Consider the following 144179-nt stretch of genomic DNA (forward strand, 5'->3'; position numbering starts at 1 on the left):
TGTTTTATTTCAAGATATTTAACAAAAAGTGAATAGCATTTAAGAATGTTTCAGGATGCAAAAAGTTAAATGTTGTGATGACTTTCTTAGTACAAGGGCATCAACTACCCACAAACTTTGGAATACCATTTCTACACTTGTAGAGTTCCTGCAGTTAATTCTACTTTCCACGGTAGATTCCCTTTCTGCTGGGAAAAACCATTTAATTTGGTTTTGAGAAGTCAGATGCATCTGGGGGAAGACTTCAGTTTGGAACTGAATTATGTAGAGAAAACTAATGGATGTGATGCCTCCATTTCTTAGAATGTTCTGTGGCAGAGCTGTTAATAGCAGCTTCCTGAATCTCTAGCTTCCTTATTTTGGCAAAGGCGTCAGCTTCCTGGGTGGGCCAGTTGGGAGTGTGATTCTGGGAGTTGGTCCTGGAACTTAGCCTAAAGTCTGTTTCCTTGGCCTCTTGATGATTCTGTGAGCCACCCAAATCTCATAATAAAACCCTTTCTTCTTAAAGTAACTAGAGTAGATTCTGTTATCACAAGTAAGAATATTAGTAGATCTGATAATTGCTCTTGTAGGATGGACAACACTGGCAGCCATTTTCAACTGGGAACAAACCAAATCGTATGATGAGAACACAGGCATGAAGGAAAATACTTTTGAAAGGAAGAGTGATCTAACTAGTTTTGACTGTATTGATTTAATTTTGTATGGCCAACAATATTATTTGAGCCTCAGAATGATGCTGCCTTCCATTTATTTCACAGAAAATGAAGCCTTTATTGTGATTTAGAATATTGAGCCTGAAATATTTTCCCATAGAGATATTTTGATGTTGGTCTAGCATTTCGATGGTGAGGTCTTATTTTTCAAAATGGCAATCTCTGATATTGCCTCTCTAACATATTGATTAGAGCCTGAGATGGTATACATTTGTATACAGAATAAGAATTTCTTGGGCATAGGAAACAACAACAATAACAACAACACAGAATTACCTACACAAATGCCTCTGTTCCATTCCAGCCTTCCTGAATCTGAAATTCTGGTACTAACAGCCAGGACCCTGAATTTTTAACAATATTGCAAGGTCAATTAGCTACTAAAGTGCTAGGATGAGTGTTTTAGAATACTGGGAGAAAATCATTTTTAGAGAACTCTAACACATTTCTTTTAAAATTGTTAAAATTTATTAATACATTTACCACCCAGTTTTAGGCACCATAACTTTCACTCTAAAAGCTAAACACTGCATATCAAAAAGATTTTGCTCTTCTCTCAGAGACAAAATTCTAATAGTTTTTCCAACTATCTTTTAAAATTCACAACCAATAGTTTTAAATATGCAAAACAAGCAAAAATTCAGCTTTTACCCAGTCTTCTTTTTGAGCCATTTTCCTGGTCAGTACAGTAGGAAAAATCATCCAGAGGAATCAGGAGCAATTTATAATTTTCTTCTATTTAATTTAACATTTATTGAACACTTAATACTAGTCATTGTGCCAGACTCTAGATGTGAAATTAAATAAATAAAATAAAGAAGGAGGCTATCCTCCAGGAGGGGAGATGGACACATGGACACACAGATTTGGTACAGTATACTAAGGGCTGTGACAGGGATCTGCACACAGTGTTTAGAAACAGACCAGTAATTCTCATGCTTGACCACGCACTGGAATCACTTGCGATGCTTTAAAAAATACTGATGCCTAGCTTCTGCTTCCAGAACAAGTAATGTTATTCTGAGATATGTGGCCTGGGCATGAAAAGCTTCCCTGCTGACTCCACTGTGCAGCTAAGTGGAGAATCGAAGTTCACAGTAGGCTCCTGGAGGAAGTGATCCCTTGAGGAAACCTTGAAGTAGATAGAGCAGGTGTCACAATCAGTCAGTCAATTTACATCACAGTCCAACAAACCATGCATTCAGTTTACTGTTTACCAGATTAACAAAGCTAATTCAAATAAAGAAGAAAGGCACAAAACAGTTATCTCCCCTCATATTTTTACAGTATACAAAGCGCTTTCATGTATTTGATCTCATTTGAGTCTCTCAACAACACTGTAGGGAGTAAAAGAAAAGTGGAGGGGCTGTTTTCAGAAATATGACAGTGAGGTTGCTATGCACGTGAGGGAGTCCTGCTACCTAGAATTCACTGTGCAAGATTGGGCTTGTTTCCAGCAGCTGTTCTTATTCTTGGGATAAGTCAAGAAATTCAAGTTAAAATACTTTGGACTTGAATCAAAAAAAAAAAAGTAGAGACATCTGGAGAAAAGAATGATGCAAGGCTGTATACTTGGGTGGAGGTCAAAGGAAAGGCAAGGGATTCAGTGGCCAAAAAGCAAGCGCAAGGGGTTGCTGGGCCATGCTACCATGACTCCGCAATAACAGTGAGCACTTGGGAAAATCAGCAGGTCATGTTGAAAACAACACATTCTGAGAAATGATGACAGATCCATTTATTTGCAACTTGGATTTAACTCATAAAAATGAACAAAGGAGGCTGCTGAAAGAAATTGTTCTGCAGGAAGAGCCCTCAGAAAATGCACACTCAGACTTATCAAAGAGCACAGTCTTAAAGATAAAAAAAAAATCTAAAATCCAGCTGTCAGTGCATGCACTTTGCACGAGTCGTTTAACCTATCTGTTCATGGGTAAGAAATATATTTTTTGTTCAGGAGGGCATGGGTTAGCTTTGTTTCCTGTAACTTGTTTGTGTCATAAAATAATCAGGCTCCTTTAAAAAAAAATAGGCTGCAGAGTCATGCTAAGTCATTCACCCAAGGAGAGCCTGAATTACCTAATTAGAAACAGATGGTGCAAGGGTGGCGCCATTAGTGCAGACTGAGCTGCACGCCTTTCCGGATTCATATGGAGATGAATGGAATATTAAAATTGAGACAAACCTATGTGTCAGTAAAGCAAAATAATTTGGGGTAGAAGATAAATGTTCTCTATAATTGTGTCTGCAGCCTATACGGAGAGAGGAAATGGAAGTTACAGTCCCCGTCCTTCTTTCTCATCTCAACAATTCAAGATGGATTCCTTCTCTGAAATTTTTCCCTGACTCCCACCTGTTCCTCCCCCATTCATCCCATCTCCCCAGTGTTGCAAAGATCGGTTTGGAGATTCTCTTCTATGACCAGTCAATCCTCTATGTGTAATGCTCCTAGTATTGAACTCTACATTGTGATTGTGTTTATATGTCCTCAGCACTTGAACTTATTCTTTATGACAATTTATAACAGATATAAGTTAATAATTAATTATTAAATCCATAGTTTAGCCTTTGCATCTCCTCCTAGAAAGTTAAATGTAATCAGGAAGGCAGAGACTGTGTATCTAGTTTACTGTATAACCCTGTGCCTTTTCTGGCCCTGCACATAATAGATACTTGTAATGAGTTTGATAGATAGAAAAACAAATGAATGAATGAACAAATATAATGAGCTATTTGTCCAGAGACTGGGTCTTCTTTCTCTGTCTCTTCCCAACATCTTATGATCTTCCTGGTCAGGAACTGAGAAGATAATGTTTTCAAAGTCCAGGCAGGTGTCATAAGTGTGAGAAGCTGACCCAGTCCGGTGGCTAGATTTGCTTGTGACCCATCTGTTTTGTCCCCCTTTCTCTATGCAAGACTCTTTCTTCTTTTTTTTTTTTTTTTAATTTTTTTTTCAACGTTTATTTATTTTTGGGACAGAGAGAGACAGAGCATGAACAGGGGAGGGGCAGAGAGAGAGGGAGACACAGAATCGGAAACAGACTCCAGGCTCCGAGCCATCAGCCCAGAGCCTGACGCGGGGCTCGAACTCACGGACCGTGAGATCGTGACCTGGCTGAAGTCGGATGCTTAACCGACTGCGCCACCCAGGCGCCCCAAGACTCTTTCTTCTTAACCTTTATTATTCCTCCCTATCACTTCTCCTGGAATATGCCTATTCTACATGTCATTGCTCAAATCTATTGAAAAAGCAGTCATCCCTATTAAAGTCTTGTTTCAAAGAAGGCACCTTAAAAAAAAAGTTTATTTATTTTGAGAGAGGGAGAGAGCACGAGCAGGAGAAGAACAGAGAGAGAGGGGAGACAGAATCCCAAGCAGGCTCCATACTGTCAGTGCAGAGCCAGCTTCCAATCCTCTGTCCCCTTCTCTCTCTGTCCCTCCCTTCTGTCTGCCCCTGCCTCCTCTCAAAAATAAATAAAACATTTGAAAAAAAATTAAATAAAAAAAATAAGTATTTTAGCCTCCAGCATTTACTACCTGTTTGGGATTTGGACAAGTTACTCAAATTTTTCTGCACTTCAGCTTACCCACCTGAAAATGGGAATAATGATAGTATCTATCTCGTAAGGCCATTATGAGAATTAGATGAGTAAACTTTTATAAAGCATGTAGAACGGTTTCTGGCATGTAGGAGGTGCTATAAAATTATATGCTAAGTAAACTTTTTATCATGTAAAATCAACTAGAAGGCAATTTGCCTGTTATCTTTTTTTCTGTGTGTGACTCCTATGCAACTGGTCCTAACGGATCATTCATTGTATGTTGGTCACATGCCTCCAAATGTGCCACTCAATAAAAACAATCTAACTGGGCATGAAAAGAATACAGTTAGGTGAATTCAGAGGAAAATTTGATGCATCAGGAAAAAAGGATTCTGCTTTATTTTTTTATTTATCGTATTTATCAATATGACATTGTACATCCTTATTTCTTTACTTGTTATCAAATTTACCCTACTAGAATATGAGCTCCCTGGAGACAGGGAATTTATTTTGTTCACTGTTATATCTCCAGTGCTATATTTGGTGCTCAAGAAATATTTCTTGACTGACTGAATGAATAATGAACGAAAAATGCAGCCATCATTGCTCTAGCTGAGTTTTAAAGGATATTGGCTTGGAATTTGAAGTTATCTTCTTTGACCAATGTCTGGAATGGAGCTACTTTTCTCTTTCTTAGAATTACTATTTTAAACAACATCACTGAAGTATAATAAAAACACAGTAAATGGAAGAGGTTGAAAGGGCACAATTTTATAAGGTTTGACATGTGTATACACCCATGAAACCCTCACCATAAACAACAGTGAATACAACATCCATTATCCCAGATGTCACCATGTGCCCCTTTGTAATCTCTGTCCCACCCTCCCCAGGCAACCACTGCTCTGCTGCCTGTCACTGTGAATTAGTTTGCACTTACACACACACACACACACACACACACACACACACACACATACACACACACACACATTCAGTATCCTTTTTTTCTTTCTAGTTTTTCCCATGTAACATTGTTATTTAGAGAATCATCCAAGCTGTTCCATGTACTGATAAGCATTCTTTCTTATTGATGAATAATATGTAGTTGTATGAGTATTCCATATTTTATTTATTCACCTGTTGATGAACAGATAGTTATTTTAGTTGCTTCTGGTTTTTGGTTAATATGAGTAAAGCTGCTACAAATGTACTTGTACTTGTTTTTGCATGGATATATGCCTTGTTTTCTCATGGGCAAGTATCTAGGAGTGAAATGGCTAGATCACAAGTAAGTGCATGTTTTAACTTCTGAAGAAATAGACTGTTTTCCAAAATGATTGTCTAGTTTCTGTACCCACAAGTTTCTGGGTATCCTCATCAACACTTGGAATGCTTTGTCTTTTTAATTCAGCCATTTTAATAGGTGTTAGTAGTATTTCATGGGGGGTTTGATTCAAATTTTCCTAATGACTAGTGATGTCGAGTATATTTTTATGTTTTATTTGACAAATGTGTATCTTCTTTGATGAAATATTCATTAAAATCTTTTGCTTATTTTATTTGATTCTTTTAAGTTTATTTTGAGAGAGAGAGAATGAGAGAACATGAGTAGGGGAGGGGCAAAGAGAAAGGGAGAGAGAGAATCCCAAGCAGGCTCCATGCTGTCACCATGGAGCCCAAAGTGGAGCTTGATCTCACAAACCATGAGATCATGACCTGAGCCGAAATCAAGAGTCTAATGCTCAACGCTCAACCCTCAACCGACTGAGCCACCCAGTTGGTTTTTTTGCTATATTGTTATTTAATTTTGAAAGATCTCTCTATATTATGATGTAAGTTCTTTATCAGATATTTGATTTCCAAATATTTTCTCCTACTCTGTGGCTTGTGTTTTAATGTATCTTTGGAAGAGCAGAAATTTAAAATTTTGATGAAATTCATATTCTCATTTTTTTTCTTGTATGGATCATGCTTTTGATGTCACATCTAAGAAATCTATGGAGAGAGGCTCATGGGAGCAAGGAGTTTAGGATCAGGGAGTACTGGTTGCAAAGAGATAATGGGAAAAAAGTAGAGAATATAATCCAGAAGTATGAAGGCATGAAAGGATCAGTAATCATTACCTACAAGCTTGCAAGGGAGATCCAGGTTTCAGTGAATAGTTCTTACCTATGGGCTGACTGTGAAGCAGCAGTCCTGAGCATTTCAGAAGAGTGGAGACACTGAGAACAAGGTGTCTGGAAAGTCAGATAAACATCAAAGAACATGAGGAGAATAAAGTTTAACATTGCAACAGCTCCACCACATTCTCTTCTAGGCTTCATCCCTCACCTGGAACATTTCAGTAGCCCCTGACTGATAGCCCTAATTCTGCTCCTAACTAGCTCTAGGACAATTTGCCAAAATTGGCCAAATGCTGAATGGTTTACTTGCCAACTCTTCCTTTTAACTCTGTTTCTTGTTTATTGTTTTCTAGCATTTAAAATTATGTTCACCTTATCACAGCCTCAGCTCCCTGGTTCAGCTTGAGCCTGAAGAGGGGAAAGAGAACACCGAGGGTGCCTGGGAAGAATCTATGATAAGAATATTGTTTGATTATGAAATATGTTTACTGGATCGTGTAGCTTAACTTAGAGAAATCACGATGAGGCCTTTTAAATCAGATCTTGACTATTATCTGGGTCTTCTTAATGGCATCTGAGCTTTCCCAATGATCCCTGTGAATTTTCTATTTATCCTTTCTTCTAAAAAAATGGTTTTATCACATAAGCATGTGTGCCTAAACTGTTTGATGACAAACTGTCTCTTTGACCTGTTTCTCATTTTTACAAGCAAGTTCTCATACTGTATGTCATCTTCTGGGCTTGGTTTTGTTATGCAATATTATGCTTCTTGGATTCATCTATGTTATTGCATGTCATTGCAGTTCCCTCATTTTTACCATTTTATGATATCAATTATGTGACTGTGTTACCATTTTATATCTCTTTTTCTTTTGGACACTGGGTGACTTTCAGTGCTCAGTACTCTAAAGAGGACTGCTAGTAAACAGTTCACATCTTACGGTCACCTGGTGCTTGTGAGCAAGAGTGTCTCTGGAGTGTATCCTCAGGGGTGAAATCTCCAGGTTGTAGAGTATGCAATGCTTGACTTTGCAAGACATGCTAAACAGGGCACCAAGGTTGTCGTTCCCATCTACACTCCCACGAGCAGTGTATGGGAATAGCCTCTCCAGCACCTGATATAGTCAGATTTCCTAATTTTTGCCAATCTATTAGATATAAAGTTTCTTATTATTTATTTCTTTGATTGTTAATGATATTAGGCATAGTTTCATATATTTAGCCATTCCTACTCTATGAAGTGTATGATCATATCACTTTTTCTCCTGACTTGCTAGTTGTGTGCTTTATTATTGGTTTGTAGGAGTTTCTGGATGGATTTTGGACTCCAGTTCTTTGTCAAGGAAATAATTTTATGTATGTTTTCTCTCAGTTTGTGGCTAGTTTTTTCTTCTCTTTTCTGTTCTATGATATCTGTTGATGAACACATGTTCTTTATTTTAATGTAGTTAATTTGTATCATATGTTTTTTCTTTTAAGATTGGTGATTCTGTGTTTTATGTAAAAAGCCTTCCTTAACCAGATTCTCCTATGTTTTCAACTAAATGCTTTGCTTTTCACGTTGAATTTCTTCACCTACCTAGACTTACTTTCCATGTTTCCTCTTTCTGGATGAGTTGTCATAGTACCATTTGTTGACTTCCAACTTTCTCTGCTGATATACAGTATATATCTCTCATATATCAATGTTTCATAAATTCAGGCATACCTTGAAGATATTGCAGGTTTGGTTCCAGACACCACAATAAAGTGAATATCATAATAAAGTGAGTCAAATGAATTAAAAAAATTTTTTTTAATGTTTATTTTTGAGGAAGACAGACAGAGTGTGAGTGGAGGAGGAGCAGAGAGAAAAGGAGACACATAATCTGAAGCAGGCTCTAGGCTCTGAGCTGTTGGCACAGAGCCCAATATGGGGCTTGAACTCAAGGCCACGAGATCATAACCTGAGCCATGAAGTCAGGTGCTTAACCGACTGAGCCACCCAGGCACCCCGTGAGTCAAATGAATTTATTGGTTTCCTAGTGCACGTGAAAGTTATGTTTACACTATAGTTTATTATGTGTGCAGTAGCATGATGTCTAAAAAACAATGTACATACCTTAATTTAAAAATACTCTAGGGAAACCTAGGTGGCTAAGTCAGTTAAGCATACAGCTCTTGATTTCAGCTCAGGTCATGATCTCATGGTCTGTGGGATCAAGCCCCACATCAGCCTCTGTGCTGACAGCATGGAGCTTGCTTTGGATTCTCTCTCTCTCTCTCTCTCTCTCTCTGACCCTCCCACACTTGTCCTCTCTCTTTCTCTCTCTCTCAAAATAAATAAATAAATGAAACATTTAAAAATAAAATAAAAATACTCTATTGCTAAAAAAATATACTAACCATCACCTGAGCTTTCAGCAAGCCATAATCTTTTTCTGGTCTTGCCTTGATGTTGATGGTTGCTGCCTGATCAGGGTGGCAGTTGCCGAGACTGGCGTGCTGGAGCAGTTTCTTAAAATAGGACAACAATGAAGTGTGCCACATCAATTGACTCTGACTTTCACTAACGATTTCTCTGTCGCATATGATCCTGTTTGCTAGCATTTTACCCACAGTAGAACATCTTTCAAACTTAGAGTCAATCCTCTCAAACCCTTTACAACTGCTGCTATACAGCTGAGTTTATGTAATATTCTAAATACTTTGTTGTTATTGCAACAATCTCCACAGCCTCTTCACCAGGAGTAGATGTCATCTCAAGAAACCACTTTCTTTGTTCATCCTTAAGAAGCAACTTCTTATCTGTGAAAGTTTTATCCTGAGACTACACGATTCAGTCCCATCTTTTGGCTCCACTTGTAATTGTAGTTCTCTTGCTTTTTCCACCATGTCTGCAGTTACTTCCTCCTGGAAGTAACTTCCTCCTTCCTACTAGAGTCTTGAACCCCTCAAAGTCATGGTTTCAATCAACTTCTTCTAAGCTCCTCTTCATGTTGATATTTTGACCTCTTCCCATGAATCGCAAATGTTCTTAATGGCATCTAGAAGGGTGAATTTTTTCCAGAATGTTTTCAATTTACCTTGCCCAGATCCATCAGAGGAATCACTACCTGGGGCAGCTACAAACTTACCAAATACATTTCTTAAATAATGCGATTTGAAAGTCTAAAGTACTCCCTGATTCATGGGCTGCAGAATGGATATCGTTTTAGCAGGCCTCAAAACATTAACTTCATTGAATATCTCCCACAGTGTTCTTTGGTGACCAGGTGCATTGACAATGTGTAGTCATATTTTGAAAGTTATTATTTGTTTCTAAGCAGTAGGTTTCAACAGTATTTCTAAATAAACTATTCAGTAAACCATGTGCTGTCATCCAGGCTTTGTTGTTCCATTTAGAGAGCATAGAACAGATTTAGCATAATTCTTTTTTTTTTTTAATGTTTATTTATTTTTGAGAGAAAAAGGGAGAGGACAGGTATGAGTGGGGGAGGGGCAGAGAGAGAAGGAGACACAGAATGCAAAGGAGGCTCCAGGCTCTGAGCTGTTAGTGCCGAGCCTGACGTGGGGTTTAAATCCACAAACTGTGAAATTATGACCTGAGCCAAAGTCAGACGCTTAACCGACTGAACCACCCAGGCTAATGTAATTCTTAAGGGCCCTAGAATGTTCAGAATGTTAAATGAGCACTGGCTTCAACTTCAAGTCACAAGCTGCATTAGCCCCTAACAAGAGAGTCAGCCTGTCCTTTGGAGCTTTGAAGCCAGGCATTGACTTCTCCTCTCTAGCTATGAAAGTTCTAGATGGCTTCTTCTTCCAATAGAAGGCTATTTTGTCTAAATTGAAAGTCTGTTGTTTAGTATAGCCACCTTCATGAATTATGTTAGCTACATCTTCTGGATAACTTGCTACAGCTTCTACACTAGCACTCACTGCTTCACCTTGAACTTTTATGTTACAAGGATGGCTTCTTTTCTTAAATCTTATAAGCCAATTTCTGCTAACTTCAGAATTCTCTTTTTCAGCTTCTTCACCTCTCTTAGCCTTCATAGAATTCAAGAGATTTAAGGCCTTTCTCTGAATTAGGTTTTGAGTTAAGGGAATGTTGTGGCTAGTTTGGTCTACTCAGACCACTGAAACTTTCCCTATATCAGCAATAAGGCTGTTTCATTTTCTCATCACTTGCATGTTCATTGGAGTAGCACTTTTAAGTTCCTTCAAAGACTTTTCCTTTGCACTCACAACTTGGCTGTTTGGTGCAAGAGAACTAGCTTTTGGCCTGTCTTGGCTTTCAACATGCCTTCTTCACTAAGCTTATCATTTCTAGCTTTTGATTGAAAGTGAGAGACATGTGACTCTTCATTTCACTTAAACACTCAGAGGCCATTATAGGGTTACTAATTGGCCTAATTTCAGTATTGTGTCTCAGGGAATAGGGAGGGTGAAGTAGAAGGAGAGAGGTGGGCGAACATGGTTCTGTTTGTCACTTCTTAACTGGACAGTTTGGTCACTGATTTTGCGACTTTATTTCTTTCTAAAATAAGCACTTTAAGACTATAACTTTATCTCAAGATACCAGTTTTGCTGCATCCTATGTTTTGATATTTTTATTCTTATCCACTTCTAAGTATTTCATAATTTCCATTATAATTTCTTTTTTTGGCTGAGTCATTTTCAAATGTACTTAAAAAAATTTACAGATATATGGGGTTTTAAAGACTTATCCTTTATTTACTGAGTTCTAACTTATCGGAATCAGAACTGTGGTCAGAGAATGCTTTCTTTTTGATATTGATCCTTCGAAATTTATTGAGACTTGTTTTACAGCCGAGGATGTGCCCCAGACCCCATCCTCTCCCTGTATGGAAACATTTTTAAGATGGGAGACCAGCCCTATCTCCCACTCTAGAAACAGTAGGGGCCCTTATTTACTCTTTGGTGAAATAAGGGTGTGTATCTTAAGCTTAGCTAATAAGATTCCCTTGTCTTTGGCTCTGAATGATGTGGGAATGGGGTCAGTTAGAGATCTTCCCCAGCCAGTAGGGAGGAGTTGGAACCCAATGGTATGGCAGTAAGAATCCAATACCAGCGATATCAGTACCTGTGTCCTTTGCTCTTATAACTGGTGTCCCTTGGTTTTCTGCCAGAGACTCATTCTTCACTCTTTTGGTTGATTTTCTACGTTAATGCTGTCTTGCCAATAACTTAGTTATTTAGTTAATTTAACTAAAGTCAATCTCTATTGCTTACAGCTGAGAACCCTGACAACTATAAAAAGTTAATACTTCTGAGGCAATTACAGTACATTACTTTTTGTTTTATTTCACATAGTCTTACAACTCCCTCCCCAGTAGGTATTATTTATTCTCCTCATATAGCAGATAAAGAGACTCAGGCGTTGGGAGTTTAAACAGCTTGCCCAATGCCACACAGCTTGTAAATGGTGGAGCCAGGGTGCAAGCCAGCTCTGCCCAATTCTTGACCTGCTATTCGTCACCCTTCCATATATTCAATAGGTAACTTGTCAGGTTCTTTTCCTGAATCTAACCTTCAGTAAACTGGAAGCATCAATATAGTTTGCCAAGTCTAATCAAGGAGTAGCTTAGGTACTGAGAGGTCAAAGACTAGATGCTACAAATATTCAGACAATCTTAAATTTTAATTGGCAAAAAGTACTTTTTCAGGCTTTTTATTTAATACATTCTGTGAGATGAATTTTTAGAGTGTGACCTTCTCCTCCCCACCTACCCCCCTCTCCCCTTCCCCAACTCTGCAAATTTGCCACACGTGCCTTGGCAGCATTAACAAGCATCACACAGAGGGACTGGTGACTTAACATACTTCATCATCTCCCTGGCCTAACAGAGGGGTCCTTTTAGGTCATGGGCCACTTTTCCTCCTGTAGGTTTATTGACAGTTTGTGTGTTCATGCTCATTAAGTAACTTCTAGCAACCTTGGCTAAATAAATTGGTAAAAGGCTGAACTCATAGTCAACATTGCTTCATAACACACACATGCAGAGCTCATAATATATGTGACAGTTGTCTCACTTAAATCACCCAATTAATTTTTTATAGTCTTGTATAAATATAATAAAGTAGCTATAGAAATGAAAGATGTTTTCAAGTTAAATTTGACTCCACTGAACTCATAGAATCAGAGTTAGCTTATATTTTATTTTAGGTGATTTTACAGAAAGTTGTTTTAAGGGCAAAATATTCTTAAAAGATTGAAGTTATTTCTACTCCCATTTTTTTTAATTTGCTTTCATGAAAAGCCTACTGACTTTATAATCCATTAATTTGCAGTGGAAAACTGCTCTTTTGTTGATGTAGAAAGTTTACTCTACCAATAATGCACATGTGTGTATATAGCTCTTAACCTCATCTTAAATATGTTTGGTGTCAAATCACAAATTACCAGCATTTAAAGTTATTTCTTGGCCTTTCCACTAGCAGAATACTTCAGTGCCTTAAGTGGTACACTCACAGTTAAGTAGAATAAGGCTGTGCGGACCCATAACAAGAAGTAATGTAGGTAAGTGCTAATTATTGGCATTCATGTCTCTTCTTGCCAATGGAGATGAGACATAGTCTGTGCCACAGAAATTCAAATTCTATTAGAAGACAGAAATAAACAGGGTCCCACAAATAGTATCCAGGTGCACAAATCAAATTAAACTCTTCTCCGTAATCAGGAATGGTTTTATTCTTTTTCTTTTTTTTTTTTCTTTCTTCTTTCTTTCTTTCTTTCTTTCTTTCTTTCTTTCTTTCTTTCTTTCTTTCTTTTTTTTTGAAATAAGTAGGAGATTATAGGGCTCAGAGAGAACTGTTAATTTCAGCTGTCACATACCAGTTAAATTATTCTAGTAAAAATACTAGTGTTTTTCACATGACTTAGAAAGCCATGAAAATACACAAAGCCACAAAATACAAATCTGTAGAAATAGAAGTGTCACAGAAGTGACCTAGGGAAATCCATTTTGGGATGAAAACCAAGAACTCCTCATTCTGACTGTTTCTGTTGTTATTTTCTCAGACACTAGAGACAATTTGTGTGATTTGACTGTAGTGTGGCTTATGTATCTTAATTAAATGTATAGGAAATGAAGTAGAAAAGGAGATATGCAAAAAAGGGATTTTTGTTCATTAAACATGACCTCTGAAGGGACTCTGATTGCTTAAGCATTATTTTACTCTGATTTAGACTTTGGTTATAGCAGATGAATTAAACAATAGATTGGCTGTTCTTTGGCTAATGTCAGCAGCCAAGTTAATCAAACTGAAGGAGGAGTAGCAAAGATTTCTGATATATTCATAGGAAAATAAGAAAAGAGAAGAAACAAGAAGAAAGGTACAAGTATCTACCTAATTTGTTTCATGATTCAAGCGGAGTACATTGATCTGATATATTATGTGGCATATTTATAACTAAACCCCCCAAATTAGCAAATGGTGTTTGTTTCATCTTCTTTCCACCACATGCCACTGATAATCCACGTGACTGAACTGGGTGACTTGATTAGCAAAATGTGCCTCTTCTCTGAGTTTTCTTTAACTTTCTCAAAAACCTACCATTTATTCAAAATTACTGCTTCTTAATTAATGCTAAATAAAAGTAATGTTCTCGGAGCAATCAGAAATTTAAAAATAATTTTATCTCATGACACCTGGGTGGCTTAGTCAGTTAAGTGTCCACCTCTTGATATCAGCTCAGGTCATGATCTCACAGTCGTGGGATTGAGCCATGCTCAGTGTGGAGCCTGCCTAGGATTCTCTCTCCCCCTTTTTTTGGTCCTCCCCCACTTGCACTCCTGTGCGCTCACTCTCAAAAATAAATCATTTAAAAATAACTCTATCTCTACATTTCCTTCTTCCTTCTGCTGTTATTATTTTTTAAGTTTTAATGTTTTGGTGGTACAACTGGTTATTTCAAAAACATTTTTCTCTAAGATTTAATCATACCTTATAGCTGAAAGATATATTAAGGTATAATAATGTTTATTTTCTTCAACCACCAATACTTTACATAAACCTCCAGATAACTTAAAAACCTGATGTTCATTTGAATTCTTATTTTGAGACATACACAGCATGGGCTAGTTTATCAGAATATTTACTGCATTAACATTCTCTTTCTCTACATTCTCTTCCCTGGGATTACACTGAGATCATTGCCCTCAAGCCCTGTCTTCCATATTCTAAGAGGATACTGGCAATGGCACAGATAATGAGATTCTTTTAGGGCTCTTTGTGTTTCCTCTATGGATTGGCTGCAGATAGAAGGTTCTTAGGAGAAATTACTGAAAGGAAGGACCACTTTTCTTACATTAATATTTAACTTAAGATGTTTAGCAATAAAATGTATAAGTCCATACTTCTGGATCAGATAATGAGCTGATGGATCTCTCTCTCTCTCTCTCTCTCTCTCTTCCCCTCCCCCCCTCCCTCCCTATCTCTCTCTATGTGTGTACATTTATGTGTGTATATACACATTTATATTGAAATCTATAATGTAGATTAATATAACTTTAATATATTAAATATATAGTATAAGTAAAATAAATATATATTTATATTTGAATATATATTCCAATATAGAGGGTGTATGTATCCTTCAAATAGTATACATAAGCAAATTTTATTTACATGCATCTGTTTTTTTCACTTTTGAAAAAGTGTAAATTATGGTATTCTTTTAGCCTTTCAGATTAATTCTTTTTATGTTTCTAGGCACTAGGGACACAGCAGCAGCAAAAACAACAACAACAACAAAAACCCAAAAACTAAAAAAAAATACTCAAACAAAAGAACAAAAAAAACCCCCAAGAAACCAAACTTGTCCTTCTAGAATCTATGTATATTCTGTAAGAGGGCAGACAGTAAACACATAACCAGGTATATGGATACTGCTGTGTCAGTTGCTGATAAGTACTATGAAAGGAAGAAATAAATTACACTAAAGATAAGTGAGAGAATATAACTCTAAGATATTAAGAAATGGTTTAATAGAATACTTTGAAAGATATTAATAAGTATGGTCATAGTTCTCTAAATATATTAAAATAGTTGAAGAAGAAATAGTAATCTGATATAATGGCAGATCATAGATGCTGATGAAACAAAGAATAGTTGAAAAATAAAATGAGACTACCTGAAATAAAAATATAGTGATTGCAAAAACAATACCTTCCATGGATATGTAAAACTGAATATAACTGAAGAAAGAATTAGTAACTATAGTTCTGAAGAAATCACTTGGAATGAAGCATAGATACCAATGATTTAAATGATGAAGAAGTTAGAGAAGGGCGCCTTAGTGATTCAGTTGGTTAAGTGACTGACTTCAACTCAGGTCATGATCTCATTGTTCATAAGTCTGAGCCCTGCATTGGGCTCTGTGCTGACAGCTCAGAGCCTGGAGCCTGATTTGGATTCTGTGTCTCCCTCTCTCTCTGTCCCTCCCCGGACACTCTCACACACACTCTCTCTCTCTCAAAAATAAATAAACATTTATCATATGTTTTCACTCATATGTGGAACTTGAGAAACTTAAGACCAGGGGGAAAGGGAAGGGGAAAAATAGTTTCAAAGAGAGAGGGAGGGAGGTAAACCGTAAGAGACTCTTAAATACAGAGAACAAACTGAAGGTTGATGGGGGGGTGGGCATTGAGGAGGGTACTTGTTGGGATGAGCACTGGCTGTTGCATGTAAGTGATGAACCACGGGAATCTACCCTGAAAACCAAGAGCACACTGTATATGCTGTATGTTAGCCAACCTGACAATAAATTATATTTTAAAAACAAACAAACAAACATTTAAAAATTAAAAAAAAGAAGGTAAGAGACATGGGAAATAGCATGATAAGCTGCAAGATACTTTTATTAGGAAGAACTTGCATGGGACAGAGATAAAGAGAACTTGGGGAGTGACAATCTTCAAGAAATAAAGACAAAATTATTTAGAATTGAAGAAAGACTTTAATTCTCAGGTTGCAGAAGCATACTATTTCCCAAGTAGGACAAACAAAACCAATTTACATAGAGACATAGCATAGTTTAATTTTGTGTAGAATATCAACTTAAAAGATAAAATCTTAAAAAACAACAAAAAAGGAAAATAAAGTTATCAATTAGAATGATGACAACTTCTCATAAGTAATAAGAGGAGCAAAAAGACAGTGGAATGATATTTTTTAAATTCTGAGGGAAACAAAATGTTAACCTGGAGCTCTCTATATATCCAATTAAATAATTATTATTCAAGAGTAAAAGGGAATAAAAGAGAAAAATTCTCAGATAAAGAATGAGTAAGCTTGCAACTCACAGAGATTTGTTAAAAGATCTTCTCCATTAGTACCATCAAGATTAAGCCCAAAGAAAAAGAATGCAATACAAGAAGCAGTGGTGAGTTTATAAGTTTATAAACAAGTGGATGAATATAAATATGCTTGACTGTGAAACACTTAAAATTATAGTGATTATTTTGAGGGTTTTAAAAACAAGTTAGAGAAGCAATTGACAAAATTCAGCACTCTTTCATGATAAAAACATTCAACAAAGGAGGAACAGAAATGAACTTCCTCAACCTGGTAAAGGGTGTCAATGAAAACCTCAGCTAACATTATGCTTGATGGTGAAACTCTGAAAGCTTTCCTCTAGAGATCAGGAATAAGACAAGGATGTCCACTCTCACCACTTCTATTTAGCACAGTGCTGGATGTTCTAGCCATGGCAATTAGGAAAGAAAAAAGAAATATAAGGCACTCAGATGGGAAAGGAAGAAGTAAAACTGTCTCTATTTGCAAATGACACTAGCTTGTATATAGAAAACACCATCAAATCTGGAATATGCTATTAGAGTTTAATAAACAAATTCAGCAAAACTGCAGGGTTTAAGATCAATAAACAAAAATCAATTTGTATTTTTATACAATAGGAATGATCAATCCAAATATGAATTTTTTAAAAATTTGCATTATAATCAAAGAGCATAAATAAACAAAAGAAGGATATAATTTACATTCAGAAAACTATAAAAGAAGTTAAAAAAAACCACCTAAATAAATGGTAAGACATTCCATGCTCATAGGTTGGAGGACAATGGTTTTTAGATAACAATACTTTCAAAATGACCTATATCTGGAGTGAATGCATCCATGTCAAACTCCCATCTGGCTTCTTTACAAAAAATTGACAAGTTATCCTAAAATTCATATGGAAATTGAAGTGACCCAGAATAGTCAAAACAATCTTGAAAAAGAACAACATAATAGGAGGACTCACACTTCCCAGTTTCAAAATTTACTTTAATATAAAGTAATGTTAATCAAGAGAGTGTGGTATTAACATAAGGATAGACATATAGATAAATGGAATTGAGTGAAAAGTAAAATAAAACCATTAAACCATGTATTTATGGTCAACTAATTTCCATATAGGATCTCAAGACCATTCAATGTATGTAAAAGTCTTTTCAACAAATGATAATAACTGGATAGCTACATGCAAAAGAATGGATTTAGACCCTCACCTCACATTGTATATACAAATTAATTCAAAATGGATCAAAGATCTAAATTAGAAGCTAAAACTATAAAACTCATAGAAGAAAATATAGAGGTAAATCTTATCTTCATATTTGACAGTGAATGCTTAGATATGACACAAAAGCACAAGAAACAAAATTAAAAATAAGTGAATTTGTTTTCATCAAAATTAAAAACTTTTGTTTTAAGCATACTACCAAGAAAGTGAGAAAACAATCCACAATATGGGGAAAACATTTGCAAGTCATATATTTAATGAAGACCTTGTATGTAGAATTTATAAAGACATTTCAAAATGAATTATAGAAACATAATCCAATTAAAATGGGTAAAGGGTAGAGATTTCTTCAAAGAAGATATACAAATGACTAATAAGTACCAGAAAAAGATGCTCAAAAATATTGTTTATTTTGGAAATGCAAATCAAAACCAAAACGAGCTACTACTTCACATCTATTCGGAGACTGCAGTCAAAAGGGCAGATAATTTCAAGTGTTAGAATGTGGTAGGAATGCAAACTGCTAATTTGTAAAATGTAATGTAGATGTAAATGTAAATTGAGGGTGTAAAATGGTTTGCCTGCTCTTGAGAATATTGTTTGGTTTCTTAAATTCCACATATGAATGAATGCAATCATACTGTATTTGTCTTTCTCTGAGGGACTTATTTCACTTAACATAATACTCTCTAGCTCCATCAATGTCATTGCAAATGGCACCATTGCATTCTTTTTCATGGCTGAGTAATAGTCCATAATGTGTGTGTGTGTGTGTGTGTGTGTGTGTGTGTGTGTGTATATGTATATAATATATTTATATATAATTATCCAAACCTTGGTTTAGGAGTATAATTTATTCCAGAATCATGCTTGTATTTGTGTGTATTTGCACTTGTATATCAAAGTGAATTTCCCCATAAGAAATCATGAAAACTCAGATGATTCATTGCACAACCCAAAAATATTCATATAAAAATGATTACAATACAATAATACAAAATAATAAAGAAGATACAAAATATAAAGAAAAATAAACAAATTAACCTGAATTTACCTTTGGAAATCTTTGTGGCTGGTGTGAGGGAGACAAGAGAGGAGGGTCATTGTGTAGGATCGCTTCCACTATCACTAGTGGAATCACTGCTATCTATTGGCTCAATGGAATTTTGTACTTTTCGTGTAACTTTAACAAGGAACCTATCCAATAACCTATAATGAAGCAAAGCATTCCTAAGCTTACTTTTGTATGGAAAAACAAAGGACTGTCCGTAAAGTGGCAAAAAATACACTAGTGCCAGTTGTGGGCACCTTCCAACATTCTGAAAAATCACTGATTTATGTCAAACACTGTGGCCTGAGACCTAGAATCAGACCATGGGAGATGATCATCCACAATCATGCAGCGAGTGAGAGAGAGAGAGAGAGAGAGAGAGAGAGAGAGAAGTACCATTGGCTCAGATGTGATCATGTAATGTTTGGCATTACATACTACTCATATTGCAAGACATTGCTTGTTTATCAAGTTAAAATTTATTAGAAATGTTTGCTCGTCTTATGGAACATTCACAGAACAAGTTATTTGCAATCCATTAATCAGTCTGTGGACACTTGCACTGTTTCCAGGAATGGGAGAAGATATTTGCAAGTGACATATCTAATAAAAGGTTGTTATCCAAAAAATATAAAGAACTTATAAAATTCAGTACCCCCAAAATAAATAACACGATTAAAAGATGGGCAGAAGACATGAATAGACATTTTCCAAAGAAGATATACGTATGGCTAACAGACACATGAAAAGATGCTCAATATCACTCATAGTCAAGGAAATACAAATCAAAACTATGATGAGATGTCACCTCACCCCTGTCAGAATGACTAAAATCAACAACACACGAAACAGCAGGTGTTGGTGAGGATGTGAAGAAAGGGGAACCTTGTTGCACTGTTGGTAGGAATGCAAACATCCGCAGCCACTCTGGAGAACAGTATAGAGGTTCCTCAAAAAGTTAAAAATAGAACTACCCTACAATCCAGCAATTGCACTACTAGGTGTTTACCCAAAGAATTAAATACCATAAACATGGAAGACTTAGGGGGAAAGATTTTGTAAAAGATTAAATATTTTTTGTATTGTTCAAGAAAATTAATATTAATGTAGACTTAATTTAACCATGCATGTGAAAATTTTGAGAGCAACAACTAAAAAATGGAAACAATATTTAACATAAACCATTAGCAGGAGGAAAGAAAATGACTAAAATTGAATTAGTAGAGGTAGAAAAGAGAAAATAAAAAGCAAAGAAGAAGAACATACATCCAAAATATAAGTGAGTACAAAACATGTAAATCATCTAAACTTGCCTTTTAAAAATGTTGATTTTGAATGAATAACAAAAAATATTTTCTAAAGGAGACATTTCTAAAGCATAATGGTGTAGAAAATCTGAAGGTAGAAAGATACAAAGAGAATCTCTCAGGTAAATGTTCATTAAAAGAAAGCTGGTGTAGCAATATAAATATCAGACAAAATAAATAGACTTGCAAGCTTAAAGCATTCTCTTTCATCACTTAGGGTTAAAAGTGATGTTTCTCTAGGAAAATAGAATAATTTTCAATGTCAACACATCTAGAAAATAGTCTCAAAAATATAAATAAATAGGGGTGCCTGGTGGCTCAGTCGGTTGAGTGTTCAACTCTTGTTTTTTTCTCACATTTCATGAGTTTGATCCCTGTGTTGGCTTCTTTGCTGGCAGCATGGAGCCTGCTTGGGATTCTCTCACCTTCTCTCTCTGCCTCCCCACCTCTCAAAAATAAATAAATATTTAAATATATAAATATATATATATATGTATATATATATATATATATACACACACACACAAATAAGTAAAATATATTTTTATATATTTTATATTTATATGTTTTATATATACAGGTAAGACCATTAAAAGGAATATAGTAAGAAATTTTAACTCAACTTTCTCAGAAACTGATAGATAAACCAAATAAAAATTAGTAAAATTAGAACGTATTTGGACAACAACCTCAATCTAATGAACATATATGGAACCATGTATAATTTGGCAATGCACAGTCTTTTAAAGCAAACCTGGAAAGTTAAAATAAAAATTAAAAAACAAAACAAACTAAACCTGTATTGGAACACAAGGGAAGTCTCCACAAATACCAGTCAGTATTTTAGTAGATGATGTTCATTGATCATCATGAAATAAAAATAGAAATCAATAAAAACACATAGCCTATTCCCTCCACCTGTGTTTAAACACTAGAAGACACAAGTCTAAACAATTTATGGGTGAAAATAAATCATAAGGGCAATTGTACAGTATTTAATACTGAATGCCAACAAACACTTCGTGCTGCTAACGCAATGTATCAGTGGCCATTTTAACCTTAGGTATTTATGTTAGAAAAGAAGATGTACTGAAAATAAATTAAGATTAACTTCAAGTATAAAAAACAAGAATTAAAATGGGGTAAATTCCCATAAAGTAGAAAGAAAGTGAAAACACTCTATTTGATTAGATTATTGACATAAATAGCTACTCAGATAATTTAGGCAATAACAGAGGATATATATACTGACCTTGGTCATTTTCCATTCCTCCTCAATCTTCCTTATCACCCACAGGGGAAAGAAATCATACTTCATGGTGGATATTACATGTAGAAAAATAAAACAAGCATAAAATGACAAAACTATTGCCCAAAGTCAAGAGGGTAATACCAGAAATTGATGCTGTTACTGCTATCAATACCATGACAATTACTTCGGTCTTTAAAAATTGGGCTTAAGATTGATTGATTGACTTGTAAAAAGACCAGTTTGTTTAGTGCATCGTAATGGGCAACAATATTCGAAATAGTATAAATAATTATGCTGAGGAAAGACAAACATCCTGTTATGTGAGGCACAACTCAGCACAGCTTGTAATAAGCTTTGTTTAGCGTTTATAAAATCTATGACAATCTTTACATAGAATGTATTAAATAATTTAAATAATTGTTATAATACTGACTTTAGTAACTGAAGGTGATAATAAAGACTTAGTACAAATTATCCTTGCTCTTTTACTGACCCTTATTTAACTTATTATCCATTTACATTTTAGTTTATCATACACGCCATGTTTATCAATAATAAAACTGCTTTAAAATACTGCAATTTGGACTTTTCTTTCCCTTTTTTGGTACTTTTTCACAAACACACTTTGTGACATATGTGAATGAGAGTTTACTATGCTTTAAATAATTCTTAGCTCTTCAAATAAATAAAACATATCATTTATCTGGAAGATAGCTGATATTGTTTCTTTAAATTATTTGGCTATTTCCTATATGTTATACTATGCTTAAGATCATGGGATTTGGGCTTAGAAGACTTGTATCCTATTTCAATACCTTACTAGCTCTGTGATCCCAAGAAAGAAAAAAAAATCTGTGAACCATTGTTTTTGGTCTATAAAACAGGACTCATACCTCACAGGATTATAATAAGAATTAAATTAGATTAATTACATGAAAGTCACTTCTGAACTGTCAAGTAGTTTGTAATATTGTCATTATTGTCTAGATATTTGATAGGCTTAACTTGTTTTCGTCTACGTATTTACTGAGGAAAGACAGCATTTTATTGTCACTGGTCCTAAAAACCAACAGGATATGGAAATCCCAGAACAGAAAATTAAACAGCAACTTCTATTTTTGCTCCCCTAACTTCATTCTGTGATTCCCAAGATGATTTGAGGGAAAATGCCAGAAACAGATCCAGAAACTGCCCAGGAGACACGCTATAAACGCGAAACAAAACCAGGTTTATGTCAGAGCAGGTGATCGAAAAATTGGACAAGCTAAGGTTGGAAAAGTCTGCAATCCCAGATGGCTCCATCCAAGGAGCACTGTGCACAGGGTGATAAGTGACTTGGGGGGAGCTGTGGCCTGCATGTGTGAGTCATCTCTGAAAACCAAGGGCGCACAGGTGGCTGGTTCTGTATTGAACACTCTACCTGTCTTTGTAATAGTGCCTGCAGCTCCGCACTGCCTTGCATCAGGGCTTCTTGACAAGCTTTGCAGACACACCACTGCAGCTTTTAGAGGAGATGTGAAACCCATTTTGGAGAGAGAAATCTTAGAATTTCCTGATAGAGAAAATGAGGGTCGCACACTGGGTTGGAATAGAGCAAAGACATTCTGATAGTCTTCTCTGAGTGAATATGGTGTGTGACTTGTTTTTTTTTTTTTTTTATTAAAACCAGTCTCTTTAAATTTGGGTTAGAAATTAAACAAACATTTACAAAGCGCTTACTATGTGTGAGACAATATGCAAAGCATGAGGAATACACAGAAATGAGTATAGACTAGTTCCTACGTAAAAGGAACTTGTATTTAAGGGATACAAAGGCATCCATTCATAACTTGCAAAAAAATGTAAGTATTGTAATAGTGGCATAAATAAATGTTACGTGAGCATAAGAGACAGTAATTTTGGCAGAGTAATTGTGGAAAGCTTCATGGAATAAATGGCAATAGAGCAGTTAATTGGATTTTTATAGAAGTATAAGGAGAAAGAAAGCAGTGCAGATGGAAGGAATAGCTTAAATAAATATGGATTTCTGTGAAAGTTTATGACAGATTTGTAAATTAGCCAATCATCTGGGATTAGCAAATAGTCTGGATTGACTAGATTATAAAGCATATGTGTATGGCTGTGTGGATGAGTAGGAAGATTAAGAGACAAGAATGATTATGGAAAATAAGGTTGGAAGGGTAGATTGGGATTGTGAAGAACTTGAAGCTGGAAAGGAATTTGTTTTCTACTCCATGGAAAATGGAGCAGGGATGGGGGACAGGTAATGAATGTGATCATTCTAGTGGAAATGCCAGTGAATTAAGGAGGGAGGGACAGAAACAGAGAGGGCAGTTGAATGGATATTATAACGAATCAGTGGAAAGATGGGGCTTGAAAGAAGATGGAGTCAGGTGTTTTAGCCATAAGATATATCTTATCTCTGATTAAATCCTGAAGTTGGAGAAGAAGAAAGTTGAAGATGGCTCCAAGACCTTTAGCTGGTAACTGAGCGGATAATTAATTCTATTAACTAAGAAAAGATACAAACATGGATAAGAGGTCTCAGATGAGAAGGAAAACATTAACTTAGCTTTTGATATTTTAAGTTGTATGTGCACCTTTAAAAAGACTAATATGAATTCAGAAATCTGGATTTGGATAGACAAGACTCATTTTCCTCTAAGATTGGTAGGTCCTCGGGTAAGAGTGAAAATGGAAGACCACACTCCATATGTTAAATATTTAAAAGTTATAAATCAAGCCACAAACTGTTAAACATAGTTTACCCACATAACTACCTTGTGACAAAATTGCCTTGATAGCTAGGCTTGCGTTAGGATTTTCTGTGCTAAAATGTGGTGGCTGTGGCTTAGGAAGAGCCTCCATACCTGTTTCTTGCCACCCTGGCCCTATCCATATAGCCTGGGCTTCAGGTGCACTTCTGGGAAGCTCCAGCTTGTAAGCTTAAGCCCTGTCCACACCCTCACTGCCTACATCCCCCTTCTCACAAACAACCATTCCTTGGCCATCCCTAGTACCTTGGGATACATCAGAAATGCAGGCCCAAATTCAAGAAGGCACTCAGGTCCTGGAGGCAGATTCAGCCAGATTTAGGTAGGAATTTTGTGGTGCTGAGTACTCAGAGTGTAGTTTAAATGGGAGGGCGCAGGCTCCAGGTGAGCACATCCTACTGGGCCTGCAGACTACTCATCCTGTAAAGGACAGAGCAGGTATCTAAAGTCTGAAGTCCAGAAGAGGGCTCCTCTTGCCCTGGTCTAAAGGCAGTGATGCGAAGACAGTTCTAGGAAAGCTGATTTGGAGTCTAACACGTTGCAGAGAGCACATGAAACTTGGAAGACGGGGAGATGGGGCAGCAGAACCTCGTTTAAGGGGTAAATAGTAGAGAAACTGAAGATGGAGCTGAGAGGAAAGGATAGAAAGGTAACATCTGCACTTGTACCCTTTCAAGACGTTTATCATAAGAACAGCAACTGGATGAAAAGCTTACAAAGGATGAAAAATTGAGGAAAGTTTGTAATTATTTTTAAAAAAATTTTATAAGAGTAGTAGAGGCCAGTTTTTCTTGTTAAAGTGTCTTGTTGTAATTGTAAAAGATCACCAAAATGAGACTCAAGGTCAAACACATAGTGCCACTTAGAACAAGGAGTTTAACTGATTGAGCCTAGATTTGTAAACACAGTGACAGTAAAAATATAAATGAGGCCAGATACATTCATAAAATTTTTTATGAAAAAAAAAAGGCTGTACTAACTACCATTTATGCTAGCTTTAATGAATTGTTTGGAAATAGAAGAGTTTTTAGTAAAGATTTGTTTTAATGTTTATTTATTTTTGAAAGAGAGAGAGATAGACAGTGTGAGCAGGGGAGGGGCAGAGAGAGAGGGAAACACACAATCCAAAGCAGGCTCCAGGCTCTCAGCTGTCAGCACAGAGCCCAATGCGGGTCTTGAACTCACGAACTGTGAGATCACGACCTGAGCTAAAGTCAGATGTCCAACTGACTGAGCCACCCAGGCTCCCCGAAGAGAGAGTTTCTGTTACCAGGACGGGGTTTATGGTATTTCAGTCAATACCCTAGGGTTGATTTCTTAGCGTTACTTAGTCCAATTTTATATATGAATCAGGAATGGCCATGCCTCTGGGAAGGAAGGACAGAGCAAGCATACTCTCTGAGCCTGGTGCTCTGCTTAGAGAAGAACAGAAGAGTACAAATTACATCTCGACACGAGGCAGCTAGAGCCTCAACACATGGGGCAGACAGTACACAAATATGTAACTAGCAGAAGACACTGAAGAACCATCAATAGGAAATTTGAGAAAGAAAATAGATCATTGTAGCTGGGCTGGGAGTCCAAAGATCCTTGGATTTTCGCCTGTTTTTGCCCCTAGACTATTTGTAAGCCAGGATGAGACATTCAATTTACAGCCTTAGTTTCTTCATTTACCATGTTAGACTGTGGAGTTTCCTGCCCCGCAAAGCTCTGGAATCTCTTTCTTGGAAAGGTAAAAGAATCCCAATGCGGAAGGCAGTGCTGGATCGGAGGGTGAGAGCCCCAGGACTCAGCTGCCCACTTACACTTCTCTTCCCATTTCTGACTCTTTTTAAAAGGCTCCTAAATGTCTCTATGTTGCACAGTTGGAAAATATTTGAACTAGATAATCTCCAAGTTCCATTCGAAATATAAAATCCTATGACTCTACTAAGTTAGGTGCAACTTTGCAGATGAGGTGGGGCTTGAGTGGGCCTTTGAAGCTGGGCTGTATATTTGGATTAGTGGCTAGGAAGAGTGAAGATATTTAAAACAGGAAGAGGAGCATAATAAAAGAAATAGTGAAAGGAATAATACTGGTTTCCTTGGCAGAGGATGTGTGGAATAATAAAGGGATTTTTCTAACTAAACTGTGGGGATTGTAAGGTAGATCAGTGGGAAATAAAATTTAAGTACAGGGTACTTGCTTTTCATATGAGAGAAATGTTATTCCTGGAGACTTTGTACAACTTAAAACTCAAATAATTCAAAACGAACTTTCCCAAAGGGGGAATGCATCTTTGGAACTTACTTACAAATTTATAATTATTTTAGTGTATATTTTCTTTGAAGTTACTTTTTACATCACTGAGGGCTCTTTCCTAATTTAATGTTGGTGGATTTTTTTTCCTCTGTGGTGCTTTATCCTATCTTACTGCTACTCAGTAGTTATTGGTTTTGGGTTTGTTTTCAGCATTAGCTTTAGCAGCACCATGTAATGAACTTGGACAGCATTGTGAAAAGATACAGAAAATGAGATTTGAAATGATAATAACAGTGCTTGCTTAGATTATGGAACCAAAAGTCACTCTTAGAAGTTCCGATGTAAGGAATCAAGAGTGGTTCTCATTATACTGACAAAGAAGGGTTTGTGTTTCTTTTCACTGGTGTTGTAGGTGATAGTGATAACAGAAACAGATTGCAATTAAGTCCGTTTTCAAATTATGCAATTCTGCAAGAATTAAATAAATTGGAATGTCTCCTCAGTTCCAAATTGGTATAAACATTTCCTTAATCCCACAATTTCAATTTTGTCATAATTTAGAATCTCATATGTATTGTGAAACTGGTCCGAGGGCAGGGGATGCATGCTTTTTATCCTTGTAATCCCTAACACATCTTCACAATAGCCTTTGAAGACATAGACATTCCAGTCAGCATTGGCTAAAGGAAGTGGGATTGTTCCACATGGCTCACCCTGGGAGGAGGTAAGATTACAGAGTGGATTTCCATAATTTAGATGCTCAGGACCTGGTTGCATGCTAAGCATAAAGGAAGCACTCAATAAATGCTTGTTGATTGCTGGATGGGGGGCTGGCATTTCTAATCATACCAGTTTCACCCATTGCTATGGCCTGCAAAGCTCTACGTGAGTCATTAGACACGCAGCGACTCGTGACTACGAATCCCTGAGCAGGATTCACGGAAGAAGTGTGTCTTGGACAGGGAGCCGAGGGAAGTTTGGTGCTCAGTTGGGCTGGGATGACATATGGGGGGAGAAAGCATACTGAGGCCGGGCTGCGTGTAGCCAAGAAGAAAGGTGAAGCAGAGTGTAGTAGCCTGCAGTTGGAAGCAAGCTGGGGACTAAAGCCCAAAGTGAGATAGCTTTGTCTAGGCAATGCCAAAAGTCTAGGTGAAGAGTGGAAAAATCAAATCAATCACTGAGATGCTTCAAAACATCCAGATGTGTGTTGTCATCAGGGCCATCACGGGGGGAGGAGGGGTGACGAGGGCAAACATCAATCTGCCCACACTCCCCTCCAATATTTCTGTTCAGTTGAAATCATACTGAAATGGAGTTTAAACTAGAAACGAGTCTATGACAGCTCTGAATAGTCAGCCTATAAGGAGCTGGTGGAAAGGTGGGAGCAGTTCCCACCCTTTGTCTTAATGGCCCTGAGAGCAATATCAGGGGCTTTGACTTGTTAGATTCTGGTGAGAGAATTGTATGTTAAAAATGATTGAACAGTTAATTTTTTGAAATAAATGTGTGTAATTTACTTTTAATCCTACTTTCTGAAAGAAATTAAAGACTTCTACCTAATACATCATGGCAGCGGAAGTATAAAAAGGCAGCTAGCTATAAATGAAATGAATGATCTGGAATAATTCAACATAGGTCTGTACAATGTCACATTTAAAAATAAATCCTAAGATAAAACTAGGGCAAAACAAGTGTACCATCAAAAATGAAGCCAAAGAGGGTTTTTTAATTTGTTTTGTTTTTGTTTAGTTTTGTTTTATTTTGAGAGGATCTCTGTGACAAGTTTAGCTTCTTCCTAAGGCCAAAGTCTATGACTTACATACCCCTCATATTTCATAATAGAATGTTTTGTTTGGCCAAAATATGACTTTTGAATGCACAGTAGTAGAAAGGGGAAAGACCTTTGGCCTTTTGGTTTGACCACAAGAACAGTAGCAGTCAGAATTTATTTCCAGGTCAGACCTTAGATTCCCAAGACAAACTATCAAGCAAATAGTTCAATTGGGAATAGGGGTTAGGTGTTTAGATTAGGTTCAGAAACACTTGAGGATTATCTTTGAGGGAAGCAGACACAGAAAGCAGAAGATGAAGGCAAGGATGCTGACATTTGGAGCCCTAGGGTACAGGGGTCCCTAAGAGCTCAGTGGTGAGGTCCACAGGGATATGGACCATGTGGTCCATCACCATGAGAAAGGGAAGCTTAGGCTTAAGGGAGGACTTGATGTTCTTGACTTTGAGTATTGGATGCCTCTACCATTTTTATTCTTCCTCATCATCTGATGAGGAAAAAAGAAACTTACTCCAATTTTCTCATTCAAAAACATTTCTTCAGTGCTTTCCTTGCTCTGTGCCAGGCATTGTTCCAGGTGGTCGGGATACAACAGTGAACAAAACCAACTTCCTGGTTTATGGGGCTTACATTCTAGAGGAGAAGATAGGCTGCAAGCAACAAACAAGAAATAAAAATTTGTCTCATTTTTATAAATCCTCTGAAGAAAAATCAAGGAGAGTAAGAGAAGGGAGATTGTTGGGGTGTATTCCCAGAAAGATGGCCACTGAAATTAGGAATAGGTGGTTGAGTACAGGGGTACATACCATTCAGATTGTTTTCTGTAATCTCTTTATAGGAACCTATGGCCAATTTGACTTTTTAGGGATCTGAGGCATTTCTAGACACAGCAGGAAATAAAGGTATTATCTAATTAGAACCCTGTTTTGCATTGAATCAGAGCAAGAGGAAAGGGGAATTACTAGCTTTGTCGAGGTAGGTTGAAACAGAAATGGCAACTAATACTTTTCCTTTATTACTTAAACAAAATTGAGATACAGTGCACCCACCATAAATTTCATCTTTTAAAGGTGTACATTTCACTTTTTTTAAAGCATATCCATAAGGGTATGTAACTGTCATTCCCAGTTAATTCATTACCCCCAAAAGAAACTGTACAGTTAGCAGCCACACTGTGTTATCTCTTCCTTTCAGCCCCTTGGAAACTACTAATGTACTTTCTGTCATTATGGATTCACCTGTCCTGAGCAATTCACATAAATGGGACATACATTATGTGGTGTCCTATGTATGATTTCTTTCACTTAGCATGCCTTAAAGTTCATCCATGTTGTGGCATGTCCCAATGCTTCATTTCCATTTTTGGCTTTTATTCCATCATAGATACACCATATTTTGTTTATCCATTCATCAGTTGATATACATCTGACTTGTTTCCACTCTTTACTTATTACGAATAATGGTGCTCTGAAAATTTGTGTACAAGTTTTTGTTGGACGTATATCTAGGAGTGGAATTGCTGGGACATATGGTAACTCTATGTTTAACTTTTTGAGAAACAGCCAAACAGTTTTTCCAAAGCAGTTGCAACATTTACATTCCCACCAGTAAGTTTTGAAAACTGAAATTTCTTCACACCCTCCTCAACATTTGCTGCTGTGTATCTTTTGATTATTGCCTTCCTAGTGGGTGTCAAGTGGCACCTCATTGTGGTCTAGATTTGCATATTATTTTCGAATGACTAACGATGTTGAACATCATTTCAAGTGCTTATTTGTAAATTGTGTAACTGCTTTGGATAACTGTCTATTCAAATCCTTTGCCCATTTTTAAATTAGGTTAATTGCTTTTTTATTGTTGAGTTGTAAGATTTCTTTGTATATTTGGATACTAGATTCTTATCAGACACATGATTTCAAATATGATCTTCCATTCTCTGGATACTGCTGGTCAATTTTGATGCTTATTCAGGTCGGGGGATCTTTGTGGCCTATTACAGTAGAGTTTTAGCAATCCATTCTGATTAGCTGACTTTGGGTAGGTTCCTTCTTAGCTTTTTCTTGCACTTTGTGTCAGATAGGTTTACCTCTGGCTACTGGAGTTAGGTGTGTGAAATCCTCCTTTTGTGTTTATCCTATTATTAGCCTGAAGTATGAAGAACCTTGGAAGCCACCAAATTTAAATAAGAATGGTGGCATTAATCAGTGGAGTGCTTGAAAAGGTCAGGTGGAACACTGAGGAGCTAAGAAGGGAGATCCTGGAAAAGGGAGAAAGGAACAATAAAGACAAACACATTTCTCTCACAGTTTTACTTAGGATCCAGCTTTGACCTTTTTGACCTTTAGTGAAATGCACTATTCACTACTGTGCACTCAAGGTTACTTCCATGCCATATTTACAATGTCACACAATATATGATATAGGGATTGTGCTAGATGTCTCTCTCTCTCTCTTTTTTAAAGAGAACTGAAAAAATGTAGTAATTTATTTAAAAGGTGAAAAAAAATATTTTTTTCAATAGCTGCAGAGAAGCCATCACTCCTTCCAGTTTTCTCATTTCAGATTAATAAAAGAGAGTGGGGGTATCCAAAGTAAAGTATATCTATAAATAAATCTGAAAAAAGTCATTGGATTCTTTAAGACGACTTTGTCTATAGTGTCATAGTTGAAAACAAAGTATAACAAAAATGAGGGGAAAAAAACATTTATCAAGCACTTCTAAAGTGCTTCAGTGTGTCCGTCCCATAAAGGGGACTCTGACCCTATACACTCTAGTTTAATCTATATCCCTATATTGTCAAACAAATCACCACCTCAATCCTCTGAGTAAAATAGTCAACCTGGTACTTAACTTTGTGCAAATAATACAGCTTCTGCTTGAGTGAATCATATAATTTTTTTTAAAATTTTTTTTAACGTTTTTATTTTATTTTTGGGACAGAGAGAGACAGAGCATGAACGGGGGAGGGGCAGAGAGAGAGGGAGACACAGAATCAGAAGCAGGCTCCAGGCTCTGAGCCATCAGCCCAGAGCCTGACGCGGGGCTCGAACTCATGAACCGTGAGATCGTGACCTGAGCCGAAGTCGGACGCTCAACCGACTGAGCCACCCAGGCGCCCCAAATCATATAATTTTTAAAACCAAATATATTCTTTTTTTTTTTTTAATTTTTTTTTTCAACGTTTATTTATTTTTGGGACAGAGAGAGACAGAGCATGAACGGGGGAGGGGCAGAGAGAGAGGGAGACACAGAATCGGAAACAGGCTCCAGGCTCTGAGCCATCAGCCCAGAGCCCGACGCGGGGCTCGAACTCACGGACCGCGAGATCGTGACCTGGCTGAAGTCGGACGCTTAACCGACTGCGCCACCCAGGCGCCCCAAAACCAAATATATTCTTAAGAAATCATAGTGTCCATAACAGGTGCTCCAAAAACATAGGGAATGTTGTTAGTAGGTAAAGTGCTACCTTAAAGAAATGGTATTATTGAGGGAAAGAAAACTGTCTTCAATCAGAGCTTTCTTTTTTAAGGATAATGACAAGATTATACTAATTTCATAAAATGGATGAAAAAATCAAGGTGAAAAATGAAGGTTCTATAGTATTAACACAACAGAGACCTTCTTGATCCCTCTTGTTTGATAATGTCCCATAGCCAAGTACACTTTTCCAAAATGAACAAATCATTAGCCAGTTAAAAAAAAATGAACTTTGGCACTTGGGAAAATTCATGGGGAGGTGGGGTGGGCAGGATGGCTTAACTCTGTGGCTAGGTCCAGTGGCCCAGCTCAGAATTGGAAGGTGTTTTCTTTCAGATTATTTGTATGTAGCTTGAGAGCCCCTGAGAGAGGAGCTTGGTCATGTCTCTGTCCTATCCTGGGCCTCACATTCTTTTGGCTCTAAGTCTGTGAATAATGTCTGCCTATGCAACTGAGAGAAATTTGTCATCTTCTCAATGGTAATATGTCATCACATTCATGCCCTACCTACAGCACATCCTAGCCATTGGGGGCTTTAATGAAAGTGCATTTGTGCTTGTCAAACTGTCTACAAGAGTAGATGTGGGGTTTGGAGGCAACCCCTCTCCCATCTCTCAAAAGATCGGGACAGAGACAAGAGTTCTACAGTTATTTATCGAACTTGGATTTTCAATCATTTCCAAGACACAATAATGCCTTCTCTTGGTTGCTTCCCCCCCCCCCCCCCCGCCTTTTAACATTACAGTACTTCATTATTGCCACAGGGGGAACTGTTGGCTTAATTTTGCTTTGGAGACACTGCTGCTGAAATTATTAAGCTAATGATTTATGCCCCCTGTGATACAGCAATCTCTTGTGCTTAAAATGGTTACTATGTTTTGTTTACTGTTTATAACTACCAGTGGTTATGCCACAAAAAAAAAAACAACAAAAAAAAAACCCTGCCAGCTTGCAAGGTTTATTTATCCCTGTGGATCTTTAGAAACCACTGATTAATATAGAAAAAATTTGAATGGTTTATATTTTTAAAATCTTATAAGCTATGAATTAAACCACTGTGCTGTGCTATATAAGAGAAAAAGTTCAGCGAGAATGAACAATGGATGTCAAAACCTACTGACTCTCGTATTTGCTTCTGGTTTTATCAAAGTGGAAAGTATGAGTGCTTTTCAGGAATACAGTGCTGTGACTCCATGAGTTTTGGGCTATGAGATCACCAGCATTTCCCCTTGGGTGCTGCACATTTTACCATATTAAGGAACCAATTTGCTTAGAGAAATGTTGCATATGTTTCAAGGCTGTTAAGTTTGATGGCTGGCAGAACTCTCCCATTTAGCCTGGAGGCTGGGCCTTGGTGAAAGAAGTCTTCACAACTGGCCTGAGTTTTTGTTCTGAAGTGCTTTTTTGTAACCAAAGGATTACACAGGGCAGATGAACCTTAGTGTAGGGCGGGATATGATTTGAGAGTGTTGATTTGTTTAAAATGGCCAAATGGTTCATATACAGTGTTTAGGTCTTGACCCTGTTACCTCCCCAAGAGAAATAAAGAAAATATCACTGTTGTTTCAGGCAGCTTTGCCCAATTCAACACCATAAATCTTAGACATCACTTGCTTGTACTTCAGCAATACCTTCCTGCTGGCTCCTGAACCCTATCAATCCATTTGGCTTTGTTTCCACTACAAAATAATTCACCTCTCCTCTCAATCTCTCTCTCTCTCTCTTTCTCTCTCTCTGTCTCTCTCTCTCTCTCTCTTTCTCTCTTTCATGCAGCTCCACATCTCTGCTCTTCCTCTGATGAGCCAATTCTGTATGGTCACAGGGATCCTTTTCTCTCGGGTCTTATGTGGTCCATTCAAACAATGAGCTCCCTTCCCGAAGTGAACCTCTGGCGTTCCACATGGCAAGTCAGGCCAAGGTACAAGTATGGCAATAGGGCTGGGTACAGTGACAAAGGATTTCTCAGTCAGGGGGCTATAAATATGATGAATGTAGATAATACTGCTCAAAAGGCAGGATTTGAACAAATTAGTGTGCAGGTAGGAAAGTGAGGACAGACCCTTAGTATGGAAACCAAACTACAGTTAAAATGTGAACATCTGTGTACAGCTTTAGCCCCATATATTCCCTTGATACTGAACTTTCTGTACCAAAATGCAGCCAGACATTTAAGAGGAAGAGATAAGCTGATCGTTGAAACACCAAACCGGGGAGTAATAAGATCTGTTTTATTTCTCTTCATAACTCATTATTTTTCTTCATGAAGACGCAAACTTGGGCACAAAATATTTACAAGATTATAATGTGTGTGAATATGGAAAACATATTATCCAAATAGAGATCTGAATTGAAAATACCTAATTTCATAGGTAAGTGTTTTCATTCAGTATGCATTTTCAGTTAGTCTCAGAATTACTCCCCTTTTTATGTTAGAAAAATGACAGAAATAGAATTTCTGATGTAATATACTCTAGTTTTTTTTAATGAATTCTGTGTGATTTTATTTTAACACAGTTTTTAAGAGACTGAATTCTATATAGTTTATCCTATGTAGTCTTGCTGATTATTATTTAAACTCAAAAGTGATTTAATTACAGGTTATTTTCAAATCACAGAAAATCCAAATACCAGTACGTGATTTGAAATCTTATACAAACACAAAAACAAATTAAATATAATGCTTAATAAGCATGGCAGGAAAAATATCTGTAATATGGAGGATTTTCTAGCATGAACAATTCTAGGCTTTGGTAGATATTGAGATTAGATTTCTCAGTTAATCAACAGAATAAAATTTCAAGCATCCCCAGTGAAAAAGAGTGAAAATAACTTGAAAGTTAATGCTTTTTCAGGGAAACCAATGACTGACGATTATGTATTCCAACAAAGAAACAATTGATATTACTTTTTAAAACACTATTTATGATGATACATTTTCAGTCTACCAGTTTGTAGCCTTTCTTTGCAACATTCATTTTGAAACATTACCCTAGACAATAGTAATCACATTAACTATCGGGGCACCTGGGTGGCTCAGTCACAAGCATCAGACTTTCTCTCACAGTTCGTGAGTTCAAGCCCCACGTCAGGCTCTGTGCTGACAGCTCAGTGCCTGTAGCCTGCTTCAGATTCTGTATCTTCCTCTCTCTCTGCTCCTCCCCTTCTCACACTCTCTCTCTCAAAAATAAAGAATTAAAACAAAAATTAAAAAATAATAATCATATTAACTATTGAGTGTCTGTTTGTACCCTAACAGCTCCTTTTGTTTCTGTAAGGCCACAGGAGTTTGAAGTAGAATGTGTAATCAAAACATGTCAGAGACATCTTAAGATTAACCCAACATCAGAACACCAAGAACTTTATTACTCAAGAGGAAAAGAATCCAAAGGATGCCTCTCACTTGGTTCCTTTTGGGAATATAAAAATAAATAGGAGGTGATGAGGCTTTGGGCTGCTCTGATTTTTTAACTTAATTAGCTTTTATTGACATGTAATATACATACAAAAATATACCAACTTTAAGAGTATGATTTGATAAGTTTTGACAGATTCAGTTGGTTAACTACCACCCCCATCAGGATTTAAGGATTTATATATATAGAAGTAAACCTAGGAGTAGAGACATGGAGTTGGTCCATGAGAAATTGTCAGTATTTTCTAAAGTGGATGAGTATTTTGCATTTCCACTAGCAATACATGTAATTTTCAGTTGCTTTATATCCTCTTCAGCACTTGAAATTGTCAGTCTTTTAGTGGGTGTGTAGTGATATGTCATTGTGTTTTTAATTTCCATTTGCCTAATCATTATTGACAGTTACTGTCTTTATGTATGCTTATCTTCCATTTGCATATCTCCTTTGATGAATTTGTCCAATCTTTCCTCATTTTTCAGCTGTAATTTATTTTTTTAAATTGTAGATTTGAAAGTATTCTTTATATATGCCATATGGAAGTCCTTTATCAGACACATATTTTGAAAATACTATCAGTATGTAACCTGCCCTTTTATTTTTTACATGATGTCTCTGAAGAGCAATTTTTAACATTTTTGATGAAGTCCAATTTAGCATTTTTTTTTAACATTTATGCTTTTTATTTCTATCTGAGAAATCTTTAACTCAAGGTCACAAGGATTTTCTGTTTCATTCTAGAAGTTAGCTCTGTTATTTAGACGTAGTGTGAATTTAGAATTTAACTTTTCTACATTGTATGAGATAAGGAAGGTTGGTTTGTTTGTTTTGCATATGAATTTCCAATTGTTTATGTAGCATTTGTTGAAAAGACTATCCTTTCCTCTTGGAATTACCTTGACATATTTGTTGTAAACCAGTTGGTTATATATGTGTTTATATCTCTTCTTTCCATTCTGGCCCATGGGTCTGTATGTCTACCTTTATACAAGTAAAGTAAGTCTTGAAATCAGATAGCTTACGTCTTCCAAATTTGTTATTCTTTATCAAAATTGTTTTTAACTATTCAAGATTCTTTTGGATTTCTGCATAAATTTAGAATTAAATTGCCAATTTCAATGAATAAACCTACTAGAATTTGGATTGGGATTGCCAATTTCAACAAATAAATCTACTGATCAATTTGAGGAGACACTTTGGTAGAATCAATCTGCGGGCAATATCATGTTTTTTTTTAATCAATAAACATAGCACATATCTCCATTTATTAAGTTTTCTTTAATTTGTCTCAGCACTTATTTATAATTTTCAGAGGAGGTACAAGTATATGCTTCAATTTAATCCATAATTTATATTTTATGTTCTTGAAATATTTTGATTTTTAAAATAGAAGTGTTTTTGTGTGTCTGTTTTCTTTGTTTTGTTTTTCACTATTGCTCTTATACTGTGATCTTGCTAATTCACATATTAATTCTAGTACGTTTTTGGTAGATTATTTAGGATTTTCAGCATAAACAATTATGGCATCTGTTAATGCAGAAGTTTTTACTTTTGTTTGTCTTTTGTTTCTTTTCCTTGCCTTTGGCTCTGGCTAGAGCTACCAGTGCAGTGTTCAAAAGAATGGGTGAGAGCCCTAGTGCTTGCCTTGTTTATGGTCTTTTACTCTTTTACCATTCAGTATAAGGTCAGCAGTAGGATTTTTGTAGTTCTTTTCAGAATGACAAAGTTTCTTTCAATTTTTAGTTTGCTGAGAGTTTTTATTATGAATGGGTACTGGTCTTTGAGAGAAAGCTTTTAGTTTTTCATCAGTAAGTATTAAATTAGCTATAGTAAAAACTATTTAAATGTTCTCTTCTAACTTGAGGAGATTTTTTTCTACTTTTATTTTGCTGAGAGTTTTGTCATGAATGGGTGTTGAAATTTGTCAAATGTTTTCTCTGCATCTATTGATACGATCATATAGTGTTTTTTTTTTTTTTTTTTAATTCTTATAAACAATGAGATAGTTACACGGATTGAGTTTCAAATGTAAAACTAGCCTACTTTCCTGGGATAAAGCCAAGATAAAGCTAGTTGATTATGATATGTTACCTTATTGTGTGTTTCTTAATTTGCTTTTCTTAAATTAACAATTGTTGTGTCTATGTTCAGGGGGGATATTCGGGTTTGGTTTTCTTTCTTGTAAAGTATTTGTTATTTTTTGATATCAAGTTGCTGATTACCTCATAAATGAGTTGGGTAATATTCCCTTCTCTTCAAGCATTTTCTGAACATTAGTGTAGAATTCTTGGTGTCAATAAAATTTTTTTTTAATTTACCAGTGAAATCATTTAGTCATAGGGTTTTCTTAGTGGAAGGTTTTTTAGAACTATGAATTATATTTTATTATAGATATAGGACTGTATTTATAATATTTTCTTATTATCTTTTTAATTTCTGTAGGATATGTAGTAGTGTTCTTCTTTGATTTCTGATATTCTTTTGTGTTCAGTCTGGCTAGTTGATTAATTATATTGATACTTACAAAAAGATAATTTTTGGTTTTATCAATTTTCCCATTTTATCTCTATTTTTTATTTCACTGATTTCCATGCTTATTTTATTTGTGCCCTTTTTTGTGCTCACTTTGGTTTAATTTGCTCTTTTTTAAAATGTTTATTTATTTTTGACAGAGAGTGCAAGTGGGGGAGAGACAGAGGATCCAGAGCTGGTTCTGCACTGAGAGCAGAGAGTTGGATGTGGGGCTTGAACCCACAAGCCATGATGAGATCATGACCTGAGCTGAAGTCAAGAGCCAGATGCTTGGGTGTTGAGCCACCCAAGTGCCCTAACTTGCTCTTGTTTTTAATATGGAAGATTACATCACTGATTTGAAACCTTGCTCTCTTTTCTACCATATGCTCTTTTCTCATTGTAAATACCTTTTTAAATTCTGGTTTTTGCTATAGTCCACAAATTTTGATATATTATGCTGTTTATTAATTTATTGTTTCTCATTTTGTATCCACCGTTCTTTGTTCTTTTTTGGGAAACTGAAGATGAGCCCTGTAAAAATTTACCTTTGATGAGTTGGCACAGTGTTAGCTTTGTCAGTAGTGAGTTCTAGTAGAAGACTAAAAGACAAAAAAGAAATAGTCTTCATTCTGGTATGATTTTATTTTTCTCCCATAGCAACCAAGGATATGAGGGAGGCCTGACAATGGCCAACCATCAGTGAATTTTCCAGCATTCATGTGGGTTGTTTCTAGTGGAACAATTCCATACTACCAGCACACAATGGGGGACACTTTCTGCAAAGAAGATGAGATACTCCATCGCTACAGTGAACTTCTCTTGGTCTGCTGATAGTGGATCAACTCTGGCCCCATAATACTCTACAGTAAATTTCTTGGCCATCATATAAGCTCTTTCTTAGCACCAGCTCTAGCCAGCCAACACTAATTCAACTCCTTTTATTGTCTTTATGCAGGTAATCCTGATAGAATAGCTGTAGTCTACCTGCACTCTCTGTTGAGCTTCTTAGACACTCAGTGGCTCTTCTTACTGACTAGCTGTGGATTCAACCTCTTGCAAATTTGTTTGCCACAGGCAGGTTGCAGCTTCCTATAGCATTTATATTCTCTCCAACAAAGTCTTAAACTTATACTAGTTTTAGGGGAGGTGGATTTCTTTCCAATTTTAAGCTCTTCTTTGTGTATTCTCCCTCAGCTTACAAATAGGAGATGGTTTCTGCATTGGCTAGTCTCATATTCTACAGTTAATCATCTCTTACTAGTTAATAATTCTTTGCATTAAATTTTCTCTATTCAGTATGTTGTGATTTCTAGCTACTGATTGGAACTGGATCTAATACCCTTGTGTTTTTATTTTCTTTCAGTTTGAAATATATTCTTATTTCCCTTGTAATTTTTTCTTTGACAAAAAGGGTATTAAAAAATATGGTGTTTTAGTTTCATGTATATGGGATTTGCAGGATAACTTCATGTTATTGAATTCTAGTTTAATTTTGTTGTGGACAAAGATCATACTTTATATGATTGCAATATTTTTTATTGTAGCAAAAACATATAACATGAAATCTAACTTATTAAATTATTAAGTGTATATTATAGTATTGTTAACTATATGCACATTTTTGTGGAGCCAGTCTCTAGAATTTTTTCATCTTGCATGACCGAAACTCTATATCCATTGTATACCAAATTCCCCATATCCCGCTCCCATTCAGTCCCTGGCAACCATCTTTCCACTTTCTATTCCTTGAGTTTATCTACTGTAGACATCTTGTATAAATGGAATCATGCAGGGGCGCCTGGGTGGCTTAGCTGGTTGAGTGTCCCACTCTTGATTTCAGCTCAGGTCATTATCCCAGGGTTGTGGGATTGAGCCTTGCACTGGGCTCCACGCTGAGTGTGGAGCCTGCTTAAGATTCTTCTCTCTGTTTCTCCCTCTGTCCCTTTCCTGCTCACTTACTGTCATAAGTGAATGAATGAATGAATGAATAAATAAATAAATAAATAAATAAATAAATAGAATCATGCAGTATTTGTCCTTCTGTGTCTGGCTTGTTTCACATAGCATAATGTCCTCCAGTTTCATCCATGTTCTCACAAACAGCAAGATTTCCTTCTTCTGATGGCTCAGTAACATTCTATTGTACCTATATATCATGTTAAAACATTTTCTTTATTCATTCATCTGTTGACAGACACTTAGGTGGTATCCATATCTTGACTGTTGTGAGCAATGCTTCAAGGAACAAGGGAGCAGAAATGTCTCTTCAAAGTCTGTGTTCAGTTCTTTTAGATAAGTCCCAGAAATGGGACTGCTGGGTCATATGGTAGTTCTATTTCTTACTTTTTTGAGGAACTTCCATACTGTTTTACATAGCAGCTACAACATTTTATAATCCTACTAATAGTATACAAGGGCTCTAATTTCACCACATCCTCACCAAAACTTGTATTTATTTTCTGTTATTTATTTCTTTTTTTAATGACCATCCTAATAGGTAATGGAGGGGTGATATCTCATTATAGTTTTGATTTGCATTTACATGATGATTAGTGATGTTGTGCATCTTTTCTCATACAAATTAGCCATTTGTATGCCTACTTTAGAGAAATGTCTATTCAAGTCCTTTGCCCAATATTTAATGGGATTATTTTTTTTTATTGAATTATAGGAGTTCCATATGCATTTAGGATATTAGACTCTTATCAAATATATGGTTTGCAAGTATTTTCTCCCTTTCTTTATGTTGCATTTTCCCTATACTGATTATTTCCTTTGATGTGCAGAAGATTTTTAGTTTGATATAGCCACACTTGTCTATTATGTTTTTATTGCCTGTGCTTTTGGCATCATTTCCAAGAAATCATTGGTAAGATCAATGTTATGGAGAGTTCCCTTTATTTTTTCTTCTAGGAGTTTGATAGTTTTAGATACATGTTTAAGTCTTTAATTCACTTTTAGTTGATTTTTGTATACAATGTAAAGTAAGTTCAATTTCATTTTTGCATGTGGATATAATACAATACTGCCAATACAATTTGTTGAAGAGACTGTCCTTTCCCCATGTGTAGTCGTCGCATTCTTATTAAAGATTATTTGACTATCCATGAATGGATTTATTTCTGGGCTCTCTATTCTGTTCTTTTGGCTTATATGTTTGTCTTGTTGTCAGCACCATATTGTTTTGATTACTGCAGGTTTGTAATGTTTTTAAATCAGAAACTGTGAAGCCTCTAGTTTTTTTTCTTTCTCAAGATTGTTTTGTCCTTTTTTCTCATGATTGTTTGGCCTGAAAACTGTGCTTCCATATGAACTTTCGGATTTCAGATAGTTTTTCTATTTCTGAAAAAAAATTGCCATTTGGCAGAGTATGCATTGAATCCACTTGGGTAGGTATGAGCTTTTTAATAATTTTAAGTCCTTTAATTCATGAATACAGGATGTCTTTTCATTTACTTGTGTCTTCTTTAATTTCTTTTAGCAATGATTTTATAGTTTTCAGTGTGCTGAAATACACTTCACCTCTTTGGTTAAATTTATTCACAAGTATTTTATTCTTTTTGATGTTATTGTAAATGGGTATCATTTTCTTGGTTTCCTTTTTGGGTTGTTCATTGTTAGTGTATAGAAAAGGAACTGATTTTTGAGTGTTGATGGTATCCTGCAACATTGCTGAATTTGATTATTCTCACAGGTGTTTCTGTGTTTGTTTGGGGGGAGGTTTCTTGTTGTTGTTGTTGTTTTTGGTGAGACCTTTAGGGTTCTCCAAGATTATGAGCCTGGGTGGCTCAGTCAGTTAAGTGTTTGACTTCAGCTCAGGTCATGATCTCGGGGGTCATGAGTTCAAACCCCACATCATGGTCTCTGTTGTCAGCAGGGAGCCTGCCTCAGATCCTCTGTCTTCCTTCTCCTCCCCAGGTCTCTCTCTTAAAAGTAAACATTAAAAAAATATTATATCATCAATGAAGAGAGATAATTTTACTTATTCCTTTCCAATTTGAGTGGCTTTTCTTTTTCTTGCTTAATTGCTCTGTATAGGACTTCCAGTATTATGTTGAGTAGATGAGGTGAATGGCCACCTTTATCTTTTTACTGATCTTAGAGGAAAGCCTTTGCCTTTTTACCATTCAGTATGATGTTAGCTGTGGGCTTTACATATGTGAACTTTATTGTGTGGAGATGATTGCCTTCTATTCCTAGTTTGTTGACTTTTTTTTTTTTATCGTTAAAGGGTATTGAATTTTGTAAAATGCTTTCTCTGCATCTATTGAGATGATTATGTGATTGTTATTTTTTGTTATGTAATGTCGTGTATCACATTGATTAATTTTTATCCTGGCATCCCAGGGATAAATCCCACTTGGTCATAGCTTATTGAGCCTTTTAATGTGTCATTGAATTCAGTTCACTAATACTTTGTTAAGTATTATCTGTATTCATCAAAGATATTGGTCTATAGTTTTCTTATAATGTCTTCGTCTAGCTTTAGTATCAGGATAATGCTAGCCTCACAAAATGAGTCTGGAAACATTCCTATTTTTTGGAAGAGTTTGAGAGGGCTTGATGTTAATTCTAAATAGATGTTTTATAGAATTCTGCAATAAACCATTTGATCCTGGGCTTTTCTTTGTTGGGAGGATTTTTATTAGTGTTTCAATCTCCTTATTAGTTATATGTTTGCTCAGATTTTTCTATTTCTTCATGATTCAGTCTTGGTACATTTTATATGTCTAGAAATTTATCCATTTTTTGGCATTTAATTGCACACAGTAGTCTCTTATAATCCTTTTTTTTCCCCTTTGGCATCAGTAGTTGTAATGTCTCCTCTTTTATTTCTGATTTTATTGGGATCCATTCATTCTTTTTCTAGTTCCTTGATATATAAAATTAGGTTGTTTACTTGGGATCTTTCTTCTTTTTCAAATGTGGGCATTTGCTGCTATAAATTTCTTGTTAGTAATGCTTCTGCTGAATCCCATCTTTTGTGATATTGTAGTTTTATTTTTGTCTCAAAATTTTTTTAATTTATCTTTTCATGTGTTCTTTGACTCATTGGTTGCTCATGATGCATTATTTCATTTCCACATAGTTGTTAATTTTGGATCTTCCCTTCTGCTTTGATTCTAGTTTCATTCCATGTGGTCAGAAAAAAAAAAATCTATGTGGTATCATTTCAGTCTTCTTAAATTTGTTGACGTGTTTTGTGACCCTAATACACCTTTGAAAATATTCTGAATACACTTGAGAAGAATGTGAATTCTGTTGCCAATGGGTGAAATACTCTGTATGTATCTGTTGGGTCCATTTCTTCTATAGTGTTATTCCAGTCTTCTGCCTCCTTATTTATCTTCTGTCTAGTTGTTCTATTATTGAAAGGGTATTGAAATCTACTGGTATTGTGTTGCTGTCTCTTTCTACCTTCAATTCTGTCAATTTTTGCTTCATATATTTGGGTTCCTATATGTTTACAGTTATATATTTTTAGTAAATTGACCCTTTTATTACTGTATAATGCCCTTCTATGTCTCCTGTAAAAGTCTTTGAGTTTAAAGATTATTTTGTCTATTATAAGTGTGGCCATTCCTGAACTCTTTTGTTTACCATTTGCATGGACTATCTTACTCCATCCCTCAGCCTATGTGTGTTTTCAAATCTAAAGTGAGTCTTGTAGGGGTGCCTGGGTGACTCAGTCGGTTAAGTGTCCAACTTTGGCTCAGGTCATGATCTCACAGTTCATGGGTTTAAGTCCCGTGTCAGGCTCTTTGCTGACAGCTCAGAGCCTAGAGCCTGCTTCGGATTCTGTGTCTTCCTCTCTCTCTCTGCCTGTCCCCACTCACACTCTGTCTGTCTCTCTCTCAAAAAAAAAAAACAAAACATTAGAAAATTTTTGATAAAAAAAGTGATTGATTCACCACCATTACAGTATTACAGTATTCTATATTTGTTTCTTTATTTGCCTTTACCAGCAAGCTTCATCCTTTCATATATTTTCATGGTGCTATCTATTCTCTTTTCATTTAACCTCAAAGGACTCCTTTTAGCATTTCTTGAAAGGCAGTTCAAGTGGTGAGGACTCCCTATGCTTCTGTTTTTCTGAGAAAGTCTTTATTATTTCTCCTTCAATTTTCAAGGGCAGTTTTGCTATAGATAGATAGATAGATAGATAGATAGATAGATAGATAGATAGTGTTCTTTGTGGTTAGTTTTTGTTCTAGTACTTTGAATACATCATCCTGCTCCCTTCTGTCCTGCATGATCTCTACTGAAAAGTCTGCTTATAGTGTTATGGAGGGTCCCTTATACATGACAAAGCTGCTTTTTTCTTGCTCCTTTCAAAATTCTCTCTTTGTTTTTGACTATTAACAATTTGATTATAATGTGTTTCAGTGTATCCTTCTTTGAATTCATCCTCTTTGGAATCCGTTGGCCTTCTTGGATCTAGATGCTCATTTCCTTACCCAGATATAGAAAGTTTTTTGGGCCATTATTTCTGCAAATAAGATTTCTTCCCCTTTCTTTCTCTCTCTTCTCCTTTTAGGACTCCCATAATTAGTATATTGTTCTGGCTGGTGGTGTCCCATAATTCCCTTAGACTGTCTTAACTTTTATTCATTCTTTTATCTTTTTGCCCCTCTGACTGGATAATTTAAAATGATCTGTTTTTGAGTTCACTGATTCTTTCTTCTGTTTGATCAAGTCTGTTACTGAACCCCTCTACCGAATTTTTCAATTCAATTATTGTATGGTCACTTCTAAAATTTCCTTGGTTTTTAAAAAATATTTTCTCTTTGTTAACATTCCAGTTTTATTCATGCCTTGTTTTGCTGAGCTCATTGAGCATCTTTATGACAGTTACTTTTAATTCTTTGTCATGTAATTCCTATATCTCTGTTTCTTCAGGGTGAGTTTCTGGAGATATATTAATTCCTTTGTTTGGGTCATGTTTTACCGTTCCTTTGTATGCCTTATACTTTGTATTAGGATGAAACACCTCTTCCAGTCTGTATAGACTGTCTTAGTACAGAGAAAGATCTTTACCAATCAGCCCCACAAGGGATTCTGGGGACTTCTCCAAGCTTTCTGTGGATATGTACTCTCCAGCCTTGTGTGTGTAAATTCCCAGTTAAACAGGTTTTACAAACTTATTTGTCTTGAAACTTAGAAATCCTTACACCCTCTGTTATCTGTTTGTAGTGCTGTAGATTCTCTGGAGTTGCTGTAAGTTGCCCAGCTGTTTTTTGCTCTCAGAAGTCCTCAGTTATCTGGAGTACATTGGGTCCTGTCAACAATCTGAGTTGGAGAAATTAGAAACCAGTCCCTGAGGCAGCAACCCTAAAATCCAGAATATTGGACAAACCCTCCACTCTTCCCTTTTTCCCCCTGTGAGTAAAGCAGCTGAGTTGTATTTTCCTGTTTGTTGTTCCCTGTGCTCTTTGGAGCAGCAGTAAGCCACCTAGTGCCCCCAGGCATTTATACCAGTTTAGTTCTCTGAGACTTGTGAGAGAGAAGCCAGTTCCTTGGGCAGCATTTGCATCCCAAGCTAGACTATTGGATGGATGCTTCAACTCTTTTCCTCCCCGGGGATAATCCAGGAGTTGGGAGTTTTCTCCCACTCATTCCACACTGAGCCTTGGATAAGGACTATGGCAAGGGAGTATGTGCTAGTGCAAAATGTCACTTGTTTTTCCCCCGTCAGTGGCCCCTGACTGGGGACCCTTTTCTGCCAGCACTCAGATTCAGGCAAAGCAAATACTAGTCCCTCAGGTAGCCTCCTGAAAAGTCTACACATTAAATGCACGTTTCAGTCTTCTCTTTCTCTCCGCAGGGAGAAGCCAGGACTTGGGATTTTCCCCTCAATCACCATGCTGTACTGATGTGAGGAGCTCTGGTGAGTGAGTGACATATACTTCTCTAGCAGTTTTGATGTGGCTGGTTCCATGCCTCTCTGGAATGCAGGAGACTCTTACCTAGCTTTTGGATTTCTCATTAAGGGAATTGTTCCATGTATTGATGTTGAATTGGTATCTCCATGGAGGGAGAATATCTGGTGCTTCCTATTCTGCCCTCTTGCTGATGTCATCTGATTTCAGTCTTTTTAAAATTACTTAAAAATTCATTTTATGCCTTAGATTATGGACTATGTTGTATGTTCTTTGAAATTAATGGCATTGCACTGTCTTTGGATGCTATGTTCCATAAATATCAATGAGATCAAGTTGTTTGATAGTGATATTCAGATTTTCTGTATGATTTGCCAATTTTCTGTCTCTTCTTTCTATCACTTATGAGTCAATAGTGTTAAAATTTGCAATTATAATTGTGGGGTTGTCTACTTTTACTTTTTGCTTCATTTATTCTAAAGTTCTATTGTTCTCTATAGACAGGATTGCTATTCATTCGTATTGAATTGACTCATTTTTCATTTTGAAATGAATTTTTTTTGCTCTTTTAATCAACATGTTCAGATAAATTGTATTTAGTATACTTTTTGATATGGTGAAGTTTAAATATGCCATCCTGCTATTTATTTTCTATTTATTATATCAGATATTTGTTTCTTTTTTCCTCTAAGTCTTTTAGAATGATTGAGTTTCTTTTATAATTAAGTTTTATCTTCACTTTTGGCTTATTAGCTACAACTCTTTGCTTGTTTTTTTTTCAGTTGTTGCTCTAGGATTTATAATATAAATCTTTAAATTTTTATAGTCTATCTTCAAACAGTATTATACAACTTCATATATATAGCGTAAGAAATTTCCAACAGGTTACTTCAATTTTCCCTCCCCTTTCTAGAGTGCTATTTTTATCATGTATTTTATTTCCATGTACTTTAAAATCCATGATACTTTTTATTACTTTTGCATTAAGTAGTTACTTGTGTTTTAAAGAGACTAAACCATGAGAAAAATGGCTTTTGTATTTACTCATATATGTTATCATTTCTGGCACACTTCTATCCTTTGTGTAGATTGAAAGTTACCAACTGTTATAATCTTCTTTCACTTGAAGAAATTCCTTGACATTTCTTATAGTGCAGATCTGCAGTGGTGAACCCTTAGCTTTCTGATGCCTAAAAAATGGTTTATTTTACCTTTTATTTATAAAGGTATTTGCTGGGTATAGAATTCTAGGTTGGCATTTTTCTTCCTAATACTTTTTTTTATGGATTGCATTATTTATGAGAAGTATGCTGTCATTTTTAATTTTCTTATTCTGTACATAATGTGTCTTCTGTGGCTCCTTTTGAATTTAGCGTCTATTACTACTTTACATCAATTTGATCATGATGTTCTCTGGTGTGTGTGTGTGTGTGTGTGTGTGTGTGTGTGTGTGTGTGTGTGTTTTATTTTTTCATTATGTTTGTTACTCACTGAGCTTCTTAGATATGTGGGTTAATTGGGAAAAATATTAGCCATTATTGTTAGGTGCTAACAGTCTTTTGTTTGTTATTGTTGTCATTTTCTAAATATTTCCCATTTGTTTTGATTTTGTCCTTGATTTAAGAGTTCTTTAGGAGAAAACTAAGTTTCAAAGCAACTTGAATTTAATTATTGTCCTATTGTTTTTTGACTTAGATATCTTCAAGCAAAGTTAAATCTTAGCCCTTGCAAATAAAATCAGAATATAGTTGCTACACACACACACACGCACACACACACACACACACACACATACACACACACACCCCAAAAAATTAAAATAAAAACATTCTTAGATAAATCTTTGATCATGAATTTAGGATGCCTGTCCCTGTGCCTCTTGGTGTTTTGCAGTAGAATAGCTAGTAGTGGGTATGTTTAAGGAGAATGAGAAGGTCTGAGTATTTCCCCATAATCTTTTTCTACCCCATCTTGTTCTTTCTCTGTCTCCTATTTCTCTGTCTCCTTTTTCCTTCCTGTAACCTTATTATTCTTTTCTACTGTTCTCTTTGGCTTAAGTTATTGTTCCTTTAGAAACAAAAATTCAGATGGGAGAAATACTTTTAAAACAACTATCACTCATTCTTACTTATGAGAATCTGGGTAAAGTATGTGCATTTAAAGGTTGAAATCTGGTACTAGTGGTGACTGGAGAATTTGTTGGTAGCACATGAGGAGAAAAATTACATCTATGTTTGCCTAGCATTATGTGTCTTGATCCAAGTTCAAAACTGGTGTACTTTAGCAAATAACATAGCACTTGACACAGTCTGTGTTTAATAAATGTCTGTTGAATGAAAAAATACATCTATTAACTCTAGGATTTTTCTCCCATTTCTGGTATATTCAACCACTCCATTCATTCTGTCTCATGAATCTTTCCTAAAGATTTTTATTGGTTCAGGTCCTACCTTTGGAATATTCCTTTGATTGCCATTCTGAAGCTTTTCAAGATAGCATGTGCCTAAATTCCATGATTCTCTAATATTTTTACATTGTTCATTCAACTAATTCTAATTCTAACTTGTCTCCTACATCCTCCACCTTTTTTTTTCATTATTAAAGAGATGCATAGAAGGAAAAGTGCATGCTGTGAAGTTGAACATTTAGTTGATTTGTTTTTTATATTTTTTGTTTTGTTTTGGTTTGGTTTTGGTTTTATTTTATTATTTTATGTATGTATGTATGTATGTATGTATGTATGTATGTATTTGCTCTTAAGTCCATGTCTTTAGGAGCATCTATTAAGGATCTGCTCTCATGTGATTATGGATGAGGGCCATTTCCAAGAGTGCTAAAAGAGTTATCTTGATCTTCTAGGAGTTTACAGTATGATGGTTGATCAGATATTTGGAATAGAAAGTTCTTTCTTCATCTTTCTCTTCAGTAGTTTGGATAGAAACAAAACAAAGAAATGTTCCCCATAGTTAGAAGAAAGCATAATCCAAGTCACCTTGTGAAAAGACCTCATGACATTTTTCAAATCACAGATAGTTTTGGCTGTCTTGTTTTTCTTATAAAAATATAATAATATCACTGAGAGGCTGCTGAGCATGAGTCATACTTATCTGGATTGTCCTATTAATATATTCCCCTCAAGGGGTAGATCAGGATAATCTTTCTGTAGATATATACTTATACCTGTATTAGTTGGGATTTCCCAGAGAAACAGAACCAGTAGGGTGTGTGTGTGTGTGTGTGTGTGTGTGTGTGTGTGTGTGTGTGCATATGTCAATTTATTAAAGAAATTGGCTTGCATGATTATACACACTGGCAAGTCCAGAATCTGTAGGTTGAGTGGAAGGCTGTAGATCCAGAATAGCTGAAGCTGCAATTCCAATCTGAGAGACAATGCTATAGAATTCTCTCTTGCTCAGGAGAGGACAGTCTTTATGTTATATTTAGGCCTTCAATGGACTGGATAAGGTGCACACACATTATGGAGGGCAATCTGCTTTAAGCAAAGTCCACCAATTTCAATGTTAATTTCATCCAAAAACACCCTCACAGAAATGTTCAGAATGATATTTGCCCAAATATCTGGGTACTCCATGACCCAGCTGATTTGACACATGAAATTAACCATCACAGTGCCCAAGGAAGCTTCAGGATAATTTTCTTCCCCAGGTTCACATGTAGATGACAAATCAAATATGAAATGAATTACTGATTTTGCAAAGGATGTCCTGGTGTAGGCTATCCTTCTGGGGGATTACCAAGAATAAGAAATTCCTAAACAGAGAAAACTTGTGAGTAAAGTATGCCCCATGAAAAAGTCACAGTGCTTAGGATATCCCCAAAGTGCTATAATTTCCTGTAACTTGCATCCTCAGAGGTAAAATAAAAAGAAGCTATGTCAGCAGGAAAACTAGATAATTTATACTAGCAACAAAAATTCCTTTATCCTAAGGTTTGTGGTAGCTCACCACACAGATATCTCTTGTCTAGGTAACTGCTGAACCTAGCTCTACAATTCATTTTACAAAGTATTGAAAAATGTTACAGACCAAATAGTTTCAATAGTTTAGGTGAAAACAGTTCTTATAAAGACAAAATTATCTGGATAATCACTCAATTCCTCCACTTTGTTTTGCTAATGTGTTTATCAGTATTTTACCAAAGCAAATTCAACTAAGGACAAAGAAGCAAACAAGCAATTCTTTTCACACATTTTTAAGAGGTTATTGTTGTTCAGGTAGAAAAAGACTGTAAAAATTCTCCAGTAATGTATTTTCAATTAAGATGAATACTTAGAACAGCAAAGTACAGTGTTTTTATCATTCAAAATGCCTTACTCTTTTAAAGTATATTTTGTCCTTTCTTTTTATTTCTGTTTATAAAATTCACAATTTTACATGAATAATGATGACTGTTCCCTGGGTCTTTCACTAAAATACCAAAAGCCAGGGCTCTTGGCTGCCTGGATCCTATTTAGTATATACATAACTTTGCAAATATGGCTTTTAAAGGCTTTCATTGACTAGTGTCATAAAAATAAACCTGGTACCAGAGACTCTTTTTCAAAAATTTTCTCTTGAACACTAAAAACACCTTATCCAATGAGTCTTTCAAGCTAATTCCTTTTATATTTGTCCTTCCCCTCGAAGAGTTCCTGTACTTTAGATTATAGGGCCAGTGTAGTCCCTAAGGCAAATCTCTGATCTATCAATGTCTGCCCTTAAAAACCTCAGGACATACAAATCAAACTTCATGTCGTCATTATAGCATTAGTCCTTGACTTCTCATTTTCCAGCCCACTGTTTTGTTTTGTTTTTAAATATGTGCTCAGCCTCTTGGCTAGGGCACGGGAAATCTTTGGCCTTTTTGAGATAACTTTGTATTTGTATTTTATCACAACTTTTTAGACCTCTAAAGAGCAAGACATCCTTATAGAACTTTTCAAATGAAGTTAACAATTTAGCTTTATCACAGTACATCTATCTTTTCACTAAACATAAATCCACTAGTAACTCAAATAAACCTATGACATAATAGGATGATATCTTGCCTAATGATTACACAAGAAAGAAGTACAGAGATAAATGTTAACCAGTGAGGCAACCCTAAGGGGGATGGATGAAAGGGTCCCTGAGGGATGCAGGAACCATCTTTTAGCATCACCATTTCCACCTGAATTACAGCTAATATCCCAAATGGATGTTTTATGTTGTGTGTTCTCCAAAGAAGGAATCAGCAGAAATCCACTAGTTGTGTTTATGTTTAGATATTTAGCTCCAGAAAACAGCCCAGAGAGTTAAGGACATAGTAAATATGCTCCTTAGATGTGAAATAAAGAATGCCAGGTTGGAAATAAAATAAAAATACTATGGATCAGAATTGGCCACTGTGCCAGCCTGGGAAATTAAGAGGAGAAGGAGGCTTTGAATCTTCTTTAATTGAGATAGCAGACTTCCCTGGATATTATTAAGGGATTGGAATAATGTTGTGTTGTTTGTTTTGTTTTTAATTTCTTTACTATGAAGCTATGCATCATTTTGACCACTATGGTAGTGAGGATTATGCTAGGCAATGTTATGGTAACAAAAAACCATACATTCTTGGTGGTTTAATATACACAGGTGTATGTCTCATTTATGAAAAGTGTGATGCATGTTGGGATGCTGTCCTTCATCTGAAAACTTCACCGTCTGGAGCACATGCCCGCCCTCTAAGTCTGCTATGATTGAGGAAGAAAGAGCTGGAGCTTTTATGGGTAGAGGTATCTATCACTTTCTCCTGTGCATTGACCAGATATTAGCCATATGTTCCAATTAACTGCAAGGGAGGCTGGCAAATGTAAGGATTATATTTTTGGTCTATTGTATGGACTGTTTGGTAAGGATGAAATGTCTCGGTACAACACAGATTAGAATCAGATAGTAGGATAATGTTGTGCTTAGTTTATTTGGGTACAAGGGAAGCTAACTCATTAATATTAACTAACGTTTGCTTGTTTACTCATATTTGTTCTTCGACTAGTTACTTATGGCACAAGGTAATCATAATAATAGCTAAGACTTACTGAGGATTTATGAAATTCCAGGTACCATTGTAAGCACTATACCTTTTTGATCTTATTTAACCCTTATCTACACCCTTATAGGTAGGCGTTAGGACTATTACTTCTATTATACAGGTGAGGAAACTGTAGCAAAAAATGTTAAATGATTTGTCTAAAGTTACACGTTGAATAAGTGGGAGAGCCAATTCTGAACCCAGAAAGTCTTACTCCAGACGGAGGTTAGGTATTTTGCATTTTTCATTTTAAGGTGAAGGATGATCTGAAGTCGGCAAAAAGGCAAATCAGCCCAGGCCAATGGGTATATTCTCACTAAAAGCTTGTATTTCCTCAATTAGCAGGCTCTCCTGAAAACAGTAACAAATCAGTGGAAATGCTAGTGTGGGTGGTGACTAGATAAGGAATGGAGAATTTAAAACATGTTTCTACCATTAACTGCCATCTCTCCGAATGAGAGTGTGAATTCAGTGAGAAACACAAAAATATTCTTTATTAGAATAAACTATTTCCTATTTCCTTTCATACTTTATTCCTCTATGCTTTGTACCTTAAATTCCTACTCATGTCTCCAGAGAATAGAAAATTCAGAATTGCAAATTGTATCTTGGCACTTTCTTGAATTTATTCTTCAATAGAACAGACTGAAAAGTAAAATTAAAAACCTCTCCCCTTTGTCTTCTGCATTTCACTGCTTCTTAACTTTTCTTTTTCTTTCTTTCATTTTTCTTCCTTTCTCTCTCTCTCTCTCCCTTCCTTCCTTCCTTCCTTCCTTCCTTCCTTCCTTCCTCTCTCTCTCTTCTTTCTTTCTTTCTTTCTTTCTTTCTTTCTTTCTTTCTCTCTCTCTTTCTCTTTCTTTCTTTCTTTCTTTCTTTCTTTCTTTCTTTCTTTCTTTCTTCTCTCTCTTCATTTCTGCAGACACTCTCTGTTTTCTAGCTGCTTGCCATATTTTGATCTATTTTAATAGTCCAGTCTTGGTTACATATAGTTTCTAACTTTTTAAGTCAAATGTTTTGTGTTTTTTTAACCAGTAAATTTCACATAACAAGTTTCTATGGTTATGCTCCTTTCTTCAAAGGAAATAGAAAATGGAATTAAGGGTACTATTATCTGTTAAGAATTCTTTCTTTTACAAGCAGCGGAGTTCCATCATTGCATTACTTTGACTTAAACACTTTCTAAAACATTGTATTTTCTCTCAACATACCATAGGAAAGTCTGCTCAGTAGAATAATAGTGATGCAGATTTTCTATGAAAATGAGAATTTCTGCTTTTCTTTGGACCATTTAAGTCTATGCTTTGATTTGAGGCATGTTTCACTTGTAATACTTTGTCCAATCTATAATGTTTACATTTATTCCTTAGTATCTTACTACATCATGTTTAAATGTAAACAGTTGAGATTTGTTTCCCTCCATTGGAATTCCCAAATAACAGTTCTACATATTACAATTTTAAAGATGTGTCATGGCAGCTGCAAATAACTTTTAAAAAGAAACTTTGTGCAGCAAACTATCATATTTCATCTACACTCTGGCAAATGGTTCTTGCTTTTTGGCCTCAATTCAGCCTTCATTTTGCAAACCAACTTCCTGCAGCATGAGAATATACATTTTCCTGGGCCAAATATTCCAAAGTGGACACCAATTTGAGACTCTTAGCATTTTCTAGTTTTCCAGCTTTTGGACATATGAGCATTGAAAATGCCAGATTTCTGCTATTCATGCCAAACATTTAGGCTTTGGAGGCTGAAAAGTCAAGAGTCTCAGTTTTAGCATATAATGCCAGAAGCAAGCTATCCTTTTGAAACAATTACTCCCTGGCAGTGGGTCAGCCCACAGCACCACCTTTCCAAGCAATCTCTATGTCATCTGCTCAACACCCCTAGAACAGTCAGTTACTTCTAGCTCTGGAAGGGAAATTGGGTAATACGAAGGGGGATATGGAGGCTAATGAACATGTGCAGTATGGATATTTGATGAAAGAGAAGCTAGCTTTTTTATTTTTAAATTTTTTTTTCTGATTTTTCTTTTTCAGCTCATGTGTGATTTCCTTTCCCTACTTCTCCATCCTCCAAAGATGGAGAAGTTACTCCTCTATTCTGCCATGCTTCTTATTCTAAGTGCTTTAAAAATATAACCATACAATGGCATAGAGAGTGACAGGTTTTGGGGGACAGTTTCAGACAGGGTAATCAGAAAGGGTGTCAATGGTATCTGGAGTGAGACCTGGATTACAAAAACAAAGAAGTTGTGAAAAGTTATGGGAGAGAAACATTCTTAGCAGTGGGATTGGCTCATTTAAAGGCCTTAACAAAGGACTTAGTTTGGTATGTTTATGGAACAGAATGAAGGCCAGTGTGGTAGAGATTATTTGGCTCACCCAGGAAGCAATCCTTTTCTACCCTGCCTCTCCCCAGTATTAGGGCTTGAAAGTTAGATAAGAGGTTTCCCAATATCTCTTATTGTCAGAGTTGCTCATTAACCTACTTGGAAGCCAGGAGACTTACAGAGAAGTCTGTCTCTTATGTAATGAGACATAAGGGGAAATTTGGGGGAAGCTTTTACTTTCCTAATAAAAAGACAGATGCAGCTTCTCTCCTCTCCCCCTTCTTCCTGACTAGAATGCAGATGTGAGGAATAGCATGACAGCAACCACATTATAACTGCGAGGCAAGAAGCATACTCTCACCTCTCCTGCTCTCATGCGTGTGCACGTGCATGCATGTGGCTCTCTAAATAAATAAATAAATAAATAAATAAATAAATAAATAAGACTACTCTTAAATGTTTTGCCTGAGAAGTTTGGAACACAATGGTGCCATTCACTAAGATAGAGGAAAAGGGAAGAGTGTTCGAACAAGGATTTTTTGGGGGGTAGGTGTGGGAGAAGGTGGCAAGGGGAATAAAAAGTTATGTTTGACATATTAACTTTGAGATACTTAGTGGACAGAAGAGTAGACATGAGTTAGGGGAGTGCTTATAGGTAGTTATATGTAGTTGGGAATCTGTAATTCCTTTATTTGTAACAGAAAATCAGAAAAGTTGTTTCTAAATATTTTTATGCTGATTATAAATTTCAATAAATTCCTTAATAATACTCAAAAAGGAAATGTGGTTTAAATTTTCCCAGCTTTTCCTAAACTTTTCACACTCCTCTTTTTTCATAGCAAGTTTTAGGTAATTAAGTAAGTAGTTAATGAACTGATCAATCTTCCTCTCACAGCCTGTGTAGCCCAGAGGCTAGTACAAAATAGTTTCTCAGTAATTTGTGTTACATGGAGAAGCAAATCAGATGTGGACAGAAAGGGAAAAGGATGAACTTAAAGGGATTCTAGGCTTCTGCCTTTGATCACTCAGTGAGTGTTTGTAACAGTATAAGAGAAATGCAGGGTGCAATATATGTGTCAGAGGGAAAAACACATTAGGTTTGGGGATATATGGGGTTTCAAATGCTCATAAGACATTCAGATGGAGATGTCCAGCTGGAAGTTAGAGATATGGCACTTGTAATAGAAAAACAGATTTGGGAGTGATGAACCTATTTGTCGATAACTTGGTCCATGGGAAAAGACAATGTGCAGAGTGAGGAGAAAAGTAAGACAAATGGTACACCAGGTATGTGCCAGTCTCTGAGCTTTTTCACCAGCTCTTTCCTCTGCCTGGAATGGTCTCTTTACAGATAGCCCATGATCTCACTCTCACCCCTTCAGGTGTTTGTGCAAATGTCATCTTTCCTTTGAGATCTTCCTCCTATTTATACCTTGTCTGCTCTCAGGCTTTCCCCTATCCTTCTGCTTTATTTTTTCTCTATAATACTTAAAACCATCAAATATCTTATGTATTTTAATATCTTTTTTTGTTTTGCTTACCTGTTAACCTCCATTAGAAGTTAATATTCCATGAAAGCAGGATTTTGTTTCTTCCTGCTTTGTTTATTGCTATAAACTCAGTGCCTATGATAGTGTTAGGCATACAGACAGGGTTCAATGTACATTTACTGTGTTAATGAAGAGCCTGGAAAATACCAAACAAGAAGGGGCTATTCAGATTAGGCAAAGGTCAAAGCAGAAACTGAAAAGGTGTGATGAGAAAAAAAGATAGAGCATCAAGAGGAACTAATACCGTGGAGGAGTAAGGAGGAAAGAGCTTCAAGATGAAAACAGTGGTCAAAGCTATCAAGAACATCTTGGAGATACAATAGTCTCCTTTTATCCACAGTGGATATGTTCCAAGACTCCCAGTGGGTCCCTGTAACCTAACAGTAGCAAACCCTATGTATACTACGTTTTTTCCCTTATACATGCCTAGCTATTATAAAGTTTAATTTATAAATTAGGCACAGTAAGAGATTAACAACAATTATAGTAAAATAGAACAATTATAACAATCTATTATAATAAAAGCTATGTGAGTGTGTTCTCTCTCTTTTTCTCAAAATATCTTATAGTACTATACTTACCCTTCTTTTGTGATGATGTGAGATGATAAAATGCCTATGTGATGAGATGAAGTGAGGTGAGTGACACAGGCATTGTGACATAGGGTTAGACTACTATTGACCTTTTGATGTTAAGTTAGAAGGAGAAGCCTCTGTTTCCGGACCATGGTTGACCATAGGTAACTGACCATGGAAAGCAAAGACAGGGATTGGGCTGAGGGGTGGGGGTGGGAGTAGGGGGAAGGACTACTGTACTAAGAAAGATAAGAACTGAAATTTCAACTGGATAAAAGCAAAAACATTTTAATTTGAATGGGAAAAAAGTCCCAGGGCATCACGCATACAGACTTCTTAGGCGTGTAAGAATTTCTTTGGAAACCTAGTTCTCACAATGAAGCAGGAAGTAAGAGAAAGCTACAAGAGCATCTGTTCTCATGAGATTTTCAGACTTGAATCACAAACTAAAGGAAGTTTGGATAGTTCGGATAAAGTTCAGATACTTATCTGAACTTTGGGGGTGGTTATTTAAACCAAACCAAATATAATATACTACAGTTCATCTCCTAAAAACTAAAAACTTATTTGAGAACATTGGCCACAGTGGTATTCACACCAAGCATTTAGTTAACAAACCTTTCATATCTGCTCTATATGATAAAGTTGAAATGGAGAATATATGTAGATTTTCTGCTATCATTATATTTGTTAGAGGTGACAGTAAATAAACTATGTTAATCTATGTTTGTCTGATGTTCAATAAACCAACATATTTATGTGGAATATGTGAAATTTGAAAATAAAGTCAAAGACATTAAAAGAGCATTGAGAACAACTTTAAATCTCTCCCAAGTACAGATCAATGAGTGTTTTGATTATAATGCAAAACAATAGTTCATTGATTTTTATGTACTTAAAAGACATTTGTTTCTGACCTACATCAAAAAGCAAGGCCAACAAAATGTAGTATAAATTAAGTGTTGGGTTATATTTCAGTTTGATACAAAAGAGCAGAATAATTCTCTTCCATTTATATAATGTTTTGCTGAACTTGCTCTATACTTTAAAGCAATCAACAGATAATGCACACTCTGGGAAGGAACCCAATGGGAAGTGGGCTTAAATACATGGTATAAATCAGAATTGGTTGAATTTTACTACATTTTTGGCTTGGCTAACACCTTAAACCAGTTTTCAAATATCTAGGCTCAGTAAAATTTGAAATACATATTGTATAGCTTAATCTTCTCCTCCTCTTAAAACTGATGTGCATTTAATAGGATTTCAAATCTGTAAATCCTTATGCTTTTATAGGTAACTCATCATATACCTCATAAAAAACTATGCAATGTCCAGAAAGTCAGCAGGTCCAATTATCTTAAAAACCAGCTTTTATAAGGGACACCCAGGACAGAAACCTGAAGCTCTAAATTTATGAAATATTCAAACCTAAATTGATTACTAAGGCATTAGGTTCTAAGAAACGCTCTCTTCCATGTTGAATTGAATGACATTACAAAAGGAAGGAACCTCTGGCAGAAATCCAAGCTGAGAAAAGATGTCCTTTAAAACAGGGTTGCTCTCTTTTCTTCACCAGTTTCTAGGAAGCTTTTTATCTTGGTTCTCAAAAGCCTGGCATCCCAGAAAATTTTCTTACAGACAAATTAAGTAATTAGGATTACAGGCAATGGCATTATTCTGTTCTAACGGAAGAGCAGAGCCTTTAGTAGTTAGTTTGTTCCTGAGAGGTCAGGGACGGGCTAATGCTCCACTTCCTCACTGCTCTAGTTAACATTCCATTTCAAAGGATCTTAGGGAAAAAGGGCTAATAGGAAAGGTTAAGGGAAAGCATGGAAAAGAAGATTGCAGAGAGGAGACTGTGTAAATCAGCTAGGAAAAGAAAACAAAGCCGTGAATTCTAATTAGTGACGTGTTTCTAGGATTCTTTTTTTAAGTACTTATTAGGAAGTGAGGGTTTAAAAAGTGTGGGAGCTTTAGAGACTCAGTAAAGGGATTTAGAACATTATAAATAATTAATTTGTAACCTTTTGTATTAAGGTCTTAAAATATCTTTGAGTGATGACAAGAAGATTGCTATTAAACCTATGCTCTGGGTAGTTATACAGCTGTATTTAATCAAGATGTGGTGCTGTGATTTTACTGAGCACATATCTGAGGATTTGGGATTGGGAGAAAGTCGCTAATGTAAATGGAGAAAAGAACATAGCTGAATATTTCTCCTAAATATTCTAAGCTTCATATTTCTCCTGAAGTATTGAAAATACTCTGATAGCTTTGTTTCATGAAGATAGCACTGCAATAATCAATCATCGTTAGTTGTTATCAATAATGTTTATGAGAGATATATAAATGTAATTATCATATCCTCCTGACTCTTCCTTTAAATAACTCTAATCTATTTAATTGTTCTTTCCGGAAGTGCTTTGTCACATACAATGTGAAACATCCTTGAGAAATCTACAAAGGACAAAGGAAACTAAATAGGAAGAATAAAGAGGACGAAAGAATATAGTGGAGAAGAGATTGGTCTGAGGTTATGAGGAGCCAAAAGATATTGAGAATAAGGAATGATGGGAAATTAGGTGTTCTACAAAATTTAAGGAGACCAATGAAAACAAAAAACAAAAACTAGTTGCTCGATATTTGGATTTTCAATATGAGCATGGACTCAGGCCATTTTTCAATTCAGTTCTGAGAAATTCTTGAATGATGTATTACTTTATCTTTTAATTGTGGTAGTTATTGACTATTGAGTGTATATTTTATTTTTTAAAATTTGTATCTTTGTGTTTAAAAAGGAAAAACATTTTTATCAGTTATACATTCATGCAGTGTAAACGATCAAATAGTTCTTCCAGGTTTATTAAAAAAAACAAAAAACAAAAAAACGGTCGTCCAAATTCACTCTCCTTGCCCCATTTTTCTTTTTCCAGAAATAAACTTTCACATCTTTTAGATAATCTTTTTGTCATGTAATGCTATATGTCATACATATATATTTTTTTCATTTTAAATTATTTAATCATTACCTATGGTGATCCCATGATAAAAAAAAATTAAAAATCAAGAGGGTGGATTTGGGTGACTGCTCCTTATCAAGTTTTGCTACAATCATGCTGCATAACAAAGAACTCTCAAACTGTAATTGATATGGAATCAAGTGTTTATTTCTCAATCATCCATCTATAAGTGGTTCAGGCAGTCCTTCCTCAGGAGGTGAGGATTAGATTCAGATCTGTCCATGGGTCATTCTAGGATCATTGGCCATTCAAGGAATGCTCTTCTTGAGAGAAAATACCCATGAGAGGCTAAGACACACCACACAGTCATGTAGCTAGCCTCTGCTCATGTTGTTTCTGCATGAACTTCATTGGCCAAAACAAACACAAGGCTAACATCTTAAACCAAGTCCACAATGATGTCCCCTGGAAGATCAGTATTGTGAGTATTTACTGAGTACTAATATGATCTACTGCTGAAGACCTTGCTGATGTATCACACACTGACCTTACCATGCACTCTTCCAATCTTCCCATCCTTCTGTTATCATTAGGCTTATATGATAATTTTGGTCAGATACAAATATTGTTAACATTTAAAAACATATAGGCAATAAATACATAAATAAATAAATAAATAAATAAATAAATAAATAAAGTTAACATTTTTAGGACTGTGCAAATGTGTTTCATGGCTGCACCATTTAATACACTTTGAGTACTCTCTTTTCTGTAAAATTTGCTTTTTCTATAATTAAAAATTAACTTATTTTTTCATTTGCTTATTCTTCTAGGTATTTTTAAATGACTACATCATCTTTTACTAATTGCCTATGTCTTTTTGCAATGCATTTGGAGAAGTCAGTTATTCTACCAACACAATCTTCCTGAAGAAACTAGAATTTTCTTATCTGCTCCAATATGGACTAGTTGTCCTCTATCTTTCCTGGTATTCCTTCTTGGTTTACTTTCTCATTTTAGTAAATAACATTCTTTGGTAAATTCCTGAGAAAAGTGACAGGGGAAAAATATTTTTGAAACCCTACTTGTTTTAAAAATATCTCTGTTTTACCGTCACACTTTATTTTTAGCTAAAGTAGGTCTAGAATTATAGGTTAGACATTATTTTCCTTCAGAGTTTTGGAAACCTCATTCAATTATCTCTAGTTTTTAATGTTGATGAAAAATAGAAAAAAAAGCCAGATTCCCAATATTTTAAGAATTACTATATTATCCATCTGCAACACAGAACTTCATAAGATCTACTCTTTGCTCCCAATGTAATGAAAAATGATGATAACATGTCTAAGTGTGGGATTTTTATGATTTAAAATCCCTTTTCTTCAGTTCTGGGAAATTTTCTGGAATCATATCTTTGACAATGAGGTTACTAACAAATTTTCTCTATTTGTTTTCTCTGTATGGTATACTCTGGTCTGGTCTTTTTTTTTTTTTTTTAATTTTCCCATCTGTCTTTTTTGCTCCAATTTTCTGTGAATATTGCTAACTATATCTTCACTCTGTTTTACTGAGTTTTTATTTTCCAATTTGATATCAATTTTTACTTTTTGAAAGGTTTTAAAATTTTGTTCTCTGACAATTTCTATTTATACTAGTAGCTTTGATTTTTCTATGGATGCAATATATTTATCCTTATCTCCTTGATAATATTAATGGATATTTATATTTGGATTCTTCATTTTTAAAATTGAAATATAATTTATATACCATAAAAGCAACCTTTAAAAATGTACAATTTCATGGTTTTTAGGGAATTCACAAGGTTGGTAAATAACACTAATTCCAGAAGATTTTCCTAACCTTCAGAGGAAACCCTGTGCTTGTTGGCAGTCACTTTCCATTTCCCTTTCCTTTAGCTGTTAACAGTTAATCTCCTTTCTATCTTTATGGATTTACCTCTTCTGGACATTTCATATCAATGGAGTCATACAATATGGGGCCTTTTGTACTTGGCTATTTTCTTTAGCATAATATTTTCAAAGTCCATCTAACTTGTAGCATATAATAACAGCACTACATTCTTTTTTATGGCTGAATAATATTTCATCATATGGATGTATCAATTTTGTGTATCCATTCATTGGTTGAAGGGACAGTTGGGTTGTTTCTGCATTTTGGCTATTATAAATAATGCTGCTATGAACATTTGTATTAAGTTTTATAGTAACACATGTTTTCAATTCTCTTAGGTATATACATGGAGTAGAATTGTTGGGTTAGGTTATAAGTCAACATTTAAATTTTTGAAGAACTGTCAAACTTTTCTCCAAAGAGACTATACCATTTTACATTTTTAGCAGCAATACATGAGGGCTCCAATTTCTTCACATTCTCACCAACATTTATTATCTTCCATTAAAAGAATTAAAGGCATCTGAGCATGTGTGAAGTGGCATCTCATTGTGATTTTGATTTGTATTTCCCTGATGAATAATGATATTGAGCATTTTTCCATGTCCTTCTTTGCCATTTTTAAATCTTTTTTAAAGAAACATCTACCCAGGTTCTTTGCATGTTTTTAAACTGGCTTCTTTTTCTTTTATTTATTTTTTTATTTTTAGTATTGAGTTATTTAGAAGTTTTTAAATATATTCTGGATGTAACCCTGATTAGACACATGATTTGCAAATATCTTCTTTCATTCTTTGGGTTATTTTCTTTTGTGATAATGTGCTTTGAAGCACACAAGTTTGGGAATTTTAGTTCAATTTATTTTCTTTTTTTAGCTGTACTTTTGAATCATATTCATGAAATAATTGCAAAATCCAATATCATAAAGATTTTCTCCATTGTTTTCTTCTAAGAGTTTTATAGTTTTAGCTATTAAACTTAAGATTGATCTATCTTGAGTTATTATTTGTGTATGGCATGAAGTATAGGTCCAAATTCATTGTTTTGCATGTGGATATCCAATATTCCTAACACCATTTGTTAAAACAAAACAAAACAAAAAACTATTTTTCCTCATTTAAAGGTCTTAACATTGAAAGTTGTAGCTGTATGTGTTCATTTCTGGACTTTCAATTCTATCCCATTGCTCTGTAAGTCTATCCTTATGCCAGTACCGCATTGTCTTAATTATTGTAGTTTTGTAATAGGTTTTGTATGAGTACACGAAGTATGAGTACTCCAACATTGTTCTTTTCAAGATTGTTTTGGCTATATTGGGACTCTTATAGTTCCATATGAATTAGGATTAGCTTGTCCATTTATTAAAATAATACAGTTAGAATTTTAATAGAGATTGTGCTGAATCTATAGATCAATTTGGTGATATCACCATCTTAATGACATCATGCTTTCCTATTGTGAATATGGAATGACCTACTATTTATTTAGGTCTTCCTTAATTTCTTTCTGTAAGATATTTTGATTTTTAAAGCATAGATTTTACAAATAAAATTATTTTTAAGTATTCCTCTTTTTGATGCTATTTTTAAATTTTATTATAGATACTCTTTATTTGGTTGAGAAAGTTCCCATTTTTTCTTAGTTTCTTAAGTGTTTTAAATCATTAAACAATGTTACATTTTGTCATTTTTCAGTATTCAATGAGATAATCATGTGTTTTTTCCCTTTTATTCTCAATATGGTGCATTACATTGATTAATTTTATATATTGAAACACTTTTGCATTCCTGGGATAAATCTCACAAACTCATGATTTATAATCCTTGATATATATTCATAGATTGATCCATTTCATCTAAATTTTCTAATTTGTTGACCTATAATAATTTAGAATACTTCCTCATACTTCTTTTTATTTTTGTGAGGTTAAGAGCAATGTCCCTTCTTTCATTCTGGCATTAATAATTTGAATTCTTCTCTCCTTTTTTTTTGCTTGGTCATTCTGGCTAAAGTTTTGTCTATTTGTTGATCTTTTCAAAGAACCAACATTTGGTTTCATTGATTTTTCTCTGTTGTTTCCTTATTCTCTATTTTGCTCATTCAAACTGTAATATCTATTATTTTTTTCCTTCTGATTGCTTTGGGTTTAATTTGCTCTTCTTTTTCTAGTTTCCTATATGAAAGTTTAGATTATTGATTTGAGGTCTTTACTGTTTTTAATGTAGATGTTTAAAACTGTAAATTTCCTTCTGGATAGTGTTTTCATTTCATCCCCAAAATTATGCTGTGTGTTTGTTCCTCTTTGTCAAAGTATTCTCTATTTTCCATTGTGATTTCTTCTTTGACCTATTGGTTACTTAGAAGTGTGTTATTTAATTTCCACATTTTTGAATTTGTCAAATTTCCTTCTGTTATTTATCTCTAAGTTCATTCTCTTGTGGTGAGAGAGTGTGATTTGTATGTTTTCAATTATTTGAATTTGTTAAGACTGATTTAGTAGCCTATCCTAGAAAATGTTCCATGTGTATTTGAGAATATGTATGTTGCTATTGTTTGTTGGAGTGTTCTATAGATGTCTGGTATGTCTAGTTGGTTTACAGTGTCAGCCACGTCTCCTATATCCTTATGGTCATCAGTCTAATTGTTTATCTATTATTGAAAGTGGGCAATTGAAGTCACCAGCTACTATTGTTGAATTGTTTCTTTCTCCTTTCAGTTCTATTAGCATATGCTTCATGTATCTTGGGGCTTTGTTGTTAGGTTTGTAACTGTTTTATCCTCTTGATGAATCAAAAGTAAGTCTTAAAATTGGGTAGTGTCAGTCCTGACTTTGTTCTTCTCCTTCAGTATGGTGTTGGTTATTCTGCGGTAATTTGCTTCTCCAAATAAATTTAGAATCAGTTTGTCAATAAAAACAAAGTAACTTGCTGGTATTAGGAGTGGGATTGAATTAAATTTATAGATTCGGTTTGATAAGAACTGATATTTTGATGATATGGAGGCTTCTTATCCATGAACATGGACTCATATGAAATTTGGAAGTGAGTTATAATCATTAAAATTGAAAAAGAGAGGGGCGCCTGGGTGGCTCAGTCGGTTAAGCGTCTGACTTCGGCTCAGGTCATGATCTCGCGGTCTGTGAGTTCGAGCCCTGCGTCAGGCTCTGTGCTAACAGCTCAGAGCCTGGAGCCTGTTTCAGATTCTGTGTCTCCCTCTCTCTCTGACCCTCCCCCGTTCATGCTCTGTCTCTCCCTGTCTCAAAAATAAATAAACGTTAAAAAAAAATTGAAAAAGAGGGATAGAGAAATTTCTTTTTGTTGGTGCAGCATTTAAGAATCTCAGAGGTTGCAAGTCTATTCTAACAAGTAAAAAGCTGAAAAGTCTGAAAAATCAGCAACTCTACTTACATCTCTCAGAGAAGTGAGATCGCAGGACAAACCACTGCCCCCAAATTAGAGAGACAGAGAAGCAAATATACAACTTACCTGAACAGAAACCCACAAGCAGAAAACTGAACTGGAACCAATATTGAGGTAGGAAAACCTGAACTATAATTGATGAATTTCTGAAAGCTCTGTGTGTACAATCTGAGAGCTAAAAACTGCAAGGAAGCCTAGTTAAAAGGGATCCCCCATCTGTACTTCTGGGAGTTCAACCAAGTTGTCACAATAAATATCAGAGAACCCCCCCCCCCAATACTACAGGTAGAGAGAGGGGGAAAGTAACCATTTTGAAATATGCCAGAGCATTCCCTTCATTTTAGCAGGGCCTGTGCTCAAGAGAAATTATTCTACCAGAGCCTAATCTACTAGGGGAAGGGAAATACCCAACTCTAGTCTGTTCTATTCTTCCAGATAGAAGAAGGGAAATACTCAGGTTTTATTTCATCTAGTGTTCCACATAGAAGAAGGGAGATATCCATTTCTGATCCCCCTGCCACTCTGTGCCACCAAATAATGGGGGAGACTGAGAAGCACTGGTAAAGTTCATAGTCCAGAGGCATAGGCTTACCAAAACTGACTTAATCATAGCACTACAGAATACTTTCCGTTTCAGCATAACTTCCTACCACCAACTGGGTGGCTCAGTTGGTAAGTGTCCAACTTCAGCTCAGGTCATGATCTTGAAGTTCATGAGTTTGAGCCCCACATTGGGCTCTGTGCTGAAAGCTCAGAGCCTGGAGCCTGGATTCTGTGTCTCCTTCTCTTTCTGCCCCTCCGCTGCTCGTGCTCTGTCTCTCAAAATATGAATAAACATTAAAAAAATTAAAAAAAAGAAAAGCAAAAAGTAAGAAGACTAAAAAATGGAACAATAGATTCAAGAACAGTGGCACAATTCCAAAATATGTCATATATAAATAATAGGAATATCAGTAGGAGAAGGAAGAGAAAAAAAGAAGAGAAGAGATATTTGAAGCAATAATGAGAATTTCCTCTGGTTAATGTTAGACACAAGACCATAGACATGGGAAGCTCAGAGAAACCAAAGCATAATTAATGCCAAAAAATCCAATACCTAGGCATATCATATTCAAAACAGAGAAATCAAAGGTTAGGGAAAAAATCTTGTAAGATGCCAGAGGAAAAAAACCCCACATTACCACATGACTTCTTATAAACCATGCAAACAAGAAGAGAGTATAGTGAACAATTTTTTTAAATTTATTTATTTACTTTTAGAGAGACAGAGACAGCACAAGTGGGAGAGGGGCAGAGAGAGGAAAGAGAGAGAATCCCAAGCTGCTAATGCAGAGCCCAATTTGGGGCTAGAACCCACAAACCTGCAAGACCATGACCCAAGCTGAAACCAAGCGTTGGATGCTTAATCAACTCAGCCACCCAGGTGCACTAGTACAGTGAACTATTTAAAGTGTTGAGGAAAAAAAACCCCACCAACCCAGAATTCTATACCCTATAAAATTATCTTTCAGAAAAGAAGAAATAAAGACTTACTTAAAACATTGAGAGAATTTTTCCATTAGACTTGCTTTGCAAGAAAATTTAAAAGAATTTGCTCAGAGAGAAAGAGAATTATAAAGGTCAGAAACTCATATGTACATAAACAAAGAACATTAGAAAAGGTAATAAGCACAAGTAAATAAAATCTTTGTTTTTTAAATTCTTAATGGATCGATAAGTTCTTTATTCTTAAATTTTCTAAAAGATAATGGTGTATTCAAATGATAATAGCAAGAATGCATTTAATTATGTATGCTTCTGTATTATAAGTTTGTGCTTTTATGTCATATGCATTATTATAGTTCATGTATAAGTGAAATGAATGGAAGCAATGATATAAGTATTGGTAGAGGGAATTGGGAATATTGTGTTGTTATAAGATACTTGTACTATTGATGAGATGATGTTACTTGAAAGACTTGAGTTAGTTGTAAATGTAAATTGCAAATTCTAAGGCAATCACTAAGTATAGTTAAAAAAAAGGTATAACTGATCTTCTAAGAAGGGAAAGAAAATAGAATCAGATAAAAATTTCAATGAAAATCAAAAAAGACAGAGAAAGAAATAAGGACAAAAATGGGGAGAAAGAACAATGGACAGAAAACTAACAAATATGGTAGATATTAATCCGATTATATCAATAATCAGTTTAAATGTCAATGGTTGAAATACACTAATTAAAAAAACATTGTCAGAGTGGATCAAAAAACAAGGCTCACTTAAATGTTGTTTATCTGAAACCCACTTGAAATGTAAAAACAAATATAGATTAATATTAATGAGATGATGATGGCTCAGTCAGGTAAGCGTCTGACTTCAGTTCAGGTCATGATCTCACAGTCTGTGAGTTTGAGCCCCACGTCAGGCTTTGTGCTGACAGCTCGGAGCCTGGAGCCTGCTTCAGATTCTGTGTCTCCCTCTCTCTCTCTCTGCCCCTCCCCTGCTCAGGCTCTGTCTCTCTCTATCTCAAAAATAAACATTAAAAAAAATTTTTAAGTATTAATGAAATGATGAAAGGTATACCATACTAAGATTAGTCAGAGTAAAGATGAAGTAGCTATGTTAACTTCAGACAGAACAGGCTTCAGATTGAGGAAAAGTAACAAAGATAAGGAGGAGCATTACATAATGAAAAAGGGAACAAGTCTCCAAGAAGATATAAAAAACAGCCTTTCATATGTACACTTCTAACAGCAGAGTCAGAATCCAGGAAGCAAAACTTCATAGAAATGCAAAGTGAAATATATGAATCCACTCTCATAGTTGTAGACTTCAACATCACTCTACTGGAAAGGGGCAGATCTGGCAGGCAGAAAATCAGGAAGGACATAGTTAAAGTCAGTAGTACCATCAATCAATTGGCTGTAATGGACATCTGTACACTACTTCACTCAACAACAGCAGAATTACACATTCATTTCAAGCTCACATGGAACATTCTCCAACGTAGACCACATTCTAGACCATAAAACACACCTTAACAAATTCAAAAGAGGTGAAATCATACCAAGTGTGTTCTCAGACTACAGTGGAGAATAACCGACAACTTGAAGATTAACCAACATACTTCTAAATAATACATGGTTAATTATAAGAATTACAAGAAGAAAATACAATATAAATTGAAAAATTTTTGAACTAAATGAAAATAAAAATACAACTTATCAATATTTATGGGATGAAGTGAAAGCAGTGCTTAAAAGGAAATTTATAGCATTGAGCACATATATTGGAAAAGAAGACCTATTGAACACCAATAATTTAAACTTCTATCTTAGGAAACTAGAAAAAGAAGGGCAAATTAAATGCAAAATATGAACAAGAAAAGAAATAATAAAAAATATATCTGAAATCAATAAATTTGGAAAGAAGAAATCAATAGAGTCAACAAGACAATGTGTAATTCTTTGAAAAGATGAATAAAATTTATAAGCCTCTAGTCAAGATAATTATGAAAAAAAGAGAGAAGACACAAAATACTAATATCAGAAATAAAAGGAACATTATTATAGATCTCATGAATATTAAATGGATAATAATGGAAGACTATGAATAATTCTATGTCCACAAATTGATAATCTAGATCAAATGAACCAATTCCTGAAAAGACACAATCTGACAAAACTCATACAAGAAAGAATGAACTATCTGAATAAGCCCATATCTATTATAGAAATTGAATAAAAAGTTAATAACCTTCCAAAGTATAAAGCACAGGCCCAGATGGGTTCACTTGTGAGTTCTGTGAAATTTTTAAGACATTATACCAGTTCTCTACAATAGCTTCCAGAATAAAAAGCAGAAAGAGCATTTCCTAACTAATTTATGAGACCAGCATCACTCTGATAGAAGATCAAATAAACACATCACAAGAAAAGGAAACCACAGAGTAATATATCTCATGAACATGATACAAAACTCTTCAACAAAACATTAGCAAATCAAATTAAACAATACATACAATGAATTATACATTATGAACAAGTGAAATTTATTGTAGATATATATAAGACTGTTTCAGAATTCTAAAATTAATTAATATAATCCTCCATATCATCAGGCTAGAGAAGAAACTAATGATATAATATCAATATTATAATACACAAAATCTTATAAATAAGTGAAGAAAAAATACTTGGTGATATTCAACTCCTATTCATGACAAAAAATAAATAAATAGAAAAAAAAAAGCTAGCAGCAAACCAGGAATAGAAAGGAACTTTCTCAATTTGATAAAGAATACCTACAAAAACAAACAAACAAACAAACAAACTCTGTGGCTAATATCATTCTTAATGGTGAGAAACTTGAAATTTTCCCACTAAGATTATGGGGAAGGCAAGGTTGTTGTATCTAACACTCCTTGTCAACATTGTACTGGAAGTTCTAGTTAATGCAGTCAGACAAGAAATGGAAATAAAAGATATGCAGTTTGGAAATGGAGATATGAAACTTTCTTTTATTTTTACAAACGACATGATTTTCTATATACAAAATCTGAAAGGTGTAACAACAACAACAAAACACTCCTTGAACTAATAGGAAGTTATAACAAAGTTGCAGGATACAAGATTCATGTACAAAAGTCAATCATTTCCCCATATATCAACCATGAACAAATGGAAATTGTACCTTGCAAATAGACTTTTGAGTCTCCTTTACTTCACAAAGCCAAATTCTCAGTCACCACTTCCAACATATAGACCTGGAATCCATAATGTATGTGGCTTCACCTAAACTCACCAACATTTCTAGTCCATGAAGATGTTTATCTTTCCTTTGAGCCACCCTATGTTTTTTTCCTCCCATTTTTTTTTTCTTTCTTATGAGCTATTGCTTTGTATTTGAGGTGAAGGAAGTGAGTCAAAGCATGAATTCAATACACCATCTTTACAAACATCCTTTGACGTGCTATTTAATAGATTATTTTCATACTTTTCATACGCCTAGCTCGTCATGCTCTTCCACATGTTTTGATGCTTCTTAATGCCTTGAACATGTCAAGGTCTTTCTTACTTTAAAGTCATAATAAACAATTTCTTCTACCTAAGACAGTCTTGTTCAAGCTCTTCACATGGCTGATATTCATCTTCCAGGTCACCTCACCAGAGAAGAAATCCCTGTTTAGTCAACATATGTGGGTCCTCCTCCCTTTCCCCATGATTTATTTATTTATTTATTTATTTATTTATTTATTTATTTAACCTCAGGATCCTTTTGGGTTCCCTCAGAGAATTAATTAAGATTAATAATTTATTATTTATTGGTTTATTGCCTGGTTGTATGACTTTTCCCCCTATCAGAAGGAAAGCTTCTATACAGGACATGTCTATGGAGGTTGTGTAGTTCAGCCACTGTTGGGCATTTGTTGAATGAATATACAACAATTGCCTCTTTTATGAATGAGGCATAGCAGTGCTAAGTAGGAATTGACTTTACATACATAAAATTTGTAAGAGTCTAGATTGTTAAGATATCCTCTTTTTTTCTCCTCATAAGTATAATGGGTGGACTAAACTCTAAATCAGTAGAGTACATCATTAGGATGTGGTAAAGAGATTGACATTTTTAGGTTACGAATCAGGCACAGTTATTGAAAAATTATTTAAAATTATCATAAGGAAACAAGTCTTTGCATCCAAAGATAATCCCTTGAGTTATTTATGCTGCATTTCTCTGTGTTTGCTTTAGGTTTTCAAAAACACTTTTATTTTCTCAACTCAAAGACTGTAAAATTTGAGAACTGGTGATGGAAAATTAGTGTAAGATTTACTTGAGCTCAGAAGCAAAATTTTAGATACTTGTTCAAGACTTATCTTATTCACTGAAGCATAACACCTTGACATGATTAAAAGCCTCCAGTGACTAATTCCCACATGAATTTTGTAAGTCATTCTTTTACTTCAGAAATATTTTGGAACTTCTTAAAGGTGTAGACTTGGACCAAACAAAATGAATAATTACTTAGAGCTGGAGTTTCTAAGAGCTTCAGTAGAAATGAGTTAGATTTTCAGGGTCAGATAAATGAATACTTAAGTATTATTCAATAGCATCTTTTTCTGTTGACAAATGCAATTGATGGAAAATATGCTTGTACATAATGTGCTCTATTTTCTTACCAAAATATGTGAATTATAAATGGAATTCTATGGTTTGGAACGAACATGAACTTGAATTAGGAAATTTAATTAAATATGGAGCAGTGGAGAAAGTGTGTTGGGGGGGCAGTGGTAAAGGGAACCAAAGCTCTTACACTCTTGTAGTGTGTTCAGTGTTTACAAAAACCTGCCAAATTTTGAATCCCTGTATACCATGGGATAAAGCACAATATGAAAATTCAGCTTCTGTCTTAGTCATCTATTCATATACACTATATTAGCTTGGGACGTTAAAGAAATATTTTAGTAACACCGCAAGAATTGCAGCCAACAATCTTTTCCGGGTTATGTGCAAAGTAAACAGTGACTAGGAAGGAAACTTACTCAGTTAGAGAACTTTAAATTTTTATAACTATAACTTTTGGTATAGGGGGAGGAAATGAAATTAAGTTGCTAGGCTGTTAATGAAGGCTTTATTTAGGTATAGTATCTTTTCACGAAAAGCATATGTTGCATATCCTTTAGGATGGTAAGATCTCAGAAAAATTAATAAGGACCATTCTAATTTGGACAAAAACAGTAAGAGAGCTATTTGTGAATTGGAAAATGGAATATTTGCCAACCAACAAGGAATTCCTTTGAAGACAGGGTTTCAATTCCTTTTGACTATGAGGAGGAGTCATGGACAGATCTTGTACCAAGAGATGTTGCAACAGAAGTGATATTTTTAATATTCATTATTATTTTGTGCATATTTTTCTGAGATAATTGTCTGTCTTCATGCCCTCTCATATCTTATCTGTGCCGTTACTGTTTCAGGCATAGAGTAAAACCTTCAATCAACTCTTTTTGTAAAGCACCTAGTGTTGTTGTCAAATAAATCATGAATAAATACTTTTTAAAAATACTTAAAAATCTAAGGGGATCATTGTACTCTTTATAGGTTCATATTATTTTCTTGAATTTTTCAAAACGTTGCTTCTATCTTCTTAAATTGACTTTGAGCAGTTTTGCAGGCAGTGTTCATTATCACTCTTACTCTTACTCTTCAGCTCTCAAGCTTTCGAGTTCTACTAGAGCCACAGTAGTTATTTTCCTGGTGATCTCCATACAATATAAAGAAACCAGATCAGAAGACCTGCTTATTTTATTTCTTCAGCTTGTCTACTCAGTACTTAATATTTTATTTTCATTTTCATTGAGATAGGTATTGTTGTGATAATATTACAGATCCAGGCAAAAAAAGTTAGATTCCAAAGAGCCTAATTGATGGTGGATGTTTTTTGTCCCTGTACCGGCCTCTGGAATTCTCAACTTTGGGACTGTGATTTTGTTACATTATTATCCCCATTGCTTTTACCTTCACACTCACTCCATGTCTAGGCATGTTTGTTTCCAATGAGAAGGGCTGGGAGGGAGTCAAGAAAATATTTGCCTCATAACCAAGAAGGAAATTGGCTTACACCCTGAAAACATATCACATTTGAGCCCAGAGATAGAGGCAAACACACTACTGGGCTCATTTTATGTAAAAAAAAATTGCAGTATTCATTCAACCTTGCTTTCCCAAATTAGAGATAGTGCAGCAGTATACTTGAGAGCCCAGCTCTGGACTGTTCTGACCACTGAGATTTTAAGTCTATCCCCACCAGTTTCTATTTACGTAACATTAGATTTATTCATTAGTTTTGAAAATATGAGAGCCTACAGCTTTTAAAAAATATTATCCCTCTTGATTAGTAATCTCCCTTTCTCTATGTCCCTATAAACTATGCCTTCACAACCATGCATTTTAACTTCACACCTCATTTTTCCCCTCTACTAGGGTTAAAAGGAAACACACATATACACACACAGTAGAAACAAAATAAAAACAATAAAAACAAAGTAAAAATTTAAAAGTAGATTTTGAAAGAGAATCCTGGTATACTATAAGGAAAAACCAGTTAAGAACTAAAACATAATTTGGCACATGATTAAATTTAAAGTCTTTATTTATTTATTACATTTATTTATTTTTGAGAAAGAGGAAAGAGCATGAGCAGGGGAAGGGCAGAGAGAGAGTGAGACACAGAATGCAAAGCAGGCTCCAGGCTCCGAGCTGTCAGCACAGAGCCTGACTTGAGGGTGGAACTCATGACCCATGAGATAATGACTTGAGCCGAAGTCAGATGCTCAACTGACTGAGCCACCCAGGTGCCCCTAAAGTCTTACTTTAAAAACTAAACCAGAAAAATGGAAATACTGAACAATCCCATTCAAGAAAAACCTATGAGATATAGTCTACATGTTATAACTGGATTCTAAAGGAGAAAATCAGGAGAAAAAAAAAGAAATATGGGGAATATAGCTATATGAACTTGTCTTAAGTTTAGATATGGTGATTGCAGATGGATAAGGGACAAAGAATGATTCACATTAAAAAATTCAGGCATATTTTGTCAGTAAATTATCATATCACCTTGGGAAAATCTCATAGCCTTCAGCTCTTAAAATGGAAGTATTTATTATCTCCTTGACTGAATGTTAACTTAATTATTGAATAAATATTGATAAGTAAGTGATCATGGAATTAATGTAACTGCTTGGAACTGAGGTTTCCATTTTGGTAATAGGTGATACTCATGAAAACTAATTATGTTTCCTGAAAAGGTCAGAAAAAATTAATAAATTAATGCTATTTGAAGAATGTATGTGAATTATGAGTACTTTAATTTTTTTGAGGGCAACAAGAATAGTTGGATTTACTCATACCTTAAAAATATTTTTTTGGAGTCAAAGCATGGAAATAATTATAAGAATTAAAAAATGAAAAGAAATCAAAACAGCTGACTTTACCCAATTAGACCAAATAAGTTATGAAATCACATGTGTGAGAATAATAAATCTTATTCAGAAACTTCAGATATTTTTACTGATATTGGCAGCTGTTCTAAGTTCAAGATAGTTATATAATAGGTGGATTTTTATGCTGCGTGCTTTGGTCTGACAATCCTTGTGCTTTACTCCCTTTCTTACAGTGAGTCCTGAATAATTAAATTCTCAAAACAAAGCCAGAGTCTACCTGTTATTTAAGCAATGGGAAAGTAGTCAAGAATAGAGAAAATTTGGGTTTAATTTTTTTTCTCATTGATGACAGTAAACAGTTGATTCAGCATGTGTTTTTCTCCTCCAGTGATCAGAATTTTAATATTGAATTACTTAGATTTATGAGAAAAAAAATGTTCCCCGACATCCTATTTTTTTATATGTGATTTTTTTTTACAGTTGACTTTAACATAAAATTCTAGGTTCCAGAGAAAGATGCTTAGTGTCTCACTTTTTTCCCCTAAGTGATTAGTATCTTAGTTTGTGTTCCCAATACCTTTGACAATAGATATGGCAAGGGTTGTACTACTATAATTTCATAGATACAGTTCTCAAGACACAAGCTAACCAAACATTCCTTCTGCTCAGGGCTTTTCCTACTAACCCAAAGAGGAAAAAAAAGATCCCAATTCTTTATTATCCAAGTTGCTGGAATCTGCAGATTCAGGGTCCCAATCTAAACTTGGTAGACAATAAAGGTGTCAAAGAGGAAGCCAGAAGTCAGATACCACTGACCCTGATTCTTATGCATGTCCCCCACTGGACCAAACCATTTTATTTCACCTGCAGATACTATTTAGAATGAAAAGAGAAAGTTTATGGAGTAGATAGTCAACTGGCAGTCTTCAACTCAGCCTCCCCCAAATTTCTGCTAAAATACTTACACAGACAGTAAAACATAAGAAAATTCCTTAACATCAAACTCTTGGAGTGATCATCAGTTTATTTCTAAGATCTAAGAGAATCATTCACTTACCAGAGGACTCCTTTCATGTTCTTTTGCTAGGAATAGTTTTAATTGCCATTCACGAAAGGTCCTTCAGAAGGGACAGTTTTTTCCTCTCCAAACATACACTTGCTGCCATCTTATTTTCTCTCGATGGATTTTTTGTTTGTTTGTTTGTTTTAAGATATCATGTCTTCTTTAATCCAATTGATGATAGTGAATGTTTTTATTTAAATTAAGCTCCTTCTTTTTTTCCAATAAATGATATTTATGTACATTCTTTCTGTGAGGTCCTGAGATGACAGTATTTTTGCATGGTTTTTCCACAAAGGGCCTAACTAAGGTCTGTACTAAACAGAAAAGTGGGCAGCAGTTTCTCTTTTGAGGCACTAGTTTTTCAGCCAATTAGAGAATCTTCTCTTTACCTCCTCTGTCTCAGCATTAACCTGTCAGAGAGCAACTGGGAAGACACTGACTTGAGCAATCACATTCTGAGAGTTAAGCTGGGGACAGGGATAAAATTTCATAAGTAATTTATTTTGGAAGAGAGCAGAAATTCAGGGAGCAATAAGCATTGTTCATATATATTTTCATAGTTTTGTCTCTAAATATGAAGATTATAAAACATGGATTTTTTCAGATTAATGGATAAACACGTATGTGATTTGTTAAATATGCCAAATCCCCTCCACCTCAGGAGATGTATCATTTAACATTCATCCCAGTGATATTGAAAGTTCATGTGTCCCCACAGCCTCACAAATTATTTTGTCATATTTTTAGATTTTTTTCCAATTAGATGAGAAATAGTAGCACAGGATCGTTTCAATTTGCGTTTTTCTTATTTTGAATGAGATTAGTTACCTTTTCCTATTATTAAGAGCCGTTTATATATCTTCTTTTTTCCTCATGTGTGTTGTCTCCCTGCTAGCTAATTTATTCTATAGGGCAGTGAGAATTTTTTGTTTTCTATTTTCAAAAGTTCTTTATGTATTAGGAATGTAAACTCTTTGATATAATTTATATTTTTGTCATTTTATTATTTTATTTTTACTTTGACTATGGCAAGACACTTTATATAAAAAAGTAGTCAAATTTACATACTTTATTTTTATTGCTTCCAGATTTTGATTTATAGTTTGGAATTCTTTTTCCTACTTCAAAGTTACAGAAAAATTCACCAATCATTGATTTAAAATATTGGTTTTAGTTTTTACATAAAAATCTCTCTTTCATTTTTTTAATTTGTTCTTGTATATGGTATAAAAAATGAATCTGACTTTTGGTTTCAGCTTTAACATATAAAGAACTTGGAAGTCATCACTCCCATTCTTACAATAAAAAAAGTTACACACATTGAAAATCAGTGACTTTTTGGATCCATCAGAGAACTGGTTTCAGGGAAAACTGCCACTGGATATTCTAGAAAGACAGGGGATTCCAGAGAGTCACACCTGAAGTCTGCTTATTTGGAGAAGGAGCCGCTAGAGCCATAAACTGATAGGAACACTTAAATAGTAATTTTGATGAACTGTTAAATTCCTCACTGTTGTCACTTATACCTACAGGAACCCACCCCATGTTCTAATGTTGAAGATTTCAAAAAGATCCCCTCATGGCTCTGTTGAAGCAAGGGAAGAGTAATTATTGTAAAATGTGCAGAGAGTTCTCCATGAGAAAGAGCTAGTCTTCAGAGGACAGTACTTTACTAAAATCTTATTTGACCTTGTTGAAGGGCATTCCTCCCATTCAGACTTCCTCAACTCATTGGTCTCTCACTTAAATGGAAAAATAAAAAGCTATATCATTAGCGTAACATCTGTGCAGACTCTCGTTACAGTGTGCAGATACAAGTCTACTACCAATAGACTGAGACCTGATCATAAAACTATGTCATACTTCTCCTACCCCACATCTTACCACTCGACCCACAGAGCTGCAGTAAAATACAGTCAATTATAGCTAAAATAGCTTCAAAGAAGAAACTCTGTCTGAAGAGGAGTATTTAGGGAAGCCCAAAATCAAGAGAGAAGACTACAGCATGAACATTAGAAAAATATGAAGCCCTTGAAAGCTTCAGCAAATACTAAACAGTCCAACTCCTAGGCAGATTAACATAAGTCCTCACACTAAGGGCCTATCAGCTTCAGTCCCTATTACTTCATACAATATGTCCAGTTCTCAAAACAGTTATAATCATGCCAAAGGGAAGAAGAACAATCTGAAGAGAAAGCAGGCATCATAGCCATACTTAATATGAAACAGATGTTGGAGTTTCCAAGAATGTAATAAAATAACATGATTAATATGGGTTAAAAGATCTAATGGAAAAAGTCGATAATATGCAAGAACAGATAGGGATATTATTAAGCAGAAAAGTGGAAACCCTAAGGAAAAAGACCAAAAGGAAAGGCAAGAAATCAAAAACATTTTAAGAGAAATGAAGAATGCCTTTGATGAGCTCATAAAAAAGAATCAGTAACCTTGAAGACTGGCCAATAGACACTTCCCAAATTGAAAAGGCAAGAAAGAAAAAAGGAAAAAAAAAAAAGGAAAGAAAGGAAAAATAGAACATCCAAGAATTGTGGAACAATTTCAAAAGGCATAATCTGTCTAATATTTTACATAATAATAACTGAAAACTTTTCAAAATTAATGACAGACACAAAACCTGGGCAAAATTTAGGGGCTCTTTTAGGGCACGGGATGAAGATCTTCAAAGAATCATTTGATAGGTTGGAGGAATCTGACAATGGAATGTGGAATGTGACAAAACAATCAAGTTGTATTATAAATACAATATAACTCATGGAAGTGGATGGGGAAAAAGATACTGACCTAAGTAACTTTGGAAATGAGAAAAGTCCATAAGAACAGGGCAAAAGAGACGCTGTTTAAAGCACTTTACCCTAGTTAATAAAGTTGTATTCCATGGAGGTAAAAATGAACAGTTCTAATAGTGTTATGCATGTATACTTGCAATTGGAAAATTTATTAACTAGATGACAGATGGTAGGAGCCAGATTTTTCAGTATGACTATAAAAATAAACAAGGGGATGGGTTAGAATCATCCATAAGGCAGTGGATTAAAGTTGGAGATATCGATATGAATTCATATTAGCTTAAGATAAATACAAATGCTTACACATAGAAGTTTTTATAGGTGTATGTAGATATACACGTTGGTATACACACACATATATTTTCTTATGATGTCAACAGTGAGAGCCTAGAAGCAAGGACACCTCAGTAGCGACCAGCACACCACCTAGCACGCATATCTTGTTCTCTAACAGCATTCTCAGTAAAAGGGACCAGAGTTCCATGGTGAAATGACTGATTCTAGGACTGGGGCAGAAAATACACAGGATAAACCTGGAGCATCTTTAGTGCCAGAAAATAAAGCAGTGCTAAAAAAAATCCAACAACGTTGGGGTGTGTCAAAGGACCACAGTTGACAATGGGTAGAGGTCCCAATGGCCAAACCTGGAACAATTTAAGTAACATCATAAATAAGGTAGTATTGAACTATAATTGAACTATAATAGTATTGAACTATAATATAATTATTATAATTATAAACTGTAATTGAATTATATTGAAAGTATAAGCCAAATATCTGTATTGATATTGATAAATGAATGAAGTGATACAAAATTGGAGAGACTAAATGAATTTCACATATAGAATAATTCCAAATAATTTATATATGTACTTTGAATTTAACTCCTCACTGCTTCGGTGTGGGTCACACTTAGTGACTTCTTTCCAAAAGGACAGAATGAAAAGAAGCAAAAGAGACTAACTACAGTGAAGCAATCTGAGAAACTTTACCTCAGCCAGGTGGCCAAAGTTGATATCAACAATGACAAGATATGTTGACAGTATGTATCCTTGATATGCTATAATGAAAAAGGCACTTCACCTCTGTGGTCTTCCTCCCAAAACTACATAGTCTCAGTCTAAGCATGAGAAAACCATTCGACAAATCCTGATTGAGAGACATTCTCCAAATACCTGGCCAGTACTTCTCAAAACTGTCAAGGTCATTAAAAAACAAGGAAAGTCTCAGAAACTCCAGAAGCCTAAAGAGATATGACAACTAAATGTAATGTAGTATCCTGGGATCCTGGAATAGAGAAGAACAACATCAGGCACAACAAAAGAAAACTGAAAGAAGTATAGACTTCAGTTAATAATAATGTATTAATACTGGTTCATTAATTGTAATAAATACCCAACAACATAAAATGTTAATAAGTGAAACAGGATGTAGAGTACATAGGAACCCTGTGTACTATCTTTGGAATTCTTCTGAAAGTGTAAATCTGTTATAAAATGAAACATTTAAAAATTAAGCTGAAACTAAAATTATAAGGAGATCTAGGTAAACCAATTTTTTCCAATAAATAAAGAAAAATACATTTCTCATATGCTAATCCATCAGTAGTCATATACAAAGATCCTTTGGGTATTTCAGAGGATCTACAATCAAACAGTAATACTGCCATTTATGGATCATAATACTAGAATTTTGCAAGCATTAGCTTACTTAAATATCAAAAAATCCTCCAATTTAAATACTGTTATCCTGAAGAAACCGAAGTCAAATCCCTTTGGCTCTAACTTCAAGGTGTAATGGCAGTCTGTCCACTTCTGAGTCCCTTTATCCTGTACCACTTTCAGTTGGATTAGTGTAGTACTCTCCTTTGTATTTTCTTTTATGCTTTCTTTTCCCCACATAATAGCCAGAATCATCTTAGAGGACCTATTGTGCATCTGAGAAACATTTAAAGCCTTTATTGTTTCTAAGGTCAATAGTAATATCACTTAACCCAATTAGAATTATTGTTCACTACAAATAAAATATTTTTCCTTCTTAAAAAAAAATCTAATTTTATCTTTCCCATAGGAGTATCCATGATCTCAACACAGTTTATATGAAATAATATTTCTTACAATCAGTGATTTGCAGTGCTAACTTTATCATATAATATAATAATCTTGTATGTATAATTGGACCAATGTATTGTTCTTTCTGTTACACTGGTCTGTGTATTTATGTACCAGTACCACACTATTTTCACTATAGAGGTTTTATGGTATCTTTTCATGTTTGGTTAGGCTAGTCTTCATTTCTTGCTTTCCTTTTTCAAGGATTTCCTAGCTATACTTGCTTTTTTATTCTTTCTAATAAAATTTGTATTGTGATTTTGTAGCCCCAGAGGAACAGTATGTTTATTAAGATTATGTTAAATTAATAAATTTAGGAAGAACTTTTATCTTTATGATGTTGACTATTATTATTCAAGAATGTGTTGAATTCTTCCATTTCTTCAAGTCTACTTCATGTTACCCATTGTATGTTACAGTGTATTACCTATGTAAAATTCAAATGTTTCTTGTTAAGTTTATGCCTAAGTATCTTATTTATTTTTATTTTTACTATTGCAAATGGGGCTTCTCTTCCATTATATCTTCTTTCATGGTTATGTTTTAATCTATGAAGTCTATTAATTTTTATAACGTTATAGCTCTCTGATTTACTAGATTTTTTTGTTTGCATTTATTTTCACATGATTCAGGTTTTCCAAATGTGTAGTCATGTCACCTAGAGGTAGACATAATCTTTTCTAGTCCTTATGTTTCCAACTGCCTTCTTTTGGCTATTTGCATTGGCTATTACATCTACACAATATTCAATAGAAATCAACGTAGTAGACATTGTTATCTTTTCCTAACTTTGTAGGCACAGGTTCTAGTGTTTTTTTATTAAATAAGATGCTGATCTGTGTGCTGAAGTGCACACACACACACACATACAAATTAACTCATTCATGTTAAATTCATATATCTTCCATTTATATGTATATATTATATATATATTACATTTATGTATATAATTGAATGTTTTTTTAATATGAATGAGTGCTTGTTAAAGTCATTGTGTATCTTGCATTGATATATAGACAAATAATTGAATGTTTTTAATACGAATGAGTACTGAATTTTTGTCAAGTGTCTTTTCTCTGTTGAAGGATATGATCTCCATCTCTATTGGTATAACAGATTACATTAAGGGATTCTCTTATTTCAAATCATTCTTGCTTTCCTGGAGTGAGCATACTAGAATATGATGTGTTATTTTTGATTACTTCTTGTTGCTCTTTGCTGATATTTTTGCTGGGTTTTTGTATTGATATTCACACATGATATTGGTTTCTAGTTTTCTCTTTTAATGCAACCTTTGTCATATTTTTCAAATCAATGTTATTTTTATTTTATAAAATGAATTCAGAAGTTCCTCCTCATTTTCTATCCTCTGGAACTTCTGCAACTCTGGAAGTTAAGTAGAATTGAGATTTTCTTTTATTGAAAAGTTAGATTGAATTTCCCTGTGAATTCTTGTGGGCCTGTTCTTTACTCCTTGTTCATCTCTCATAATTGTTTAATATTATATAAACTTTCTGTTTCAACTGGAGAGTCTTTGGGCAAGTTATAATTTTCAAAACAAAAACTTCATTTCATCTGACAGTCTCCACCACTCAGCTGGAAACTCTCCAACAGCAATTATATGACACCAATTTGGTGTCCAACAAATCAGTTCGATTCTAAAAATAACATCATATTGTATACAGCTACCTGGAGTTAGCGCAGACCCTCTGGGTTAAGAGGCTGTGTCCCACAAAACTGTCCCCATTGGAGATGCCAGCTTCAAGTCCTGGGTCCTCAGGCTATTTGTAATTCTTACCAATTGTCTTGACTACATATTCAGAGGATCCCATGACCCCCTCTTCTGGTTTGATAGTTCTCTAGAACCATCACAGAATTCACCAGAAATTCTGTAGTTATGATTGTAGTTTTATTATAAAAGATATAGCCAAATGGAAGATGGAGGTGGGTACAGAGCTTCTCTGCCTTCTCCAGGCAGGCTACCCTTCTGGCACATTGATGTGCCCACCACCATGAAGGTTCCTGGAGCCTTATTATTTCAGTTTTTATCCAACCTCTAATCAGGTGCTTGGTATTATTTCTGCAGTGGCCAACCCCACCCTGGAAACTATCTAAAAGCCCACCATGAGTCAATTTTCAGCACATAAACTCAGGTATGATAAAAAGGAGCTCATTATGAATAGCAAAGCATACTCCTATCTTTAAGGAAATTCCAAGGGTTTTAGGAGATCTGTGCCAAGAACTGGGGACAAAGACCAAATATATTTTTTTATTATACCACAGGGAACATACTTTGTATTTCTTTAGTGCCTAGCTAGTATTGTGCTTAGCACCCGTAGTAAGTGTACAATAATTATATACTAAAGTAGTGAATGCAAGAGTGAATGAGCTGCATTAGTGCCAATTAGTAAGGCTGTGGTTTATTGCAGGAAGGAACTTGAAGTAGCCTTTGTACATGATATTTGATAATGCTAACTCACTGAATTCCCTTATGGACCTCCGAAAAGTGCAGATCACTCCAAAGCCCTACAACCCATGGCCCTGAAATCCTGATTTAAGAAACACCAATGTGATCTTCTGGTCAAATCTTTCTTTGTAACTTATTAAGCCTACAGTTACATGAAAGCATGAATCCTGCCTTGAGTCAAGTGAGAAAATATCTGGGATGAGATCCAAACATTATTTTCTTTATTGCTTTTTTAATAACACAGGTACATTTTGAGAGTTTTTAATTGCATTCTCCCTAAAGATTTTTAAATCTGGATACAAATGTGTGTGTGTGTGTGAGAGAGAGAGAGAGAGAGAGAGAGAGAGAGAAAGAGAGAGGGAAAGGGAGAGAGAGAGAGAGAGAGGGAGGGAGAGAGAGGGAGAGAGAGAGGGAAAGGGAGAGAGAGAGAGAGGGAGACAGAGAGAGAGGGAGAGAGAGAGAGGGAGGGAGAGAGAGAGAGAGGGAGAGAGAGAGAGAGAGAGAGGGAGAGAGAGAGAGGGAGGGAGAGAGAAAGAACTCTCATATATTCCAATGGGGAAAGTTCTAGTGTTCAGATACAGACACTTGAGAATAGGAGCCAATTCAGTTTGACAGTCATACCTGATAGTCAGTTAATCCTGAACATTTTAATCATCTGGATTTTGTAATTCTGTTGTGTTCCATAGGAAAAGCATCTGTGTTATGTGAGAGATGAAACTTTGCAGTTTTCTCATGTTTTATTTTTTCAAGTCTGTCTTAGAATTTTTCCAGCTGGATGACTAATGCAGAGGGATTTTTCTCTTCTATTGCTATCGGCCTTATGTGAATTATTAATATATGTTTTTATTTATAATTCATTACCTTTAAAAAAGAGTCATGGATGAGCAAGACCCAGCTGTACTTGGGCTCACCAAATGTCCCCAACTATTTTTCAAAGTTTGAGCATATTCCCAAGCATGTTTCCATGAACATTTTCCCTTTATTTACAATCCCTTGTGTGTTTAAGGGAAATGTAAGCCTTATGTTTCTTTTTCATTTATACTTAACTCATCAAAATGTTTTGTAAAGCAATTTAAATGTCCAAGAAGATTTTTATTACTGGTTTTCTTAGAAACAGAAAGTCCTATTTTGCCAATACTAGGAAAGAAAAAAACCATATAAACCCAATGACTAAAGTTTGGTTCAGAATTTGAAACCAACAAAATTTGAATGGTTCTAAACTTGGCAAATCTTGCCCTAAATCACTTGTAGGAAATCTTCATTTGCTAACTACAGATAAGCAGTTACATCTTAGAACTGGTAATTGCCAGCCTTACTGCCCAATTTCCTTCTGCTCATATCTAGCTGTGAGCCAAACTGTAATATTTCAGAAAGTATAAAGGAGAGGGACAAACCGTGTGGGCATGTTACAGAATGAATTTATCAACTACATTAGGATGGAGATTTAAATTCTAGTTTGTGAAGAAATACGAAGAAACTGATTTTTTCTGTGTCTTTATAGAGTTTTCCATGGTAATTAATTAAAAGAATAGGATTGAGGTGAGTTTTAGAGGTATTTTATTTATTTAAAAATTCAAAATAGTTTAAAAAAATTTTAGCAGTTTTTATGTAGGTAGTCATAATAGCAACTCAGATTAATCTAGACTAGTCATTAAAGTAAGCAAATTAAGACTTCAGTTTGGCTACAGTGTTAACAGATTAAATGAGTATATTGGGGAATAAAATAGAGATGCATCCTGAGCTTCTGGGGGAGAAATGATACTTTTTATGAAACACTATTGATTTGCTCTTTAGTTTATTTGAATTAGTGAAATTGATTTTGATTTATTAAACATGGTACTTAAACAAGTAGGTCTATTCTTTCATAAATTTTGAGGTTTGGGTTTGTGGTAAGGCTAAGACCTATGACATCATAGAAAGAAAATCATATATATATGATTTTAAATCCTGGCTTATATGTTTAATGACTTTCTCTGATTTTCCCACCTGTAAATAGGAAAAAAAAATCACTTTTACAAGGTTGCTGTGCAAAGGGTCGAGCGTAGTACCTAAAAATTGGCAGGTGCTCAGTAAATGCAAGTTCTCTGACAGCATGAGAGCTCCCATGAATGGTGGTGTTCAAGCTTCAGTGAGACCATCCCCTGATGTAGGTGTTGTAAAAATAGCCTCAGAATTACCTGGGTTGGCTGGACTTGATGATTTCAAGGCTCTTTTCAACAACAATCTATTTTTTCCTGACTGCCCTTCACCCAGGGATGTGTCTGTAACTATTTTTTAAGTAAATGTGCCCTAGACCTACATAGCATCATCTTGACATATGATCTATAATCTAACAACTCCTTAACCAGCCCCTAAGTCATTTGAGAAACTGCATTTGCCATTTTGACACAGTTTAACACTCCAAGTAAATAGAGTTTCTATTTTAATAAAATCTGAAAAGAATTTGTAAGGAAGCTTAGTGAAGTGGGTTCCCCTCTCAAAGACACATTTTGCATATTCCAGGGCTGTTAGGAGATGCTTGTAGCTCCCTGAGAAACTTTTATGTGTTTGTTTGGTTGGTTTTGGCTAGGATTTTTAAAAGCATGAGTTTGTTAAATATAAAACAAAACAACTTTCTTTATAAAGCCATGGAAATAGAACAGACTTTCAGAGGAAGCAGTACCAGGGCATCCATTCTGTACATTCATCGCTCCTGTACTGATACCCCTGGACAGACCTCGTAAGTCAACAAGTCATAGTCATTTTTTGCCTTTGAGCTCTTGCTAAGCCTCAAAGCACATATACTGAGTACTTCATTCCATGAAGTTCCTACAAATCTCTGGGTGCTCACAAGTAGACTTTGTGTTTTGGTTTTTTTTGTTTGGACTTTTGTTTTTAATCTAGGCTATTCTTTCCCTCATGATCTGTTTTAAGTCACTTATCTATCAACTTCATCCCCAGCACTATTGGAAAAATATATTTGTATCACTAGCTCTCTTTCTTCTAAAAATTCTCAAAAACAGAAATTCTACAAAGAAATTCATCTCTGGCAATTGGCTTAATGTACTCAAATTGGCTGCCATGATGTGTCTATAGCATGAAGATACTAACGTGATCAGAGAAATTCTGCATCAGCCTTGGCAAGTGTCCACCTACTAACAAAAATATACTCTCTTGTTTATATGGAAATGAGAATTTCTTCACTGTTATACTTGTTATGTGAGATACAAGTCAACATGGCACTGACTTACTGTGTTGATTGTTTTTGACAAGTGGTTAGAAAAGTTTGATGAAAAAAACCACCTAACCATTAAAAATGAAAAATAACAAGAAACCATGAAGGAAAAGTGGAAAGTTTCAACTGCCTGAAAATTAAAAACTCAGTACCTCAAAAAAGACTAAAATCAAAGTTTAAAGACAAAAAGTACAGAAAGAAAGATTTATAATATTTAATGAAAAAACAGATATTCTTTTAAAATAGATCCTACCAATCAGTAAGATAAAACTTAATACCTCCCGCCAAATGGGCAAAAAATATGCATGAACGATTCACAAAATAGTTGATAGAAATGGACATTAAAGTCATTTAAAATGTTCAGCTTCTTTAATAAAATAATTTTTAACTGAAGGAACAGTGAGATTCATTTTCTCACATATCTAGTTAATAAACGTTTTGAAAATATGATGGTAACCAGTGTTGGTAAATGTGTCGTTAACCAGAGACTAGGGTGGGGGGAAACCTCTAGAACTTTTAGTTGAGAGACTACGTACCAAGGAGCTTTAAGAGCTCAGTCCTTTCAACTCAGTATTTAAAAGTCTAAATAAGTCTCCTTAGAAATAATCCAAGATAATAAAAAATGAAGTTCAGAACAGTACTATACGCAATGGTGAAAAGTTGGAAACTATCTCAATGCCTAACAATAAGGGAATTCTTCAACATGGTCTACCCACGTAATAGAATACATACAGCTATTTAAAGTGACATTTTTTACACTTTTTAGTTACAGAGACAATGATAGGAAGTTTAAATGAAAAAAAATAGGTTAAAGAGACCTACTAGCAGACATTTATTTAATACTTGTTGCGTGCCATATACTTACTTATTTTATTTAATCTCCAAAATCACCTCAAGAAGTTGTGTGCTGTTTTTATCACTGCTTTGGGGTTAGGAAAGTGAGGCTCAGCAAGGTTAAGTAAGTTGCCCCAAGGCACACATGTAGAATGAGGCACAGGCAGGATTCTGTCCCAGGCAATCTGGCTGTGGTGGAGGCTGCATGCTTATATCAACTCTCAGCCCTGTCTCTGGTCAATTTTCTAGCCATCAGCAAAACTATATGTGCATGTTTACTAAAAATGAATGTAAATATAGAAAGGAGAGTGAAAGAAAACATACTGGACTGGTAATAATGGTTATCTCCTGTGGCGAGATTTGTAACTTCTTTCTGTGTCTTTTATGTTTTCCAGAAATTCTAATATAATACGTACAACTTTTATATTTAAGAAAAAATTAATATCAAATATGAAAAGTGTAATTGTAATATAACATGTGTGTAATTCTGAACACCACATGCTCATTCTTATACTTTAATTTTAGAGCAGAGAAGAAGCAGTTTTTCCATTTCCCTGAACAGAATTGAGTCAGGTTTGACAGCCGGATTGCAGAGGGTGGGCAGACGGGGGGCGAGGCAGGCAGGGTTTTAAATCATGGCTATCTGTTTGTCATTAGGAATTGTTTTTCTTTTCCCCTAAGACCTAAATGTCTTTTAATTATAGGTCAACTGATTCTGTAACTGAAAAGTTGAGTAGCAGATTAAATACAGCCTGCTGTTACTGTAATGAGGACTGATTAGGATCTAAAACCGTTTTCTCCCTTGCATGGAAAAAAAGCACCAATTAGTATTAATGAATCACTGCTTGTAGGAGGCAGCCAGGTTTCTATTTTCCCCAAAATATGAGAATGACTTAATTTTGGCCAAGATATTTTGTTTCCTTCTTATTATTTTGTTTTATTTTTTAATGAAGTATTTGTATATAAGGAGTATCAGACGTTTTTAGGAATACTCTTTAGAAATGATTAGTGTAGGTTTAAATTTCTGATACCAAATACAAATGTACTGAGGCTGAAAACTAAGAGATTTTTGGTTGGTTGGGTTTTTTTGGATACACATCTGGAATAACCCATGTACTTTTATTTTGCTAGCTTGGTCAAAGGTGAATTTCATCTTAATTGAAAGAGAGGAAGATACTATTTGTCAGGAAGTGTTGAAATGGCCATGCCTATTTATTGGTAGTATGTGATATAAATTCTATAAGCCTTTTTGGAAGGTAATTTGGTGTTTTTGTTGAAAAAACTTTAAAATGTTCATACTGTTTATGCGATAAAAGCGTTTGTAGAGATAGATCCTAACTAATTATAAACACACAAAGATTTATAGTTACAATGTAGAAAGCTGGAAAACAACCTAAAATGTTCAATTATAGATTCCTCTTACAGAGGTAGGAATTGTTTCTGGGTTGTTCACTATAATGTTGCAAGTGCAAAGAACAATGCTTGTTACATAATAGATGGTCGATAAATATCTGTTGGATGAATGCAGAAATAATATGCAATTAATAAAAGTTATTTTTTCTGAAAATATTTAAGAGAAATAGAAAAAGACTAAGTAAAAAGGCAGGAAAAGCTATAGGATAGTATGATAGTAAGCTTATTTAATGTTTTGTTTTATTTTTTTTGAGAGAGATAGAGTGTGAGCAGGGGAGGGGCAGAGAGAGAAGGAGACACAGAATCTGAAGCAGGCTCCAGGCTCTAAGCTGTCAGCATAGAGCCTCACATGGGGCTCGAACACACGAACCATGAGATCATGACTTGAGCTGAAGTTGGCCGCTCAACTGAGGCCACCCAGGCACCCCAATAGTAAGCTTATTTAGAAGTGAATGTATTTGTACAACTTGCATGCTTCTGTATTCCAGGGAACAAACATTGCGCAAGGGCATAGAACAAACTATGAACAATGGTTGCTCTGGGAAACAGGACTAGGGATGTGGGACAGGAGAAAAAGGTTTAGTTTCAATGTATAACTCTTTTGTATAGTTGGTACTTGATCTGTGCAATTTTAAAAAGCTAACTGAAAGTATATGTGTATTTTTCTCTATGCATGATATTTGCAGTTTAAAAGCCAAAGTTGAAAGCCCCACACCAAAATAAAAAACAAATTATTAATTTGTAGTTTTCTGCCTTGTGGAATTACTGTCGAATTGTTTCCTCGTTATACTTTCTAAAAATATTTTCCAATCTTCTCAGTGAGCATTATTACATTGTAATAAGATTTAAAAGATATAAAATAAATAAAAAGACAGGCTAGATGGGGACAAATACTTTTCCTACAGAGCAATTTACTCAAACTGTGGGTTGTAATTCATGGTGTGGAGTGTGTGTGGGGGGAAGGTGGAGATTTTTATACTTGAGACTTTTGTGTCTTGACAACTAAAATTAATAGGGAGAGTTCTTGAAAACAAGAAGGTGTGAGAAATCTCAAGGGGCTATAGTGGAGGATGAAGAGGTAAGGGGCAGAAGAGATTGGGGAAAAAATGTTGTGTAGCTTGATTTGGATCGGTACCTCTGTGTCTCTGGTGGATCAGCAGCTCTTTAGGAACTCTGAGTCCTTTGCTGAGTGTTGGAACAAGCCTAGTAGAGTCGGGAAATGGGATGAAGAGATGGGAGTGAAAAGTGGAAATCTGGAGGCAGAATGAGAGCAACAGAAAGGTCTTTGGAGGCCGTGGCCCTAGGGGATGTACTACAGTATTAGTCCATTTGTTGTACATAAAGTGGTTTGCCAAACAGTCTCTATTAGTGTTTTTCTAAAACATTAGATACTGCATTGGAAACACACTGTTGTGCTTCTTTGCCCTGCTTGGAAGTTTAACATGATACCCAGGCAGGAGTTTGTACGCGTGGGTGGACCTGGGGAAATGGGCACCTTTATTCCCTCATGGGCAGCACTGCAGTTCATCAACAAAAAATGACAATGGTCTTTATGCAAACACATTGCTGGAAGTAAAAATACTCAGTGTCTGGAATGGTGACGATACATCAGGGAAGATGTGTCAGGCTTTGTCAAGGCCAAGGAAGAGCTTCATTGTCTCCTCCTCGCCTCTCCTTCCTGGCTCTGTTCAATGCACTTGGGCTTCTGCAAACCTCAGGAGCCGTTGATGCTGTCACACCTGTATGTCAAGATGGGAGGGACGACAACTTTTATTCTATGTCTTGCTTGACCACGCTGAGGCACTTGTGCCATTGATGGCTCCCTCCTTCGTGAACTCCTTTTTGACCTCCTTGAATTAAGAGAGGTATTCTTGAGAGGTCCCACACTGGTTCTTTTCCCCACTGAAATGCTTACTCTGGGTAATCTCAAACACTGAGATGTAACTACCTCATCTCCTCGCAAATCTGCATCCCTCTCCTCATTGCTGTCTCGGTTCACTGCTCACGGTTCTAGATGCATACTGACACTGTGACCCAAATGCCTTCAGACATTCAAACTTAACCCTTTAAGATGGAGCCAGTTACCTTCCAGCAAATATGCTCCTCTATCTTTACTTCTCTTCATGAATGTAGAAAACATCCAACCAGTCTTTGAAGCTAGCATGCTAGAGTTTTCTTTCTTTCTCTCATGGCTTTCACCCACTGCCTTGCTCCAACCCCGCCTGGAGCTCAGATACACCTGTATCTCACGAAACGGACTGCAGTCTGACCTCATGACAAACATTACAGCTTCCTGCCCCACAGCCTTTCTACAGAGCTTATGCTTCAACCCCACCGGACCTCCCTCTGGCACCTGAAAACATCGCATTATGCAATCACACATGATGTCCTTAAGTAAGTTCTTTCTTTTGCCTACTACTGACCTTTGCTGCTTTGTTCAGCTGATGAAAATATACTGATCCTTCCAGATCTCTGTCACTTGTGTCTTCTTTCTGAAGGCTTCCCAGACTTGCACTTCAGGAGGAATTAAATATGGCCACTGTTGTGGGTCCGCTCAGTGTGAGACAGAGCTCCATCACAGTGCACATCACATTGTACTTTCTGTGCCCCTGTTGTGTCTTTATTTTCCGTGATTCCATGAAAACCAGGATCAGGTCAACATGAGAGGCTTTCCAAAAATAGAAAGGAAAAGGAAAAACAGGTAAAAGTGATGAAAGTATATGAAAGATGTGAAGGACAGAGAATAGGAATCCGATGTAAGGACTCTGGGTATCCCAGGACAAGAAGTCAAATTAATTGGACCAGAAGAAATAACATAAATAAAGAAAATTTTGTGGAGCTAAAGCATGTTTGCCTGTGAAATCCAAAAGCCTCATACATTCTTGGCATAATTAATTAAAAAAACAATTTGCATTTATGTGGGTAAAAATATAAGACAGCTTGAAGAAACAGAAAAATTAACTCTTCTGCTATGTTTACAATGTTTGAGGGGGGAAGTTTTTATCAACCTTTCATCCACAGCCAAGGGATCTGTCATATGTGAAAACAATAGAAAAATATCAGATATACAAGGGTTTGAAAATAAACTGCTCATGAACATTTTCAAGATTTTCCTTACAATGTGTCTTAACGCTGCTGTAAGTGAAAATGGGGACTCAAAACAGGGGTTGGGGATAATATTATAAAAGGGCTTGGCAGATCACCCTACAAGACTCAAACCAGCACTAACCGACTGTCATCTCAAGAGCTGTAACAATAATTTATGTGGCGAGATCATGAATGACTAAACTGACCCAAAAGAGAACAGACAGCCTGGTAATGCCTTTTATTGTTGTACCTGAACAAAGATAAAACTAAAGCAGTTTCACTGAATGTTCTTTTTCTAATTAGGACAATGAACTGGTGATATGACACGTTTATCGCTGGTGTGACAGGAACTTCTCTCAGACAGAATTTATCTCCAGATTTATAGTTCTATTAAATAATATTATAATTATTTTAATTTTTTAAACATTTCTTTATTTTTGAGAGACAGAGAGAGACAGAGCACAAGCAGGGGAGGGGCAGAGAGAGAGGGAGACACAGAATCTGAAGTGGGCTCCAGGCTCTGAGCTGTCAGCACAGAGCCCGACACGGAGCTTGAACTCACAGACCGTGAGATCCTGACCTGAGCCGAAGTCACACGCTTAACCGACTGAGCCACCCAGGTGCCCCTACGATTATTTTTAATGCTGTGACAGACTGCATTTGTCCCCAAATCTACATTATTGTCCTTTTAGTCGCACAGCCTGACCATGGGCTCCAGACTCCCAGCCCTTGGGTATGGTTACATGACTGGGTTTCAGCAGTTGAATATGAGCAGAGGTGATACCTAACAGTTCCATGTTTGGTGCATATAAAACATGCACTTTTTGCTTTTTTGCTCACTCACTGGCTGAATTAGGAGAAATTCAAGAGTATAGAGGAGGACAGACCCTCAGACATAAGGAAATTTTGTCCCTGAATGACTATGCAACAGAGTCTCTCATCAAACTGTTACTGAGTTAAGCCAATACCTGCAAAACACATAGGAGTAAGATATCAAACTGTCATTATGGTTGTGTGTTTTTCTTTCCACCTGTTATTTATATTCTATCTATCTATCTATCTATCTATCTATCTATATCTATTTTTTCCTCTCTCTCTATATATATATATGTATGTACACACACACACGTATATATATACACGTGTATATATATACGTGTGTGTACATATATATATATACATATATATATATACATATATATATACATATATATATATACACACATGTGTGTGTGTGTGTGTGTGTGTGTGTGTATATATATATATATATATATATATATGCTGCAATAAGAGCCCATTCTTCAGGGCTCTTATCACAGAGCTAAGCATGTAAAAATTTAGTTGACATTAATGTATCTTATAACTTTTCATATGGAAGATTTATATTTTTCTGGATCTAGGTATTGAAACAGTACATCCCAATCTTCCATAAGATACCAAGCCTTACTTCACACATAGTGACAAATGTTGAGTGCTCTCTGTGGGAAAACACAGTTGTGGTTAGAGGTATGGTAGGAAACAAAAAGTTTATTCTGTCAGGACACTTATGTGCAACCACTAGGGAGACACCCAAGGAGTAAATAAGGAAATACACACGTAACATAATTTCAGGGAGTAATCACGTCTATGGGGAAAAAATAAAGCAGAGTTAAGGGGAGAAGGACTCATTTTGTGAGGGAAGGGGATTGTTTTAGGCAGAAGTTGTCTGAGCAGAGACTGGAGAAATATAAGAGTAGGTTCTGTGAATTCTGGTGGAAGAATGGCCTGGGGGCAAGGGAGCAGCCCTTGTAAAGTTCTTGAGGCAGAAAGGAGTTTGGAATGTTCAAAGAGTTGAATGAGTTCCAGCATAAATTATAAAAACAATGGGAGGAGATGGTTATCAGATAGACAGTGACTCACGGGCCCTAGCAGTGAGTTTGGACTTTATACTACATCACAGTTCCTTTACACATAAAACTTCATTTCACTGTCACAGCAAACCTGAAAGGTGTTAGTATATTTGTAGTTTCAAAAGGGGAGAAATAGGCTGGGAGAATGTAAGGATCATACCCCAAAGTACAAAAATACAAGAGTCAGATCCAGATTATATCCTCAATCTGGTTGTCTCCAAATCCTGTTGTTCAGGTAACCACTGGGAAACTCTGTTTCCAGGATTTTGTCAAGCCCTTTAATGTGCCTAAATTGTATGTTATGTCTAACATGTTCAGGATTGCAAGCACGTCTGTCTTCCTTAATCACTCCCTGGTATTCTAGAGCATTCTCTCCTCTCCGAAGAAACTCTAAAGTTCCTTCTTTACACACAGAGTGAAGGAAATCTGTTGTGAATCAGTGATACCCAATTTCTTTGCTTTTATCACTGAGAGTATTTTTGGGATTTGGGGAGTTCTCTATAAAAACTTGTAAATTTTACATTTTTGTTTGAGTGCTATCTTTTTTTTTTTTTTTTTTTTTAACCATATCCTGGGTTGTTTGATCTCCTTGTGATTTCAGTGCCTCCATGAGCGTTTCTGTCTAGGGTTATCATGGCATGTAAGCCAAGCGGGGCTGCTTTATTGTTGAGCTCACAGAGTGGGGGGGGGGCAACCAGCACTCATATGAGGGTACTAGCAAATGAAGGCTCAATGTTATAAAGGTGACCTATAGGAAGGGACATTTTTCAGTACTTCAAGCTGAAAGAGAGGGGCTGGGAGAGAACAAAGCCTTCCCAGGAGACTCACAGCCTTCCATCTATGCTTACAAGAAAGTAACCTGTGCCATGGAATTTAATTTCAGCAAAGCAACACTATTTGGCACATTAAATAAGCTGTTCATTTGAATTGTACTGGTCCTGAAGTTCTACTGATTAAGTTAGTTCTGATTTTATAGCTGTGTACTACTGTAGCACTAGTAATTTGTATCTACTTAATGTTTGTATTAAGGAAGCACTTGATAAAAATAACTTAAATCCAAATTGAGTTCTGCAGAAACATTTTCCTTTGAAAGAGGTTCACACGTTTCTCAAATTCAAGAAACATTAATTTAAAGTATCCATCACATGGAGAGGAGAGAAATATTAATTTTCTTTGGTAATTTTGTTAGTTAGCATCAGGACTGTATCACCGACATTTATGTAATTAATGTAGTGTGATCGAGATGATTTATTCTAATTGAACTGTGAGGATGTCCATTGTGGTGCTCTGAAGAGTGGTAACTAATAGAAACAATTTAAACGTTTATCATATGGGACTAATTAAATGGATGAGAAGCATTATATAATTGAGTATGTTTTATACTTTGAAATTATATCGTAGATACATTTTTATTGAATTGGAAAAAAGCTTGCCATATCTTAAAAAGACTAAACAACAAAAATGTACCTATGATTTCATCCTGTTTTTGTAAAAATGTGTTTGTGTGTGTGATGTGTACGTGAAAATCTATGCATGTGAAAAGATCTGAGAAAACATAGGCCATGGGATTTAGAGTGATCTCTGGGCTATGGGTTTATGAAATTCGGACTTTTCCTTTTTTGAATATTACCTGTATTTTCTAATTTCCCCGTACTGAATAGGCACTGCTTTTGCCATTAAAAATAATTTAAATTTAAAAATGTAGTATGTGTTATAAAAAATTATTCAGAATAACCGTATTATCTTGGAAAGAGGCACCCAAGAGAATTTCCATCAGATTACATATGAAACATTAAAGACTGGGTGAGGCAAAAGATGGTTCACAGATTTTGATAATTCTTTGAGAAATATGAAATAATACCAGAAGTATTCATTGGAAATAACAGGATGGGACATCACAAAACCACACCTGGGAATAACTTACTTAAACACTAAAATGTGGATCATTTCTTACAGTTCTGGGATATAATTCTACTCTTTTATCTTCCCTAAATGAAAATAACAGGAACTACTACAGTCAGGTTGCAATTTTCTACCAAGAATCTAAAGACTATTTTTTTTGAAAGAGTGAAATCTTAACAATTATTTCCTGATAACCTACGGTTACAAAAAAATCCTAATCATTTATCCCTTTCATCATTCTGAGAATAAAATGACATGTATAAATCCAAGAAGTCATGCTTAAAGTGACTATCCACTTTCTCTAATTATTCCTGTAAAAATTTCATAGAGTATAGAAAATTTCAAAGTATAAGCCAAAACATATATTTTTACCACCCAGGGAAAATTACTATTAATATTGTAATGTATATGCTTTTGCTCATTTTCATCCTTACATGAATTTTAAAAATTTGGAGATAGTAAACATGGCACTTTATAAACTAATTTTTCATTTAAATGATGCTCAGAGAAGTTTTATGTGTCAGAAACCTCTTAGAAAACAAGTATTTAATTTCCTAGTAATCTTTTATTAAGTAATCTTCAGGCTGTTGTACGGTATTTTAGTTTAGAATTTTACTATTATGATACCGAGAAGGTCATTTTTGTACAGGAAATTTTGACCATCTCATTAATTAACTTTATTAGCCTAAATTCCAGAATTAGAGTTACAGGGTCAATACGCAGACAGTTTAAAGATACTTACACATATTAACCGCTTTCGTTTTCCTCTTCGAAGACTATATCTGCTAATGCACCCATCCTTGTTGAATACACCCAAATTCTCCCTGCCCATGCCAAGTACATTGAAGAGAAAAACTCCTGGAGATTCTGCCTCAATTTCTACATGCCTCTGCACTTCATATTCAGACCTGAAGAGGAAACAAAACTCTAATAAATATAAGTTCTTACAGAGTTTTTTTGCTGTTCAGAAAGAATGATTGAAATACTACAAAGGAAAAATCTTCCCACCTCAGTTTTGCAGATGGCAGAAATCAAGTTTGACAGTTACCAGAGCTGACAACTCCTTCATGATACAATTTCTGAAGAAAGTGGAACACAAGGCAGGGACCTCCTATCCGTTTGCATTTGACAGAGTCATTTTCCGGAGTACAATAACCATCCCAGGATATGCTCTTGAACTAAGTTAGAAATAAAGACCCCCAAGGCCTGGAAACCATTTAATTGCTATTCAAGCATTTCTGGCTGTGCTTGGAGACCCTCAGAGAGAGGAAAATCCCCTTATGCACAAGAGGAGGGAATTGCTAGCTAACAGGGGGTGGGAGGGAGATGATTTTTAAAAATAAGAGTTGCCTTGGGATGCCGAAATGAAAACATTCAACGTGTCGGGTCAGCCTTTATATTAAATCATATGAATTTATAGTTTCCTTTTCAGAAGCAAATATAGTTTCCTACTTGTTTGTTTCTTTGTTTCTTTGTAACATGGAGTAAGAGAAAAAGTGCTCCATTCTCCGACCCTTGTCCCCTCCCCACCTCTGGGGGGTGTTCTGCTGTGTAGATATTACATCTTCACACAGAACTGTGACTTATATGTCACAGCCACCCCAAAAAGATTGGATTTCAGCCTTGCCAGCCATGTTCCTGCCACAGGGTTAGGTGTGGAGTAGATCACGTATTTGTACTGTACCCAGCAACTACACTTAAAGCCTTCAAGTGTTTTGACTATTCGATGCCTATCTCTGTTTGCAGTGTGTTCCCCACAGACCTGGGCCATCAATGGGAGCCGGTCTGCCTGTCTTAGTCACTGTTGTATCCACTACATAGAAATACTGTTGAACTGGCAGTGTAGACGAGGGCCTGTTTCCCATAATCTTACCATCACAGCAAATCCATTTTGGTTTTCAACCTTTGCCAATTTGATAGCCAAAAGTGGAACTCATTGTGCGATTCTGGTAAAGTTGAACATAAACTCATGTGTTTATTTTTCTTTTGTAATTTGCCTCTTTGTGTCCTTTGCCTAGTTTTTCAATGAAGTACTCCTCTTTTTCCTGTTGATGTAAAGGAACTTTTCTTTAAATGAATTAGGGATAGTAACCCTTTGTCTACCATATATTTTGCAAATACTGCACCCTCGGGATATTATTTATAGTGTTTTAAGTATAGAGATAATTGTAACTTTTTTTCCTCCAAAATATATTGTTTTCCTTTATGGTTTTTGCTTTATGCTTAGGAAGCACTTCTCTACCCCATGCCGGTTCTTTTCTGTTGTTTTTTTTTTCTTTTGTGGCTTAATTTTTAAAATGAATCCCACTCACTACATTCAATAAAATGTTGTTTTAAGAACTTTAATATTTTGCCTTCAAATAATTTAATTTGTGCAGTTGAATTTTTCTATTTTCAAGCTTGCTAACCTTCAAATGTCATGGTGACAAGCAGTCCATACTTGAATGTCTTTTTATTAGCCCCAAATTCTAAGAGGAATAACCCGAATAAATATTTCTGAGTCCCCGTATGACTTCTTGCATTGAGTCACTTCAGAGAAGCCTTGAGAAATAATGCAGATTTGTCCTATAGTTTTCCTTAAGGGATTTAAGGCAGGATTTTACTCTGAACAACATGAGGAAAGCTTCTTAGAAATTCTCTTTGGCTATTTTTCCCTTTCCCCAAAGTTCCATACTCATAGTGGCCCCTAAAAATATCTACCACAGTTGTTCTTCTTCAAATAATCCTCTCTGCTTTTTGTTTCTTAGTTGTCCTGTCTCTGCTTTTCTGAGTCTAGATGCCAGAAAATAAATTTTCCATTCTGCTTCCCACTGACTATCTGGAGAAGCAACCTGTCTTTCAGATTTTATGTGACAAAAAGCAGAAAAGATGTCACAGCAATCCAGAATCCTTCCTTTTTAGAAAGTGGATGGAGAATTCCAGGTTTTAGTTTGCACATAGGAAGCTTGGAAGTCACCATTCTAACAAGTAAAAAGCCAAACAGACTGAAAATCAACATTTTTTTTTAGATTCATAAGAGAGGGGAGGACACAGAGCAAACCACTTGTCCCCACGGTTGGAGAGACAGATGGGCAAATACAGGGTGCCTTGGCTACTCAGAACAGAAACCACGTCAGGAACCAGAAACCTGAATGGTCATTGACGAGTTGCCAGAGGCTTGGTGTGGACACCTTTGAGAGTTAAAAACGGCTTCTAGTCACAGGAGGGCCCACAGTATTGTTAAGATTTGCCTCCCGGGGCTCTACCAGATTCCCACAATAAATACAAAAGAAGAATCTCCTAGTACATCCAGCAGGTGGAGGGGAAAAGAACCATTCTGAAATATACCCGTGCACTCTGTTTTCCCCTTAAGGGAAACTAGTTAACCAGAGCCTAACCTGCTGGGGTATTATTAGAGGCTAACTGACACAGAGAAGAGGAATGAATGCCCAACTCTAGCCCACTCTGGCCATCCTGTGCCACCTAAGTTCACAGTTCAGAGGCGAGGCTCACTAGAGGACAGAGACCTAATCATAGGACTAGAACACTTTCCCTCCCATGTTAACACCAAGTTACTAATGCCTATTTACAGCAGTTCCCTTGCCCAGTCCTTTATTTCTTGCTAGCAAGAAAAAATTACAAGGCATACCAAAAGACAAAAACGCCATTTGAAGAGGCAGAGCAAGTAACGGAGCCAGGTATGGCAGGAATGTTGGAATTATCAGACGGAGAATTTTAAACAATGATGATCAATCTGCTAAGCGCTCTAATGGGTAAAGCAGCAAGAACAGATGGGCGATGTATGCAGAGAGACAGGAAGGGAGGGAGAAGTTGAGAAAGAGAAAACCCAAAGATACTGACTCTAATAATTTTTGGTGCTATCACAACGTAAAAGTTACCGTTCTTACATAGCTGATAATAGTAATTTAATGCCACCTATGGTGACAATGGTAATGCTCAGCAATTCTGCATACTAAATCAGACATAAAGTCTCTTTACCTCTAATTCTCTTACAATGCCCCTTACTACCCTCTTCCTAAAGGAAGACTTTGACAATACATTTCTTGATCTGCTTTTGTTGCATTCAAAGGTGACCTTGCTGATGGCCAACAACCACTCCCCACCCCCCCCCACACCCACCCCAGCAGACTCAATGAGCGCCTTTGATCTATAATATGTGCCTTTCTTCCAGGTAGGTGCAAGGTGAATTCCTTGAGTTCAGGCCAGATTTCAGCCTCCAGTCCAGGCCCTTTTATGCAGGGCACAACCTACATAAGGATCCAGAGTGGCAGGGATCTTGATGCCTTCTACTTCTATGTAGAACGTGATGATGAAAAGCGGTAACATAGAAGGCAACCATCATCTTCATCCATGAAGCCTCTGTGCCAGTTCATTGAGCTGGATGAACCATGGTTCTGATGAACAGTTTTGGGTGTTCATATTTTATAGAAGGCTGATGCTTTGAATGAATTAAATCATCATTAAAAACCAAGCTATGCCATTAGGTCCTCCTTTTCTTTATTTTTTTTTTAATTTTTTTTTTAACGTTTATTTATTTCTGAGACAGAGAGAGACAGAGCATGAACGGGGAAGGGGTAGAGAGAGAGGGAGACACAGAATCGGAAACAGGCTCCAGGCTCTGAGCTATCAGCCCAGAGCCCGACGCGGGGCTCGAACTCACGGACCGCGAGATTGTGACCTGAGCTGAAGTCGGACGCTTAACCGACTGCGCCACCCAGGCGCCCCATGGTCCTCCTCTTCTTTAAACACATAACTTAAAAAAAAGTTTCTGGTTAGCAAAGTATAACTTTTGTTTCTGTATGCCTGTATCAAAACATTTTTTGATATGCTTTTATTTGGGAGACTGAAAAAGTCTATATTTATTTATTATTAAAAAATTTTTTTAAATGTTTATTCATTTCTGAGAGAAAGAGACAGAGCACAAGCCGGGGAAGAGTAGAGAGAGAGGGAGACACAGAATCCAAAGCAGGCTCCAGGCTCTGAACTGTCAGCACAGAGCCCCATGAGGGGCTCAAACTCACAAACCATGAGGTCATAACCTGAGCCAAAGTCAGACGCTCAACCAACTGAGCCACCCAGGCACCCCTATATTTATTTTTAATTAATGTTATATGAATTAGAGCTTTTTTCATATTAAAAGTACAAAAAGAAATGCAATAAAAATGTTCCTATTCTTGCTCTCTAAGGGAGATATGTACCTGGAACACTGTGATTACACACGTATCTATGGACAGAATGCTCCTGAGACTAGTTAACAATACCTAGCCAACCTGGAGCTAGGGTCTGGCTACTGAGTTCCCTTAATTCAAAGTGAATTTCTTTGAGGCACCTGGGTGGCTCAGTTGGTTAACCTTCCAACTTCGGCTCAGGTCATGATCTCACGGTTCGTGGGTTCAAGCCCTGCATCAGGCTCTGTACTGACAGTTCAGAGCCTGGAGCCTGGTTTGGATTCTGTGTCTCCCTCTCTCTCTGCCCCTCCTACTCACATACTCTCTCTCTCTCTGTCTCTCTCTCTGAAAAGTAAATAAACATTAAAGAAAGACATTTAAGGGGTGTCTGGGTGGTTCAGTTGGTTAAGCATCTAACTTCAGCTTAGGTCATGATCTCACATTCTGTGAGTTCGAGCCCCATATCAGGCTCTGTGCTGACAGCTCAGAACCTGGAGCCTGCTTCCTATTCTGTGTCTCTCTCTGCCCTCCCCCGACATGCACCCTGTCTCTTTCTCTCAAAAATAATAAACATGAAAAAAATTTTTTTAATAAAAATTAAAAAAGACATTTTAAAAATAAAGTGAATTTTCTTGGCTACTGACTCCTATCAAGTCTCTTTTACTTATGATTTGAATAGACTTTGTTTTTCAGGATCATGTAGTCCCAAACACTTGGTAAGTCCTCATGGAAACGATATTCTAGATCCCTCCAATTTCATCTTCCAAAGCTTTGGACAAAGAGAACATGGAGGCTGTTGGGCAGACACAAAGGAGACCTAGGGGGTGTACGTGTCACCTGGGCAGTGAGGAGGAGATGGCAGCGGAATGCACTGCATGTTTGATGGGCTTGGCAATGAGGAACAAGCTAAAAGGCTTTCTTGCTTGATTATCGTAGGACTCAGTGGTTGTGTGTGTGCCAAGATGAAAGCCATTTCTGTGCTTCTATCCAAATAACCTTTCCCGCGGGCCACATTTTCGGTCTTCACCTTATTCCGCTCACTGATGTCTTCATGGCTGTTTGTGGGTCCTTTGAGGCAACAGAGTTCTTCAAACCCTGGCTGATGGTTATGGCAGAACTACTGGTTAGCAGTGCCTGATGAGCTGTCTTTCCTACTCATCAGTAAAGATAAAATCATCCCCATTTAAGGATGAAAGGACCATTTCAGACTTTAAGTTATACGACATTTTATTCCATAAAAGAAATTTTATCATCTCAAGGCATTTATTAATATAAGAATTAATATTATCAATCATTTTCTGTACTTCTGTCACTCTGATTCTCAAGTTGGCCCACTCTTTGAGAGAATTTGCATTGGATTCATTTAAGGACAGGTATTGTGTTTGAATGTCTGTGCTAGCTTAGATAGTTACAGAGAAACAAATATCAGAGAATAATTCATTAGGAAGAATATTGAACTAGGTATCAAAGGACATTAGCTCTGATTCTGGCAGAGTCTCTAATGAATTTTGAGAAAGTCTTTGGACGTCTCCATTACAATTGCTTCATATATAAAAGGAGGAAAGGAATGCTTGCCTTACCCACTTCAGAGGCTCATCCTGAGAATCTTAAATGTGAAAGTACATTTGCAAACTATAAAGCTTCCTTAAATGCATGGTTTTCTTATTAAGAGGCCCTCCTACCTCCCTACCTGGGGAACCTTTAACAGAACCTCCCTTCCCCCACCCATCACGGGCACTTCTGCTGCTCTGTTTAGAGAAACACATTTTATGGCGGCACAGATACAGACATGGATCATGGGGTCACTGCTGTGTTTCCATTACAAACACACAGGCTTCAGGCTTCAGCCCTTTCCACATGCTGAACTTCATCGGAGTCCCATGTGTTGAGAGCCTTCTGGAAGAGACCCAACAATTACAGAGGAGTGTACCATACAGACTTGGCCTGAATGTAATTTCTGCCTGAACTTTCTGGGGATTGTTATGGGGTCCCATCCTGCAGTCTTTCAACATGAGAAACTCTCCTGGGCTGGGAAGGTTTGGAAAATCTTCAGGGTTGAGGAGTACCGCCTGTAGGATTGAACATCAGGGAGGACCCTGTGACCAGAATGGACCTTAAATCTCATTTCATGAGCCTGCTGTTTTTCTGTGTCTGTGTGGCCTCCTACTTGAAATAAATAAGCAAAGGATATAGTTTTAAGTACAGTGGTTTTCACACTCCTAGGGCTGATTTTTCCTTTGCCTCCCCAGGTTGATGGTAGTAAAAGAAATGGATCCAAATGGATTTTGCAGAGATAGTCAAAAAGTCATGCCAACTTGGCTTCTTTTGTACAGTAAGTACAGTATAAAGTAGCTGCCAGATAGAGAAGAGAGGACCCCAAGTCCATTATTGATTACTTGAGCTCCTCTTGAGGGTCAGCCAACCACAGCTGCACATATTCCAACACCCAGAACATGACCATGGAGTATTAGGGGCACAGTACACAATATTCTGCCAAAGCAGAGGTGTAGAATGAATAGTAGAACCAGGACTCTATGTACAAGTCAGGTTTCCATGAATGTGTCTCTTTTGTCACATTGTTGTCCAGTGTCTTTATGTGGTGACATTATAGAATAGACTCACAGACCCAGAGAAAGGCTGGGAATGAAAATGAAGTCAGTGATATTTATTTATTATCTTGTGGTGACCCCAGTGTTGTCATTATTTTGATAGTCAGCATGGAGAGGCTGACACCAGGACCCCTGGTCCATCCTCTGCCTTACGGCATTGTTCATTCATCTTTTCAAGGTCTCTACTCTGCCTTGTATAATGACTGCAAATTCTAGGCACTCTGTCTCTCTCTCTCTTTTTTGATAAAATTATAATCTCCTTTAAAAAATCAGTAAGCCAGTAATTTCCATGGGAAAATGAAGCAATTACATTAAAACATAATCCTCAAAGGAGTACATGGCACCCGAATTAGGGGGTTTGTCAGGAGACCCTCTATTCAGTCAGGAGTGAATAGGTAACTCAGTTCCATAGGCCAAAGATTGGTAAAATTTCTGTACAGAATCTGGGCAAGATAGTAACTATTTTTGGGTTTGAGGACCATAAGTGGTCTCTGTAGCAAATGTTTAACTCCCCATAGTAGCACAAAAGCAGCATAAACAATGCTTAAACAAATGGATGTGGTTTTGTCCCAATAAAACTTTACAAAAATATACTGAGGGACAGATTTGGCCCACAAGCCATAGTTTACTGACTTCTGTCATAAATTACTGTGCACAGTGATACATATGTGGACAATAAAAAAATTCAGCAGACAGTAATTGGTGCCTATTGTGTGTCACGGTAGATACAAAAATGAATTAAGACTCAGTTTAATGCATACGTGTTATCTTTTTCTGGTGTCTGGCAGGGTGGGATCGGGTCATCTCTGTCAGAGTGTCTCCCAGCATGCTTGCCTTTCATCACCACCCATGGCCAGTGCCCTTCCCCTGGACTGCATTGACCCTCTGTGCTTTGAGGGTAGAAAATGGTGGTTTCATCCCCGAACAAGATAACAGAATTATATTTAGCTTCAGCTCACACTGTGTGAGGCATTCTCACAGGCCTTATCTTTACTCTCCAGAACAATCCAGTGTAGTAAACTCCATTATTCCTAATTTACAAAAGAGATGATATGGACCCAGAGAGGTTAAGCCATATCCCCCATGAATTCTATGCGGGTTGGTACTGGAGCTGGTGTCCAACCCAGACCGCAACAACTTTCCACAGATGTCCTACATGACAGATTTTTCTTGAGCATAAATAGTTTATTTTGAACAAGAGGAAAAAATACAGAAAACATCTTGAATCCAAAACTGGGAGCTGAGAGGAGGACAACTGGGTGTCCAAGACCACTTTTAGGGTGGGTTTTTGTTTTGTTTTGTTTTGCTTTGCTTTGTTTTAACATTAACATTGCGGCTATGTGCTGGAATAGGGCACGCATTCTTCATTCTTTTTTCATTACATGAGAATTGTTGCAATCATTATGCAAAACCAATAAAGGGAAAACTTTTCAAAAAAATGTCATTTGGCAGGCAGTGCCCCGCTGAGGAATAGCCCAGGTCTCACGGGACAACAATATGCATTTTGTAAAATTTCTTAAGAGACAATTTATGGTTTTGAGAAAACACAACAGGAAATTGAATTAAAAGGAGAAACATATTTAAATAATGCTCAAGTGATGACATAACTAACCAAAGTCCAACAATCACAACCTAGAGTCAGGCATTGTTAGCGGCAAGACTTTTCTGGCATTGGTTGGTAGGGTCCTTAAGTGAAGAGAGATGTTCTATTATTTAATTGGTACTGCATCACAACTTTTGCATAGACAAAAACTCATTTCTTAAATTGGAAATTTGGCCCTCATTACCAGGCTTCTGCCATATTTTTAATGAAAACAATGAAATATGACCTTCCTCCTTACACCATAAATTTTGATGCCTGTCTCTGGATTGGCAGAGCTTTACCCTGGAATGAATCTGGGGTATGTCAAGTAAATGTTCTTTTTTCCTATTATCCCATACTCAATACCTCTTGGGAATTTAGGGATTAAAAACAAACAAACAAACAACATCCATTATAAAGAAGCACAGTTTCTATCACAAATAATAATAAAAAAAATCAGGAGTCATTTGCCATCATCAGTATTAAATACACACATACTTTTTTTTTTCTAGTAAAAAAAGTGTTTCAAGAAAAGAAGGTGGATTCCTAATTCAAACCAGTATGCCACATCTACAACTTTCTATTAATTTTTATCTGGTTTTCCAAGATCCTTGATGAGCAGAGGGTAAAGGGGAGAAATCATGGACACTTATGTAAATTTAAATTTTGAGTCTTTCCTCAGCCCTTTCTGAAAGAGAGTCCTTTTCATTTATTAATTATAGAATAATACTATTACATATGAAGATACAGATTTTTAAATTTTTTTTTTTTCAACGTTTATTTATTTTTGGGACAGAGAGAGACAGAGCATGAATGGGGGAGGGGCAGAGAGAGAGGGAGACACAGGACCGGAAACAGGCTCCAGGCTCTGAGCCATCAGCCCAGAGCCCGACGCGGGGCTCGAACTCACGGACCGCGAGATCGTGACCTGGCTGAAGTCGGACGCTTAACCGACTGCGCCACCCAGGCGCCCCGAAGATACAGATTTTTAAACTTTGTGTCCTATTCTCTATTCTACAACTTAATTGTGTAAGGTAGCTTATAGCCTCTATTTTACAGTGAGGGTGTTATATTGTTATGATTATTGTTATTATTTTTGCATAGCTGAATTCTTAATCATCACTCTACTCTGCCTCAAATGGGGATCAAAAACCTGTACAGTCATTTAAGTGTGATGACAATGTAATTGACTCAATCTCAGCAAAAAATATTTCATGACTTGCTTGATTCCATTATTTTGCTGTAATGAGGTTGGGTTTATAAACAACACGTGTAAACTTTCTTGTTCAGTCCATTTTGTGCTGAATGGCACACATCTCTGGAATGCCTGGACAGGTTCAGCAGTTCAGTGAATACAACTAACCACGATCATGTAGTCAGTAAGATACTCACCATCCAGGAAGTCTGATAATTAACTTTCTTTCTTTCTTTCTTTCTTTCTTTCTTTCTTTCTTTCTTTCTTCTTTCTTTCTTTCTTTCTTTCTTTCTTTCTTTCTTTCTTTCTTTCTTTCTTTCTTTCTTTTTCTCTGGCAGAAATAAAATTCCTTAGAACAAGAGATGTATATACCCTTTTGTATCACCAACAGCCAGCATATAATAAATAGTTTTTTAACAAGTCAGTAAAGGGGTGCCTAGGTGGCTCAGTCAGTTGGGTGTCCAAATTCGGCTCAGGTCATGATCTCTTAGTCCATGAGTTTGAACCCCTCATCAGGCTCTGCAATGACAGTCAGGGCCTGGAGCCTCCTTTGGATTCTTTGTCTCCCTCTTTTTCTCTGCCCCTCCCCTGCTCTCTCTCTTTCTTTCTCTCTCTCTCTCAAAAATAAATAAACATTAAAAAATGTAAAAAAAATCAGCTAAACAAATCAGGAAAATGAGTAGAAAACAAACATAACTTGATTTATTCTTATAAAGGTTTATGTTTTATGTGGTATGATAGATTATTTGCAACATGGCTGCTATAATTCCTCTCTGTGTATGCATGATCCTGGTCTTGGTCACATGACTTTCCTTGACCAACAGAATGAAGCATAAGTGACGGCGTGTGAACCTGTCTCAACAGGTCTTTCAGCTTCTGTTTTTGCATTGTTGGAAGCTAGTCACCTGCTAAGACTATGCAGCTGGAGACATGGCCGAACCAATCTCCAGAGATGGCAGTGAGGCTGACTTAGCCCATAAAGCCCTAGCTTAGTCACTGGATGACTGCAGCTTTATAAGTGACCCTAGCTAACACAAGCAGAAGAATTTCCCAGCTGAGCCCAGCCCAAACAGCTCACCCATAGAATAATGAGCAGAGAAAATGGTCACTCCTTTAAGTCACTACATTTGGGGTACTCTTTTATGTCACAACAGATAACTGATATCTGTGACCTTTTGAAAGCTGCATATTTCCCTCTGTCTCACTTTCAAAGTGAATAAAACCAGACAATTTAATAAGAAACCAACTAAAAATATCCATTTGAAAAACCTCTAACAGAGGAATATATCATCATCACATGAGGGAGGTTCTTCAAAGGTAATCATTAGGGACACTCTGTTCTTATTTTGTTTCTTTTTCTTAGAGGAGTCAGTGATATGAAACCAAATTTGCAGGTCAATCTACGGGCATTTCTTTACAGATTGAGATCACGTGTTTGGTTAGACTTATGTTTTATATTGTTCGATAATATATTAAATGAAAGAAATCTACTGATATTGTTTTTCTTGGGGATTTGATTTACAACAAAAATAGTTCCACAGTACATAAACTTGGATTTGAGGAGTGGTCATTAAGGTAGAGTGAAAATTAAATAAAAACAGTGGGAGAAAGTCCTGCCCATGAAGGTATGGAGCACTCAGACCACTGAGGGATGCATGGGTATAAGAGGAGAGAAGGTCGAACTGACTTAAAAACATAGTAATACACATAGTCTGGGTGTAAGAAGAGGTCATGAGCAGTAAGCACATGCTGAAAGGCTGAGGGTCTTCTCCTGGGGGAAGGACAAAAGGGTTTCCACATTTTACAAGACTTATAACCTTTCTTAGCCAGATTGCTAAAAGCGGCAGAAAATCACTCTCTTATTATCAAAACTTTGCCAATTTAATATTAAATATAGTGCAATTACCATATCCTTGGCAGCAACTGAAGCAGTTTATACACATTGTCTCAATTTCACAACAATTTTATGATGGGCGAAATACTGCCACTATTTTATAGATAAGGAGACTGAGGCTCAGTTCCGGTTGAGTAACTTGCTCAGGTCACAGTTGGTGAGGGATTGATTAAGGACGCAGGTCCAAGCTGTCTCACCCCAGGGCCGCTTCACTTACTCACAATGCTAGAGCACCATAATCCAGAAACTAGAATGTGATGAGACATTTCCAGGGAAGGAAACCACCCCAAGAGCAGTGACATCAATCCATTATGAAATTGGAAGCCATTTTAACTACATGGTTATTTTGACTATATCTTTGCCATCATATCACCTAACTCACCTCATACAAAAATGTAACTTGTTTTGAGGAAGACACTGGTTCTCTTTAGTACCCCCCTTTTTTCCCTTCAGAATACCAAGTTTAAGGCTTTACTCAAAAAATATTTTTTTTCAAACTAAAACAATATTATTTTCGATTAGGATTTGCCATTGTGTAAAAATATGTTTTGTTCATTGTGTACACTGTAATCAAGATTGAAACAAATTCAAAAATCTGTCCCAGGGATATCGTTGGAAAGCACTACTATAAATTCTCTAATAATGCAGTACTACTGTTAGCTAGTGAAATTAAGAGGACTTTATATCTGAAGAAAGCAAATTAAGAGAATAAGCCCCTGAACCAAACTGTCTCTACTAAGACTCTCCATGTCAGACCATACATGCATGATTCCTTTTGTAATTGCACTGCAAGGCACAGAATTCTTTTATGAACCTCTGGAATATAGAATCACATAAATGTGGAGGAAATATGGAGTTATTACAGATGGAAAATAACATCAGCTGAGTGGAAACGCTTTCTGAACTTGTATTTATACAACACCAAACAAAGTTTTGATATCAAATCAGTTCAAGGGCTTATAAATGATAGTAAAATTTGGGTAGCACCTGGGAGGTTTTCACCTACAAATTTCCTTTTGTATTTCTTTTTCATTGCTCACAGAGATAGAAAAGGTTTCTAATCCCCAAACAAATGGTTACTGATGGAGGTGTTCATGCTCCATCCTGAAGCAAGAGCTATGCTCTTAATTAATCAGTTAGGGATGGCCTGCTAGCATGCCTTTGATGTCTACTATCTTCTTTTTTTTAAATTTAAATTGTCCAAATGCAGACAACCTAGGGTCAGGAAAAAAGGACAGAGTGCAAGTGGGGGCAATTTGAAAAGCTTGCGTTATGTAGTGAAGTAACATCTATACAACTGAAATGAGCCAGACGGCTACTTGTGCTGTGACTTCAGTGAGATCATCACAGAAGGGGCTTGGAGTACCAGGTATATTCAACAGGTCTGCCTGTGGGGGGACTGGCTGATCCAGCTCAGCTTCCCGGTTACTATCCCATCTGGCTTTTAAATTATTTGTTTCTCAAATTTTTTTCCGGTTCGAGTAATCATCAATCATTTTGGATGTAATGGCTAATATTCTTATCAGATAGGAAAACATGTTCTGGAAAAACCTTTCCCACCTGTCTTTCTCTTTGGTGATTTCGGTAAGGTAAGGAGGACAGTGGTCAGTCTGAAAATGGACTCACTCTGTTCCAAGTGGATGGAGTGTGAAGCTTGGGAGAAAGAGAAGGTTTAGACGATGGTTTTCTCGCCAACGTGGATGCTGAAATGTACAGAACACATTGTTTACAGCATCTCTGGGCTGGGAAACAGCAGGGATTGCAGCTGGCTGGGGCAGAGCCGAAAGGGCAGAAGCACCAAAACCCAACTCATTTTTTTGAAAACACAAGTCCTTTTCACTGCCTGTGGACGAAATTACCGGCTGACATGCTAAACCTATTAAATATGTATTTTGCAAATTTTGAAATGAAGAAGAATGCTATGTAAAAATTTTTACAGATGCTGAATGATTGTAAATGTGGTTAAAGATGTGGGACTTGCCCCAACTTTGTTCTTTCGTGGATTGCTATTAGCTTACATTTGAAATCTCTGTTGGCCACGTATTTCACATTGTTCTTCCAAATGTAATCATTTCTCTCTTTTATCTGATCTCCTACAGTCTCTCTGTTTTCATCAATATCTGACAGCAATTCCCAAAGATCCAATATAGTCCACTCTAATATCCTTATGTGTACTCTCTTCTGTCTTTGAAATCTAATACCTTAGCAGTGAAATAATTTATTGTGCTTTATTTAGACTTTTATTTTTTGCATGTGTTTTGATATTATCCTTTTGAAAAGAGTTATTTGGAAATTTAAACCAACTGTTCACCAACAGTTATGAAAGCATGATTAAGAAATTTTCTCTCTTTCTAAATCCCTTTTTAAGCCTTCATTTTTTAATGTGCTACAGCAAATGCCACAAAGTCCCTGGGTCTGGCAATAATGGGGAAATGAAGATGAATACTTCTTGGAGCCCAGCTAATGAGTAAGCCATACAGAAGATCACATGGGCTTGAAAAATCAGTGACAATTCTATCTTCCTCAAAAAAACGTTTGATTATGTGGTTGTCAGAACCTGGGGATGTTTAACTCATTGAGTTTGACCTTCTGGTGAAATGATGGTGACACCAACATACTCACCTAAAAGATAAGTGGGAGCTACTTGGTTCCAGATTGCATATACTGTATTTCTGTTCATCATGAGTCTTAAAGAAATTCGTTTTGTAAGCACTATCTGAGAAGCAGGTTTTACAGGCCCATTACAGCCTAATATGTGCATTGTTAAATTAAAGGGAAAACTTGTTCCAGTGAAGTAGTTGGCAGAAAACTATAAAGCTTAATGGATAGGAAAATATGCCTTTCCATAAAAAGGAAGGAAAGAAACAGACACACAAAGCAAGTGAGCAAGAAAGCCTGCTTACAGGCTCCTCAAAAACTCAGGCCTCTGAGCAGCCGCGAACAACACTCATCCTTTTCCGATGTTTATGATTACTCCACTCGCACATGGCCGTTCTCCTCTTTGCTTTTCCCTTTTACTTAAGCAAATTGTCCCCTGGTGGTGCCAAAAATTTGAGGCAGGAATGAAAAATGTTTTGCTTTATTCTAACCTGTGAAAATGCATTTTTTTGCCAGTGTTGTGGTGGTTGGGACTTTTTTTTCTTTTCTTTTTTTCTCTTTCTCACATGGCCCTAATCCAGGCTGGATAGATCTTGATGTGCAAATAAAATTCCATCCTAAATAAGTAAACTATGTTTCTTGGTTGGAGCCTGAAACGCTCTACTTCTTATTCTTCAGCTCACGCAAGATTTCCACCAGAATCAGGATATCTTTTATAGCATTTGATCTGTGGCTGTGGAAAGCTCTTCCTGGTCACATGTGGGTTAGGGCCCCTCCTAAGAGCTGTCGAGGCACCACATGTGTGTCCTGCTCTCGTACTCATCACGCAGAATTGCTATCGCCTGCTTTGATGTCCGAGTCTCCTACTAGGTTGCACACAGTGAGGAAGCCAGGGTTATGAAATATCTGATTCTGGCAGTGCACGTAGTAGGTGTTCAACATTTGTTCCTTGTGAACATTGACTCACAGCACAGGTTATGGTCAAATATTTCATGATCATTCGATTGACCTTTCTAGAAGTTTCCTTAACCCTGGTGAAAGACTCCAAGATTATTATGATGGGAAATGGGTACTAGACTTTAAAAAGTTCTGTTAAGGCATAAAACAAACAAAAACAAAACAGTTTGATTGTGACCAAGTATAAGATTTTTTTTTTTTTCTTTTTGAACCAGAAAGTGTTTGATCTTAATAGTTTATACTTTTATTGACTCTGATTCATCTGCATGCTGGTCGTTTTGCCATGTGAAGGGCCTCATGAAGTTATCTTAAAATTGGGGCATCAAAGAATAGATTTGAGATGTTTTCCACATTTGAGGCAAAGGGAATGTACCCAACATTGGCGGGGAGGAAATGTCATCTCTGGTCACCTGGTAAACTGCTAATCTCCCAAGAAATGTCCAAGGATAAAAACCAAAACATTTTTCAACAGGGTTCTATTTAATAGCTGCATTCTTGAATATTTCATCCTGTCACAGTTTTGCCCCAATCGAATGTAGAAAGTGGCCTCAAAGGGTTTCTTTGTTTTTCTTCCCGGGAGATGGAGGTGGCAGAACTATTTTTGTGTGAGTAGGATCAGCTTAGCTTATTTTTTCCTTAAACTTTTTGATAAGTTAAAAAAAAAAAAGAATGTCTTTACCTTCCTTCCAATAAAAGTAGTGGATAAAGGAAGAATAAATAACTATTTGTGTGTTTATTTATTGATGCAAAAACACCTTATTGTGCACCTACCATGTGTAAGAGAACAGGAGTAACTATCATACAAAAAAGCAAGTGCAACATGAGTACAATGGGATTTTCCTTAGAGCTTCACAATCTAATGGAGATGATAGTCATACAGACAAATAACTATATTATAATTCATTTAACCTATAAATATTTATTCAGCATCTACTACATTCTAGACATGAGGCTAGCCACCAGGAATTTAACAGTGAGTAAGACTCAGATTCCTGCCCTCATGGAGCTTACATTCAAGTTGGGGGAAGGGGCAATAAATGAATGACTATAAAAAGTGACGGGGTGCCTGGGGGGCTCAGTCAGTTAAGCCTCCAACTTGGGCTCAGGTCAGATCTCGCGGGTTGTGAGTTCAAGCCTCTTGTTGGGCTCTGTGCTGACAGCTTGAAGCCTGGAGCCTGCTTCGGATTCTGTCTCCCTGTCTCTCTGCCCCTCCCCCACTCATGCTCTGTCTCTGTCTCTCTCTCAAAAATAAATAAACGTTAACTTTTTTTTTTAATGACAAAATCCATACAATAATAAAGAAGGTGATTAAGTCTAGGAAGAAAATGAAGAAGAACCTACGATAAAGAATGGTAGAGTTAGTCTTCAATGTGGTCACAAAGATTCCTGTAAATCAAATGTCACATCCTTTCCTAAAACCCTCCAGGCAAAGTAGCAGAGTCAGCCTTCTTTCCGGATATTTGATTATGTTGTAAATCATGTTTCTCTGATCTATTCCACATTGTGTTAAAATAATTTGTGTATATGCCTGACTTCCCACTAGGCTGTTTTCATCCAGGTTGATCTGTTGTACCTACTGCAATATCTGGTGTATGTGTCACAATGTTTTTTGGGTTTTTTTTTTCCACCTTCTCCTTTCTTCTATCAGGTTTGAACATGTACTAGGTGAGACTTTGAGAAAGGTGTAGACTCTCTTGTATAATGCCAATAGAATCATTAATCTCGGCAGTGTGAGATGCCACACCCTGAAGGCAGAATAGATTTCTTTTCTACTCTTCTCCTATAAAAAGAAGAACCTATAATAACCTGTGCCATTATAGTGGGGAGCCCTGGGGAGCAGAACTGGAGCCAGTGAGGGAAGGTGGGACCACAGGGCTGAGAAACAAAAAGGATGTAGAGTAAATAAAAGAACGGAAGAAGGGATAAAAGATAAATGGGAGTAAAGCTCTGTTTATCTCAAAAGGCAGAAAGATATTTAAGGATGGAGAATTGAGGTTTTGAATCTGTAAGAATTTGGGCAATTACCCAAATCCCCGTTTGTCTAGAAAATTTTTTTAAAGTTAAAGTAAATGATCCCAATGTATAAAGCTGGACAATGTTATATAATGTTCTAGACAACTGCGCGTGTTGTCTACTAACAGTTTGAATATGTGAACCACAGGTAGCCCTACCCTTGCCTATTAAAGATAGGAGTAGAATAATGGATTTGTAAATAGTAGGGGCTCATTAATTTATCAGTGAATGTTAAATAATTAAAAGTTCAAAGCAAAGCTGTTTCATTACTACTATAATTCTATTGGATTGTTTGATACAGCTTTGTCAGTCTACGCTCCTCCAATTGGAGGAAGTATACATAGATTATAGAAAGGGAAAAGCAGACAGGCACCATGCTTTTATGAGACAAAATGCTTATAAAAAGAATTAACTGATTTGTTCAAAAGTTTTAAATATCACATAAAATGGGGAAATACAAAATGTCTAGAAAAATTTACATCGTGTGGAAAAAAATTTAGAATGTCTCAAAGGGATCTTTTTTTTTTTTAAATTTTTTTTTTTTTAATGTTTATTTATTTTTGAGACAGAGAGAGACAGAGCATGAACGGGGGAGGGTCAGAGAGAGAGGGAGACACAGAATCGGAAACAGGCTCCAGGCTCTGAGCAGGCAGCACAGAGCCCGACGCGGGGCTCGAACTCACAGACCGCGAGATCGTGACCTGAGCCGAAGTCGGACGCTTAACCGACTGCGCCACCCAGGCGCCCCTCAAAGGGATCTTAATGGGCAGGAAGGTATGATACTAATACTAGGGAAATCAGTGATGAATAAAATAATCTTTCACACTCTGCAGGGGTTACCTTTCTGAAAAGTACCCTGACATATTTTATTTTGCAAGATCAATGTCTCACAGAAAACTTATGAAAGCCAATAAAAATGGCATTATATTTTTAAACACCTTAAATCTAAAACCTGAGGAAGCTCTGCTTCCAAAATAAACCAAGTATTTTAAAATCAAAACAAAAATACTGCAGTTGATACCTTGTATTAATCAAGATAGCCTAAATCATGCTGTACTACAAATCACTTCCTAGTAGTGATGAGGGAGCATAAGGCAAGCTGAAGGCCGCAAACACCCCCAGGTGGGATGTGTGTGATATCCCTCTGGCACTCCTGGCTGTCCGAGGACAAAGGAAAGGGGAAAAACAAATGGTTAACAGATAGGTTAACAGACTGCAGGACCTGAGTCTCCATCTGTTTACAAATATCTTAGTAAATCACAAGAAAAAGGCAATGTTATCAATAGCCTAATCTCCAGAAACCTATACACTCCATTTCCTGGAGCCCCAACATCACCCCTCCATAGTGATATGGGAAACAAAGGCTGAAGGAAATGGCAGTTCGAACTCAATTTCCTTATAACCTGCAGCCCATTGACAGATAACTTGAGGCTGGCAGAGTAAAACATTTCTCCAGAAACTCCCTACTGTCTTAATGTTAATGCTTTGCTGTCAACCTTAGCTTGACCATAGCTAGGCATCCAGTATCCTGTGAGTCTTCTTTGGTACATGAAAATCTCACTGGAAACTTCCCCTGGACTTTACCTCCCCCTAACTCCATAGTAGATAACCAGTCTCTCCTCATGGTCCCAGGGCAGCTCCTCCTGCCCACGGGTCCTTTCCCTGTGCTTTAATAAAATCACCTTTTTGCACTGAAGATGTCTTCAAGAATTCTTTCTTGGCCATCAGCTCTGGACCCTGCGAACCCCACTATCACCCTAAAAACCTCATCAGTACCAGTGGGTGACCATACAAAGCTCACTGATGGTAGATTTTGCTTTTCCTAATACTCAAAGAGCTCCTACTGGACTAACCCAATACCAGGTAATACTTGTAAACACTGGATAAAATATAAATAACAAATGCCTGAAGGCCCTTGAAAGTGACCAACTAGGGAAATACTAGAGAGAAGTCAACAATTAGAAGAAGGAACAACACTGTGTGGTTTCCAAATGTTTAAGGAATCTTAGCCTCATGGCAAGCCCCAGTCTAGGGTCTACAGGGCTGAAAGTCACATAGAAAGCCATCAGACTGGGTGGTTTCCATGTAGCACAGCAAAGGCTAAAAGAAGGGAATTGAGATTCTGCTGTTGTCAAGTTCAGGGGAAAGAAAATTTGTGGTTTGAATTCTACCCAATTTAACTGTCTGCCATGAAATGATTAGTACCCTTTGAAATAACAGAATCCAGAGTCTCCACAATAAAACATTCACAATATCCTGGGGGGGGGGGGAAATCCCAAATTTGAAGCTAGCAGGCAAGAATTTTTAAGCAGCTATTACAAATATGATAAAAAAATAAAGAAAACTATATTCATAATCAATGATAAGTGTGAAATCCTTACAGAGAAATATACAGTGTTTTAAAAATCAGTATAAATTCTAGAACTGAAGAATAAAATATTGGGAATGGAAAAATTACTAGATAGGCCTAGTAAGTGAAAATGATAGAACGAAAAGACAGTACACATGGAAATAGGTTAATTAAAATTATCCAATCTAAAAAGCAAAGGAAAAGGAAGTTTGCAAAAGAATGAACAAAGTCTTAGGGATTAGTGGAACAATTTCAAAAGATCTATCATATATGTAATTGTAGTCCTGTAAGTAGAGAAAGATTTGTAAAAATTTAGGAAACAACTGCTGAAATTACTTAAATTAATAAAAATGAAAAAAAATTGGGGTGCCTGGGTGGTTCAGTCAGTTAAGCATCCAACTTCAGCTCAGGTTATGATCTCATGACCTGATCTTAAACCCCGCATCTGGCTCTGTGCTTTCAGCACAGAGCCTGCTTTGGATCCCCTCTCTCTCTCTCTCTCAATCTCTCTCTCTCTCTCTCTGTGCCCTTCCCTTGCTCTCGCTCTTTCTCTCTTTCTCGAAAATAAATAAACATTTTAAAAATGAAAAAAAAAGTTTTAGATTCAAAAAATTCTATGAATGAGAAATACGTAAACATAAAGAAAATCAACTCTGCACGTTATAGAAAACTCCTCCAAAGAAGATTAAGAGAAAATGATTGAAAGCAGGCAGAAGAAAAAAGACATTATATATAGAGGAATAGCAATTTGATTAAAACTATGTGTGAGTTTTCATTAGTCACAATGAAGGCCAGAAAAAAGAGTGGAACAATATTTTTAAGGTCTAAATAGAAAATAGTCTCAACACAGAATTTTATATCAGGTAAAAATATTCTTTAAAAATGAACTATACTTCAATAAAGCTGGGTGAAAAAAGAATAAAATCAGAACAAAGACATTTCAGCCAAGAAACAAGTTGGGGAATTTGTCACCAGCAAACCTACACTATAAAGAGTGCTAAAAGGAGTTCTTTAGGCTGAGACAAATGATGTCAGGTGGAAACTCAGATCTCCAAGAAGGACTTAAGAGCCCTGGCTGGAATCATAAATTTAGGGCAAGTTTAAAAGATGATGTTTTCTTTTTAAATAAAAAAAATTACATATAGTTTTTAAGTAAAAATTATAATAATTTATTATTGAGTTTTATAATAAATATAGATGTGATACATGTGACAAATTCAGTGTAATAGACAAAGAAAGGGGTAAGTAGCCATATATAGTTGCAAGCTTCTTCTATTTTACAGGAAGTAATGCAATATTAACACTAATTAGACTCTAAAAAGTCAAGGATATATATTATAATTTCTTAACCACTAAAATTAATGTAGAGAGGTATTACTGAAAATCCAACAGATGAAATTGAGTTCTAAGAAAAATATTCAGTTAATCTAAAAGAAGGCAGAGAAGGAACTGAGGAACAAAAATTGAGGAGAAAACCAGAAATCAACAGTAAAATGATAGACCTAAGTCCAGCTGTCTCAAAACTGATATTAAGTGTAGATGTTCTAAAGACTCCAATTAAAAAGCATTGATAAGGGTGTCTGGGCGGCTCAGTCAGTTAGGAGTCTGACTGTTGGCTTCTACGCAGGTTATAATCTTGTGGATCATGAGATTAAGCCCCATGTAGGACTCTGTGCTTACAGTGTTGAGCCTGCTTGCGATTCTCTCTCTCTCTCTCTCTCTCTCTCTCTCTCTCTCTCTCTCTCTCTCTCCTTAAAAAAAAAGAGGCATTGTCAGATTGGATTTTTAGAAAGCAAGACTTAACTACATTCTATCTATAAGACATGTACTTTCATTATAAAGACACAAGTAAGTTGAAAGCAAATAAAAAGGCTTGAGTATCTGTATTAATATCAGACAAAGAATATGCCAAGACAAAGAGATTCCCAGATATGTTTTGGAATATAAAATGTATATTTTGCAATGGTAAAAGGGTCAAGGCATCAGGAAGATATATACATGTACCCAGTAAAAGAACTTCAAAATCCATGAAATGAAAATTGACAGAATTAAAGGGAGAAATAAAAAAAATCCACAGCTATAGTTGAAGCTTTTAACACTCTTCTCTAAGCAATAGATAGAACAACTTGAGAAAACAAAATTAAAGATTTAGAAGATTTCAATGAACAATGCCATCAACAACTTGATCTGATTGGTATTCATAAAATACTACAATTATGAATTCATAATTCATAAAATACTAAAAAACAACTGCACTTTGCTAAAAAGGGCATATGGAACATTAAATGCTTATATTTAAAAAGAAGGATCTAATATTTTATGAACAAGACATTCATAAGACCTTTCTACCTTAGGAAGCTGAGAAAGAAAAAGAAAATGCAAATCCGAAATAGGTAGAAAGAAGGAAATAAGTATAATGGTAAAAAAAATAATCAATAAAATAAAAAAGACAAAAAATAGAGAAAAATAGGCATACTTCCTGTGTAAATGTTGACAGGGTAGACAATATCAGCCAAAGAGTGGAAGGACAGCAGGAGAAAAACTGCATGTCAGACAGTCAGCCCTGGGTTCAGACCTTGCTTCTTCCTCATGGTACCTTTGTTACTGGGGGGCAATGATTCCACTTTTGTAAGCTCTGTCTCCTCCAGAATGGTGATAACCATGCTTTCTTCATAAAGGCTATTCTAGGGATTAATTACATCTGTGTCTGGAACATAGGAAATGCTAAATAAACCTAATGATTGTTATTGGTGAGGACTCAAAAGTAATCAGTGGTTTGGTAGGTGAATTCAGAAAGCTTTTGCCTAAAAAATATTTTGGAGTTGCTGGGACCGAATAATGGTAGCATTTTGCTTTATTTCACAGAACATGAATAGGCATAGCCAGAAGCAAAGTAAATTATACTTTTTTGTAGTTTTCCCTATTCCTGATTAATTTACTAATTTACGGTATACACATGCACACGCGCGTGCACACACACACACACACACATACTTCCACACACATATCCACACACATTCTCATCTTTTTTCCCTTTTCTGTGGTGGTTAGCGCATGACTGAACTGAGACTCGTTGAGACAAGTGAGGCGGAAAGTGAAGTCCTGAAATAAACAGCGTGAACATCAGTAATACTTTAATTTCCATGTTTCATGGTTATGCAAGCCCACTGCTTTGGAATTTCAACATAACCTTGAACCATCACCAACTTTAATTTTCCTCACACTTCAACCAGTAGTAATTGGGCCCTCCCTCCTGCTGCTGTTGCTGCTGCTGGTATTTTTGTTATTGCCTTTCCTTTGCTTTCATTCACTTTGTTTAATTCTTTCTGGCAGCTGCGAGAGCTGGATGCCAAACTCCTGTGTTTGTCACACCAGAGCCACAACTCTTCACTCTTGCAGCTCGGCGGGTTTAAGGAGGCCCTCTGACTGTTACAGAAAGTTGCCCTGGTGGCATCACTGGGCTCACCAAGTTTCTTCTCAAGAGCAGGGGGTTTAGGGTTATGTACAACCACATTCAATTCCTGGCTCTTTTTTTCATTATTGGAGCAATACTGGACAAGTTACTTGATCTGTGGGAACCTCAGTTTTCTCTTTTCCAGAATAAAGATAAAAATAGTATTTTTCTCAAAAGGTTGTTTAGGATTAAATGCACCTAGTGTAGGTAATGTGTGCCCTCAATGCATGTTAGTTAACTACCATTTCCATTTCTCATGGTGAACCAGTTGGCCCCTTCAGGTCACCTCTAATTATAGTGGTTTGACATCCATGACTAGCTATTCATAGTGGATCTAGAGAAGCCTGGGGACATTCTACACACGGTGCTGTTGTTCATTCCCACACCCATAGTATATTAGCTTGCATAACAAAGTACCACAACTGGGTGACTTAAAACAACAGAAATTCATTCTCATAGTTCTGGAATCTAGAAGTCTGAAATCAAGGTGTTGTTAAGGCCCTGTTCCGGCTGAAACTGTAGAAACCTTCCTTGCCTCTTCCTATCTTCTGGTATTTACCAGAAATCCTTAGTGTTCTTCAGTTCGTAGATGCATCACTCCAATATCTATATCTATTGTCATTTGGCTGTCTTCTCCCTGTGTGTGTCTGGATCCGCACATAACACTTCTCTCTGTGTGTTTCCCTTCTCCTTTTATTACAAGGACACTAGTTATGTTGGATTAAAGTCCCCCCACCCCCACCCCCCACATACACCCTCCAGTGTGACCTTATCCTAATTAACTACATATGCAATGATGCTATTTCCAAATAAGTTCACATTGAGGTTCTCAGGGTTAGGACATATCTTTGCGGGGGTGGGGGTGGAGGGTACAGTTCAACCCATAACATGCGGACTCCTCTGGTTTTTACCAATACCTGTTATTTTTTTGTAACTGTTTGTGCCTCATGGTAGGTAGGTGCGGTCGGTGAAGCAGATGGAGTGGACTTTTGATTGGCTTCACCAGAAAGGACACTGTGAATGACTGGGTTAGGATCAGACACTAATTCTCAGACTTGGGTAGACATTGGAATTGGCTGGGGAGTTTCAGAAATGCTGATGCCTAGGTCCTGCCCTCAATGATTCTGATTAAATTGGCCTAGGGGAGAGCCCAGGCGTTAGGATTTTAAAAATCTCCCCAGGTGATTGTAATGTGCAGGCAGGTCTACGAACCACTGAACTAGAAGAAATGAAAACTAATGGTGGCAGCTTTTCTACTTGATTGGATTAACCCTGATTGAAAGAATAGGCCTTTATTTTCTTTTCCAAAATCCTTGGACCAGATGTATTTGGGAATTCTAATTTAGGATTTTCTTTTCAGATTTAAAAAAGTAATAGGTTGCATAAACAGTTTATAACATAAAACTCCAAGTGTTAAAGAGTGTCTGGACAGCACCTCTAAACCAAACTTAATCTTTTTTCAATGAAGCATATAAATATTCACACTATAATGAGGCCTATGTTCAGGTCAGGTTTTTCTATCAGAAGAGAACTGGTATCACACTTAGAAAAAAGTGTTGGTTTTCACTTCTTTATTGATTCTGGAATAATCTATTAGGGGTAAGGGATAAAACCCTGTGTTGTAGAGCCCAAGAATTATGTATCAACTTGTATACCTGGCTGAGAAGTTCTTAGCTAGAAGTGTACCATGCAAAGAGAGACTTCTGGTGTATAGTCAGAAAAATCAACCCTCATCATCCAGTTTTTTCCACCAGAACCTAATACCAAAGCTTCTACTCAGTTAACTTAGTTCTTTGCACACTTGCCCTTAAAGCAACAAAGGAGTGGCAGGTGTGGATTTCTGGCTGCTGCCTCGTAAGGAAACTGTACAGGGTGGAATTGTAGGCACGCAAATTCGTGTCCTTCCCAGAAACTCAGAATATGAAATGAAGTAATTGAAGATGTAATATGTTAGGTTAAAATGAGGTCATACTGCAGTAGATTGGGCCCTTAATCCAGTCCTTGTAAGAAGAGGGGAAGACACACAGTGACAGATATTGAAGATACAAGGAGATAGTCACGTGGCCACAGAGGCAGAGATTGGAGTTGTGCAACTGCAAGCCAAGGAAGGCCAAGGATAGCTAGCAATACCAGAAGCCAAGAGAAGGGCACGGAACAGACACTTCCATAGAGCCTTGAGACAGCATGACTCTGTGGACATCTTGATTTTGGACTTGTTGTCTCCAGTAGTGTAAGGGGATAAATTTCTGTTGTTTTAAGCTGTAGAAATTGGGGTACTTTATAATTGTTGTCCTAGGAAACTAAACAGAACTGTAAGGTTAGCACTTATGAGAGAAAGGAGCCATGTCCAGTGTTGTGTTTGATTAGGATTCTTCTTCACTATTATTCTTTGATGAGCTGTTTGATGAACTGCACAGTGAGAGTGGCCTCACTGATCATTACACAACTAATATTGTCTGCTTAGAGATAGATAGAGATAGAGATAGAGGTAGAGATGAAGATATTTAAGGATAAAATTAGAGAGACAGAGAGAATGAGACCATGGTGATATTTTTATTCCAAGCAACTAATTAAAAAAAGTAGTATTTCCTTTAGCCTCCAATTGAACTGCAGCCAGGAATAAGACCAGAAAAATGCTCAGGTCCCCCAGGAAATGAATAATTTTATAGATATTTATTGAACTGATTACTGTGGGCAAGTCATAGAGACAGATGATAACCAATGCATAATGTGTGAAAAGAGGATTAGGTAAATTAATCTGAGAAAAAAATACCGGCTTCTCCCATGGTTATGATTATATAGCTCAGGAAAGCTGGCCAGGTAAACTGATTAACAGAAGAGAGGGCTAGAATGATTTTATTTAAAGGAAGTCTGGTAATAGTTTTATTTTAGGAGACAAAAGCCAAAGCTGTATAATTTAGGTCTTTTAGAGCTCCCCTCCTCCTTCAATCCATGCTTCCCCCAGCACATGCGTACCTCACCTCACATCCTGGAAGTCCTCAGCAGCACCCAGAATTCAAGGGCTGCAGTTCCCCCTCTACCTCCTCTCTCCAAGCGACAGAGGATGTACTAATCAGGTAAGATAAATATGGGAGCATGAGTAGAGTGAGATGGGGAGGGGTTTTTCCATCAAACACGAGAGGAATTCTGGGAGCACCTAGCTCCAAGAAATAATAGGACTAATTTCCACCCTTGAGAAGCTTGCCATCCATTTTCAGCCAAAAGAATGTCTGTACTAAAAGGTGGCTTCAGAATGCTTACAAAACAACATCATGCCATGCGTTTAAATGGTACTTTGCAGTTGTGCCAGCATATTTCATGTGCTACTGAATTTGATGCTGATAAGGAAAGTAAAACTAGTATTATTAATATCCATTTTACATGTGAGGAAAGGTAGATGACATGCCCATTGCTGGCAAGTGACAGAGGCCAGAGGCTTGGGACTAAGGCTGGTGACTCTGGGTCCAGGGCTGTCACCACTGTCCACCAATAGCTCCGTGTAATACAGTGCATTGCAGTGTGAGTGGGCCATGACCTCTATCTGCTAGCATTAAAGAAGTTCGATTTTAGAATCAGATGGACAAACATGGGTTTGTAAAATATCTGTCTCTTAACTACCTGGGCAACTTGGAGCAAATTCTTTAATTGATTTCAGCCTCTATTTTCTCAGTGGCAAAATGAAGTTTCTCCTAACTACCCCAGGATGCTGGTGATGATTAATGGGCTAATATCCACAAAAGCCCTGACATGAGGGTAAGAAGCTATATTAATAATTGAAAAATTACACAAAAACTTTTCAGAGGCTCTGAGAGTATCCGAAACAATGAAATGATCTCACAACCAGGTGAGATACCCTGGGACAGAAGCCTTATGTTCTTCCTTATGGCATCTGCTACCTACTAGATATTTGCTTTTATATGTTCTTATATGTTTATTATGTTCCACATATCTTCTCGTGCCCGCTTTATCATCCAGTTTGGTTTGGAATAAAAGATATAAGCATAGACATCTATATAGGTATTGCACCATTGTTATTGTCATTGTGAACATTGGTATCATATGCAGAGGACTAGTTGGTAACAGTTCTGCCAATGAAGATCCAGGGTGGATCCCCACCCTGATCACCACAGTTAATCAGACTAGTTTTGTGACCAGTAACTGTCTGAAACTGAGGGTCGTCACCTTTGTTTTGATGAAGGTTACTTTCTAGTTCCCAATTGTATAAGTTACCGTGGGATATACCACTCACTCATAGAAATAGTAAGTAACCATAGTCATGAAGAATGATTTCCTGAATCATAAATTGCAAAGGAGAGAGTGTCCAGTGAGTGGAAGTGATATACTCAAAGAAGAGAAGTGCTCCTCGACTAATAGCTACAATAATTAACCTGGACTTTCAGGAAGTGCTGTGCCTTTCTCCAGGAGGTAGAGGAAAGCATTCCATGGATACCTTCCAGGCACAGACCTCCATTTTTGTGCAAACAAAATTAATTATCAGAGGATTTCCAGCTGGTCCTGGCTGGAAAAAAAAAAAGAGAGAGAGAGAAAAGATGAAAATAACTATGGAGAAGTAAGATAAAAAAGCACAGATATTACATAGTTGATAAATATGCAAAAAAAGTGGTTTTGGATAAGCTACCAATTTTTTTTTAAAACAGAGACAATTAGCAGAACTGTGTGTGTGTGTGTGTGTGTGTGTGTGTGTGTGTGTACAGGCACGCACATGTGGTTGGAAGAGGTAGGTGGTAGGTGGGTAGTAACCAGTCTTCATGCCTTACGTCATGTGTATGGTGTTTGGGGATCCTTGTCATAGTTTGGTCATGAAAAGACAGCTGAACTGCTTTACAGACAAGTAAAAAAGAGAATATTTAAGTGCTCAGGAGTATATTTACCTTAATGTTGTTATTCTTTGCATTTTATAAATGAGAAAAGTAAAGTTTTAAAAAGTTGATCAACAAATGCCATATGTTTATCTACCAACATGTATCAAGTGCCTGCTGTGTGCCAGGCGGTAAGGATTCCACCTTCACAGATCTTATACTTTATGGAGGAGTGGGGGGAGACAGTGAAAAAATAAACAAGTATATAGTATAACTTAAAGTCAGCATGAAAACTATAAAGAAAGAAATTAAGGGCTAAGGAAATAGAATGTGAGTAAGGAGTGTCCATTCTAATTTAGGGCAATTCAACTGCTAGGGATTTTCATAGTATGAATTAAAATTAATCACAAATGTGTTATGTTGAAGAATTCTAAACCAAATTACAGACAATAAAAAAATTAGTGAAAGGCCATGCCATGCAGAAACTATCATCAAGTACAAATGCCCTGAAATGGAAAGAGATTGTTGTGTTAAGGAAAGTAGAAGTGTAGGATAAGCCATGATGGCTGGAGCTTTAAGAAACAAGGGAGCAAATGATAGGAGAGGAAGACAGAGAAGTAGGTATTGGGAAGATCACAAAGGACTCATCAATTATGCTAAAGTGTTTGGAGGAGGTGCCACCAGACAGGTTAAAATTTGGAACTGACATAATTTGTCTTATGTCTTACACGATTATGATTAGAAGAGATTAGAATGTAGCATGGCAAGCATGGGAACAGCGCAACAATAGACAATGAGAGGCTATTCTGTTGTCCAGATGAGAGATTATGACAGTATCAGCATCAGCAGGGTGAGAAATGGCTGGATCTGATATATGTTTTGAAAATAAAGTGGACAGATTTCTGGGTGTGTGGGAGGAAGAAAAATCAAAGATGACTCCTGGATTTTTAGCTCAAGGCATTACATGAATGGTAGTGCCATTTTCGGAGATGGGGAAAATTACAGAAACAGGTGTGGGGTGGGGGAAAGTCCAGTTTTGTGTACTTTAAGTGTGAGATGCTTATCAGATATCCAAGTGGAGTGTTGAAAAGGCATTTAGGAAATTTATTCCAGAGCTCAAGGGAGAGATCAAATCTGGGAGCCATTGGCATATGTGCAACATAAAGAAGAAAGCAGCCCTTAAGACTCAGAATTTAACCAAAGCAGGAAATTGGACACAAGATGACTAAGAGAGGTGACTAGTGGAAATATAACCTCCCATTACATCCCACCTGTTCTCTTTCTTCAAAAACCCTTGGAGATATCAGGAGGGACATTATAAGGCATGAGACTTTCAGCCTTCCCCCCCCCACCCCACTTTAATTATTAAAGAATTTCAGATGTCTGGAAGTTTGGGAGCATTCAGGTTACACACACTTGGATTATGATTATAAAAGTCACTTTAAAACATCTATAGTTACATGCTTACTTTTTCTATAAAAGGAACATTACTTTAATGTTTTACCTAAGGTATTTTGAGTACGGTTCATCTAGGTAGGCAAAGGCGTATAGATTAAAATATTGGCTAATTGGAAATATGAGTCTGAATTCTCAGAAGAGGAGCCAGAGTCAAAATGTGAATTTGGATACTGTTTATGTAGAAGTGAAAGCTGAGATTCAGGGAGATATCTAGGCAAGGGCAGATAAAGAAGGAATAATAAAAAAATTTTTTAAAAACCTATGTCCTATGGAGGATACATGTGCCTAGAGTCTGGAAAGAGCAAGAACATAGAGAAAACATCAAAAGAAGATAAACAGTGAGAATGAAGAATGTTGTTTCAGTAAAGGCAAGAGAGAAGAGATTTAACATTCTATAACAATGGCTTTAATATGATAAATATTTTCTGCAGTGAAGCCCTGAATGATCTTGAACTATCTAACGTTTTATTATGCTCATTTTTCTGTGTTTGCTGGCAAAGTGTGGTGTAAGGCTATACCTTTAGATAATGTTTTCACAATAGGGTCTAAAGCACTTTTTCTGGTTAAGCTTTAGTGTAGGACTTGCTGAGGTGGAAAGAGAACCAAGATGCCAAATCCCATTTCTGGTGACCTTCATAATAATGTAGAAATGGCACCCGCCCTAATGATTCCATTCAAGTGATCTAAAATAGAAACTCAGAAAGTCAGCAACTCACAGCCAACCTCCACCCTTTTCTCATTTTCCTTTGTTTTCATTTGCTTGTTACTGGGAGCCCCTGGTCTAAGGAGGGTTCCCATCCTTCCTGGCCAACCCCTGAACTCTGGCGTCCTGCCCAGTGCTGAATTAGTAGTGCAGAATCCCTTTACCGGAGAAGGGAACAAAACGTGGAGAGGACAAAACAGACTGCTCTTTGGTTTCCGTGGCTTATCTCTAGTAAATAAGGCCGGCATTGGATACAAATGGAATCCTCTGGCTAAAACCAGTACTGATGTACTGAGACCCTCCAGAGTTTTCTGCTTAAATAAATCTTCAGGGTGTCTACTTTTTGATGAAGATTTCTAGGTGTCTAAATTATATATATATACATATATATATGTGTGTATATATATATATATATATAAATGATATTTTTGATTTGGAAAAAAACATTTTCCAAATCATAAGTAACTTCCAACATAATTTTTAGCTGTTTTGGTCTTACATAAGTTAGTACATTCTTCACTGTTAAAGTGAGTTGAATTGTTCATAATATTACTTGATAATTATATCACTGGCAATTTCTATTTTTTCACCACCCCACACCCCATCTGTGCCCAAAGAAGCATGATAAATAATACAATGTGACGCTGCTGGTGGAGGAGAGTAGTAAAATATGGAACATGGCTGACTTCAGAATACATGTAACTTGATACTTTCCCATTTCTTTTTTGGGGCCAGTTTGGAAACTTCCACTTTCAACACAGTTGTAGGACCCCTAGTAGGTACCCTCTGGTGACTCAAAGTCCCATATAGATATCCAATCCTTAAACTGCCTCTGTAGGCAACTCATAATTGATCAGATGAAATTAATAGTTTGTCTCTTTGACTTCAGTTTCTGGCTCACTTATACAGCTATGTTAATTTAATTAGATTTATTTCTACCTCCACTTCAAAGCATACCACCGGTGGTTCACGGACGCATACCAATCATTAAAACGACACATATTGTTTCCCCTTCTTTTTCTCAACCACTTTTAAAATGTTTTTTTTTTCTTAGCATCCTGCCGTGGGCTCTAAAAAGTAAAGTGCACACTGGAGCACCTAGGTGGCTCACTCATTTAAGCATCCAACTTCAGCTCAGGTCGTGATCTCCCAGTTTGTGGATTCGAGCCCTCCATCAGGCTCTGGACTGACAGCCCAAAGCCTGGAGCTTGTTTCAGATTCTGTGTCTCCTTCTCTCTCTGCCCCTCCCCCACTCTCACTCTGTCTCTTTCTCAAAAATAAACACTAAAAAAATTTAAAGTCCATGCTAATGATTTTAAGGTAAAGTGAAAGATGTTATGAATAGATATTTGTGAGGACGATTCATGCCGTTCTTGGGGTGGGGGGAGCAGTAGAACTCCATTCTTTGACTATTTCCTCCTTGTTGATTTAAAAAGATTTGGCTACAACAAGAAAATGTTAGTGTTTAATTGTGGTCTTATAATAGTTAAAAAATTAACTCAGGGCACCTGGGTGGCTCGTTGGTTAAGCGTCTGACTTCAGCTCAGGTCATGATCTTACCTTATTTTGGGTTCGAGCCCCGTGTCTGGCTCTGTGCTGACAACTCAGAGCCTGGAGCCTGGTTCAGATTCTGTGTCTCCCTTTCTCTCTGCCCCTCCCCTGCTCATGCTCTGTCTCTCTGTATCTCAAAAATAAATAAAACATTAAAAATAATTTTTTTTAATTAACTCAAGGGTGAGGCGCCTGGGTGACTCAGTTTAGCATCTGACTCTTGATTTTGGCTCAGGTAATGATCTTATGGTCGTGAGACTGGGCCCTGTGTCAGGCTCTGCATTGGACAGGGAGCCTGCTTAAGATTCTCTCTCCCTCTCCCTCTGCCCCTCCTCTCTCTCTCTCTCTCTCTCTCTCTCTCTCTCAATAAAAACCAAAATTAAACTCAAGGAGAATTGCTTGTTTATTTATTTATTTATGTATTTATTTATTTACTTAGGAAGAGAGAGAGCAAGAGCAGGGGAAGGGCAGAGAGGGAGAGAGAGAGGATCCCAAGCATGCTCTCCGCACTGTCAGTGCACAGCCCCATGCGGAGCTCGATCCCATGAACCATAAGATCATGACCTGAGCCAAAATCAAGAGTCAGATGCTCTTAACAGACTGAGCCACCCAGGTGTCTGGAATTACATCTTTTTGATGTTAAATATACTTAAGCAAGACCCTGGTATGGCTTTTAGTTAATTCAAGTCTATATTTGTGTCTTTCTATACAGTTTTAAAGTTTTTATTATATAGTTTTTAACATTTCTTCTTAAATTTATTCTTAGGTATTTTTACTTGTTACTATTGTGAATGGGAAATTCTACTCAATTATATTTTGTTATTGATTATTGTTTTTACATAGCAGGCACACTGATTACTCTGATTAAATTTATATCCTGCTTTTCTTATTACTTTTAGAAATTTTTCCATTGGTATTTAAAGCCAAAATATGGGTACCGGATGCTCATTGTTAATGGTATATCAGTGCTCTAAACACTATCAGCACAGAAGTAGTAAAGTTATGTAATTATGCAGATACATACATATATACATCTATATACAAACACATACATACATATATATCTACACACACACACACACACACACATTTATCTCTCTCTCTGTTTCCCTAATATCTGATGTGATAGAGGAAATCAAATCAGTATTTTGCAGTTGGACTTCCATTTCTGACCGTGATAGTTAACAGAAACCCTACACACCTTCCCATCACAAACAACTATAAAATTGGGCAAAATACCTGAGGAAACTGTTTTTAGGCACTGAAACAGGCAGCCTGTGGACTGTGATCCTTGGAGAAAGTAAACACATATGGCAAACCCGACTATTACTCTTGCTAACTGCCTAAGAGCACACAGGTGAAGCCCAAAGATTTGCAGTCATGCTAAGTGGAGGAAGCAGAGATAAAAATTCCTGATGAGTTAAGGGCAGACGAACATAGAGGAGAGGTGCACAGAGGGGAGGGGAAGGTGGGGAGCAAAAAATGCCTATACAGGGATTCAACTCAGATTCTTGGCCAAGATCTACACTGCATACATCACAGCAATGTGCTGAAAACTAAAGAAAGAAACTCTTAAAAGAAGCCATCGGAAAAAGACACATTAAAGTCAGTGGGAAAACTATAGAAATAATAGGGGACCTATCATCAGAAACAATGGATTATAGACTATAATGAACAATATCTTTAAAGTGATGAAAAAACCAAGAATTCTATGGCTAGGAAGAATAATCTTAAAAAAATAAGGATAAAAGTGGAGATAATCCATTGCCATGAGAATGGAACTGCAAGAAATGGTCAAGCAAGTACAGAAAAACAGAAGAGGACAGGACAGGACATGTGTTTTGTTTTGTTTTTAATTTTTACTTCTTAATTTCTTTTAAAGACAACCTACTGTTTGATGATAAAAATGATAATAATAATAACATAATTTTTCAATGTATGAGAGCTTAAACTATATAATAGGAGGTATACAGAATTTCACTATTGTAAGCTTTTTATATTTTTGTAAGTTTTAAAGTATGAAGTGTGAAATAGTTCAATATTTATTTTAAGTGGACTGTGATCATTTAAGAATACATATTTTAATCTCTAGAACAACCAGGAAAAAATTAATAAGAAGAGATAAAGCTAGAAAAGGTCAATAGAAGAAGAAGAAGTAAATATTTAAAATATTCAATTAACCTAAATTATAAGTACATACACACATAATTTTAAAGTAAAAGGATGGAGAAAGCATGCCAACAGTAAGATAAGAAAGCTAGAATATCGTATGTTTGTCGGAAACAGTGGATTTCAAAACAAGAAATATATGCGGAAATGAAGAGGAGCATTTCAGAGTGATAAAAGGGTTAGTCATTCATAATGAATACTGTAACAATCCTAAATGTGTCTGTACTTAATAACAGACATTCAAAAATACATGAAGCAAAACTGACAGAATAAAAAGGAGAAATAGATGAATTCAAAATCTCATTTGGAGCTTTTACCACCCCTCTCTTAAGCAATTGATAAAAAACAAAAACAAAAAAATTTAAATAGCCTCAGTTTTATTAAATAAATTGTCTTTGTAATAAGGAAAAAAGATTACATCAGGAAAATTCCATGTTCATGTATGTTCACCTGTGAATTATATCAAATTAAATAGGAAATAATGCCAGTTTACTTAAATACTTAAAAAAAAAAAACTGGACATTCTCAATCAACTTGACCTAATTAACATTTATAGGGTATTACACTCAACAATAACAAAATACACATTCTTTATAAGTGCACATGGTACATTCACCAAGATGTCTCATTGAAATTCCATTAAAATCTTACTGAGTGTATTTTCTGACGATGATGTAATTACATTATAAATCACTACTAATGAGCTATTTAGAATTCTCCCAGATAGCTGGAAGTTTAAAAACACATTTCTAAATAACAAGTTAAAGGGGAACTCAAAAGGGGTATCAGAAAAAAAATCAAACCAAATGATAATAAAATGCAACATAGAAAATTTTGTATGTGCAATCAAGGAAGTATTTTAGAAGAAATTTATAGTAAAAATAACTTTATTAGAAAGGAAAGAAAGAGTTAATATCAGTCACCTAGTTGTCTAGCTTAAGAAATTACGAAAACCTAGAAAAAGTTATGATTTATGTAATTTGTATAATTGTATATTTGTATAATTATAATTATATATGAATCACACCGAAACTAAGTGGCAGGATGAAAATAAATTAAAAAATTTAAATATCAATGAAATAGGAAATAAAAAGGCAATAGAGAAAATCAAGGAAACAAACAGTCTTTTGAAGACAAATGAATTTAATAAATCCTTATGCAGACTGATCAAGAAAAAAAGAAGACATAATTACCATAATCAAAAATGAAAAATCATTACAGATCCTACAGATATTAAAGATATAATAAGGGAATATTGTGAACAACTTTTTGCCAACTTTCAAACCTAGTTGAAGATGCTATAAAAAATCTGAATAGCCTCAAATCTGTGAAACACATTATATTTGTAATCAAGGGAACTTCCCACCAAGAAAATTCCAGGCCTAAATGGTGTCACTGGTGACTTTCATGAAAAATTTGAAGAGAAAATAACAGCATATTACCTAAACTCTTTAAAAATATAGAGGATGAAGTATTGTTTAGCAACTTGTTTTTAAGACCAGCGAGAAATTAAAGAAAATAATATTATGGAATAGTGTCCCTTATGAAGATAGATGCAAAACAGTTAGCAAAATATTAGGTCTGAGGCAATAACACATTTTAAAGATAAATATTTCATGACTAACTATGGCTTATTCCAGGAATCCAAGATTGTTCCAACATTCAAGTGTAATATATCACAAGGAATAAAGGAGAAATGTCATGTACATTTCTCATAAATATGCAAAAGGATTTGACAAAATCCAATACCTGGTCTTGATAAAACTCTAAGAAGACTAGGAATAGAAAGAAATATCTTCCTAAGTGAATTTAAGAAAGTTGCAGTAGACAAGGTCAGTTTGCAAAAATCAATTATATCAGTGTTCCTTAGCATCACTATACACATGTAACAAATATTGTAAATAATATTTAAAATATTATTTATAAAGCTATCACAAAAACATAAAATACTTAGGAATATATTTAATAAAATATGGGCAAGACCTCCATCCTTTCTTTGCATAAAAATTGACAAGCTAATTGAAAAATTTATGTGGAAATGCAAAAAATCATAGAATAAGAACTTTGAAAAAAAGAAACAAGCTTGATTTCCATACTTACTATAAAACTGTAGCAATCAAAAATACTAAAACACAGACAAAAATATCAATAGAACAGAATTAATAGCCTAAAAATTGACCCAGGGTTTATAGTCAATTTATTATTGCCGTGGACCTCAATGTAGTTCAACAAATGTTCCTGGACATCGAGTTGGGAAAAAATGAATATGTATTCCCACTTAACACTATTAAGAAAAAAATAATTTGAAGTAGTGTGATGATAAATTTTATGTTTCACCTTGACTGGGCCATGGAGTGCCCAGATATTTTGGTTAAACATTATTCTGGATGTGCCTGTGAGGGTGTATCTGGATGAGATTAACATGTATTCAAGTTGGAACATGGGTCCTCTGCCTTTGGGCTCAGATATAAACTGGAACTATACCTTCAGCTGTCCTGGTTCTCAGGCTTTCAGGCTTACTATGGAACTACCCTATCGGTATTTTTGGTCTCTACATAGAGCTAAAGATGTAGATATTATCAGAGATATTATTAGATATATATCAGAGATATATATTTATTTATGTCTGCATCTGTTTCTCTAGAGCACCTCTACTAATACAAGTGTGTCACAGACCTAAATATAAAAACTAAACCTCTAAATACTTTAGTAAAAACTATTGGATAAAATCTTCATGCCATTGGAGTACACAATGGCAGGTTTCTTAGGATAAAAAGAAAAAAGGGGGGAAGCACAAACAATATAAACAAAAATTGAAAAATTTAACTTTATCATAATTAAAACTTACTCATAAGACAGTGTTAGGAAAAGGAGAAGGCAAACCACAGACTGTGAGTACATATTTGCAATGTATCTGACAAAAGCTTTCTACTCAGGATATAATACTCAGTCATAAGAATACAACCATCTCTATTTAAAATATGGGCAAAATATTTGAACAGACACTTCACAGATTTATGGGATTGGTCAATAAGTGCATGAAAAGATCTTCAACATTCAACAGTTACTTAGCATTGTTGAGTCCATAGTCATTAGGGAAACAAATTAAAACCACAATGAGATACTATTTCACATGTAGTAGAATCACTTAAAAAAAGACTGGAAGTGATGATACTATGGAGCAACTGGAACTCTTATACACTGCTGAAGGGAGTTGCAAATAGTAAAGCCTTTGGAAAACAATTTCTTACTCATAATTTAAACCTGTAAGTATCATATGACCAGTAATTTCATTTCCAGGAGGAAATGAATGCACATATACCCATATGACCCAGTTATTTACTCTGAGAGATGAATGCCTACATATACAAAAAGTCTTGTACATGAATGTTCATAGTGGTTTTATTCATAAAAGTTTCAAATTAAAAGTAATCCAAATGCCCATCACAGGCTACTGAATAAATAAACTGTGGTATAGTTCTGCCCAGCAATAAAAATGCATGGATTGCTGATACCTGGAACAATAAGATTAACTTCATCAATATTATGTTGAGCAAATGAAACCAAATCTAACCCAGGAAACATCAATCTATGGTGATACACATCAGATTAGCACATCCTTTTGATGTGTGGATTAATTGCAGAGGGGCACAGGGAAATTTATAGAATGTTGGGAGTGTTCTGTATCTTAGGCTGTTGATTATTTATATGCATTTGTCAAAATTCATGGAATTGTATACTTCATATGGTCTGTTTTATTCTAGGAAAATTATACTTAAAAAACATTGATTAAAAAAATTCGACCACTTTCTTAACAATGTAGCCTGCATTTTGGGGGTAAAATAAATACAGATAGGAGAACTTTCTACTGTCCTTTGTCTACTTTATATTACCAAAAGAACAGAAAGGGTAGCTTCTTTGACAAATGCAGTCAACATCTGGAGGTTTTGGAGATGCAATTTATTGGCAATATCTTAAAGATCTTTTACTGTGAATATAAATGCATTGTCTTTTGATGAGATTATTGTAATCTAATTGAAATAAATGAAAAAAAAAAGATCCTTGTATCTTTGGGCCAATTTATTTGTTCCACTAAATATATCAGGAGTACCTTAAAGACAGAAAATAAACATTCTGCCTATTTAGTGCTCAGTAGAGCAACAGATCTAATAAAAAAAGGAGGAGAGTAAGAATTTACAAAGCACCAATCGTGTATCTGGTCCTTACATGACCTTATAACACTTCTAGAAGGTAGGAGTCGTTATGACAACCACTTCAAAGATGAGGAAACCAAGCTGTAGTCCAATATGAATGGTAAGAGGCAGGGCTATATCATGACTCAGACTGTATTTTTGATCTACCCAGTGAGTCTTAGAATTTGGTCAAAAAAAGAGTATGCATCAGAATAATCTCGAGTGTTTTAATTAATATGTAGATATATTGGCCTTAACCTCAGACCTACCAGTAAGAATTTCTAGGGATGGGTATTTCTGAACTTTTGACAAATTTTCTAGGTAATTTCTAATTAGCTCTAGAATTTAAGAATTGTAATTGCACACAATACCCAAAACATAGTTAACACTCAGCAAATACCCAGTACTTAGCAACTGAGTGCACATGTTTACATGTTTGTCATCTGAACTTTGCATGGGAATTAATTAGTCCTGTTACAATCTAACTTTATATATCTAGGATTTCTCAGTGGACTCAGAAGTTCTTTGCTTTGGTTTGTTTTCTTTACTGTTTATGTGTATGTATTATTTGCTGCAGTTAAGTAACAAAGATTTTTGGTAGTCATGAAAGGAGCTCCCACCGTGTTAAGTATAAATGACTTCCGTAATCTAACACTTCTAAAGAGACAAATCATAAGTTCTTAGGAGTTTCTATTGTTCACTGGCTTTCATTGTTGTGAATTTTGTTTTATGTTCATAGTTTGGTTCCAGATTTTGTCCCAGTTCATAGCCAGAAAGGTCATTTCTGGGTTTGTATTTTTTCATATGGGATTTCCCCAGTCTGTTTCCACATGAAAGAGAGCAAAAGAGCAAGTGAATGTTGGATTCCAAGCATTTTTGCCCAACCTTACCTAATAAAATATTTTTTATGTTTCTTAAACATAATCTGATCCTATTTTTCTTAGCCTTGCAGATAGTAAATTCACTGGCCTGCTACATTTTTGTCATGCTCATCCAACTTGAAAAGTTCTTTGGTCTGTCAGTCTGTCTCCTTTGCCCCATAGTGCCATATACACCAAGAGCTACAGAGTTAAGTAGCAAACATTTGGACATGTGTACTTCTCCCAACCTTTGATCTCATTCTCACCATACATGTCCTCTCTTCTGTTGCAGAATGTTCTAAATGTATGCAGTGTAAATTGTTTGCTTGTCTATTTTGCCACTGAATCTGAAGTGAAATAAGAAGTGATTTAATATATAGGCCATACTTTTTACTTCCACAAACTAATTCCCATGTACTTGCGTGTGTGTGTGTGTGTGTGTGTGTGTGTGTTTAAACATAAAAACAGCCATAGTGCCTTAAATAATGATATTTGTAAATGCTGTGAACCTAAATACTTACTAGGGTGGGAAGTTTACACCCAGAGAAGATAATAATCAGTCCAGCTTTAAATGTCCTTTATCTAAGAGGCCAGAGCATTGGAAGCTTCTGCTGCAGTAAGTTTTAAAGTTTTCTCTGCCAAATGAAATGGGCATTAGGTAATTCTATTGTAATTCCAAAATCTCTCCAGGTGACTTTAAATTTTTACCCAAGGCCTGTAACATTTGTTTTGGGATCATCAGTTTCTACTAAACTGTGTTCAGGAAACTGTGTGTTCATAATCTATTACATGGCTTTTGAAATGGGTCAGGAGACTCACATTTGCCTCTCTAGATTCTTACATTTATGCTTTACGTATCAACTTCCAGATTTCTTCATATGTAAAGTGAAGGTAATAATAGTTTTTGCAGTCTCCCTGGGAAATTTGTAAAGATTAATTTGTTAATTAATTTGTCAATTAATGAAGTACTTCAAGATCTTAGAGGAAGGAAGTTTCATAGATAAAGTATAAAGATATCATTATCATTTGTGTGAGGTTCTGCTCTATGGGTGGGATGACCCCCTCTTGAAAAGGTCACAGAAATGGCCCAAAGGCCTGTGGAATGACAACAATCTAATCTTCCCTATTGCAAAGCTCCCTGTCCCAATATCACTGTCCCTTGTTTCCTGGCTCTCCACTGGCAGAAGCCTTAAACATTGAGCAACCTTTTGGCGTGGAGAAAAACTAAGTGCATACTTGCCTATATTCCAAAACCAAGATGACGTATACTTCCAATTGAACAGATGTGGTCAGCCGTTGATTGGACCCAGAAGAGAAGAAATTAAGTGCATCCAAAACAACAGCAAGTAGGAAATAGGGGTGAGCAAAGGTGAGAAGATGCACTATGTCTTTCCCTTTCTCTCACTGTGTTTTCTTACCTCTTAGTCCCCCTTTTCTCGGTAAGGAGATTTTCCAAGTCTTTTTCTCTCCTTGGCTTTCTTTGCTTGGTCATAAGGATGGGTGTTTTCGGAGTGGCAAATCTTTCCCATTACCTTCCAAGCACTCACAATTGAGCAGGGATATTGAATGGTGCTTAATAAATATTGCCAATATCCATAATTCAAGGACTTATATATCCATTAAGAGGCTATCCAGGCCCCATGGCATTTCTCATTCTGCTTCCAGGTGCCCTCTGTCTGTTAGCTATTTCACTGAAAATCACCAACTGAGTTCACAGAATCATAGAATAATTGAGTTGGAAGGTGCTGTGAAATTCTCAGTCCAAACTTCCTCCTTGTTTCACCCCTTATAAAAATCCCCTTCCTGATTCTCTGCAGAATTTTGTTCAGCCTCAGCTCAGAGAACTCCGGGCACTGGGAGCTCACACCCTTGGAAGACATGTTTGTCCAGCTCTGGCTATCCAAAAGTTCTTATTCACCCTGAGTCAGAATCTGCCTTCCTAAGGCTTCTACTTTTCATTCTTAGTTTTTCCTTTAGAGCAACATGGAATAAATTTATCCCTCCTTTTAACAATTTCTCCTAATTCATCCCTCATCTGGTTAAGCAGCCTCAGTTCTTCCACTGTCCTGTGTGTGAATGTGCTGTCCACATGACTATATATTGAACTTGTGGTCAACCATAAGACCTTCATCTTTTGCGTATACATTGCTGTAATCCACCTCTCCCTCATGGTACACTTTATCTGGTTGATTTTCTTTTGAGGATAAGTGGGAGGGCTTTATATTTATCTCCTTCAAATTTCATTCTGTTACTTTGAGCCTATCATTCAAGTTTTTCTCCAGTCTCAATTCACCTCATTTGCTTTCCTACCACCTTTTTTGAGTCATCTACAGATTCTATGTCTGCTTTCTATGTAGTCTTCATATGGCTGGTGAGGATGCGGAAACAAAAAGGTCCCAGGCATTGTGAGGGAAGATCTCCTTTGAGTGGGTGGGGCAGCTTCTGTCAGGTCTCAGCTCACATCCCCTAAAACCCCTGCACACTGGCCAGGCACACTTTTGGCTATGAGGCTGCCTCAGGCTTCCAGAGCCCATGTCGCCTATGCTTATGGAGAGAGAGCCTTTCTAGGAAGCAAGTTTTCCTAGAGGTAACCCTCAACCAACAACCATTGGATACCCTGGAGTATAAATACCCCAGCTGTCTTGTACCTAATGCAGCCACCTCTGAGGTGTGATTTCTGTTATCAGAGCCTCTCTTAGGATTAAGTTAAAGCAGCCTCCATGGTTCTTTATCAGATAACATGCCCTTACTGGCTTACAGTGTGTGTGCATGTCCCTGCATGTGTGTGTTTGTGTGTGTGTGTGTGTGTGTGTGCATAAATTATATTTAACATCAATGTCTCTAATTTAATGACCTATTTTTTCACCATTTGTGTGCAGTGGTTCTTCTATCACGTGTGATTTTTTTTGTCTTTTAGAATAATCTACTTCTTCTGTTGATTGATCTGTTTATTATGTCTGTTAATACTGACAGAAGAATATGTGCAAGAGAAAGTTTTCTCATGTAATTCTTTTAAACACAGTGACATGGATAGCGTTTTAATTTGAAGACAATTTTCCTGAACAGAGAATATAGAACAAAGTGAAAAATAAGAAATGCTGCCTTGATACTGTTTATCTCTTAAGGTTGTATGTGCATGCCCCTAGTATTAAGACTCCTTAATTTTTTCTTCTGTTCTGAATGTAATTTTAAAAGGCATTTTCACTATTGGTATCTTATATTTGTTACAAACTGAAGTCATTCTGGAATATATCAGTCCTGGTTTGGTGGCAGTGTTGTTTTGAATGTGTGATAGGCAAAAAGTCAATCGAGGGAAAAATCAAAGAGGTTTCAGGTATTTATTAAGGTGAGATGGCAGGAATATACATAGCTTTTTGAAATTCTCCATTTTTACTTTGCATGTGCTCTGTATTAAGGAAGGATGTCCTGTATCTCTTTGCTGGCTGAGCAGCTTAGAGACTATTTTGATTAAAATAACTTCTATGTTACAATAGCAAATGCTTTTTACCATCATATCAAATGTGTTTTATTTTTTCAGTGTTTTTATCCTTGCTCTTAAGGATTTCCAAGCAGTAAGAGACAGTGATAGTTCTTCATCCTTCCAGTAGATGCTTCTGGATTGTCCTAGGTAGACTGTTCCATTGTCATATGCCAGCTCTGGGCCAATTACTTGTGTTAGTATTCTTGCCATTAATTGATGAAATCTGAAGGCTTGTATTTGGTCTCAAGTTGTTGTTTTCTGTTACTTTATTCAGTGAACCTGAGTATGTCCTCCCTTGCAATTCTTACTTCTAATCACATCATTTCAATTTTTTTTAATTTTATTTAATCCTAATGGCTCAAAGTAAGCTACCTCAATTTTTTTACAATGTGAAGGTATAAATATTCATATAAATAAATATACACATACATGGATAAATAGATAAGTCATATCCTGTGATCCCTACTGTGTCCAGATTCATTATTTTCATCTTTTTAATCAAATTTTAATTTTATAGGGTAATAGAATTTTATTTATTTATTTTATTAAAAAATTTTTTGGGGGGGCGGCTGGGTGGCTCAGTCAGTTAAGCATCCGGCTTCGGCTCAGGTCATGATCTCACAGTTTACAAGTTCAAGCCCCCTGTCAGGCCCTGTGCTGACAGTTCAGAGCCTGGAGCTTGCTTGGGATTCTGTGTCTCCCTCTCTCTCTGTCCCTCCCCCTGCTCATGCTCTGTCTCTCTCTCTCTCTCAAAAATAAGTAAAAATTAAAAAAAATTTTTCAGAGCACAAGTAGGGGAGGGGCAGAGAGAGAGGGAGACACAAAATCTGAAGCAGGCTCCAGGCTCTGAGCTCTCAGCACAGAGCCTAACACAGGGCTCTAGCTCACAGACCATGAGATGGTGACCTGAGCCGAAGCCGGATGCTTAACTGACTGAGCCACCCAGGCGCCCCTATGAGGTAATAGAATCTTAAGCATCAAAAATCCTTCAGATAAAATCTAACCTGGTCCTGTAATACTTTTATTGATGGAGAAATTGAGAATAAGAATTTATGTAGCTTATTTGCATTAACAGTTATACTGAGTGTTCTAAACTTAGAATTCTAGTTTTCTGTTAAAAAGATATTTTTAATTTACCAAATCGCTCATCCCACCTATCACCACAGGAAGTAGGTGGCCATGAGAAGGGAAAATAAAGGAAAATAAAATTGGTTATTTTATCTTTCTGGTAAAGTAAAATAAAAGTACTGAGAAACTGAATTTGGGAATTGCCTTTTGGGGATTTTCAGTATTAATGCAAACTTTGTCCTTCATTAGGGAAAACTATAAATTGCAAAAGGGCCATATATCTTAGAAAAGAAAACACTTGCATCTCACAGATGCGAGCAGTGCCATAAGGGTAGCAATATTGTGGTTGCAGAAGCACTAGGTGAGAGCAGGCATGTGTTTGTTGTGTCCCATGTTTCTCTTTGTTTCTTTTCTTGCCTAGGGAAATTAACCAACTGGCGGAGAAGCAACAGATCTGAATGCATGGGGGAAAAAACCCAGTTGCTCAAGCCCGTCAAAATGTATATTGAAAAATTTTCATCAACTTGCTTTGAAACATACTCTCTAACCTAAACCCAGTGTCAGTGGACTGTGGCAGGTGTTCCACATGGTAGTTTAAGAATGTCTGTGGGAGACATGGAAGTAATTCAAACAAAAGAGGGCCTTTTTTTTTTTTTTGTCAATAGAGGGGATGGTGGATACATTTCACGCAGAGGCAGCATTTGTGTTGAGTTTGAACTGTGGATGGGATAGACGATTAGTGTTCATGTCCAGGTTTGGATTGGGCCCCAGGGACCTGACTGAACCAGAGGCAATTGACTGAATTCAGATGCCACAATTAGGCTGGGAAAAATCCAAGAGGAATACATTTATTTTTCCCCAGATGACCTGAGACACTTGTCTATGCTTGAATTTCCCTGTTGATCTCAGTATGTGTGTCTTTTTCTTTAAAGCTGATGAGTGGAATAACCAGACAACACTAAAGTTACGAAGTTTCTCACATATCCACTGTATATTTTTCTAAAAACTCTGCCCATATTTCTTTTCATCACATGTATTTATCACACATAATGGAGGGTTTTTCCATCTAAAAAACATAGTGACTCATTTTGCTAATCAATATTAATTCATACATGTATGGTTTAGATAGATATGAATTTTTCAATGTACATTTGGTTTGAAGTAGAATAAGGATTTTTTTTTTTACCCATTCAGATATTTCTAGGAGAGCAAGTAAAAACAGGAACATAGATAGATGTAAGTAAATGGTAGAGAACAAGTATGAGACCTGCCCTTAGAGAGATAAACATCTAATAATGTGTGAACAGATTTCAACTGATATCAGAAAGTCTGTGAACAACATTGGTTTTGTTTCATCATTTGAGGGAAAGAATAAGAGAAGAGAGAATAGTGTCCTCTTTTTCTCCCGCTTGGTTGGGAGACTGTCATCAACATTGGCTTTAATCCTGGATAATCAACTTTTCTAGCAATTGAATGCAAGGAAGTTGGGTTTGTTAGCGATTTGAACAATTTCCAAATGAAAATCAACTTAGTTTTTTCTATTTCCTGACATATTGGCAAATCATTTTTATGAGCCCTTATGTGATTCATTGAGCCATTTGGGGAGGGTCAGAGGGCAAGAGTGCCATTTACCAGAGCAGGTTTAAGCTGGGAAAGGCGAGGTCAGAGGGGAAGAGAGACCCTCATTACTCTGGGAGGTTCTGGGGGCCAGCTCTGAGCCTGCCCAACTGTGTTAGGCTCACACTGGGTGTTTGTTAGCACAAAGCACCGAACTGCAGGTGTTCTGTGCTCTAACAGAGTCCTCAAAGATCAGCCTCAAATGTTTCTGTTACTATGAAGAGGATTAAAAGGATTTAAAAACCTAGCAGGCCTGTCCAAATGCTAGCATATTTGCCAACATTTGCCAAGAGGGAGGAAAACAGGATAGGCCATATCAGCTACGAGGCTTGGTAGTTGGGGGAAACATACTTTTCAGGTTTCTTTTTCCCCCCTTTCTCTCCTTTTTTTAATAGCCTGAATGTGGAACTGTAGCACTTTCAACTGGAACTCGTTAAGAATTCATGGAGCAGAAAATGTAAAGGGTTCTGGAAAGAGGGACTTTGAAAGGCCAGAAGTGAGCTATAAATAAACTGCTGTTGATACTCATTTTTTTTTTCTGGTGGTTAAATACACTTATTACACCAGAATGCCCACGTGGAATAAACCAGGTGATTTTGACCTGAAAACCCAATTTACATGGAGGGGCACGTTGACATTTATGGACTTACTTACCACGTAGAGGTATCCTAACAGCCATTACACATTCTTGAAAAGCACTTTGGCTATCCTGTATGGCTTGTCCGTATTGACAGCCATCACCTGCAAGTGAAAGTATGAGGGTCAGGCATCTGGAATCCTTGTTAAAGCACCAATGTTACTGCTTATCGTTAATGGATTTTACCATCAAATTCCAATTTCTTTGCTTTCAGCTTTGCCCTACCTTTAGTGGTTCTGGTTCCTCTATACAACACACTGATTTTTCAGTGAGGTCCAGTGAAGAGGCTGAGAACTGAGTTAGCTGTGTGACCTTGGGTAAGTCAGATAGCTTCTCTGAGCTTAGCTTCCTCACTGATCAAGTTGGAGTAATAATAAATTGCTCTATCCTCCTCATAAGATGTGGCATTTTTAAATAGGGGTGAGGCTGACACCAAAGACTTCCTTGCATGTGTTTATAGATAATATGTGAAGGTATGTGCATACACACACCCACACCCACACCCACACCCACACCCACACACACACACACACAGCCATGCCTCCCATACACATTATATAAGTCTCCAATTTCTAGGGTGATATTGTAAGAGTTTGCTTGTGTAATGGGTGTTGATTTTGGAGCTCACTGCAGAAACCTATTATTTGAATATGTCCTATCATGTGATGTTTGGTACAGGAATTCCTTTTTTTTTTCTTTTTTTTTTTTTTTTTTAATTTTTTTTTCAACGTTTATTTATTTTTGGGACAGAGAGAGACAGAGCATGAACGGGGGAGGGGCAGAGAGAGAGGGAGACACAGAATCGGAAACAGGCTCCAGGCTCTGAGCCATCAGCCCAGAGCCCGACGCGGGGCTCGAACTCACGGACCGCGAGATCGTGACCTGGCTGAAGTCGGACGCTTAACCGACTGCGCCACCCAGGCGCCCCCAGGAATTCCTAACCTGGATCCATGGCCAATGCAGACTCAAAGATAGGCCTTAGAGGTCTGTACCCCAGAGAGTGGATGCAAACATTTAGTCTGCAATACATGCATTTTCTGGAAAGAAGTTTCATTATTTCTATCTGGTTCTCAAGGGAGTCTACAAATCTTGAAAATATTTAAGAACCACTACTCTGCAAGCTCTGGACTGTAAGGCAATGGGGGGAAGGATACAGGCTGTCTCTCCAAAGACGAGATAGTTCTTGATTTTTTCTCACGGCTCTTCCGTTTTTCTTTTCTCCATTTCATCATCAGTTAAGAAGGTATACAACGCATATTTGAAATTTAAATCAGGTAATTCACTTTTAACACAGTGTTTGATAATGCTCAATAAGTGTTAGCTCTTGTTTTAGCATTTTAATATCATGTAGTATCTTGATAAACAAGAGAGGCATGCAGGAGATATTGCCCTTGATTAACTTGCCTTTGAAGAGCTTGAAGGGATCAGACACGTTAATATGTATCAAATAACAATGAGATTATGTGGGAAAGATTTCAAGGAAATGATGGAGGGAATTTTGCATGTGTTCAGATTGAAGAGCAGCCTGAGATAGGAAGACTGGATGAAGAGAAGTTGGATACTCTAGTGAGAGTTCAAAGGGGGAATGAGTCAGTCTTCCGAGTGAGATGCATCCAGAGGTAACTTTAGCCAGACAGGTGGAAGCAAGATTGTGGAGGGTCCAGAATGACATGCTGTGGAGTTCGGATTTGACCTGGAGGTAATGGGAGCTTCAGATGATTTTGAGCAGGAAAATTACATGATGAAAACAATATATTCAAAGCATTAATTTGGCATATATGGGCAGGATGGAGCCATGTGAGAAGGTACTGGAGTCAGGAAGGGAACCGGGAGCTATGGCAATAATCAAGGTGTGAGGTGATGGGGGCCTGCTCCAGGATGGGAATGTTTGTGGAAGGTGCTGGGGTATGGGGGCGGTGGGGCGTGTATCCACCTTAATTGCTTATTTGCTATGATTTCTGTTTCCAACGGCAGTTTGCCTTGGCTACTAAACCTTCCTGACCCTGAAATGTTCACTCCAGTCTTCCAACAGGGGAAGGAAAGAGGAAAGGAAGGGAAGAAAGGAGAGACGGAGGATGGGGATTGTTAGAGCAGGCAGTCAGGGACCTCTAGCGTGGAGACTGGATTCTAATCAACCGAAGTAGTCTCAGGGAGAGAAGGAGGAAGAGAGTAAGGATGGTCATTTGGACTTACTCAATTTAGGAATAACTTCCTCAAAAAGAGTCAATATGACTGAAAAATGAGTGACTTTAGTCTCCTATTTACATCAGAAGGAGCCATAAGATGCAGAGAAAGAGAGGCATTTACTCTCCTGATTGAGCTTCAGGTTCACCTAAAGTGATGGCTTTCAAACTTTTTTGACCAACGCTCCATAATAAAAAATAAATTTAGATGGTAGTCAAACACACACACACACACACACACACAAATATAAACATAAACTTTATTGAAGTAAAAGTTTTATAGAACATTCCTTCTCTTACCACCTGTGATTCATTCTGATATATTTTTTTCTGATCTATGTATGTATTTATATATGTATGTATTTTTACAAAGGATGGTTGTGAGTCACTAAACTGATTTTTTGATCCACTAATGGGTTACAACCTGCTCCTTATAAACCATAGGCTTCTAAGGAGCTGGGATTCAGCACCAGAATCAGGAGATTCACATACTCACAGGCATAACTGGAATGTTTTGGTCGGCTTCTGTTTCCTACCCACTGGCCTCACCCAAGCCTTTATTCTCTGTGGAGTTTCAAAACCTGAGAAGAGATCGCGGCCCTGCTCCATTTATTTTAGAACTCCATTTCAGAACCTGATCTCAGATGCAGTGACTACACCCAAGCCCCCTGGCAGGGCCGTCCAGTTCACTAGCATGGCAGTCCTCACTTGGGACACGAAGCCCACACACGAAGATCCATCAACAGGGCTTGTTCCCTAATGAGACCTGAACCCAGACACAATGGCCACAATTGGTACAGACATTTTAATGTCTTGGGCTGGTTCCTTATATTATCCTTGGCTCTAGTGGACCAATGCACACACAGTAACATTCTTTACCTGAAGTTAGCTGTAATTTCAAACTAGGTAGAATTCTTTCCTACCTTTGAAACCACAAAATAAAATCAAAGAAATAGGATCTTTTGCAGACTGTGGCTTTGCATTGACGAGAAGGGGTGAAAGGCAAGCACATGGCCTCAGGTTGGAAATAAATTTTAAAATGTCTGATTTTGATCATAAGGCCAAATTATCTGGGCACGCAGTGGTCATTAAAGCCTTCTGTCTGTAAGCCTCTCGTGTATGTATATGCGTACCTGTAGTTCAGCATTCTGGCTCAATAATAAGTAGAACATCAAAGCAGAGAAGGAAAAGTGAACTCAGGCAATGAAAATCAATCTGATTTAAGGGAATTGAGTCTGCCTATGAACTCAGCTAGTTATCAATATCCTGGAAAGAAAAATGTAGAATATCAATTCTAGGAGCCATAAATCAAAATGGGGGTGCAATTATTTCCACTTACATGTTCCTGCTTTTAAGAAGAGTAAAGTTGTGAGGAATAACTCAGGTGGGAATGAACTCCAGTATTTTGCAGTGGTCATTCTTCTTTTGGGAACAGTGGCCTACTTATTACCTGACTTTGACCATTTCCCTGGAAATTTGAGTGTATATTGGCA

The sequence above is a fragment of the Lynx rufus genome, unplaced genomic scaffold (assembly GCF_022079265.1).
Source record: "Lynx rufus isolate CCGP_SWC_20201006 ecotype Redwood Valley unplaced genomic scaffold, mLynRuf1.p SCAF_15, whole genome shotgun sequence".
Taxonomy (NCBI): Eukaryota; Metazoa; Chordata; class Mammalia; order Carnivora; family Felidae; genus Lynx; species Lynx rufus.